Below are 144,179 nucleotides of genomic sequence, written 5' to 3'. Positions count from 1 at the left end.
GCTGACATTTTTGACTTTGTGAATTTCCCCTTGGGATTAATAAAGTATCTATCTATCTATCTATCTACAGTGCATCTGGAAAGTATTCACAGCACATCACTTTTTCCACATTTTGTTATGTTACAGCCTTATTCCAAAATGGATTCAATTCATTTTTTTCCTCAGAATTCTACACACAACACCCCATAATGACAACGTGAAAGAAGTTTACTTGAGGTGTTTGCAAATTTATTAAAAATAAAAAACTGAGAAATCCCATGTCCATAAGTATTCACAGCCTTTGCTCAATACTTTGTCGATGCCCCTTTGGCAGCAATTCCAGCCTCAAGTGTTGTTGAATATGATGCCACAACCTTGGCACACCTATCCTTGGTCAGTTTCGCCCATTCCTCTTTGCAGCACCTCACAAGCTCCATCAGGTTGGATGGGAAGCATCGGTGCACAGCCATTTTAAGATCTCTCCAGAGATGTTCAATCGGATTCAAGTCTGGGCTCTGGCTGGGCCACTCAAGGACATTCACAGAGTTGTCCTGAAGCCACTCCTTTGATATCTTGGCTGTGTGCTTAGGGTCGTTGTCCTGCTGAAAGATGAACCGTCGCCCCAGTCTGAGGTCAAGAGCGCTCTGGAGCAGGTTTTCATCCAGGATGTCTCTGTACATTGCTGCAGTCATCTTTCCCTTTATCCTGACTAGTCTCCCAGTCCCTGCCGCTGAAAAACATCCCCACAGCATGATGCTGCCACCACCATGCTTCACTGTAGGGATGGTGCCAGATTTCCTCCAAACGTGACGCCTGGCATTCACACCAAAGAGTTCAATCTTTGTCTCATCAGACCAGAGAATTTTCTTTCTCATGGTCTGAGAGTCCTTCAGGTGCCTTTTGGCAAACTCCAGGCTGGCTGCCATGTGCCTTTTACTAAGGATTGGCTTCCGTCTGGCCACTCTACCATACAGGCCTGATTGGTGGATTGCTGCAGAGATGGTTGTCCTTCTGGAAGGTTCTCCTCTCTCCACAGAGGACCTCTGGAGCTCTGACAGAGTGACCATCGGGTTCTTGGTCACCTCCCTGACTAAGGCCCTTCTCCCCCGATCGCTCAGTTTAGATGGCCGGCCAGCTCTAGGAAGAGTCCAGGTAGTTTCAAACTTTTTCCACTTACGGATGATGGAGGCCACTGTGCTCATTGGGACCTTCAAAGCAGCAGACATTTTTCTGTAACCTTCCCCAGATTTATGCCTCGAGACAATCCTGTCTCAGAGGTCTACAAACAATTCCTTTGACTTCATGCTTGTTTTGTGCTCTGACATGAACTGTCAACTGTGGGACCTTATATAGACAGGTGTGTGCCTTTCCAAATCATGTCCAATCAACTGAATTTACCACAGGTGGACTCCAATTAAGCTGCAGAAACATCTCAAGGATGATCAGGGGAAACAGGATGCACCTGAGCTCAATGTCGAGCTTCACGGCAAAGGCTGTGAATACTTACGTACATGTGCTTTCTCAGTTTTTTTTATTTTGAATAAATTTGCAAAAACCTCAAGTAAACTTTTTTCACGTTGTCATTATGGGGTGTTGTGTGTGGAATTCTGAGGAAGAAAATGAATTTAATCCATTTTGGAATAAGGCTGTAACATAACAAAATGTGGAAAAAGTGATGTGCTGTGAATACTTTCCAGATGCACTGTATATATATATATATATATATATATATATATATATATATATATATATATATATATATATATATATATATATATATGCCGCATGATTAGAATCATCTGAGTAGTAAAGGTGTAGGTCTGTTTTATAAGCATATTTTATAACATCAGTGTTAATATAGAGTATAACTATAATGCAACTATATTGGCATTGATATGAACGATCTGTGAAATTAGTGAAATTAGTGTTAAGTATTAAAAAAAGCGTACCAGACACTTGTTTTTACATTATATATATAACTCACCCCAACAATTAATTAACAAAAAGTTTTTAAATTGGCAAAGAAGAAGTCAAGGAAGAAAAGTTTTCACTTTCTATGATTTGTATTTTTATAAGTATACAGCACTTTGTATTATTATTTTTAAAGCTCATTCTGTAAAATGAAGCGATGATTATGCAATTCAATGTTTATTATATTCATATATCATTATATCTTTCGTTACACGTTTTGCACTCATATTTAATAAATGTAATAAACTGCACCAAGAATGTTTAAAAAAAAATCATTGAAAAATGTGTACGTGAATCTGCACAAACCGACACTTGTGAGTAACATTTTTAGAAATGTTAAAAAATAAACGCAAATCGCAAAGTGTCTGTGTGCAGACTCGAAAGAGCTTTTGCACAATACATTAACTGACAAGAGGCTGGCCCGCCCTTTTCGAGTTTTGGTAGCCAACACGAGCCGTGATTCGCCCATTCTTGGTAGCCGACCGAGCCGTCATTGACCAATTCTTGGTAGCCGAAACGGGCTGTGATTGGCCCGAGCTTTCAATTCTTGGTAGAATCTTCGGAGCAGAAAGCGATTTGATTGGTTTTCGCTACCAAGAATAATCTCGACTCATGGCTGCTCGGGGGGGCGCCAAGAGGTCAGTGATTGGTCGAGCTTTCAAATTCTTTTGTAGCCGATATGGGTTGAGATCGGGTTTCTTTCTACTTATAATTACCTCGGTTTACGGCTGCTGATTACCTCGGGGTGGAATTGCACAATCATTGATTAGAAAGTAAAATAATTTGTTGCTTAAAATACAACTGTCCACACCTCGTTAAACCACACACAGCACGCTCATGTCAGCAGTACTTCTTTTTTAGTATGATAACAAAATGAACATAAAGAGAAAGTCAAGGCCCCAGCGAGATTTGAACTCGCGACCCCTGGTTTACAAGACCAGTGCTCTAACCCCTGAGCTATGGAGCCTCTCGCGATACACAGGTTCTCAGATTGACAAATATAATTATTAAGCTATTTCCTTTAAAAGGCAAAGGAATTTTCACATATAAATTCACAGGAATAGCATGTAAAACAATTGCAAATTGGGCTAAACTAAATAAAACAAAAATGTTACTTCCGCCCGAACAGGGACTTGAACCCTGGACCCTCAGATTAAAAGTCTGATGCTCTACCGACTGAGCTATCCGGGCTCTATAGTAACAAGTTTGTACGAGTTTTCTTGTATTTCTACTTTGTGATATAAAACTGCTACAATTGATTTGCCGTTATTGTTTTACTATTGTACGGAGGTGTTTTCATTTCTGTAACACAAGGTTCTCTGGCTTCAAATACAATTGACATAAATTCGTATAAAATATGTATCAGGTCCCACCGAGATTTGAACTCGGATCGCTGGATTCAGAGTCCAGAGTGCTAACCATTACACCATGGAACCAGTTAGCGCATTTTGTTTATGAGTAAGATTATAAGATATGTCAAAGTGCCATTCTAGTATACAATTGCAATTTTGTATTATTTAAAACGTAGCACAAGTGTTCACATGTATTTTTAACGATTGCAACGGTATCATGTAGAAATGTATAACCTTTTCAGAATGGTACACGTTTCTCTGGAGGGATATTGAAAGTCTTCTTTACTGCTCCTTACGAACAAAACAAAAACCAATGAAAACAAAATAAAAACAGACACAAAAAACAAAAAAAAATCACCCTATGTTCTTTTAATAACATAATGAAGGCAGATTCTGTGTAAATGGCGCGGTGGCCAAGTGGTAAGGCGTCGGTCTCGTAAACCGAAGATCACGGGTTCAAACCCCGTCCGTGCCTATTTTTTTTCCTTCAATCCCCATTCAGACACGTCTCAAATTAACAATGACAAAATAAACGCTTTGCCGAAACAATAATACGCCGTAAACAACGTATCGAAATATCGTAAACGTTACTCTTTACGAGGACGTCTGTAAACAGACGATAAAATAAATTATAAACAGTTAACAATCAGATGGAAGACTCTTGATCTCTCATTTAAGATTCTGTTCTTTCATTGTCTTTCTACATTTTATAATTATTATGTCCATGGGTTGGGGCGTGGAGGGATTGGGCGTGAGTCTGTATTCTCATTGGTTGTCATTTTTCATTTCCTCTTTGGTTAAAGTCGTATTACAGTCAGTTTGGCACTCTTCAAATTATAAATACATCAAAAAAAATTCTTAAAACGTCCTTTTTAATCTATTAAAATAAAAATATTCCATGGAGTCAAAAAAAAAGGCTTGCGATTTACGCTGGAAAAGTAAAAGTGTCGTCCCTCGCCGACAGTTCATGTTAAAAACGCGCCTGGCGCTGCGGTGTAGATAATGGGCACTACAGCCCGGTTAATGGAATCCTCCTCTCATGCAGAGACCCGACGTCCTTCTTTTCCTCTCACATCTCTTTGTGTTTTTCCGCTACTTGTTACATATTTTTAAAGCTCTTGAGCAGTTTGCCCGCTGAAGCGAATTGATTTTTTAGCTTGAGTTTATCGCTGGCAACGAACCATCTATCCATATCGTGCACGACCTTCCCTTCTATTCTCCCACAATGCGCAAAAAAGAATGAAAAATAAGAACGTGGTCACATGCAAGGAGGCTTCAGTCAAAAATAATCGAGTGACGATTACAGGATAAAAAAGTGCATTAGCCAATGGGAAAACAACTCCCGCCTTCCAGTGCTTGATTGACAGAACTTGAATTTAGCTAAACTACAATTTTTTAAAAATAGAGACAGCTGCTCATTCAGTAAATTCCCCAATTTTTGTATTTTTTAAATATATTTGAATTGTGCTTTTCGCTGTAATTTTCGTATTGGACACCTATCGTATTTTTTGTACACGACTTCGATTTAAAGCTACACTCCGTTATACTTACATTTATTCGGCTTTCCTTAACAGCGTTACCTACGTTTTATTAAAGTTACTAAGGCACCGCGGGTTTATATGCATTACCTTGAATTACCAGAAAAGTGTGGCAACAAAATAAGTGGAGATGCCGGGGATTGAACCCGGGACCTCATACATGCGAAGCATGCGCTCTACCACTGAGCTACATCCCCACCACTGATTACTTTCGTTTTATTTTTGAACTTGTTTGTGTTCGGATTTTACCAACCTGCGCAAATTAATTTTTTTCGTATTACGTATTGCAAAAGTTAATAAAAAGAACGAATTAAATATGCTGAAATTTACTACAGAAATGCGGAAACGATAATTGGAATGTAAATCATGAAAAGCAGAACTCCGGGTTGTGTGGGTCCCCGTAGAACTATTGCTTAATAAAGCGACATTTCGTTCTTGGAAGGACTACTTTGCACTTAGATAAACGTCCAAATATGTAGAAGAAAAACTGAATTCTTTAATGTGTGGTTGGCCACCTAGCAGGATAAAGAAAATCTGAACTGAAACTGAAAATCTGAATTTAGCCCGTGTTACTGTATACAGTGGAGGGTCCTTTCGGTGATTCGCAAACGTGCTACTGTCTGTTCTTTTCTGTACAGAGCTTGTTAAACATCTAAATACATAAAGCTAACCGAGGATGGGTCTTTTGCGAAATAAAATGGTTTCCATACAGCAACGCTCTGAGGAGCCGCTCTGGCACCTTTAGTTTTAAGAGTGTACGCTCAATTACTAGGGACTTTACATCCTGCCTCGAGAGTTTGGGATTCCAGCAGCACACTGATGTTCCCACTCATTCCAAAGGACACATCTTGGACTTGATTTGCTGTTCTGGAGTTACCCCGCTTGACTGTACAGCAGATAAACTCCCCAGAACTGATCACTTTCTTATTTCATTCAGTGTTAAACTTACACTTTCCAATACTAAGCTTTCCCGTCTCATGTCTTTCCGTAATAGTAAGAATATTAACTTAGACTCTTTTTCCTCTAGTATCAATTCCCTTACGGACATTCATAATTTATCCACTCCTGAAGAACTGGTCTCACACTATAACATCGGACTCAATGGTATTCTTAACTCTGTCGCTCCATTAAAAACTAAATCTGTTTCTTTCTCCTTTTCTGCTCCCTAGTTCAGGCCTGAACTTCTGCTTTTGAAAGCCAAAGGCCGGCAGCTTAAGCAGTTGTATAAAAAAACTGCACTCTTTGTTCACAAAGAGATGTACAAACACCATATACTTTACTACAAGGACTGTATTGGCCCAACTTAATCTATTATACTCACATTATTTCTTCCAATGAAGGCAACAACAAGTCATTGTTTTCACTGCTTAACAATATCACACTACCCCTGGATTCTTTACCTTCTCACTTTTACTCAACTGATTTTTGCAATTCCCTTATGTCTCTCGGTACGGACTCCTCCAGTACTTCATTTGAATTTCATCCACCAACTCACTCATTTTCCTCTTTTCAGCTTCCTACCTTCTCAGAAATCTCAGATCTTGTCTGTAAGTCCTTCCCATGGGCTCACCACCTATGGGAGGGGCCAAGGAGGTCGGGTGCAGTGTGAGTTGGGTGGTGGCCGAAGGCGGGATACCTTGGCGGTCCAATCCTCGGCTACAGAAGCTGGCTCTTGGGACGTGGAATGTCACCTCTCTGAAGGCGAAGGAGCCTGAGCTAGTGCGCGAGGTTGAGAGGTTCCAGATAGATATAGTCGGGCTCACCTCGATGCACAGCTTGGACTCTGGAACCAATCTCCTTGAGAGGGGCTGGACTCTGTACCACTCTGGAGTTGCCCCTGGTGAGGGGCGCCGAGCGGGTGTGGGCATACTTATTGCCCCCCGACTTGGAGCCTGTACATTGGGGTTTACCCCGGTGGACGAGAGGGTAGCCTCCCTCTGCCTTTGGGTGGGGGGACGGGTCCTAACTGTTGTTTGTGCGTATTCGCTGAACAGCAGTTCGGAGTACCCACCCTTTTTGGAGTCCCTGGAGGAGGTGCTAGAGGGCATACCTTCTGGGGACTCCCTCGTACTGCTGGGAGACTTCAATGCTCACGTGGGCAATGACAGTGAGACCTGGAAGGGCGTGATTGGGAGGAATGGCCCCCCTGATCTGAACCCGAGTGGTGTTTTGTTATTGGACATCTGTGCTCGTCACAGATTGTCCATAACGAACACCATGTTCAAGCATAGGGGTGTTCATATGTGCACTTGGCACCAGGACACCCTAGATCTCAGTTCAATGATTGACTTTGTGGTCGTGTTGTCGGACTTGCGGCCACATGTCTTGGACACTCGGGTGAAGAGAGGGGCGGAGCTGTCAACTGATCACCACCTGGTGGTGAGTTGGCTCCAATGGTGGGGGAGGATGCCGGTCAGGCCTGGTAGGCCCAAACGTGTTGTGAGGGTCTGCTGGGAACGTCTGGCAGAGCCCCCTGTCAGAAGTAGCTTCAACTCCCACCTTGTGAACTTCGACCACATCCCAAGGGAGGTGGGGGACATTGAGTCCGAATGGGCCATGTTCCGTGCCTCTATTGTTGAGGCAGCTGACCAGAGCTGTGGCTGTAAGGTGGTTGGTGCCTGTTGTGGCGGCAATCCCCGAACCCGTTGGTGGACACCGGCAGTGAGGGATGCTGTCAAGCTGAAGAAGGAGTCCTACCGGACCGTTTTGTCCTGTGGGACTCTGGAGGCAGCTGATAGGTACCGGCAGGCCAAGCGGAATGCAGCTTCCGCGGTTGCTGAGGCAAAAACTCAGGCATGGGAGGAGTTTGGGGAGGCCATGGAGAATGACTTTCGGGCAGCTTCGAGGAGATTCTGGTCCACCGTCCGGCGTCTCAGGAGGGGGAAGCAGTGCAGTGTCAACACTGTGTATGGTGGGGATGGTGCGCTGCTGACCTCGACTCGGGACGTTGTGGGTCGGTGGGGGGAGTACTTCGAAGACCTCTTCAATCCCACTAACATGCCTTCCAATGAGGAAGTAGAGCCTGGGGACTCGGAGGTGTGCTCCCCCATCTCTGGGACTGAGGTCTCCGAGGTGGTCAAAAAACTCCTTGGTGGCAGGGCCCCAGGGGTGGATGAGATACGCCCGGAGTTCCTCAAGGCTCTGGATGTTGTAGGACTGTCTTGGTTGACACGTCTCTGCAACATCGCATGGACATCAGGGACAGTGCCTCTCGATTGGCAGACCGGGGTGGTGGTCGCCCTCTTTAAGAAGGTTAGGAGACCTGGGTTCACTTCCTGTGGAGTTTGCATGGTCTGCGTGGGTTTCCTCCCACAGTCTAAACACATGCAGGTTAGTTACATGGGTGATCCTAATTTGTGCTTGGTGTGTGTGTCCTGTGGTGGGTTGGCACCCTGCCTGGGATTGGCTCCAGCAGACCCCTGTGACCTTGCGTTTGGATTCAGCGGGTTGGTAAATGGATGGAAAACTGAGGTTCTCCTCATTGGTACAAAATCAACATTATCCAAAACTGATCTTTTTTCATTTGTTATTGATAATTCCTCTGTCTCCCCTTCCTCACAGGTGTCATCCTTGACAGTACTTTATCCCTTCAGTCCCACATCAATAAGATCTCCCGGTCTGCATATTTCCACTTGCGTAACATTAATCGTCTTCTCCCCTCCCTCACTCCCCACACCACTGCTATCCTCGTTCTCGTTCATAGCCTGGTCACTTGTCGTCTGGATTATTGCAATTCCCTTTTCTTTGGTCTTATAAGCTTCAACTGGTCCAGAATTCAGCTGCCCGCCCATATCATTGCTAGAACCCCCCTCTGTTCACCATATCACTCCCATTTTGCAGCAGCTTCACTGGCTTCCAGTTAAGTTCCGCATTCAATTCAAAATTCTTCTGTTAACCTTTAAGGCTCTCCACAACCTCGCCCCTCCATATCTGTCTGACCTCCTCCATGTTGCCATTCCCTCCCATACCCTTAGATCCTCTTCCTCCATCCACTTGACTGTCCCCTTCATCCGTCTTACCACCAGCTCTGGAGCTCACAACCATCTGAGCTTAGAAATAATGAATCATTTTCACTTTTCATATCTAAACTTAAAACGGTGTCCTTGAGTGTTTAGAAAGGCGCCTACAAATAAATAAAATGTATTATTATTATTATTATTATTATTATTATTATTATTATTATTATTAACCCTCGGAGGTGTCACAGGAATGGAGGGGGCTGAAGTCCACCTCAGCAAGCACAAGGCAGGAACAATCCCCGGTTAGGATGCCAGTGCATCCCAGAATGAACACACTTGGCCAGTTTGCTATCGCCAGTCCATCTGCATATCTTTGTACTGAGGGAGCAAACCAAAGCACCAAGAAGACCCAGGGAGAACATGCAGACATCACACAGGGAAGACCCCAGCTGTGAACGCTGGTCCCCTCGATTAGGAGGCAGCAGCACCACCACCACTTCACTACTACCATGTCATACCACAGCATGTCAAGTCATATCATATCCCATTTTCTAAGCCTGTTTAATCCTAAATGTTATATTATATTATAAAGTAAGCACTCAATGTTTTTGACTGTTATTCATCAAATCTAACTTGTTATTATTAGTTGAACCATACTTAATAATTCCAAAAAAACCCGGTATTGTCACTGCCATTCAGTGAAAAAATTTTAAAACTACCCAGAGTTATTGAGTATCAATAATGTTCCAAAGGTTATGTCACAGATGGCTGGGGTTCTGACCCGGCCGGGACACCTAGAAGGACCAGAAGGGGACCGTTATGTCTTCCGGGTCATGAGGGGGCAACCGCCCTGGAGGCAGGAGAGGACCGCGGGATAGGAGGAGAGACCTTCTAACTCGTTGAGACCCGTGGCCACCACCAGGGGGCGCTTTAAGCCTCGTGGAACCCGGAAATAGTTACTTCTGCCACACTTGGCAAAATGGCGGAAGAACCTGCCAGGGACACCCGGAGTGCTTCCGGTGCAAAGGGCAGCACTTCTGTCACACTGGGAAGTGCTGCCAGAAGGACGTCTTCAGACACCCGGAGCACATCCGGGCAGGAATAAAAGGGGCCGCCTTCCTACAATTGGGGAGCATAGAGTCGGGAGCGAGAGCAGGACGAAGCTCCCATAAAGAGAGGAAAGGCGGCCATGGACTGTGATAAAAGAAGCCCGAAATAGAGGTGCTTGGGGCACTGTGTGTGCTGTTTGGGACTGTGTATCTGTGCTTAATAAACGTGTGTTTTTATAAAGATGTGGTTTCCGGGCAAGTCTCACAGTTATTTGTATTGCATCAACACAAACACTTCAAAATCTGAAAGCCGTTTAATTTATTTCTACAGGAATTTTCAGATGTCTCGTCCATCATAGGCTGCACTAATAATGGAGGCAAGTCGGACTTCAGTTAGGATGTTAGGTGGTGCAGGGACAACAACCTGCGACTCAGCATCAGCAAGACAAAAGAGCGGGTGGTGGAATTCCAGTGTACCATGGAGCCCCTGAGACCACCAATCATCACTCAGGAGGAGGACGTGGAAGTGGAGCAGAGCTACAAGTACCAGCGACCTGGACAGGTCTGACAACAACAAGAACGGTCAAAGCAGAGTGGACTTGCTAAGGAGACTCTCAGGTGTTTTGATGGGTGTGCCAAGCTGCTGAAAATGTTCTACCAGTCCATAATAGCCTGTGTGGTGGTTTTCACTGTGGTCTCCTGGGGAAGCAACCTGAGCTCAAAAGACAACATACAACATCTGAACAAACTTATCAGGAAAGCCTTCACCATCACTGGGTAAACCCCGGAGATGCTGGAAGCAGTTGTGGAAAAGAGGCTGGTGGCAAAATCAGATGTCGTCAAGAAAAATGCCCACCAGGACGCGCTGTCTCTCTTGGAGCACTTGTAGCCACAGGCTTATTCCACCATGATATTCTAAGAAGTGTCTTTAGGGGGTCTTTTCTATCCACTGCTGTTAGATAATTCAATTTTTCCTCCTGATGTGCTTGTAAGAGCCAATCTTAAAAAGTTAAAGTTTTGAGTTAAACTCATATAAATGTTTGTCAAATTGGAATAGAATATAAATTTCTTCCATAGTCATAGACAATGGTATAGTCTTTCCCCTCCTAAAGGTTAGTAAGAGAGAGAACTCTCTTGCTGTGACTGAGATACAGTGTGATAATAGAGTCAGTTGTGTTTAGAGCAGGTGGTCCCAGTAAACAGGGACTTTGTAAGACCCATTTTCAACTCAGAGATGGGATAGGCATACAGTTTTCTGACCGTCGTCTAGAAACGGTTCAGGAACGTTAAGTAATTAGTAACAATTTGAAATGTAACAAGATTTAAGCTTTGAACAGAACTTTTGTTAACAATTTTCCCCCTTTTTTTTGCTATTTTAATTTTGTGTGAACTACTTTATTTTGAATTTTAACTAAAACTTTTAAAAACGAAAATATTTTGTCTGTGGAATCATTTAGGCACGTCAGGTTTCTGTTGAATTCCATTTTTAAGTTAGAGCTGCTGAACTTTGACAATTTTGATTTTTGACAATTGATCTTTGATTTCATTTAGAAATTTCTGCATAATATGCATCGATTGACTGATTGGCTCTATTATTTGCCTTGTGAGTCTCTATTCTTATTTTTATTTTTTAATCTTATTATATTATTTTTCTTTTTTATATTTCCCCATTGGATTAATTAAGTTTATCTAATCTAATCTTTATTTCTCTTGGTCAGAATATGTTTTCTATTCACTTGTGTGAGTCCTCACATAAGCATGGAAGTCAATCGAAGCAAAACCAACCAGACAATGGCGTGAAAACATTTACTGTGATTTGGTCTTACGCTGTGGTCTCCTGAGGAAGCAACCTGAGCTCAAAAGAATCAAAATGTCTGGATAAACTTATCAGGAAAGGCTGCTCCATCACTGGGCAGTCACTGGACACACTGGAAGCTGTTGTGGAAAAAATAGGATGCTGGCAAAATTGGACACCATCATGAAAAATCCCCTCCCGGGGGCGCTCTCATGGGGCACTTTCAGCCACAGGCTCATCCAATCACAGCGTGCTAAGAAACGCCTTTGGGGGTAATGTCTGCCCGCTGCTATTAGGCAATTCAATTCTTCCACCTGATGTGCTTGTTAAGTATAATGATTAATTGATCAATTGGCTAAATTATTTGTCCCATGAGTCAGTATTCTTACTTTTTATGTTTCGTTTGCTGTATGCATCTGAATTTCGCCTTCAGACTAAGAAAGCTTCTCTAACCCAATCAAATCTAATAATCTTAACATTACTAATTTGGTTGTATGGAAAGTAAAGGAATAGATATATTTTTTAAAGGAGGTAGGGTGGGCAACAAATTTGAGAGTATCAATTAAAATGTTCTATAACCACACAAAACCCACAGAAATCGGAACACATAATAATAAACTAAAAGTGTTTGCTTTTTATTTCTTTTCAGTTGCACAAAGGTGTTGGGGAATCTCTAGGACCACATAAAGCTCACGTACAGATTCACTGTAGGTGGTACAGTGGCACAGTGGTTGGCACTACTGCCTGACAGATTCTGAGTTTAAATTCAAGACCTGATGCTGTCAACTCTGGACTGTACAGCACACTCCTGGGCTCAAATAAAGAATTTTAATTTTCAGAAAGTACCTTTTTTTCACAGGCTCCTTCATAAACAATTCTCTGTCTTTATTAATACTTTTGCCTTCACTTCTTTCTCCTCCACTCCTTCCAGGTGAGGTTTGCTCGACTCCACTCTCACCTATGGCTCCCTGGGTAAAGTGGAGGGCTTCCCTTAAAGCCCAACCTGGGAGTGATGTTATTGTGATGGGCTCTTCTGGTGTTTAGGCTTCTGATCTCAGGCATCCAGCCTCTGATCTTTGAGACCCCGTCCCATTCTTGTGCTTGATTTTTAATTGCATATACAACTTGTGCAAAATTCCTCGGAGAACTGCTTCCCTCTACATCAGAGTAGTGGCTGATAAAGATGTTGCTCCATGGGACCATCCAGAAGCAGGGAATTCACCTCCTGACAGCACCCATAGAACTCAACAGGGCAGCCCTACTGAACCACAATTCCCATGCTGCCCTGCGGGAGTCTCTACAGGGGCTCACTGCTAGGAATACTGTCATCCAGTGTAAGGTGGGCTAACCACTGGGATGCTTCTCCCTCGAGGACATCCATCCACTATGCTGGGCTCGCAGCCGTGTAAGGGATTTCCGTCCATTTCTGCTGGGATTCCAGTGTACCAGCTGTTACATACTAACCTCCTGGCAAGGGACAGGGAATGTCACACCTCTGTTCCTAACCATCCATTATGCTGTCTCCCCGGACCAGGTAATAATGATATTTTCATATTCCATTCATCCATCCATTTTCCAACCTGCTGAATCCGAACACAGGGGTCCGCTGGAGCCAATCCCAGCCAACACAGGGCACAAGGCAGGAAACAAGCACACACTAGGGCCAATTTAGAATCGCCAGTCCACCTAACTTGCATGTCTTTGGACTGTGGGAGGAAACCGGAGAGCCCGGAGGAAACCCACGCAGACACGGGGAGAACATGCAAACTCCACGCAGGGCGGACCCGGGAATCGAACCCAGGTCCCCAGATCTCCCAACTGCGAGGCAGCAGCGCTACCCACCGCGCCATGATTAGTAAATACAACTACTTACCTCAAAACCTCTGTCTTGCTTACCTGCAAAATCTCAGAAAATTTTCTTCAGGTAGTAAAAGAAAGTTTTGCCAGTGAGAAAAGCGGAATGAAAATGCTGAAATATATAAATACATAGAAACATGGATGGATGGAAAACAGTGACAAAAGCAACAATAATACGTGTTATTAGTTGTCGTAAGTCATTGCATTACGTTATTAAAATACAATTCAAATTTCTTGGACGTTAGGGTGGCGCTTCCCTAAGTTATTGCCCAGAATGAGTCAATACGGGTGCGCACGCCTGAGCCATCGGCCGCTCGTTCACGCTTCAGGCCAACCTGAGATCATTTTTGCGGTTTCGGGAAAAAGGAACGGACGGATCTCGAAAATGAATTTGACTAACGCCTCAGTGCCGTTTAGTTTGAGCACTAGGTGGCGACCTCCGATTAAAAATGAACCGCAGCACAGAATTCGTGAGTTTGGCGGGGCCTTGAAACAGACAGACGCCTGCGGCCTTCAATTTAGCAAGCTGCGCGATTAAAGCAAAGTGTGTTCTTATGCTTTGATTTAAGCGAGTACACCGGTCTAGAAAGAAGAAGAAGAAAAAAAAAAAGAAAAGAAAACGACACAACCACACATTTATAGCCATACGCGGACTAATTTTTTTATTAAACGAACAGTATAAATTAAGCTAGATGTGCGCAAGGTCCAGGTAATAAAAGGTCTGACCAGCTAATGACGGAGACGTGGAAAAGAACAGTAGGCTATTTCTAGAGGAAATAAACTTCTGGGGGATCTTTAGAAGAAGAAGATTTTAGGAACTCGAGATGTATTGACCACTACTGATGATGAACCCCGTGGATTTCGCTTTGCCGTGCGTATGATGTCACGGAAATATTCGGGATAATATTTAGATAGATGGAGCTATCAAAAAATTGCACTGAAAAGACAAAATATTAGACACATATACTGTTGAATTGAAAGTCATTATAAACCATATACAAATAAACAGAAATATATACTCTTTATCTGTGCTACCTGAGGCAGGTTGAAATGTAAATAATCAGCGTAGACCTCATTGTTAATATTTGCAGTGCATCATGCAATGTGTGTTATATGCCATTTAGTATGAGATTAGTAAAAGCAGTGTTAATGTTTGTGGTGTGCATTACTACAAATGTTTGAAATGTGCCTTCTGTTGGAATGGCAGAGACACAGGAATTTAATGGGCACACAGATAGAGAGACACACCGACAGTTGTACTTTTATTAAGGCGGATATATAAATAAAGTAGAAATCAGTAGATACTGTAGACACATGTGAAAAACACTATATAACATACAGTATGAATGAATGAATGAATGAATGAATTAACTAAGATATAAATGAGCAATCTAATGAACAAATGCATGCATTAATCAATGATAGATAGATAGATAGATAGATAGATAGATAGATAGATAGATAGATAGATAGATAAATAGATAGATAGATAGATAGATAGATAGATAGATAGATAGATAGATAGATAGATAGATAGATGGATGAAAGGAACTGTATGATAGATAGATAGATAGATAGATAGATAGATAGATAGATAGATAGATAGATAGATAGATAGATAGATAGATAGATAGATAGATAGATAGTATAGTTGGCAGCATTACATAGATAGATAGATAGTGTAGTTGGCAGGATTTGATAGATAGATAGATAGATAGATAGATAGATAGATAGATAGATAGATAGATAGATAGATAGATAGATAGATAGATAGATAGATAGATAGATAACATAGTTGGCAGTATTAGATAGATAGATAAATAGACAATAAATACATAAACTGAAAGGCATTACATAAGAAGTATTTAAATAAAGTGAAAGGCACTATATAATAACATCTTTCATATTTATGTCTTTCATATCTTGCCTTGAAGTGAAAGACAAGTAGTACAATCACAATTAAGAGATTGCATTGAAAATGACTCCATAATTAATAAATAAAAATTAAAAGTAATAATTATATTTGATAGATCTATCTGTCCATCTATCTGAAAGATACAGTAAAAAGTCAATGTATTAGGGACAGAGAATCGAAAGGCACTATATATGATATAAATGGAAGAATAAGAAAAAATCTCAGTAGCAGATAAATGCCAGAGGCCCCCAGTCCCCCCCACTGATGCTCTATTTGGGTGGATCAATGCCAACTTCTGTCCTTTAAGGCTGTTGTTTGCCTCTTTGCCAGTCCTATTGTTACTTTTATTTTCTGGAGTCTTTTTATTTGTCTGACTGGCTGAAAGTCACACCCATAAATAAGTTAAATTCGTTGAGTCCACGCCAGCCTGAATGGACGCATTCGTCAGCTTGTTCACCGTGCATTTCCTTTTCCTGAAGTTTATACTAAACACACCATGAAAGTCGTGTTCCTCAGTTGTTGCTCGTAACCATTAGAGGCGTCACGTCTTTAACGCGCCTTTCACCAGGCCGCCTTCCACTGAGGTAGGACTGGCGAGGTGAGAGGCTAATTTGGGACTCAATGGACGTCACTGCCTTAAAATAAAGATCCCTGTGTAGCTGCCCTTCTTGGACTTTGTTCAGATTTTGCAGCCAAGCCAAGGAGAAACAAATGACCCTCAGCAATTGGGATTTCAAAGCTTTCCTCTCTCTCAGTGACTAAAAACCTTTTCAGTGCATTTTTACATTCAAACAAACCACAGTTTTAAAGAAGCATTGTAGAGTAAAAACAATTTATTAAAGACGCCAGTTGTAATTACAAATCACATGTTGTGTTTGCTGATGGTCTGTGGCCCCATTAGCTGCCGCTCTCTGTTTGTTTGCATGATTTCAGAACCAGCAAAACAAGCGCATTTACCCTCACTGTTTGTTCTCGTTCACCGTTAAGGGACCCAAATGAATCCCCTCATGTAGCAACCGAGGAACAAATTCAGTTGACATGAAAGTCCCAAGGAAGCTCAAACATGTTTGCTAACCAAGTTTTCCATGAGGACAATTACACTGATACAAACCGGATAAATATATATATTAACCTCTGGGGGGCACTCAGACCACCAGGGACAGAATTGACACCATCACCAAGCCAGTGGTAAAAGACAAAACAAGGTGTACGGAGTCCAGCAAAGCCACAATGGCCTACAGGGTCTTCGTAGGTCACACACAAGGCTCTAGTAGACCCTTTAATTCATTTAACCTATTACCCCCTCCAAGTGATGGTGTTCCTCCTTGAATCTCAGAAGGGATGTGAACTGAACTTCTCCCTCCTGGCTATTCCTTTTAAAATTTCCTTATAGGTCATGAGGCTAGAACAGGTGGTCCCGGGGTAGCCTTCTGCAGAAATCATAGGGCATGTGCTCCCACCAGATATCATCTTTATATTTATGGACGTGGCCAGATGAATTTGATTTGGGGAACCTCCCTGAGAACAAAAAAAAAGTAATTACACTCTGAGACAGTTGGGGGGGTGGGGGCACAGTAACTGCCAGGGTACACTGGCTCACAGAAGGTCTGCTTCAAAACTGAGGCTCCGCCCCCCAGGGACGTCTATATGTGTTGGGTTTGACTGGAAGGGGCGGGGTTTCCTGAAGCATTGTGGGATAGGCTTAGTTGCCCTCACTGGGTGTTTCCTCAGTACTGCAAAGGGAAAAAGGGACAATGATGTACAAGTAGTTAGTCACAGCACCCCCTCTCGACCCAAACCTGACAGGTGATTCTCAGATGCCTATGCAGGACAAAATATACAAATAAACACCGAGAGACTGTGAGTGGGCCAGCAGGAAGAGCAGAATCTACAGAGACAAGTGTCACGGCAAAGGCTCTGAGTGCTCGTGTCAATGTGATATGCCAGATTGTTATCTTTAATAAATTTGCCAAAATTCCTAAACTCCTTTATTCTGCAAAATTGAATGTTAGTTGATGGCGAAGAAAGTGAAGCATTTTAGGACAAGATGGCAGCATAACAAAATGTGGAAAAGTAAAGAATTTCTGAAGGCGCAGTATAAGGTGCTTTATATGTGTGTGTGTGTGTTGTAGTCGTATAAAAGACACTGTATTAAGGCACCTATATATCTATTGTGAAACGAGCCCCAGACACAGACAGGTAGAAATGTTTAAGCACCACCACACGTTTATTTACACTACTATTTACAATTAACCCTCAAGACTCCCCCAAAGTCCAGGCCTCTCTCACTCTGCCCCACTCTCTACAGGCCGCCTCCTTGCCTCTCCTCCAAGACCTTGTCTTGCTCCTCTCACGACTTCAGCCATCGAATGGAGGGAGGCGGCCCCTTTTATAGCCACCCGGATGTGCTCCAGGTGCCTCCCGACAATCTACAGCCGGCACTCCCCAGTGTGGCGAAAGTGCTGAGGTCAAGGGCTCTGTAGGCATTGGGGCGCCCCCTGGCAGTGACCACGAGCCCCTACAGGGCTGAGCTTCAAAGCTCTCTCCCCGTGGTCCCCAAAGCAACCAGGCAGTCGCCCCCTTGTGGTCTGGAGGAGGCGTAAACCCTCCTCCAGTCCTCCTGGACGTCCTGGCTGGGTACCACCCCCACCCGCGTGCCACACTATAAATATGTTTCTCATAGTTACATGAAAGGAACTATATAAGGCACTATATGTGTGTGTGTGTTGTAGTCATATAAAAGACACTGTATAAGGCACCTATATATCTATATATGTGTGTCTCATAGTTACATGAAAGGCATCATAATAGGTACTATATACAGTATGTGTGTGTGTTGTAGTCATATAAAAGACACTGTATATGTGCATGTGTGTGCTACGTTATTTTGTGCTCTTGGCCAAGCTTATTAGTGTGCCAACCACTAGTGTGCCAACCCCCCTTATGATCTGCACCCTAGGTCAATGCCTAATTTGCCTTAATGGTGGCACTGGCCCTGTTTGTGTGTGTGTGTGTGTCACAGTGATATAAAAGGCACTGTATGATGAATCTTATATGTGTGTGTGTGTTTGTGCCATAGTTATAAAGAGCAATGTATATGTGTGTGTTGTAGTTACATGAAAGACATACAGCGCATCACTTTTTCCACCTTTTGTTATGTTACAGCCTTATTCCAAAATGGATTAAATTCATTTTTTTCCCCTCAGAATTCCACACACAACACCCCATAATGACAACATGAAAAAAGTTTACTTGAGGTTTTTGCAAATTTATTAAAAATAAAAAAATTGAGAAAGCACATGTACATAAGTATTCACAGCCTTTGCCATGAAGCTCAAAATTGAGCTCAGGTCCATCCTGTTTCCCCTGATCATCCTTGAGATGTTTCTGCAGCTTCATTGGAGTCCACCTGTGGTAAATTCAGTTGACTGCACATGATTTGGAAAGGCACACACCTGTCTATAGAAGGTCCCACAGTTGACAGTTCATGTCAGAGCACAAACCAAGCATGAAGTCAAAGGAATTGTCTGTAGACCTCTGAGACAGGATTGTCTCGAGGCACAAATCTAGGGAAGGTTACAGAAACATTTCTGCTGCTTTGAAGGTCCCAATGATCACAGTGGCCTCCATCATCCGTAAGTGGAAGAAGTTCGAAACCACCAGGACTCTTCCTAGAGTTGGCCGGCCATCTAAACTGAGCGATCGGGGGAGAAGGGCCTTAGTCAGGGAGGTGACCAAGAACCTGATGGTCACTCTGTCAGAGCTCCAGAGGTCCTCTGTGAAGAGAGGAGAACCTTCCAGAAGGACAACCATCTCTGCAGCAATCCACCAATCAGGCCTGTATGGTAGAGTGGCCAGATGGAAGCCACTCCTTAGTAAAAGGCACATGGCAGCCCGCCTGGAGTTTGCCAAAAGGCACCTGAAGGACTCTCAGACCATGAGAAAGAAAATTCTCTGTTCTGATGAAACAAAGATTGAACTCTTTGGTGTGAATGCCAGGCGTCACGTTTGGAGGAAACCTGGCACCATCCCTACAGTGAAGCATGGTGGTGGTAGCATCATGCTGTGGAGATGTTTTTCAGCGGCAGGAACTGGGAGACTAGTCAGGATAAAGGGAAAGATGACTGCAGCAATGTACAGTGACATCCTGGATGAAAACCTGCTCCAGAGCGCTCTTGACCTCAGACTGGGGCGACGGTTCATCTTTCAGCAGGACAACGACCCTAAGCACACAGCCAAGATATCAAAGGAGTGGCTTCAGGACAACTCTGTGAATGTCCTTGAGTGGCCCAGCCAGAGCCCAGACTTGAATCCGATTGAACATCTCTGGAGAGATCTTAAAATGGCTTCCCATCCAACCTGATGGAGCTTGAGAGGTGCTGCAAAGAGGAATGGGCGAAACTGGCCAAGGATAGGTGTGCCAAGCTTGTGGCATCAAATTCAAAAAGACTTGAGGCTGTAATTGCTGCCAAAGGTGCATCGACAAAGTATTGAGCAAAGGCTGTGAATACTTATGTACATGGGATTTCTCAGTTTTTTTATTTTTAATAAATTTGCAAAACCCTCAAGTAAACTTTTTTCACGTTGTCATTATGGGGTGTTGTGTGTAGAATTCTGAGGAAAAAAAATGAATTTAATCCATTTTGGAATAAGGCTGTAACATCACAAAATGTGGAAACAGTGATGCGCTGTGAATACTTTCTGGATGCACTGTATAAGGCATAGTCATATAAAAGGCACTATGTGTGTGTGTGTGTGTGTGTGTGTGTTGTATTGTAGTCATATTAAAGGCACTGAATGAGTGTATGTGAGTTGAAGACATGCTGTATGAAAAGAACTGTATGTGTGTGTGAATGTGTGTGCCAAAGTCATATTATGTATATATGTGGATGCGTGTGCCATAGTTATATAATAGGCACTGTATTTTTATATATATATGTGTGTGTGTGTGTGTTATAGTTATTTAAAAGCACTGTATATATATAAGTGAGTGTGTGTGTCAAAGTCATATCATGTATATTTGTGTGTGTGCCATAGTTATATAAAAAGCAGTGTATGTGTGTGTGAGTTTGTGTGTGTGTCATAGTTATAAAGTTCAATATATATATATGTGTGTGTCATAGTTATATAAAATGCACTGTATATATATATATATATATATATATATATGTGTGTGTGTGTGTGTGTGTGTGTGTGTCGTAGTCTCCCACGCTGCTCCTTTTCCAATTTGTTCGGCTCACTGCCGTTGCCTTCCCGTCTGCTGGTCTCATTCCAGGATGTGTGGCTCAGTTGCTTGATTTTGCAGTCTGACTTCATACATTTACAGCTTACACTTTTATGCCAGGCGTGTTACATCATTTTCTCAGGGTGAGATTGTGATTTGCGCCCCACCGTCTTTGCCACTTTGACACGCTGATGACTAAGCAGGCCTCCTTGGCAGGGCGAGCGTCACGTGAAGCCATTTTGCATGTGTTTGATTTGAAGGAAGGCCGAGTCGTGTCCGGCTTGTGTGTAACAGCAGGAGTTGTAAGGACTTCATTCTGAGTTTTGAAAGCTCGTCTCCATATGAGCTTCACTCCTGAACAAAGACTTAGGGAGGCTAGCGTGAGAAGAGCTTATTCCCGTTGTTTGGCCTGCCTACTGTAAGAAGCGACAGAAGGTGCTGTTCAGTTAGGACTGGAAATAAGAGCTGGGGGTGTGAAAGGCGCTAAGGAGGCGTGTGAAGGTCTGAAGGTCACCAAGCCGTCCTTGGTTTTCTTTTCTTTTTGACTTAATCTCAGTAATTTCACAAATTAGTGTGGCTGTAATTTTCACAATTAGAACTTGTGCTGTCTGGCCCAGCACTTGTCAGGCAGCCTCACTCTACAATCCTGTAATACGTTATGAGTAACGTCTCGATGTTAACAATGAGGTCTGGAAGTGGATCACTGGACCATTGTTGGGTCGGCTCTTTCAGGTGTGGCTGCCATGACACAAGGCTGGCTTTCGTTTGCAGGTTTCTCAGAAGAGAAGCTTTATCAGGAAAATGACTTGGAAGTGTTTTTGTCTGCTGTATTCAAATGGCGAGCACATGCCGTGACATTCAAGCACACGATTCATCCCAAGGTACTCGTTAAAAATAGCAAGGCATCCTCGGGACTCCATAGTGTGACACTGGAATGCAGCAGCTGCTTTCTTCTGGAGAAGCTGTGGTCTGGAAGGGCTCATTCATAAGTAAACGTACCCACCGCTCAGGAGTTCAATCAAAAATAAATAAAGGAATGAATGAATGAACTAATGAACACTGGAGTAAACAAATTAGCGGAGGAACGAGCAGATGAATAAATCAATGAATAAACAAGTGAAATGATGAAAGACTAAACTAACAACTGCATGGACATTCAAATGAAGAAGATTATGAATGAATGAACGAACGAATGAATGAATTAATTAATGAATTTAAAACTGAAAAGATCACTGTCTAAACTTATACCAGAAGAGCTAATCAAATGAGAAAATATGTGAATGAATCAATGCATGCATAAACAAATGAATTCATGAATGAACAAATGAATGAATGAACTAATTAATAGCTGAAATAATACCTGAATGGGCGATCAAATGAAAAATGAATGAATGAATGAATGAATAGCTGAAGTAATACCTGAAAGGACGATGAAATGAAAAATACAGGAATGCATGAATGAACAAATGAATGAATGGATCAACTAATTAATAGCAGAAATAATACCTGAATGAGCGATCAAATGAAAAATGAATGAATGAATGAATGAATGAATGAATGAATGATTGATTGATTGACTGATTGATCGATTGATTGATTGATTGATTAATTAATAGCTGAACTAATACCAGAATGGGCGAGCAAATGAAAAATGAATGAGCGATCAAATGAAAAATACAGGAATGCATGAATAAATGAATGAACTAATTAATAGCTGAAATAATACCTGAATGGCTGATCAAATGAAAAATGAATTAATTAATTGGCTAAACTAATAACTGAATGAAAAAATGCATGCATACATGGATGTAGTGAAAGAATTATTAAATGAACAAATGTAGGCATGAATGTGTACATGTATGAATGACTGACTGAATGAATTATTTATTTAATTAATTAATAGCTGAACTAATAACTGAATGGGCGATCAAATGAAAAATACAGGAATGCATGAGTGAATGAATGAACTAATTAATAGCTGAAATAATCCCTAAATGGGTTATCAAAGGAAAATGAATGAATGAATGAATATCTGAGCGAACAGGAAGATGAGTGTTTGAACAAACATTTGATTGCATGCATGAAAGAATGAAAAAATGACATGGGAAAATGAATGAATCACTAAGGTAATGGGTAAACATGGAATGAACCGATGTAAGCAGATAAGCAGGCAAAAATGATTTTTGAGTAATCAAATGAATACATATACTAATGATTGAATGAACAGATGCACACATCAGACGAATGAATGAATGAATGAATGAATGAATGAATGAATGAAAACACAAACTAAATGAATGAACAATAACATTTAAATGAACTAAAGAATAGCTGAGCTAATAGGTGAGTGAACACTGAAAAAAACAAATATATGAATGAATAAATGAATGAATGAATGACAGATAGATAGATAGATAGATAGATAGATAGATAGATAGATAGATAGATAGATAGATAGATAGATAGATAGATGTGAAAGGCGCTATAAGAAGAAGCAGGTCAAAACATGAAAAATATCAAACAGGCAAAAATATAGATAGATAGATAGATAGATAGATAGATAGATAGATAGATAGATAGATAGATAGATAGATAGATAGATAGATAGAACACGTGTTATTTCTGTTATGTTACAATTCTGCTCCCTAAGACTCATCACAATCTGATTAGTGGGTTCAGAATGTATTCAGGCTCCATTCACTTTCTACACACTTTAATGTGTTTTAGATTTAAATTTAAATGGACACATTTTCCAGTTTTGCCCATCAAGCTACACTCAATAACCCAAAATGAGAAAGTGAAAACCTGTTTCCAGAACGTTGCAAAAACTTATTAAAATCAAACCAGTAAATCTCTCATTCCTAGTGGTGTTCAGACCCCATAGTTCAGTACTGTGTAGAAGCCCTTTTTTGGCAGCACTATTAGCTTTGAGTCTTCTTGGGTAAGTCTCTACAAGCTTTGCACCCCTGGACTTGGGCCGTTTATCCCATTCGTTCTGGCTGATACTTTCTGAATCCACTGTACTTACAATAAATTTCATTGTCCATTAATCTGCCTCTGTAGCAATTCATCTGATTCTGCGTGGTCTGCCCTTTTGCCTCGTTTGGCAGTTGATTCCACCCTCGAGTGAGAATGGAAGCAGACAGAGTGGCACATGCGCCCTTCCTTTGGGTCAGCGACTTCTCAGCTGCGGACGAAGCTGACAGATATGTGAATCCCTTGGTGTTTGATAGAACCCGCCCACCTCCCATAATTCCCTTGACTCACTCCTGCCAAGCACATGTAGACCATGGGGCCCTTGACAGTAAATCAGGGATAAAGTGAGAAGACGACGCACCTGAACTGCAGAGGTAACCCTTATTAAAAGCCAATCTAGTTATCGCTTCATTATAAGGGCATCCGTTTCTGTGTTAATGGCCATTTGTGTGTTATACATCACATTAGGGAATTAATATAATGAGCGTGCGGCAGGTCCAGAGCCAGCTGATTTTTCACATTTGTGAAGGCTTTTGTGAGTCTCAAGCAAACAATAATAATTGAGCCTGGAATGAAGCCTCCAGCGTGGGGAGTGCTTGCAGCGTTTATTACAACATGGCTGCAATGTGACTAAGTCTGACCGACTGCCCTGTTTCCATTCAGTGACACAGAGAACTCAAAACCTAACAGCAGGTGTGAACCACAGAATTTGCTTAATCCCAAACACACTCAAATGATGGACAACTCAGCCAGCACACACAGTGCAATAATAAAACATGGAAAACATCTCCGACCTCCACAACTTGGCTGACCTCGCCCGTGCTGCTCTTTACGGAGGCCGCCGGCCTTTCCATTCACGCTAAACTGTTCATCTTTCTCCCCACCCGGCATCACCACCTTGCGCCGCTGTGCCCCCAGGTTCCAGCAGTTCTACCTGTCGTCAGTGAGCCTTTAGCTCATTAATTTCTCTTAAGCTTCAATCTCACCTGGGGGTTCTCTTTCTGTTTTTATTGTTTCCTCCGTGGATCAAGTCAGTTCTGCTCAGGAACAGCCATTCCCATAGGAATGAAAAATCGAAAAAAGAGATCTCCTTCATAACGTTTTGGTCTTCGACAACAATGAGATCAGAAATGAAATAAAACGGTGACTTTGTCTTTTGTCTCCCGCTTCTCATATTTTCCCATGAATGCTTTTCCCTGAAATTCTCATAAGGGTCTCCTCCTGAGTTTCAATGGAGATCTCAGCAAATTCAAACAATGGACTCAGATCTTTCAAGTAGTGTCTAGAATTTTTTTTTTTTGAATTCTCAAAAAAATATGACGGAGATCTCTTTTTCGTTTCATTCATTCTTATGGGTCGAGGATCAGCGTTGGGCACTCTTACAGCCTTAAGGCATTGTGCTGTACTTGATCGAGCGCGTATTGCTGACATTTATTAGTCGGGCACGAAAAACAATCTGTCAGTTCATATTGAACATCAAGACAACGCTGATCGCATGTTTTATAAATTAACGGAATTGTTCATAAAGGGTCTCCCCTTTTATTTTTGTACTGGAACGCTGAGTTGTCTGCGGGGAAGCATTGGAGAGAAAACGTCCTGAGCAGTGGCGCCCGCAAAACTGAGCATAACAGCACATCTCCGTACTCCTTTACACCACGACAGCGAACCTAACCAGTGTTGTTCAACTTCACACCTCACAAGAACTCACACAAAGTGCAGTTCACACAGATTAAAATGAATACGGTCATAGTTCATCATTTCAATTTTTGAACTAGTTCATGTTCAGTTCATTTTGTATTTTATATAGAGTGAAAATAAATGACCCATGAGTTTACTTTTTTCAATTTTGCATGCCTTATGTTAGGGTATTACAGTGTTCTTGAATAATAATCACGAATACTTTTTAATTCAAATACACTTTATCGAGTTATACCCAGCAACAAACACGTATAACCACACATGCTAATATCCTCCCGGTAGAAAAAGAAATTAAATAGATGCAAGTATACATATAAATGACCGCTCTACTGTATTTCCAACCGTGTGACACAGATGGTGACTGCAGTGGAGTACCTGTAGGGGCGGGGCGGAGGGGGCGGTCCGCCCCAGGGGCCACATTTTTGCGGGGCGGCATTATTGGCCAAAAAGCTCAGTACAATTCCTGTGTAAGCAACAGGGTTCGGAAAAATATCACTCGTGAGTGAAAAAAGTCAAATTCTCTGATTTCTATCCACAAATGATTCAAAAATAATTTTCAGTCTGTCCTTCTGTGATGGCATCAGGCACAGCAGTCGAAATGTATGAGGCAATAATAAAAATAAACATAAACATTACAATGATAATAATTTCTAGGAAGAAAAACAATTAATTTATTATTTCGTTTCGTTATCAATCCGAATGCGCAGAAAACATCCCCACCTATCATTTGTACACTACACTGGTTCTTGTTTTCGCAGCGTTAATTATATTAAACTAATAATTAGAACACGGCTTATCAGTGCGTCTATACTATATTCTTGTCTAGTTGATGCTTATAAATAATTATATGTATAAAATTATTGCTGTTTCTCTATATATGAAGAAATCTATGCAAAATGTATCTTAATTTTTCTCTATATGTCATTTTAATTTAATCAGGTTAACATATTCAGGTATGTTGAAGGGTGGCAAATTGAAGCTCCGCCCTGCCCTGCCCCGCCCCGAGCGGCATGAACTCGAGCTAGGCCACTGGATGACTGTGGAGCCAGCGTGTAGGTGAACTAACCGATTACGCTGCCGGTTAAATTACGCTGCCGGTCAAAATTTGCGCCACAAATTGCATGTCCAACAGGGAAAAATCTAAAGTGGCATCTCGAAGTCCAACGTTTTCCAAAAAGTGAGAGCGGACCTTCACCACGTGCTCGTGTCAGCTGGGATGCACCTTAAGCACAAGCAGGCAGATACTGACAGTACCTATTTAATTTTACGTTATTTTTTCCGGACACAAATAAATGGCAAAACATTCGTATGAAATAAATATGCATAAAAATCCAGTATCTGTGCTGATCCGAATACCGTATTCGGATTTGGCTCCACCCCAATATTACGGGGTAAGGCAAAACGTTTAATCTGGACCTAAACCAGATCCAGAATGTCACATAAAACTGAACTAAACTCATGTTGAAGTTCTTCACTTGCAAATACGTTATGTGAAGTTCACCATTCTTCGAAAATTGAGCTTCTTCAATGACGACGCTCTTTTGAACTAGATCATGCACAACACTGAACCTAACCTCCACCTACCGCGATGTTAATCCGCCATGATTGTTGCTTTGCACTCCTCCTGAATTTGCCAGATTTTGCTCCCTGTGTCTTGTTTTTGTTCCGCATGGAAAATGGAGACTGAAGAAGAAGAAGAGAAAGGAGAAATGGGACACACTTTTAAGGGCTCAGGTGATGGCAGTTCTCCACCAGCCCAGGTGGTGGCGCTGTGTGATAACAATCCCTCTTTTCTTCCCTATGGCGATTCTGTAAAATTGACAGCTCTCCTCCCGCAATGTTCGAAATCGAGAAAAAAAATCATAGAACGTTGTAGACTGGGAAACAAAAGATGAGAGCAGGAGGGGCTTTTAGGAATGGATGAAGTACTGGGACCAGTCTACTGCTCCTCGAGTATTTCGACCATTGCTTAAAAGGAATTAAATAATGAAGATTTTTTGTAAAAATTCCGGTGAATTTCTGGATCCTATCTTGTATATGAACAGACTTTCTTACCATAATGTTTGTGTTACTTCTCTTCTTTTTCTTACTATAACCTCTGCAGTGCTTCTCTTCTTAATATCTCAAGATGCCGGTCTGCTTATGATTCCAAGGATTAATAAAATAACAGTGGGAGGTCAAGCTTTTAGTTACAAGGCCCCTAAACTGCGGAATGGTCTGCCTGCTACTATAAGAGGTGCCCCTTCGATCTCAGCTTTTAAATCCCTGCTGAAGACTCACTACTTCAGTTTAGGACACCCTGACTAGACCTGCTGATTAACTGTACAGATTGCAGCTCTGTTGTTAGTCTTTAGTACTAAAACATAAGTAACATGATAGTTAGAATTTGTTACTAACCCTCACCTATTTTGTTTCTCTTCTCGGTACTCAAATGTGGCACTTGGTGCCACGCTCCACCTGCCAAGTTGTTTTGCCTGCCTAAGGTAAAGTCATTCCTGATGGACGATCACAGGAATCATTGAGGTAGAGGGGTCCTTTCATCGGATTAGCGCTATTTCAGCTGTGGTATGGCCAAATGGGCGAGGCAGCTTGATGAATGAGGTCTCCAGGACTCTAAACAAATCCAAATCATATTATGTGATATCATCTACTGTTAAATTCTACTCTGTACTTGTAAAATTTTTATTTTGATACTGTATTGAGGCTGCGGTGGGTTGGCACCCTGCCCGGGATTGGTTCCTGCCTTGTGCCCTGTGTTGGCTGGGATTGGCTCCAGCAGACCCCCGTGACCCTGTGTTCGGATTCAGCGGGTTGGATAATGGATAGATGGATGTATTGAGGATTTGTTCTGTTCCGTGTATTGTACTGTATTGTATTGACCCCCTTCTTTTTGACACCCACTGCACGCCCAGCCTACCTGGAAAGGGGTCTCTCTCTGAACTGCTTTTCCCGAGGTTTCTTCCATTTTTTTCCCTACAAGGGTTTTTTTGGGAGTTTTTTCTTGTCTTCTTAGAGAGTCAAGGCTGGGGGGCTGTCAAGAGGCAGGGCCTGTTATAGCCCATTGCGGCACTTCTTGTGTGATTTTGGGCTGTACAAAAAAATAAATTGTATTGTATTGTATTGTATACGAGTTTTTTTTTTTGCAGATCATTGCTCTCCCAATCCCCACCTCCCTGTCTGCTATGGGATGGTGGCCTATTTTTCTCTCTCCGTTGCCGCCATCACATTTTTTTTTTTTCATCTTCCAGCTGAAACCAACTTTGCCTCTTTGGCAGTCAACGGCCCACTTAGCTTTTCAACGGCTGAAAGGCACTTTGTGTCTCTGTAAATGCTGGCAGCTCAACAATGGTGCCTCAGTTAAAGACTCTATTCAGAAGAAGAAAACCCTGCTTTGCTTAACCTGAAAGAAAAAATCAATTACATCAATTGTGTTGAAGCATATAGATCATTTTCCAATTATCCCGGGAGGCTTTTCACCCAAGGACAGTTTTGCTTTGTGCGTAGTAAATGGTCTTTGAGACATTTTGAAACTTTTCAGTCCTGCATTGCTGGCTCCATTTAGAAATCTCTCAGGTCCAAAATGAAATCTCTGCGTTACAAACGTCCGGAAAAAAAATATTTAAACCTGGCTGATGTCCTGCCTCATCTCTACTGCGTTCTGTAATGTTAGTTAGACGGCTCGCTCCTTTGATCTCTGCCAGGTACTGCTATCATCATTTTAATATCTGTGAGCAAAAACTAATGTGCCTGGTAATAAGAGATGAAAGAGAGAGGGGTTCTAGGTATTGTTGCAGCCGTTGTGGAGATAAAGCGCTGTTGGTGCAGTGAGAAAGTTAATCCAGCTGTGACAAGGTAAAGCGTGAGGTGACTGTCATGTCATTAAATTTTCTGATCCATACTACGGTCAGGTTCTGATGGCGTGGTGCCGATCCCACCTATCATAGGGCGCAAGGCAGCAACAAACCCCGGACAGGGCGCAGGTCCATCACAGGGCCAAAGACACACTAGGTGGATGTATTCTGATAATTTAAAAATGCCACTCTGTGACACCCGGAGCCATGAATACTGGTTCATAAAACCATATTGTAGTTTCTGAGAATGGAGCAAGGCAAATGTGGAGGTAAAAAAAGCAGAACTTAAGTGTACAAATCAGTGTCGGTGTTTATTTACAACAGAGTTAAAGGTGCTGATAGAAAAATCCATAATAAAAAAACTTTCATAAAAATAACAGACCTTCAGGGGTGTCCATTTGTTGTATTTTTTTATTTTCACTTTTGGATCATTATTTTACATTAATGTAACTTTTACTTATTATGTGCTTTGTTCTCTATACCTGTTGTCACGCTCATGAGCATGGGACACACTTTAAGGCCTCAGGCGATGGTAGTTCTCCACCAGCCCAGGCGGGGGAGCTGTGTGATAACATTCTCTCTTTTCCTTCCTCTGCCGATTCTGGGAAATTGACAGCTCTCCTCCGCCAACATCACGTCCGGTGTCCGTCCACCTGCACCCGCCTCTTCTTGCCTGGTGACCATATGGCCGGAAGACCCCAGCCCCCCCCCCCCCCATTTTTTTTTATCAGTCATAATAGGACTCCAGTCTGTGAAAGACTCCATTTTGCATTTTGATGTGCTTTATTTTAATTTAACTCAACTTCAATTATTTGGGGTTTGCCCACAGGCACCTCAACATCCTGACTGCCTCTCTTTTTATCTTATTATGTTCACTATGGTATGTTCTCTGTGTTTTGTGGGTGGTCCCACAAGAGGCGGGGCCACCTGCCAATCACTGCCAGGAACTGCCCTTATAAATCCAGAGGGATCTTCTACAGTTCCTCGCAGTTCATTTCAATTGTACCCGGAAGTGGTGAGTCTCTGTGTGTTACTGCAATTTGGACTTTTTCGACTTGATGCTCTGTTTTTTTTTTGACTTTGTGGATTGCATGGTGTTTTTTGGACTTTGGATCACCTTACTGTTTAGGCAACTCCTTTATGTCTTTGTGCACAATGTCAGAGGCCAAGGAACAAAAAGAGTCTGATCTCTGTTAACCATAAATTAGAAATAAATATTTATATCCCCCCCCCACCCCCAAACTATTTCACCAGATATGCATTTGCCAGACATGAAATCATAATGTATACAAAAAAATCAGCACTTACAGGAAATACTCCCATGAGTACACGATTGAAAAAGAGCAGACGGGGATTTTGGAAACTGTTGTAGCTTTCGTTTTAAATAATCAATCAAGTCACCCAGCAATGGTTCCTGTAAGTGTCATTTATTAATGTATGCTGCCTTGCGAAAGTATTCACCCCCAAGGGTGTTTATCCTGTTTTGTCTTATTATCTGTTTTGTCTTATTATAATCTGGAATTAAAATGGATTTCATTTGCATTTTATGTAATGGACCTAACAATGTAGTCCAAATTGTTGATGTGGAATTAAAAAATAAAATACCTTAAGAGACTGAGACCAAAACTGGACTGAGCGCAGAGCAAAGAGTTGACTTTTATTTGCTGTGGAGGGGGAAAAGGCAGGACGTCTAGAAGGAAAAAGGTCATCCGAGGGCGTGGCCTGGAGTCAGAGGAGGGAGGAAGAGGCATGGGCACCTGAGTGTCAGCAGTAGCTAGACCCCCCTGCTGTGACCCGTGCATGTGTCACATGATTTATATATATTAAAAAAATTACAAACTTTGAATATCCCATTAAACCCATTATAACAAAATGGAAAGAATATGGCACCACTAAAAAACCTGACAAGAGAAGGCCACCCACCAGAAACTCACAGACCGGGCAAGGATGGCATAAATCAGAGATGCAACAAAGACACCAAGGACACTTTTCACGAGAGAACTACTTTATGAATTTAGATTTTTTTCTCTAATTTGCTTGACATTCCAACTGATTTTGAAACTTCTGTCATCGCACTAAGAATCATAGTTTGTGATTTAATCCGAGACAGAGGCTGCGGGCTGAGGGAAGGAGGAATCGTGACGTCAGGAGTAGGGAGCCGGGTGGAGCCGTCCTCACTGTTCTGTTTCACTACTTCATGGGCAGAGCCACGGGGGACGGCTAATATTTATATTTATATATAGTGTCCCATATTGGTGTCCTTCCATCCATCCATTATCCAGCCCGCTATATCCTAACTACAGGGTCACGGGGGTCTGCTGGAGCCAATCCCAGCCAACACAGGGCACAAGGCAACAAGGAAACAAACAAACCCCGGGCAGGGCGCCAGCCAACAGGGCACACACACACACACACACACAACCAAACACCAAGCACACACTAGGGACAATTTAGAATCGCCAGTCCACCTAACCTGCATGTCTTTGGACTGTGGGAGGGAACCGGAGCGCCCGGTGGAAACCCACACAGACACAGGGAGATCATGCAAACTCCACGCAGGGAGGACCCAGGACCCCAGTGCTACCACTGTGCCACCGTGCCACCCCATACATATATATATATATATATATATATATATATATATATATATATATATATATATATATAATGTGGCGAATGGCTGGTGAATAGCCCCTTCGGGATATGTTTAGGGGGAGCAGCCATGGACTTTGCAATACCTCCCCCTGAATGCTATATGGCAAACCCCTGGGTTGGAGTGGTGCCTCGGTTTCCCGCAGGGATCCATGGGAACTGGAGTTGGGTGCAGCCCTGTTGGGTCCTGCAGGCATCGCCAGGGGGTGCGGCAGCTGGGACTCCTGGCACAGATGGACTATAAAAGGGGCCAGCAGCCACCACACATAGAGCCTGAGTCGGGAGAAGGAGGATTACGCTTGCCGAGAGGAGTGGTGGTGCAAAGAAAGGAAGAGTGTTTGTGCTTGTGTGCTTTACTGGTCTGTTTTGGGACTGTGTTATGCCTGTGGGACACGGGGAAGACGTGCCCCACAGGTGAAGAAAAATCAAAGTTTATTTGTTTTCATACATGCATCCGGTGTGAGTCTGTGTCGGGTCAAGCGCCAATATAGCACCTTTTGTTACAATATATACTGTATGTATAAATATATATAAATGGTTGAATAGTTTACTGTCAAATAATGCAAAGAGTATGGACATGTGTTTCGCTCTAATTCTGGGCTCAACAGGTGTACACACTCACTGCACCTCCCTCTCAGGGAATCGAACCTCGGACGTCAGCGGCAAAGCATCTTACGTTGCGCCATGGCATGTGGTTCATTTATTTGACAGCATGTAGATCAGGGTAATTACATTCATGGCATTCATAGTCTGAATCACAATCTGATTGTATGTGTGGTTACCTACCAGATAACGAAACACGTGTCGCGTACTCTTTGCATTATTTTACAGTAAACTATTCAACCATTCTATGATCTGCTTCTCGCAACTGAAAGAGGGCACCATGGCGGATGTTTGCCGCTTTGCAGACCAATCAAAAGTGTTACCTGGTAGGTAACCACCCATACAATCAGATTGTGATTCAGACTACGAATGCCATGAATATATATATATATATATATATATATATATATATATATATATATATATATATATATATATATATACACTAGACAAAGAGCCCGTTTCGACAACGTAAGATGAAACGGGCACGAGTTTGTGTCAGCGGTGTATGAAGAACAAATGATAAGTAATGAAGAAGTTGTTTTGTAATGATTGTAGTCCGCTTTACTCATTACTGTACAGGCTTGTACTGTTAGTTGATGAATTTTCCAGGCCTATAGTATAATATTGAATGATGAATGTTCCAGTACAATATGGAATAGTAATAAGTATAAGCACCACAAACCTGATATAGGTGTATTGAATGAATGCGTAATTGAATCAGAATGCGTAATTAGGCCTCGAGCTGTAGTCGAAATCGCCTTTCAGACCTCTAGAGCTTTAATCGAAGTCGCCTTTCTCTTTGAATTTTTGCGGCCGGAAATCCGCCGCCTGCCCTGATGTTGGGGTTGGATGTCGGTCTCGTAAGGTTTTTCAGGCAGCTGTGCAGAAGGCGACTGCGCATTCGGCTTTGGACGGACGTGAGTGAGTGAGTGAGGAGGCAGGCGAATTATGTATTAAGATATATATATTGTGACAGATTATGGTCTCCGTGACCCCTTGAACCCTCAGACTAGACGTCAGACACCAGGTAAAAGTCCAAATATAATATTTATTAATATAAATAAGTGCACAAAGCACCCTCTTCTCCACAATACTCAATAATAAACAAACAATCAATAATCAATCCTCCACACTCCCAGACACTTTGCCACCCTTCCTCCCAGCTCAGCTCAGTGTTCTGGGCTTCCCACAATCCTTTTATAGCCCGTGACCCGGAAGTGGTTCCTGGCCAAACCCACAAGTCCGTTTTCCTTCCGGGTCAGGGCAAACAGTCCTCTTCTTCACCCTGGGAGCACGTCGCTTCCTCCAGTCACGTGACTGTGACGCACTCCCGGGTTATAGGGTACACAAGAGCCCACTAGCCCCCCTATAGCGACTCCTGGTGGTCCCCAAGGTATCCAGCAGGGCTGTGTATAGAAACTACAAAGTCCATGAGGCCCTGCTGGAACTCGGGGCACCATCATGCTGTCCAGAGGGCTCCTCCTAGCGGCCTGGGGGTGGCGACCGGAGTCCATAGCCGGTCGTCCATCACAATATATATACATATATATGCATACATATATATATATATATATATATATATATATATATATATATATATATATATATATATATGGTTGAAATAGTTTACTGTCAAATAAATGCAAAGAGGTTCGATTCCCGAGAGGGAGTGCAGTGGAGTGTGTACACCTGATGAGCCCAGAATGAGGGCGAAACACGTGTCGTGTACTCTTTGCATTTATTTGACAGTAAACTATTTCAACCATTCTATGATCTGCTCCTCACATACTGAGGGCACCCTGGCGGATGTTAGCAGATTGCTGGCCAACCACAAGCGTTACCTGGTAGGTAACCACCCATACAATCAGATTGTGACACAGACTTCGAATGCCGTGAATGTAATTACCCCGATCTACATGCTGTCAAATAAATGAACCACACGCCGTGGCGCAACGTTAGGGGCATCGCCTCTGGCGGTAACGTCCAAGGTTCGATTCCCGAGAGGGAGTGCAGTGGAGTGTGTACACCTGCTGAGCCCAGAATGAGGGCGAAACATGTGTCGTGTACTCTTTGCATTTATTTGACAGTAAACTATTTCAACCATATATATATATATATATATATATATATATATATATATATATATATATGCTGTGGGGGTGCTGTTGCCCCATGAAACCCTACTCTGGACACAAGTTTAAAAGCACTAAAAGATTTTTAATCTTTTTCTTCTCTGTAGTGCCTCCAAAGCACCACATCCAATAACACAATAAATCAATACAATAATTTTCCTCCTCTCCTCCTAGCAAGCTCTGTCACACTCCCTTCCAACTCTGGCTTGCTTGCTGGGTCTCCACCAGTCCTTTATATAGTCCTTGACCCAGAAGTGCTTCTGTCCTTCCATCCATGTGATTCGTCTTTTCTTCAGCCCGTAAGAACTTCTGTCCTAACGTCCCCATGACTGAGGAGTACTTCCGGGCTGTATAGGAAGCTGAAATCCCCGTGTTTTCCCTGCAGCATCACCTGGTGGCACCCACGGTACCAAGCAGGGCTGTGAAGCCGAACTGCATATCCCAAAGTGCCCTGCGGGAATCTGGGGCAATGCTATGTGCAGGGAAGTCGTCATCTAGCGTCCTGGATGTGTCATCTGGCTGAACCAGGCTATCCATAACAATATATATATATATATATATATATATATATATATATATATATATATATATATATATATATATATATATATATATATATATATATGGTTGAAATAGTTTAATGTCAAATAATGCAAAGAGTACGCGACACGTGTTTCGCCCTAATTCTGGGCTCATCAGGCGTACACACTCATTGCACACCCTTACGGGAATCGAACCTCAGACGTCAGCGCTACACAAGCAGTATTATACGTCTGGGAAGAAAGAGATGTAACCACACGTGGGGCAGGAAATAAACAAACAAGTATTGTTTTTACAAACGTTTTTAAAGTAAAAGTGAAAATAATGCATATGTAACAATTCACAAGAAAATAACAATCTGTTTAAATTGTAGATTGCCTGCCTAAGGTAAAGTCATCCCTGATGAATGGGGACGTGGGAATGAGGATTCCTTTCATCGGATTAGCGCTATTTCAGATGTGGAATAGCAAAATGGGGGAGGCATCTTGATGAATGAGGTCTCCAGGACTTAAAACAAATCCAAATCATATTATGTGATATCATCTAATGTGAAATTCAACTCCGTACTTCTAGAATTTTTATTTTTATACTGTATTGAGGATTTATTCTGTTCTATGTATTGTACTGTACGGCTCAGAATTAAACGACAATGAGTAAAATGACAAAGTAGAACTTCATAAAGACGTTTACAAACGTTGGCGCTAAACACATGCAGAGCAGGTTAGAGATTATGAAACCAGTGAAATTAGAAAGGCTCAAAAAAAAAAAAAACGTTGGCACTCTACACATGTGGAGAAAATTAAAGGATATGAAAGTAGGAAAATTAGAAAATATTAAAAAAGAAAGTAAAGATCGCAGTAGCTCAAACAAACAAACTGCCTCATTTAACTATACACCAGTATAACTTTGGTTTTGCACAATAATTACTACACTATTGCACCTTAACACTTAATTCTACCTTATTCACATAATTTTACTTATGTATTATGTTCTACTATACTGTTATCTTTCAATCTATGATTTTTTGTTAATTTAACTGATATTCTTCTAACTTTGCACAGTTTTTAATAAGCGGATCAGGATGCATTTCACTGCGTGTTGTCCTGTATAACTATGCATGTGACAAATAAAGAATCTTGAGAATTTCAAAAACGGACTTTACCGCACATGCATTTATTGGTTACTTTGTTCGTGTATATATATTTATCTGTCTGCTTATTTAAAAAGCTTCATTTCCCCCAGGAGTCAAAAACGTTCTGTCTAGCCCTTGTACAAAAACCTAGACAAAAACTGGGGTATCACCTTGGTAACCTCATGTACTTTTGGAACTGTGAGAGGAAAATAGCACAACTTTACAGACAGGAGTCCAATGCAGAACTCTACTTACTGTTTAACTTTGTAAAAAAAAATTATTAACTGCTGATGATGTCGATCGTTTTGTCTGTGCTGAAATTCCAAACAGAGAAACCTGTCCTGACCTCATTAAAAAGATTCAGCATATTGGGACTCGCAAGATTACAAATATTGTTTTTACAGAAGTTCTGAAATAAAAGTGAAACTAATGAAATAGCAACAATTCAAAGAAAAAAAAATCTTAAAAGTGTGTATCTGGAAAATCAAACACGGACCCTGCTCGCTTCGCTCGCCAACACCTGTGTTTGATTTTCCAGATACACACTTTTAAGATTTTTTTTATATATATATAAGGGTGGCGCAGTGGTAGCGCTGTTGCCTTGCAGTTAGGAGACCTGGGTTCGCTTCCCGGGTCCTCCCTGCGTGGAGTTTGCATGTTCTCCCCGTGTCTGCGTGGGTTTCCTCCGGGCGCTCCGGTTTCCTCCCACAGTCCAACGACATGCAGGTTAGGTGGATTGGTGATTCTAAATTGTCCTTAGTGTGTGCTTGGTGTGTGTGTCCTGCGGTGGGTTGGCACCCTGCCCAGGATTGGCTCCTGTGTTGGCTGGGATTGGTTCCAGCAGACCCCCGTGACCCTGTGTTCGGATTCAGCAGTTTGGAAAATGGATGGATATATACTGTATATATATATATATATATATATCCTCTTTAATAAAATCCCTGTGTGCGTCCATGTGTCCGTGTGTGTGTGTGTCTTCTGGTGAAGTGCGCATGCGAGGGGCACTCTTTAATAAAGGACATCATTGCTGGGGAGAGTGCTGATTGGGTACTCGCGGCTGCACACATAAAATCCACTGCTGGGGAGATGCCACACATACAATAATCAGCTGCACGCCAGCACAGATTAAAATACTTACTGGGGAACTACACAGTACTTGCTGGAGAGACGCCACAGCCAGGATTATCAGCTGCACGCCACATATTACATCAGTTGCTGGGGAGACTCTGCTGATTGCCCACTGTTGTGACAGAAAATTAAACGCATATTACGGACAAGGCGAAAGTACAGGGAAGGGCGGAATTAGTGGCAGAGTCACCGGCTTCTAGCAGATGCTTCAAAGGCCGCCTGACACGTCACACAAGACAGAGAGGGCGGGACCTATAAAATATCACGCGGCCGATCCAATCGGATTTCGGTAAATGAGGTAACACCTAAAACATAAGGCACGAAAAATCCAATCGGGTACTGAGACGCAGAGACCAGCTTCCCCAAAGAGGTGGGATTAGTGTTTGTTGTGCAAGTAAGTGTTCACTCCGAGGATGTCAGATTTGCGATTAAGAAGCTTGGCCCAGTAAAGTGTAAAGTGTCAGTCGTCGAAGGGGTTTTCCTAAATATACGAATTTTCAGGATATTACAATAGGATGACTTTTAAAAGTAGATTTATTTTTACGCACATAAAATCCTTTGCTGGGGAGACGCCACACATACAGTAATCAGCTGCACGCCAGCACAGATTAAAATACTTGCTGGGGAACTGCACAGTACTTGCTGGAGAGACGCCACAGCAAGATAAAATAAAGAGAGGCAGGGTAGGAGATCTTCAAACAGACACAACACATCAATCAACAGCCACAGAGGAGAGAATAAATGTAATATTAATTATACTTCCTGTATTGTCATATACGTTTCTATTTTATTTTTATTATTTTACTTTAGGCTTCCTGCAAAATACTAATGTTTATGCACTACTGTTCTAGCGCCCGTTATTGTAACAGGCTTAATGTCTAGTATATATATATATATATATAAGGACACCAATATGGGACACTATATATAAATATATATACCCACATATATATAATTTTTCTTTCAGAATATTTCAGTCTAATAAAGCATATTATGGTATGGCATTTCCTCGTGACTAAGTATGTTAATGACACCTGGTAAAGCATTTTGAAGAGAGATTTTTATTATTTTCCTTTGAGGTGTTATGTAGACAGGGCCTTACGCAGCTTTGACACCGCACAATGCGAAAGGCATTCTACTTTATGTAGAGTGAGGGAGGAAGCAGCTAATTGTGACGTTTTACTGCCCGGCGTGTCGTCTGCCATGACATTATAACTCCTATCACCCTCTCAATGTATAGTATTAATTAACAAATAGAGAGGTAACTCACACTGAAGCAGAGATCTTTTTCGCTTGCTCACAGCTGCAATCCTCAAATCTCTGAGCAATCTGTTCACTCAGCACCCCCTTGAAACAACCTTTAGGGGTCAACATATACTTTGTCCAAACTGAATCCAGTCTTTCAACATCTCCATGTAAAACAGTCCCTTCGGGCCCAGCTCTTAGAATGAATCCCGACCTGTTTGAAATGGTTGAGCTTCCTATGGCAGCTGTGCTTTAATGCCAGAGTAACCTTTCCAGTAATCCTCTTTGGAATTTTGGCAATGTCAGACGGAATCCTTGCGGATATCTTTGGATATATTTTTCAGCTGTCAGAAGTAGAAGTGTCTGTTATTTCTGTGTTTGGAACAAATGCCTCAGCAGTGTTTTTCTCTTATGTCACACTTTTATCAAACACTGCTCAACACATGCAGTGCATTTTTTCCGGAATAATGAACAAAAGTCATTATAATTGTTAGGATCTAGTGAGAGGCTGCAGGTAGGGTGAGACAAAGACAAACAGAGAAAACTCAGTCTTTGGAATTAAATCTGAAAAATAACTTTCAAAACAGATTATGTGATAGAGGAGCCCTTATTGGACAGCTGGCAAGAGCCTACTGCACCCTAAACAAGCCCCTTAAAGCTGGAAATGGGTGTCTATTAAGTTAGGTACACTATGTACAGCACCTCCTGTGAAGGAGCAGTAATGGAGACTGAAGAACTAAAGACACAATCGAGTGACGTTAAGCTTTCAGATTACTCAATAGAAACAGCAGCAAAACAGTGCAGGTAGCAAGGCAGATGTTATAATCAGTGTTCATTTTTCATTTCTTGCATGTTTTTCTGAAAGTATTCTGAGTTACTTTATAGGCAAATATGATATTTTTTGGGTCACATATCAAATTCTGACATTAATATTAATAATTCCTTAGATTTATATAGAACTTTTCTAACTACTCAAAGCACTGTACATAGTGAGAGGGGAGCCTCTTCCACCACCTTTACTGTGTAGCGTCCACCTGCAGCAGCAGCCATTTTTGTGCCAATAATCTCACCACATATGGGCTGTTAGGTGGTGAAGGCACGAGAGATAACCAATCTAGAGATCTATGATTTGGGGGGGTTGCAAATGACCAGGTCATGCAGGGAAATTTAGTCCAGGACATCGGGATACACCCAATGCTTTATGAAGAATGCCCACAACTCTTTTATTACCACAATGAAGGATGGCACAATTTTTACAGCACAGTGTCGATGTCACTGCACAGGGGCATTGAGATTCACATTCAGACCACAGGGTGAGCGTCCTCTGCTGGCCTCGCCAACACCTCTTCCAGCAGCAACCCAAACTTATCGTAGGTGGTCTTCCATGCAAGAATTGGCTCGGCCTGAGCGTGCTTAGCTGCAGGTGGATGACCTCTTCTTAGGAGCTTGTGATATAACTGCTGACACTGATATGTAGACCGATGCCATCTTGGTGTTCATGCATGCTGACATTTTGAGCAGTAGTTGCTACACATTTGCCAACTTCTTGGTCATCTTAGTTTGCAGTGACAGAGATACACAAGTTGGGAGCATCCAGACGGCAGTCCTAAGGTAAGCATTCTGGGGAGGTGAGTTTACTAACGTGTTCACCCATAGCCAGGATGATGAAGCCCACTTCTGCTTTGGCCGTGGCGGTCCCACATCTTCCGCCCCGCAGGCTATTTAAAGAACAGCATTCATTTGTGGACCGAATTCTAAGGTGCACAGGACTCCAACAAACCCCGAGAAACACTCCTGAAAAGAGGGGTGCCGATGGATGAGCGAGCTCCCCAATTAGTTTCTGTTATTTTAATTTGTTCATTTTTTAAAGTCTGCCATCATTAAACAGGGTATTTTCTGGTGCCCAACCCTTTACAGTCTCCCCTCTTGTTTTTTTTCTTGTATTACAGCACCTAAATAAATGTACCGTATGTACGCACGACTGGTGTTTGAGTTTGGGTATTGGTGTTCAGGCCTCTTTGATTTTTGGTATAGCGTTTGTCATTCTCTTGAAAGATAGGACAGACTCTTGGTAGTGATTGCTGGTATTTTGAAGTTTCTCCTCCTTGTCACCTCCATTGTTGTAAGTTTTCCTTTCTTTACACACAAGGGAGTTCCCAAAATTAACCGGAATTGAAAAAAAAGAAGAGTTTGTTTTAATAATTTCTACTTACTGAAACTTTAGTCTCCTTTGAAATCCTCTCCGTGTGGATGAATGCACTCTTCTAAATGGTTTTCCCACTGGTGGAAACATTTCTGGAATTGCTGAAGAGGAACGTTTGTCCAAGGCCTGCAGGGATTTTTCTTTGACTTCCTCCCCGGTACAGAAACGCTTTTCTTTGAGTTCTTTTTTTCATAGAAAAAGTCGCACATAACAAAGATCAGGCGAGTAGAGAAGGCGGCAAGAACTCCAAGACACACAAGTCAATTCAGAAATCTCTTCAATAGTCTGACGACGATCTCCATAAATTGCACTGCAAACTTTTTCAAGATTTTTGTCATTCCTAATTGTGGAAGGTCGGCCAGATCTTGGTTGGTCTTCAAGTGACCTTTCCTCTTGTTTGAAACGCAAAAACCACTCGTAGACCTGAGTTTAACTTAAAGCTTCCTCCTTAAAAGCAGTTTCAAGCACCACTTACAGTTTCAGAAGCTGTTTTCCCCAATAGAAAATAACATTTAATGCAGACTCGCTGTTCTTTATGATCACGCATCACAAAAATTGCACAACATGTTGTCATACACGTGTGCATGGGATGCAGCTAAAGGGCCAGAATAAGAGTAATTCCATGCTAGACCAGGGGGTGGCGGAGTGCACTTAGTCTTTCTTTCACTTCTCTGCAGACCAGTTACAGGAAATTCTGCCTGGAGCTGAAGGCGTCACTTCTGGTTCCGGGCCCAATAACCTTACTTCCTGCTCCGGCCCTACTGATGATGTCACTTCCAGTTCTGGGCCCAATGACATAACTTCAGGTTCAGGCCCTACTGATGATGTCACTTCCAGCCCCAGCCCCAATGACACCACTATCGGCTTTGGCCCTACTGATGACTTCACTTCTGGTCCGACACCCCAAATGATAACGTCACTTCTTCCTCTCTCCTTTACAGCCGCCATCTTTGTGCCAGCAAGTTAGTTCTGTTGTGGACTCTAACCTGTACTGCCACTGTTCAACCAATTTTCCAGCCAGGAAAGCAATATACAGTTAGGTCCATAAATATTTGGATAGAGACAACTTTTTTCTAATTTTGCTTCTGTACATGACCACAATGAATTTTAAATGAAACAACTCTGATGCAGTTGAAGTGCAGACTTTCAGCTTTAATTCAGTGGGGTGAACAAAACGATTGCATAAAAATTTGAGGCAACTAAAGCATTTGTTTAACACAGGGGTGGGCAAATTCATTCCTGGAGGGCCGCAGTGGCTGCAGGTTTTTGTTCCAACCCAATTGCTTAATAAGAAGCACTTATTACTCTAGAAACACTTCTGCTTCATTTTAGTTATCTCCCTCGTTAAGATTATGAACCCTTATTACTTATTTAAGTCTTAAACTGCTGCATTCTTGGTTTTTAATTTCTCCTTATTAGCAATAAGATGCAAATGACAAAAGAAACCAGCAGTTATCCATTTTGCTTGTTACCCTTTACACCTGTGTGTATTTATCGTGCACTATTTAGTTTAATTAAATACTTGGAAGGAAAGAGAAGAGAAAAAAGTGAAGGATTGAGAATTACTCATCCGCTTTACACTTCAAAGTATTTGGATAATATCCTTAGAATGGAAAAAAAATCTCGGATATGAGAATGACTTGACATAGCAGAGTTAAAGCACCAACAAGCCATGAAATGTAATTATTGGCAAGGATTGTTTTCTAATTAAGTAACTGGGTTGGAACAAAAACCCGCAGCCACTGCGGCCCTCCAGGAATGAATTTGCCCACCCCTGGTTTAACACAATCCCTTCATTTCAGGGGCTCAAAAGTAATTGGACAAATGAAATAACTGGAAATCAAATGTTCATTTCTAATACTTGGTTGAAAACCCTTTGCTGGCAATGACAGCCTGAAGTCCTGAACTCCTGGACATCACCAGATGTTGGGTTTCCTCCTTTTTAATGCTCTGCCAGGCCTTTACTGTAGCGGCTTTCAGTTGCTGTTTGTTTGTGGGCCTTTCTGTCTGAAGTTTAGTCTTCAACAAGTGAAATGCCTGCTCAATTGGGTTAAGATCAGGTGACTGACTTGGCCATTCAAGAATTTTCCACTTCTTTGCTTTAATAAACTCCTGGGTTGCTTTGGCTGTGTGTTTTGGCTCATTGTCCATCTGTATCCTGAATCAATTTGACTGTATTTTGCTGGATTTGAGCAGACAGTATGTCTCTGAACACCTCACAATTCATTCGGCTGCTTCTGTCCTGTGTCACATCATCAATAAACACTAGTGTCCCAGTGCCACTGGCAGCCATGCACGCCCAAGCCATCACACTGCCTCCCTCCACCGTGTTTTACAGATGATGTGCTATGCTTTGGATAATGAGCTGTTCCACACCTTCTCCATACTTTTTTTTTGCCATCATTCTGGTAGAGGTTGATCTTGGTTTCATCTGTCCAAAGAATGTTTTTCCAGAACTGTGCTGGCTTTTTTAGATGTTCTTTAGCAAAGTCCAATCTAGCCTTTCTATTCTTGAGGCTTAGGAGTGTCTTGCACCTTGCAGTGCACCCTCTGTATTTACTTTCATGCAGTCTTCTCTTTATGGTAGACTTGGATATCGATACGCCGACCCCCTGGAGAGTGTTGTTCACTTGGTGGGCTGTTGTGAAGGGGTTTCTCTTCACCATGGAAATGATTCTGCGATCATCCACCATTGTTGTCTTCCGTGGACGTCCAGGTCTTTTTGCGTTGCTGAATTCACCAGCGCTTGCTTTCTTTCTCAGGATGTACCAAACTGTAGATTTTGCCACTCGTAATATTGTAGTAATTCTCGGATGGGTTATTTCTGTTTTTGCAGCTTAAGGATGGCTTCTTTCACCTGCATGGAGAGCTCCTTTGACCGCATGTTGTCTGTTCACAGCAAAATCTTCCACATGCAAGCACCACACCTCAAATCAACTGCAGGCCTTTTATCTGCTTAATTGATAAGGACATAACAACGGACTTGCACACACCTCCCCATGAAATAGCCGTTGAGTCAATTGTCCAGTTACTTTTGAGTCCCTGAAATGAAGGGATTGTGTTAATAAAATGCTTTAGTTGCCTCACATTTTTATGCAATCATTTTGTTCACCCCACTGAATTAAAGCTGAAAGTCTGCACTTCAACTGCATCGGAGTTGTTTCATTTAAAATTCATTGTGGTAATGTACAGAACCAAAATTAGAAAAAGTTGTCTCTGTCCAAAAATTTATGGACCTAACTGTACTTGTGGCTGCCCCAAACCTTTTTGTGTATTTAGGTCAAGTTTGTGACAACGTTTAATAAGCACCAAGAAAAACCAACAACAAAATGTCATACGATATGTCAGAGAGACGGTACTTGTCAGACTGACAGAGAATACTGTAAGTATGCCACACCTAGTGGTGAAATTCACAATATAATTCTAGATTGCGTGCCAGGTACAGATTCTGGCTATTTTTGGTTACCCCCTCGTACACCCCAATCATAGAACATTAGTGAAGGGACAATCTGAATTTTGGACATGTGACAGATTTGACACTCGAAGGCACTGGACGTGACCCGGATTGTTGGGCTCTCACAGTTTTCTTCTTCGGAAAACTTTCAATGTCAGGCTGTCTCTTGTTTCAAATTCCGAAAAAGGTGACTACAAATGACAAATGACACTATGTGACGATCAAAGTGAATATAAACCTCTGGCATTTAAGGAATTTCATGAGCACATACTTTCGGTAACCACCATAGGGTGTAGTCATTTTTTTTTTCTTTCTGAAAACCAGTAGAGATTTAGCTTAGGGAGCAGAAGACTCAAAGATTCCTTTTGCACTGCCATCCTTTTGTTTGTTGCATCCACTAGCCTCAGCATCGGGCTGAGCATCATTGGGAACATCAGGGACAACTGGTTAATTTACAGACACCAATTAATCTAGCAAGTATATCTTTTGGGGGGTGTGAGAGGAATTCAGGGAACTCTAGAAAAGCCAACATGACAGATGGTGGAGGTGTTTATGGCACTTAAATAGCGGCCTGGCCAAGATTTGTACGCCATACCCTAGAAGTGTGTGACTTTCCTATCACTATGCCACCGATCTGAAGTTAAATCCAAATGAGATTTACATTTATACACGTTTATGCAGAGCAACATACAAAAGCGATCAACAGAACTGAGTACACATCAGTCTGGGTTACAGATTAGGAACAAGTGTTACAGAGCAAGGGTACAAAATCAATCAACACCAGTAAAGAGCTGAGAATAAAATGCAGTTAATTACAATTCCAAGGTTACAAAAACAGTTATTAATCAGTGTCACACACATGTGCTTGGGTGGCAGTCCAAAGGCTTAACTGAAGGTAAGGGTAAGACGCGGAGCCAGGGGTCAATGAAGTGCACTAATGTCTCTTCTCCCTCTCCTACAGATTACCAGAAGGGATGCCAGGCTAATTACAATACAATTTATTTTTGTGTAGCCCAAAATCACAGAAGGAGTGCCGCAATGGGCTTTAACAGGCCCTACCTCTTGACGGCCCCCCAGCCTCCCAAAAAACACCCTTGTAGGGAAAAAATGGAAGAAACCTTGGGAAAGGCAGTTCAAAAAGAGACCCCTTTCCAGGTAGGTTAGGCATGCAGTGGGTGTCAAAAAAAGGGGGTCAGTACAACACAATGCACAGAACAGAGCACAAGTAATCATCAATACAATATAATAGTGCAATAGAAATATTACAAGTAAAGAGCAGAATTCAGCAATAGATGATATTACTTAATATGATTTGGTTCACTAAATCACTTCCAGCTCCTGCACTCCCTTCCTGACCACGCCCTCCTGCTGACCTCACTTCCGCCAACTCCCTCCTGGACCCTCCCCTTCCTGCCCTCCGCCTATAAAACCCAAGCACCTCATCTTGCTAGTCATTCCCGTTTTAGACTCCACACCAGACACTACTCTGGTGCTTTTTACAACTGAAGCAATCGTGGTCACAATCAGGCCCGGTCTTAGGTATTATGGGGCCGTAGGCGAAAGGGGGGTCCAGGGGCCCCCTGAGGGGGGGCTCTGTGAAATGCGTGAAAATTAGACCAAGGAGTCGATCCGGGGCCCCCCGGATGCCGGGGCCCTAGGCGTTCGCCTACTTCGCCTATGCCTAAGGCCGGGCCTGATTGGGACAAATAATGCTGTAGTATATTTAAGTATATATGACAATTGCTCACTCTGACAATTTGTTTTGGGGGGCCCCCAAGAAGGCGGGGGCCCTAAGCTATAGCTTGTGTAGCTTATACGTAAATCCTGCACTGGTCACAATGTACGGGGTGGATCCCCAAATCTTTTCTCTGTTTGTCTCTCCTTCTAACCTTAGTTAGACAGAAATTCACCACAAACACATTGAGGGAGTTTTGAACGGAGGTGGCCAGCTCATTCCACCAAGCTAGGAGCGATGCGGGAAAAGAGTCTGCATTGAGATTTGATGCCACAGAGAAATGATATCACCTGACAGACTCGAGTGGGCGAGAAAAAGAAGAGGACCACCCAAGTGTCTCCTTATCTTTAGGTGCTGAGCCACTGACTGCTCTGCAGGTAAGCATTAAGGATTTGAACTTGGGGAGCACAATGTAGTGATTTGAAAAGAGTAGTGACATGGGCCAGCCTCCGCGGATTGAATGCCAGATGTGCCTCTGCATTTTAAATCATCTGCAGCGGTCTGGTGACACATGCCATAAGAATGAAAAAGCAAAAATCGAGGGGTGGTCTCCCCTAGACTTTCTGGTATACTCAGATATGGGGATGGATATTTGAGGAGTAAACCGCAAGACAATGATTTTATTTTTATATTATGTACATTAAAGAACCATCAACAACAAATCAAGTCAAATTAATAAAATATTGAACAATTATTATAAAAGTAAAGTTGAATAAATCTGACTCTTCAGCTGCATGAATAAAAAGTAAAGTACCACTTCCGGTTAGCGGAAATAATAAATGAAGCAGTTTGTATAATTAGAAATGAGGAACTATTTTTTTTTCATTTGTATTTCCAATACTAACTTTGAAAATTGTGGTTTTTTTTTTAAATATCTTTTTGAGGGTTTGCTTCTTTGTAATAATTGTTACTGCGTAATAAAGTGTATGCTTAAAAAATCAAAATTTTCTTTCTTTCTTTCTTTCTTTCTTTCTTTCTTTCTTTCTTTCTTTCTTTCTTTCTTTCTTTCTTTCTTTCTTTCTTTCTTTCTCAAAATGAACATAACTGCATACCACCTGTTTCTGTGCTACAGCAGGTCTAGGCCTTGTTCTCTGCTATAATCAAACAAACAGACCAACCCACACAGAACACAACATCCATCATTTTTACATTTACACGGAATTGTATTTGCATATTTTCAGATGCAACTGTGCCTCCATACCATGCAAGCTTTGTAAAGCAAGGATCTCACTTGTTATATACAGAAAACCACACCAATGACTTGAGGAAAAGTGCAACTGATGAGGTTCATTGTTGAGATTGCCTAAGTGCACACCGGCTAGTTAAACAGAATTAAGCAAAAAGGGGGAAAGGAAGGAGAAGAAAGGAACACAACAATGGAGGATGCCAAGGTTGGTAACTTGAAGGGAAAAAAAAATGGGAGTGCCATCCCGTAGACTTTCTGGTATACTCAGATATCCATCCATCCATCCATTTTCCAACCCACTGAATCCAAACACAGGGTCACTGGGGTCTGCTGGAGCCAATCCCAGCCAACACAGGGCACAAGGCAGGAACCAATCCCGGGCAGGGTGCCAACCCTCCGCAGTATACTCAGATATGAGGTTGGATATTTAAGGAGTACACCGTAAGACAATGATTATATTTTTATATTATGTACATCAAAGAACCATCAACAACAAATCAAATCAAATTAATAAAATATTGAACAATTATTATAAAGATAAAGTTGAATAAATCTGACTCTTCAGCTGCATGAATAAAACATAAAGTACCACTTCCGATTAGCAGAAATAGCCCAAAAGTTGACAGAAATCCATGTTTTGTACTTAATACTTGTATGTAAAATTTGGTTGACCTAAGTGAAAGCGTACTCAAGTTATTGTGTTTACATATACACACACATGCACAGACAGACAGACAGACATAATTCCAAATATTGTATTTTTGGACTCAAGGAGGTCTAAAACGTGGAGATTCACCAAAATCTCGAAACTGAATTTTTGGAGCATTCCAATACTTTCCCTACGAGAAAGTCAGGGAAGTCTAAAACGTCAAGATTAATCAAAATCTCAACATTGAATCCTTGGACAATTACAATACTTTCCCTATATTTCGTTTACGAGAAAGTAAATGATGGGGCATTTTTACAGCATTATTAAAAACAAATTATTGCTTCAGCAATGAGAGCCCAAACTCTACCCGTAGTAACAATAATCTCAAAGATTTGACAGCTACAGCGATTGCCACTGAAGGTGCAGTGAAAGCATTCTCAAGTTATCGTGTTTACTGTACATACACACACATACACACAGACAGACAGACAGACACACAGACATAATTCCAAAAATGCTATTTTCTGACTTAGGGAGATCTAAAACATTAAGATTCATCAACATCTTTACATTGAATCTTTGGCTGATTATAAAACTTTCCCTATACAACAAACTAAAAAAGAGATCTCTTTAATGTCTTCTTGGTTTCTCCTTAACTTCTGTGAGATCAGGAAGAAATAAAATGGAGACACTGTCTTTTGCTTCCTGCTTTTCAGGTATTCTCACGAGGGCCTCCTCTTGAGTTTCAGCAGAGATCTCACCAAAGTGACAAAATTAGCTTAGATCCTCCAAATCATATCGTGACATTTTTTTTTGCAGTTTGAAAGTTTTTGCGTAGTGTGCTCAGTAAAATAAATTGTAATGCATGGATGGTAGTAATTAAACACATTATCTGGATTACAAAGCTGTAGTTCTTGCTTCTGAATGTTACTAATAGTTTCTATAATTTATATTGCTGTGCTCCAGTTTGATCAGACTCATTTAACAAGAAGTGGAAGGCAGTGTGGCATAATGAGTAGAGCTTTGGGCTTCAAATCGTCATGCTGTGTGTTCAAATCCCACTGCTGACACCAGTGTATGACAATGTTAATTCATCTTGCAGTGCTCCAATTAGCAAAACAAAAGAAATGTAAGCACTCATATCTATAATGTTATAAGTCATCTCAATAAAGGCATCAGTCCATTAATAAGGAAATTAAATGATCTTCCTCCACACCAGCATTTTGAAATTGCTTACCAAACTAACTGCACCCACACTAAAATGGCCGAAAGCACATATGATGTTGAATTTTATCCACACTATCCATGTGTACATTGGTGGAAACAAGAAAATGAAGTGTCCTCCATCATATATGATGTTGATAGACCCAAACCATCTGAGGACCACAGGAACATCACTGATGACGCATATAGAAGGTATATCTTGGAGCATAAAAAACTTTTTCTTTTATTGTTAAACTTGTCAGGGGGGTGTTCTGCTTCTACTCTGTTCAGTGCTTGCCTGGCCCGGGTGTTGGGCAGGGTCGTGGGGTCCAGCAGCTGTGGGGCATCTGTTGGTGAAGAAAGATTCACTGATCTTGACTTTTCTGATGATGCTATGATCTTCGTGGAGTTAATGGAGGCTGTGATCAGGGCTCACGATAGACTGAGTGAGGAGTCTGAGTGTCTGGGCTTGCGACTGATAAAAACCAACATCCAGGCCTTTACAGTAATGACCGCTTGGGCACAGCCATCAGCAGTGTGTCTGTCTGCAGAGACAGTGTCGACCTCATCGAGAGGTTTACTTACTTCGGCAGTGACATTCATGTCTCTGGTGACTCTTCCTATGAAGTCACTAGATGGATTTTGAGAGCAGTTGGTGAGGGTCGGTTCATGAAGGCACTCAAAAGGGATGTGTTGTGCTCCCTATATCTCTGCAAAAGGACGACGGTCCGAGTCTTTAGAGTCCTGATGCTTCCTGTTTGTGAGACATTGACACTATCTAGTGACCTGAGACAAAGATTGGACTCCTTCAGTACTGTGTCTCTTTGGAGAATCCTTGAACACCTCTGGTTTGACTTTGTGTTGCTCATGGAGTCCCAAATGAGGCACATTACCTGCATTTTGAGGGAGCGTCAGTTACGGCACTACGGCCATGTGACGCGATTCCCCGAGGGCGATCCGGCTCACAGGACCCTCATTGTTGAGGACCTGAAAGGCTGGACCAGGCCAAGGGGACACCCACGCAACACCTGGCTGCGGCAGATAGATGGTCATTTCCGGGAGGGTGGGACTGGACCGCCTGTCTGCCTGAGGGGTTGCCAACCAGGAGCTGTTTCAACGTGTGGTGGGTGCGGCAACATGCTGTGCCAGTGCCTGCTCCCAAATCTTACCTGACCTGACCTGATAAACTCAAATATTAAATCCTGACATTTTAGGATTAAAGTCATGACATCCTCTACAGGTATTTAAGGAAATCCAAAAAAGCATATGATAGCATGTTAGGATTTATGACAAATATGATCAAATATAACTAATTCTACAGAGTCAAATTCTCAAATTCCCACTTAGTCCATTTTTACGAAATAAAACAAATTCTCATAAGAGAAAACAATTTATTTTATGCATTTTCAGATAAAATACATAGTTATGCTTTAATCAAATGACAGGCTAAGGGTAAAGCAACATTATTTGTGGAGTCTGGAAAGATAAAATAAGATTATTTATGAGGGAAAATGAGAAGAGCCTAAGATTTCCTGTAATGGCGGTTAAGGAGCTCAGTGAAAGGTCAGGTAGAGCACTGCCATGGAGCTTACAGAGTGAACTAAAGGCAATTTTTGAAGAATATCGTCAGGACAGTTTGAGGTGGCTATTCATTTCCAATGGCATTTTTGTTAGCTCAGCTTAAAAAAAATGTTCAGGGAGCAACAATTTAAGAATTGAATACATTGATTTTTTTTAGTTTGATAGAAAAATACAAATGTTAGAACAACTCAAAGTATTTTGTTCACTATTAGTTACACTTCATAATACAACAAACTATCCAACGTTAGCTCAACTAAATATTTCTTTTAGTGCTAACAACCGACTTTCAGTAAGTATAACTAAATAAACAGAGTTGAGCCAACTAAAAAAAAATTATTGGAAATTGGTACTGATTTTTTTTTGTTAGACAAGCTTCACATATTTTACAGTGTCTTTACCAAATATTTTAGTTAATATTAATGAAGATAATGAATACAGAGGTGTCTATACTGCCTTCTACTGTGTGAGAGAAATGAGCTGAAGAAGGTGAGGACACCAGAGCGACAATACATACAGAAAGAACAGGGACACAAGTGGAAAATTAAAGAACCTAACAGATCTCTAGTGTAAAATGTATTCCAACGGGACATTTCATAAACAAGAATGCATAAATACGTACAAACACAGTGCAGAAGGTACATTTGTTTAATGATCTAATCTAGTAGCAAAATCAGTGTAAGACTGCGGATTACACACTGCAGTTGAAATTTTCTCCATCTGAATGAGTGCAGTGCGCTATTAATGAACGATGTTCAAGAATCTCGACAAGCATACATCTGGAAGCATCTAATCTATCGAGACCACTTGGCCGTCTTCTGATTTACTAATATCTACTCGTGCTATTTCTTGAGAGGAAGCCTCTATGACTTAAATATTTATTACATTGTGTAATCAACGGTCTTTTTTGCAGTACTAACAGCAGCTTTAGAGATATCGTCAATACAGTCGATCTAATTTACTTCATATCATTGAAATAGCTCATTTAAAAACTATTGATCTATGTGATTTATGTATAATAAATGAACAAGAATAAGTTGTTTAGGTGTTGCTCTTCATATACTGTATATTATATGATCATATTTTAACTAAGCATAATATGCGCATTTTAGTCTAGCTGTCACCCACTTTTTGAGAAGTCCTATAGAGATGTACACAAATGACAAACCCTTGAATGTGCCTAAAACCAGCAAATGACAAACCAACCAGTAACAAACCCTGGCCCTCGTACATCAGACAAACCTTATTTGTGGAAGTGGGAAAATGTTGGCGAGCCAATAAAGTGCTGCCTGCTTTTTCGAGTCATTGCCAGTGTCAAAGGCAATGTCCCCACTGTTATGTTTTCATTTGTGAAACAAAACACTTTTGTCCAAACTAATGTTTTTTACATCACTTATGTAAGTATCTCCAGCCACACTAAAATGACCGAAAATACATTTAATGAAGACCAATGTCTTTCACTGGTGCGTCATAAGAGCTACTCAGGTGTACCATGGAAATAATAATGTAGTGCACTTAGGGGTGACCCTGATGGGGACAAACTCTGCAGGTGGTTGAGACCTGACTGAGGAGGACAGGACTACCCAGAGAAGCTGTCATAAAGGCAGCTCCACGATCACTGTGTTGCAGACAGAGCACTTCAGACACGTCTGCTAGAGTCCATCAGCCTGGGTGTGTGGTTGCCAGCGATGGACAGTAGTGGATAGTGGGCATACGAGTTGCCTCTGATACATAGAGGGGTGGGCAAAGGGATGAAACAGCTAGAAGATGCCACCCAAAGTCCTCACCAAGTGCTGATCTCAGAGCTGCTTCTTTTATTAACTTTTCCGGTAGCCCCCACCCCTTTGGAAAGTTTAGCAAGCGTATGAGATATAATGTGTTTGCGGTTAGTAGAACAGTGGTATGTCTTGGGATGTTTTTGTTTATAAAAAGTGCAAGGCTGTGAAACACTATTCGCATCGGCGTAAAATCCTTCAAGGGGTGGTAACGCACCGCCAGCCCCAGGATGATTTATCACAAAACCTTTTGTATATGTATGCAGCATTCAAACTATCTTCTTCTTCTTCTTCCATATCTATGCCCATTTTTTATGTGCAATTTCTGATTTTTTGAACTAGACTTTCCAAACGAGGTTTTTGGGAATGATTTTTACGACCAGATATAAGATGTAATACAGGTGGTGACGTAATAAAGATAAATTTAAGCCGTAAGCATGGACTTTAGTTTGCTTTGTTAAGAATCTTGTGATGGTGCTCACTGTGAAGAGCACTGTATAACATAAGTACAGCTGATTAATTGACATTTATGGAGTCTAAATGCAAGAGTAAGGCAGAAACAGATAATTATTTCAGGCTACTATTGCTTCATTTATTGTTATTGTTTATAAATATCACTAAATCTTTAGACAGTCGAAGAGTCCATCATTACACTACCAGTCTGATGTGACCTGATTCCGATTTTTCTATATATCTAACACAGATCGGATTTTGTGTATAAACATATGTGGAATCCAATTTTTTGAGAACAGATACGGGACATTTTTGTTTGTGGTACTAAATTCCAATCACCCATATCTGATTTGGGTTTAGACAGTCAGATTGGATTTTCACTCGAGGACGTGTCTTGATTATATCCACCTGGGACATGTTAAACCAGCGAATGGTCTCTGATGTAGGGATAAAACAAATGATATTTAGGAAACAAGCTCTACTGCTAAAATGTAGAACAGTTTTGGAGTATCAATTGAATAATTTGGACGTGAGCCTCAGTAGGCTTTGCACCCTAAGAACCAAGTTACCTGAACTATTCGGTAACATTTCAGTAGTTATTTACCGCACTGATGCTGATCTTTCTGATCATAAAATAGGTTATTATGATAGCAACTGATGAGAAGAACTCATAATTAATTGCAGAATTACGGTATTTAAGGGTTCCTCTAGGGGGCCTCTTTCTTCCTCTTGCTCGATTTGGCTCAAAAACTAATCAGCATATTGTCATCTCATAACTGGCTTAAGTTTCAAGTTTGTTTCTTTCCATCCAGCTGTTTTAGCTCTAGACCATGCTCAAGAAACGGTGACACACAGACACACATACACACACCCATCGTCGAGATATCGATGTTTTCGGTATCAGGGAGCCCTAAATCTGTCGAAAACCGGAGATCGAAATTTTTGACGAATCTAAAGCTTTCGTTCACCCCCATAGACGATCAGTTATGGTGGATCACCACTCAGGTGTAGCGCATATATTCCACAGAAGCATGTGTGAGTTCACGTGCTATCTGGATATTCAGAGCTCTGAGTTGTGACATTTCACCTTCCCATTTCAGTGTGAATTTCCAGTCGGAGAAATGCGAAAAACCAAAGTAATTAATGATAAACTGTATATTTTCCGTGACAATAAAGAGGAACTAAATGTGTCAAGTGTATATCAATTTGCTCCAATCAACTTGACCACAAAATTGTCATTTCTGCCTAACCAGGTTGCATTTTTTTATTTTATACCATCTCTTCTTAAATGTTTTTTTCTTACGACCCAATCTTGTATTCAGATTGGGGGAGATAAGCCCCCCTTGGAGAATCACCACCAATTACGTTGTCAGCGGAGCAATGTCGATTGTTTAAACTGCCCGTGGAGACCCATCGCGAGACACTTCACCAACCATACTAGATCCTTTTCCACGGAATACAACAGTGAGTCACGACCCCTGCATGAGCCGAAAGGTGGCAACACACATGACGCGACCCATCGTTGAAGAAACTATTTTTTTATACAGTTGACTAACGTGAAAGACCGATGTTACGTTACAACTCAAAAAATTGATTGTTTTCTTTGAATAGCTCCGAGTTCATAGAGCGTTCGTTCATGTGTGTCATGTCCTACCGTCAGTGCGATAGCATGTGAAGGCAGCAGCAGGTCACATGTAATCATTACAGACGGCGGATTGGATTTCGTCACCAATTCCAACTCGGGTACCAAGACCTAGTTAGGTAAATATGACCGGTGGCTGCTTTTACAGCTTAATTCCAATTTCTTCTATTGTATATAACATCAGAATTTTGCAGAGAAGTGTGAACAGCAAAAACGTCCCGATTGTTTAGATCAGGTTTACACCACTTTTGCATGCAGAACTACATCCAGTGCAGATATATGCGACTTGAATACGACCTGTTTTTGAATGCTTGAATTTTCTGGAGATTTAGCACCCCATAACAAATTTTTATGTCACTGTTTATGCGACTTTCGTTATATCTGGTGACAGAGTTAATAACATTTCTGAGGCGAAACCTTGCCAGTCAGTACAGTCCCATTTCTACGTGTTCTCGGAAGTTTTTCCAAAAGAGTTTTGAAGACAGACAAAAAATGGTGTGTAGAGCATTCACCTCTTCACGTTTATAAATGAACGCCCCACACTTTGGGTTGTAGAAGTGTAATAATAATATCTGCTGTGTTTCGGGAGGTGCGTGTGCTCCGGACCCTGAGGGGGACCTCCAACCCTTCTCCTTCTGACTCATACACAAAGTGAGATTGGTTTATGTTTCTAAAGGCACGTTTGCTCTGAACACTGAGGGGTTAAGGTGGTCCAACTATGATGATAATGAGTGGGCCGGTGATACTGGAGAGTGTGCCACCGCCACCCAGTTTCCTTGAACTGTGAGATTCAGTGATTTCAACAAAGCATTTCCAAGTAAACAAGAGGAAATCAGCTCCTACACGTAACGTACAAGCATAACATACATCAGTTTTAAAAGTCATTGATATAACTGGTGGTTTGCAAGGTCAGATATTTTTAATTTTGGATTAAATATTGACTGCATATTCAACTTCTATTTTATTAATACAAAGAAAATGCTTTTGGGGGGGGGGTTATATTAATTTCTTTACATTTATCTATAACAGAATGACAGTCACAATTTCAAAACAAGCCTTGATTCACGTAAAGTGCACTAAACACATCAGCTTAGTAGCCATTACTGAAAAGAAGCAAATGATGAAGACAGTTTTTCGGATGATTCCTCTACCACTCTGGCAGAAACAAACTTTATATAATTTATGGACAGTGCATTCGGTTTATCAATTGAAATGTGAGTTTTTGTCTTGTTTGGCCATAGGGACAATTCTTCATAACTGGCATGTATGAGGAACCCATGAAGACGAAGAGCGGGCAAACAGTTCTGCCAAGTAAAGCGACGTGCCTCATGTTGCCTCCCACTCATCTGGAACACTTCACCTTATCTAAACCTAGGATTGATGACTACATATTCCTGTTTTTTTGCGGACGGCAGTTGGATGAAAAACGCTCTCGAGGAGATGTTCTCAGGTCTTAAATGATGACTTGCTGAGGTCATCACGTTATCATCTGACTGATATATCATATCAGTTTCCCTCTTATTATTAGTAATGCAACAGGAAAAAGCCAAAATCTGGATGTGTATCCTAGGTGATCGACCAAACAGGCTTTTCTACAACAAGCTCTAAGTCTATAAACATAAGAAACGAAACCGTTCCCTAAATGCTATTTGAAGTCAGATACGAAATAAGAGACGGGGTAATCAGGGGAATCAATTCCAAGTATTTGACAGATGCTTAGTAGCTGTAGCCGAGCCGTGTCCCTGTCTTGGCTCTGACAGGCCACATTGCAGTAGGGCTCCTCGTATTCGCTGGCAATCAGCTCATCGTCCAACTGATTCAGCCTTATTATCCCCCTGGCATGCAGCAGACGAAGAACTTCAGAGCTGGCGGTGGTTTTAAGAGCTCTGAGATGCTGGGAGACAACGCACATCACGCCGATAAGATGGCACAGCGGAGGGGAAGCTTGGTGCAACCTAGGCCGTACTCCACAAGCTACCATGAAGGCGGAAAACAGAATATCGACTCCATAGATAGCCCGGATCCAATCTCGAAGGTAAAAGCCACCCATCCTGGCATTGATCTCAATCAACCTGGGCCCAGTGGGGGTCATCTTCATTTCAACGTTAAACACCCCATATGTTAATCCGCAACCCAGACAGCAGCGAAGAGCTGCTTCAACAAGCTGAGCTTTCTTGTCGGGGCGCAAGTAGCTGGGCATGGCAGCTGCCGTTTCGGTAAAATATGGCACTCGAGTTGGACCGTTGTCGGAAACAAAGGAGGCAATCATTTGGCCATTGTAGACCACCAAGTCTACATCGTGCTCCGTGCCAGACAGATACTCCATCATGGTCATGGCATTACCCCAGCCAAGACCAATGCCCGGATAATCGGTTTCTTCCCGAAGATCATTGGATATTTTCTCAAAGTGGGTGTGGCTTTGCTCCTGATTGTCTACTCTTTTTACACCCACTGCCCCGGCACCAAACTCCAGCTTCATTACAGCTGGAAAGTTTATCATTTTGGATGCCTTTTCGATATCTACATGGGATTCCAGGTGGTAGCATGGGACGGCATAGATGTGAGGGGATGGGGTCCAAGAAGAGTGATAAGCTGAATTAATAAAGGACCCCAAAGATGAATTTGAATCTGGGTTACCGGTGGGGTGACAAAATAAAGACTCAGTGTTACCAACTTGTGGATTCCCACGCGTCAGGGGTGAGATGGGATTTGAAGATTCAGATGAAGGAGAGATGGGAGACAGGTGCACGCTATCCTGATAAGCGCTTGGACAATTTAAATGGGAAGATGTGGAAAACCGGTCATTTGCAGCCTGATTAGATTTTTGTAGCATAGCATGAAGTGGAGACTGGTTAGAAAATGGAGGAGAGAAAGAGGAAACAGGGAAAGGATCTGTAGCATGTGAAGCTTTAGGAATGGAAGCAAAGCAGGTGGACTGGGTGTATGAAGACAAGAAAGTCCCAGTGGACTGCATGGTGGACTCGGGACAGCTGGGAAACTGGTGGGTGAGGTTTGGAGTATATGTAGACGGTAATGGCACATTAGTAGAGAAGGCCCTCTCCAGCAGCCGAAGATGGGTTTGGCTCTTCTGTTTAGCAGTCTGGACAGCAGACAACGGGCTGCAATGCAGACCTAAACGCTCACAAACCATTGCTACCAACACGATGCAATCATCCCAGAAAGACAGGCAGCCATCGGGCTTTATGCCACGTTCAGAAAGAGATTCACAGATTTTGACACAGTGCTCGGGGTCTCGCTTGTGGTCAGTCACATCCAGGTGCAGGAAGGTCGAAACCAGACCCGCCGCAAAATGAGCAGGGTCGGATTCAACAAGATGTATCTGTGGAGAAAGGTTAGGGGTAGGGTTAGTGACTTATTTTAATTCAAAGGAAAGACAACGAGACCCAGCGGACAGATGGATTTACCTTTAAGCCGTAATCTCTTGCCGATTCCCAAATGAAGCTCTTGCTGACTCCTCCAGCTCCAATGACGAGGACATTTCTTCCCTCCATGATATAGCGTTGGGAGCGGTTTAGGGGGGTATGCAACAAGGCTTCAGCCAAACCAGGCTGTCCAGACCTCCAGACAGGAACAATCCGTAGCTTTCTAAGCAGCGTGATGTTTTGATGCCGAGCAGAATTGGGGGTGATGACCTGTCCAGAAGAGGACAGCACCAAATCAACTCCTGTGGGGGGGGGGGAAATAAATAAATAAATCAAAGACAAATTTCAATAATTTTGGTATGCTGCACATTATATATAACTTAACTTTGCTATGATTTGTATGTATTATAAATTATGTGTACAGTAAGGCCTCCTTATTTATGGGGGTTAGAGGCTGATACCACCTACAAAAACCGAAATCCACAAATATGGTTCTCACTTAAATGTGGAATTTAAAAGAGTTAATCGAAAGCTTCAATGTCATGTAAAAGAGATTAATTAATACATACATTTAAAATAATAATTTTAAAAATGTTTTATAAGTTTACATTCTTGTATAGATTTTGCAAAACAAAAAAAAAGAATTAAAAATGCAGCTTAACACACTCTTAAAAATTAAACATACGCTATTAAACATATGCTATTCTTTGTTTGTTTGAATAGCGTATGTTTAATTTTTAAGAGTGTGTTAAGCTGCATTTTTAATTCTTTTTTTTTGTTTTGCAAAATCTATACAAGAATGTAAACTTATAAAACATTTTTTAAATTATTATTTTAAATGTATGTATTAATTAATCTCTTTTACATGACATTGAAGCTTTTGATTAACACACTCTTAAAAATTAAACATACGCTATTCAAACAAACAAAGATATGATGGACCAGATGAGTTTAATTGTGTACTGCAGGACTTCTCTGTACCCCATAAAGAAGGATCAGTTGAGGGTGAGATTTCTGGGTGGCATATTCTAAAATTACAGAAACACTGAGACAGGTAGTTAACTTTACTTTTATCTTACTGAATTGAAGAAAGCCATGTAAGGTGATAAAATATCTTTTAGATCCTCCTTAAATTTTGTTGCTTGAATGAAGTTTTTAAGTTGTCATATTCATAGACGATGTCTGCAAGGTGTTAGGGCGTCACATAATGTCATGGCTAAGATTTTGCACCAAGGTTCTTTGCTTCTTCTTTTTGGGAAGACTGAGAGAGAATTTAAATGATGCGAATACTGAGACCCAACTGTACATTATTTGAAACCTGTTTTGCTCTTCTGTCTATGTAAATATAGAATTAGATTCTGCTATTGTTTCATTACTTAAATGTTATTATAGGATTGTAAAAAATGTATAGCTTCATGAGGCACCGCCATTTTGTGGGGTATTTGTTGCCATGTCTGCTAGACAATTGACTCAGCAGTGTGTGGTTCATGACATCTGAGATCTATCTATCTATCTATCTATCTATCTATCTATCTATCTATCTATCTATCTATCTATCTATCTATCTATCTATCTATCTATCTATCTATCTATCTATCTATCTATCTATCTATCTATCTATCTATCTATCTATCTATCTATCTATCTATCTATCTATCTATCATATTGTGCCTTTCAAATCTATGTATTATATAGTGCCTTTCACATTATCTATCTATCTATCTATCTATCTATCTATCTATCTATCTATCTATCTATCTATCTATCTATCTATCTATCTATCTATCTATCTATCTATCTATCTATCTATCTATCTATCCTCTTATTTATTATTAATTTATATATGGGTTGTAGTGACTTTCAGTTCTACAGTATATGTGTCTAATATTTTGTTGTTTCAATGCAATTTTTTGAGAGATCCATCTAACGTATATATATCGCCCTTCATTCCAATTTATTAATTAATTAGTGTCTTTCAATTGAATCTATCTATCTATCTATCTATCTATCTATCTATCTATCTATCTATCTATCTATCTATCTATCTATCTATCTATCTATCTATCTATCTATCTATCTATCTATCTATCTATCTATCTATCTATCTATCTATCTATCTAACCTTTGTCCCCTAGACAAATCAATTTTAAAATTCTTGAACCAAAAGGAAGAAAGAACAATAAGAGGAGCATACCACCAACAGCAAATCAATCTGAGAGTGCGATTTAAGAGTTTTCTGTGTGTTTTGGTGGTCCTTGGCAATGTATGCTGTAAAGCCGTCAGTTACTTATCTCACTTGCTCAGCACGTCTACAATCAAGCATCTTGAAATCATTTTTGCCCAATAAAACTGCCACCTACCAATAAGATCCATTCGGGCTCCTCGACCCCCACGCTGCTCCGGTGACATTTCCTTCTCCATTTCCATGATGGCCTTCATGCAGGCTTGAGCCTTGTCTCGAACTTGGTTTTGGATGTTGTTGCATATGACGGGGTCAGCAATGCCCCATTCTTGAAGGGTTGTTTCCAGAGTCTGGGGCAGTGAACTGCCATGGTGGAGAGGCTGGTCAGCTCGACCTACACTACAGATGAGCTGTGAAGAAAACAAAATAAACAAGGCCGTGTACAGTTTGAATGCTGCATATACATGGAATAAAAGGGAAATGATTCACCAGTAGCTACAGTTTTGAGAGCAGTCCTGCGGCTGGTGTCGTAACCATCTCTTCAAGGAGGACACTTCATCCTGTTGTTTCTGCTAAAGTGTGCACAGCTAATGTAGGCAAATGAATACATCATATGGCAGCGTTTCTCAACCTTTAAGTACTTGCGACCCGAGTTTTCATAACAGTTTTAATCGTGCCCCCCTAACGTTTTTTGAAAGGAGCCCACTAATACCAATTTGTTCTTTTTAAATTAATAATATATCATAGATGCATATTTTATTATACCTACTTAACTTTTATCGACATTTATCTAACTCTATATTTATTTTTCTAGTATCAGAATGTAGTTTAAGTTCATTTGTTTTGGTTTCAATAGATGTATTTTTCATATTTTCGATTCTTGTTTTCTTTTTTTCACATCTTCGTGCCCCCCTTTTTGTTACTTCGTGCCCCTCCTAGGGGGGTCCACCCCACAGTTTGAGAACAACTGGCATATGCACTTTTGGACATTATAGTGTGGATGCCGATCAATGAAAATATAGTAGTGTGGACAAAGACTGAGTTTTGCTACTTATACTATTTATAAGTATGGAACCTTGTGAATTTCCCCTTGGGATTAATAAAGTATCTATCTATCTATCTATCTATCTATCTATCTATCTATCTATCTATCTATCTATCTATCTATCTATCTATCTATCTATCTATCTATCTATCTATCTATCTATCTATCTATCTATCTATCTATCTATCTATCTATCTATCTATCTATCTATCTATCTATCTATCTATCTAATCCTGCCAACTACGCTATCTATCTATCTATCTATCTATCTATCTATCTATCTATCTATCTATCTATCTATCTATCTATCTATCTATCTATCTATCTATCTATCTATCTATCTATCTATCTATCTATCTATCTATCTATCTATCTATTGTGGAGGATTGCCGGCTTTTTCTCCGGCCCTCACCCCCAGGCCGCCAGGAGGAGCTCTCCCAGCAGCGTGGACGTGCCCCGAGTTCCAGCAGGGCCTCATGGACTATGTAGTTTTTATATACAGCCCTGCTGGATACCTTGGGGGCCACCAGGAGTCGCTGTAGTGGGGCTCGTGGACTCTTATGTGCCCTATAACCCGGGAGTACGTCACGGTCACGTGACAGGAAGAAACGACGTGCTCCCAGGTTGAAGAAAAGGACTGTTTACCCTGACCCGGAAGGGAAAAGGAACTGTGGACAGATTGGGCAGGAACACCTCCGGGTCAGGGTGTATAAAAGGATTGTGGGAAAGCCCAGACATTGAGCTGAGCTGGGAGGTAGGGTGGCGAAGTGTCTGGGCGAGGAGGATTTGTGATTATTGAGAGTTTATTGGTGATTTATATGAGCGTGGAGTGGAGGGTGCTTTGTGCACGTCAAGACAAAATAAAGAAGTCTTGTACTTTTATCCAGTGTCTGGAGTGGTACCTGAGGGTGTTAGAGGTGGCTCCACGCCTCTACTGCTACATTATCTATCTATCTATCTATCTATCTATCTATCTATCTATCTATCTATCTATCTATCTATCTATCTATCTATCTATCTATCTATCTATTATATAGTGCCTTTCACATCTATCTATCTATCTATCTATCTATCTATCTATCTATCTATCTATCTATCTATCTATCTATCTATCTATCTATCTATCTATCTATCTATCTATCTATCTATCTATCTATAAAAATCATTTTACTCATCACTGATGTATGATGTGCATGCACATATGGGACAGCTTTAATGGCTCTAGTGAGGGTAATTCTCCATCGCTCCAGGAGAGAAAGGTCTCGGTGAAAGAGGTGACCAAGAACCAGACAGTCACTCTGGCTCAGCTCCAGAGAACCTGTATGCAAATGGGAGAAACTTCCAGAAGGACAACCATCACTACAAACATTCCACCGATCTGTGCTTTATGTGGCTGGAGAGAAGTTTCTTCTTGGTAAAAGACAGGTGGAAGCCCACATACAGTTGGTAAAAAGGCACCTAAAGGACTCCCAGAAATGTGAGAAACAAGACTTCCTGTGTCCGATGAAGCAAAGATAATGCATCATGTCTGGAGGAAACCAGGTACTATTCATCACCTGTGCATTGTCATTTCAAATGGTGAAGTATGGTGGTGGCAGGCTCAGGGACTGGGAGACTAGTCAGGGTTGAGGGAAAGCTGAACAGAGCAAAGTGCAGAGATCTCTTTAATGAAAACCTGCTCAGAGTGATCTGGACTGGTTCATGTTCCAACAGGACAATGACCCTAAGCACAAAGCAAAGACAACACAGGAGTGGCTTAGGATGAACTCTAGGAATGTCCTTGAGTTGCCCATCCAGAGCCCAGACTTCTCTGTGGAGACGTGAAAACAGCTGACAGTCTCCATCAAACCTGACTGAGTCTGAAAGCATCTACAGAGAAGGGCAGGAAATCCCCAAACCCGGGTGTGCAAAGCTCATCACGTCAGACCCACGAAAACATTACAATACAATGCAATACAATTTATTTTTTGTATAGCCCAAAATCACACAAGGCCTCTTGACAGCCCCCCAGCCTCGACTCTCTAAGAAAACAAAGAAAAACTCCCAAAAAAGAAGGAAAAAATGGAAGAAACCTCGGGAAAAGCAGTTCAAAAAGAGACCCCTTTCCAGGTTTGGTTGGGCGTGCAGTGGGTGTCAAAAAGAAGGGGGTCAATACAATACAATACACAGAACAGAACACAAGTAATCCTCAATACAATATAAAAATAAAAATATTACAAGTATGGAGCGGAATTTAACAGTAGATGATATCACATAATATGATTTGGATTTGTTTAGAGTCCTGGAGACCTCGGCCTTCAAGCTGGCTGTCCCATTTGGCCATTCCACAGCTGAGACAGACGTTGGCCTGTAATCACAGCCAGAGGAGGGTAGAAGGTCTGAATACTTGTGTCAATTTAATTTTTCACTTTTTTTATTTTTAATAAATTTGTCAAATTCCTAAAATCTTATTTGTCATTCGAGGGTATTGAGCGTTGCTTGATGGGAGAAAGAATGACACTACATGATTTTTCGCACAAGGCTGGAACATAACAAAATGTAAGGAAGTGAAGGGGTCTGAAATTTAAGCAAAAGAAGATTAAGAGGAGACCTGACTGAAGTGTTTAAAATTATGACGGGAATTAGTCCAGGGGATCGAGACGGTGACTTTAAAAATGAGTTCATCAAGGACACAGTTGGAAACTTGTTCAGGGTAAATTTTGCACAAACATTAGGAAGGTTTTCTTTACACAAAGAAGCGACCAAGTAGTGTGGTAGACAGTAAGACTTTAGGGACTTTCAAAACTCGACTTGATGTTTTTTTTGGAGGAAATAAGTGGACAGGACTGGCAAGCTTTGTTGGGCTGAATGGGCCTGTTTTTGTCTAAATTGTTCTAATGGATGTTTTCTGAATCATCTGTAAAGGGCCGTACCACAATCAATAAAGAGTGTGCAGTCCAGGCCCAAAGTAACAAACCACCTCCTGCTTTAATTCTTAATTAGCAAACCATTCCCTTCATTGAAGTAAAAGCCGATCTGATCAGGAGAAAAGATTTGATCCAACGAAAGAGCTGCGTCCTGCCTAGGTGTTTATCTGAGATGGGTCCAGCTGCAGATCTCCGCAGCTCTGCACTTCAGTAGCTCCGCTGGGGAGCCAATTGGATTGCAGGTTTTTGTCACCTGGTTTACTCCTCCAACCCTCACTCAACCCTAACCTTAACCAAAGTGTAACCTGGCTGACCTTAATGTAAGGCGACAGCCTTTCTTGACGGAGTTGAGCGCTGGAGGTTTGCCGCTGGAGTCTTTCATTTTTATTTTTCCCCCCTACCCGTACTCTTGAAATACCTAAATGAAGCAAGCAAGGTGCAAAAACAGCACTCCCTCTCACCTGGTTTAGTAGAGGCAATCCTTCCGGGGAGCGGGTAACAATCGCACAGATTCTAAATGCAAGGTTAGGCCGTGGCACACTGACCCCTGAGAAAGAATGAAAAATATCACATTGAAAATACATACATGAACAGACCTAATCAGAAGAGATGAATTTGTGAAATTATACACAAGTGTATTTTACATTGAATAAAGATCAAGAAATTGGCGCCATTAGCATTCTCGTCTGCTGAACAGTTAAAATCATTATGTGGCCGCCGACTGATATCTCTACTCATTTAGTCTCTGCAGACATGGATTCCTATGGTTATGAGTCATCTCCTCAGCTGTTAGGAGCCAGACGATGAATCCGGCTGATAACTGATCTATTCAGTTTTGGAAATCGGAAGACACGGTGGTGTGGCCGCGCACTCTCGTATGCATATTTTACAAGGAGCTCGATTTGACTAAAATTGTGGCGAGAAGGAGCCTTCAGTATTCTTCAGGTATAATCCATGTACTTAATTGCGACTTTTTTTTTTTTTTACCATCTTGAGGATCTCCATGCTGCATTTCTAAATTAAAATGAAATTTGTTAATTCAGAACTACTGAAGAAAGTCTCTTACTTCTTAACGTGCGTTTGTGTTATATTGTTGTTTTTGTCCTCTTTGTATTATTATATTTTCTATTTTTATGTCATTCCTGTCAATTTTGTTCATTATTGGTTAGTTATGTACTGTCTCTTTGTTTTCTTATGTTCCTTGTTCTTTGTGGGTGAAGCACGGGTGGGCGGGGCCACCATGACATCACCACTCCTGGGCCCTCCCACTGGCTATTTAAGTCAGCTGAGAAGGCTCAGGAGGCAGAGATCATTTGGTTATTGACGAGTTTCAGTAACTATTGTACTTCTTTGTTGGATTTTCCATTTTTTTTTATTATTTTCATGTTGTCATGAGATTATTCTTATGGCTTGTGTAGCTGGACTTGTTTACTGTGGATTTCCATTTTAACGCCTCTTCTTCTGCTTCTTTTAGACACTTTGTGGAACTTCTGCTCTTTGAATTAAATATTTATTTCTAAAGATCGTTTGTTGTCTTTTTGTTCACAAGCCAGGAGGCTTACGGTTATCCTCTCTCTTGTGTACATTTCGTGTTGTTTTTTTTCCCACTTCCATATTTTTTGGGGATGCTGTCAGGCTAAGTTTAGGTGAATCTCTTCTGGGTAGGCTACTTAAGGTGCTGGCTTGCTTCTTAGACTCTTTTTGAATGCCTCACACCCATTTTGCCTTTGTTTAAGACTCGATTTCAAGACACTTCCACTTTTTTTTTGTCTCCAAATGGTTTTAAAATATCTTTCCCAACACCCTTTATAGCTTTTCATATTCATTGTCTTCACGCTTGAAGCTAGTAGTATCCTTAAGGGCAGCTTTACTTCAAGTGTCTGCTAGGCCTCTACCTTTATTTTCATTCCATTGACTCTGACCACCCCTATGAAAGCTCCACCTAATAATATTTTCATCATCAGAAAGAATAAAAAAGCTCTGGTTTAGCTATGGCCACCCATCCAAACAGGGCTGACGTCTATAATTCCTAATAAATGATCACATCATATTAATGCAAAAAGCTAGGGGTGACACGGTCGTAAGTAACAGCTCTGCGATCAACTGCTGATATAACCACTCATCTTTACAACTGAGGAGAATGATACATTTTCTGAAAGAGCGCAGCTGTCGATGGCTTGGTGCAAGACCAAACTGTTATGGGGTCTTCCACATCAGCTGATCTCATTCCATGCTGCTTTCAATGAAAAACATCTCGGAGATGGCAACAGTTGAAGAGGTGAGAAGATTTTTCATGGTTGAGAACAACATATTGAGGATAGCTTTTAGTTAATTTTGTGCTGTTTTGAATCTTTTTCCTACCATAACTGCCACTGAGATGTCAGCCAAGAGATAATTTTTAAAGCTCACGTTAATTAAAATGAATTGCACAGCATTGTGGGCCGTCATGACAGTCTGTGTAGATCTGTAATCCTTTCTGTTGAGATTTGGCCATGAATGGCATAATTGAAGATTTTGCTAAAAGGGAGGCCCAGAGAGTGTAGCCGATTTTTTGTCACTTGGCCAATATTGTAGCATTCATTTTTTTATTTCCCCATCTGGATCGTTCATTGCCAGCTATGCAGTATTTCGGAAACATTTGCTCAATGACAAATACAGAAAATGTTGTGGTTTTGTTGTTTTGCTTTTGTTCTGCTCTTATGCATTCTATATATTGTGTATCAATTCTGCGTATGACAGGCCATAGCATTTGAAGACAACCTATACCTAAGCAAATCAATGAAGGTAGGTACTGTATATCTCGATCACGTAAAATGGCTTGACTCTTCCTAGCAATTGGGAATATTGTGTCTTTGTGTTGTGTTGTTTTTCACTGCAGATAAGAATGGAACTGATTTAGATTTGGTCACAACTCGGAAATATCTGACTGAGACCCACGGGGATGATATGCAGTTAAGTGGTAAAACAGCTTTGTTTAAACCCACCAGAATTTATACGATTATTTTTCATTAACTTTCTAGTGGCATCGATGTAACTGGTATTAGGGCATGCTACAGCCATCAAGAACAATGTAATAAATAGTATTATTCATTTGTGTCATTCATTTAAAACATAAATATGTCATTATGAGTACAGAAAATTAAGGTCAAATATTAGATCTGGTTGTGGACTGGAAAATGAGAGAGACCGTGGTGAAAAACTGGTAAGAATCAAGTGAGATGGTAAAATTTTGGATACCCAACATTCAGTCAAAGCAATCCTAAAAGTACGAAGCGTTGGTCAAAATTTGTTGTGAAAAGACTGAGTAGAAGACTCTAAGCAGTCTATCAAAAGAGTTTCCTAACCAAAAGAATTCTCAGACGTAGTCTTGTTCGTTTTTTTGAAGTCATCCAAAAGCTTGGAGGACATTATAGTGTGCCACCATCTTATATAGGTCATCGCTAGCAACAATATGGTGGTGTCCTGCAGGCAGTAATCCCAAATGGGGTCGCCAGGAGGAAAAAATAAGCCACAAAATGGAGCTGTGATGATGTCACAAAGGCAACAAGAAAAAACAGTTCCAAACATGCAAAATTATACCAGGATTACAAAAGTTTCCAAATTCAATTTATAGTGTATATTAAAAGGTGATGAGGGATTCATATAAAGCCTGTCCAAATTTATTAAAAATTAAACAAAATGCACTTTTGTAATTCTATTTGAAGGGTTAATCTGACATCGTTCCTTCAAAGTTGTTGCTTCCGGATAGTCGTGCACTCTGAACCAATCAGGATGAATGGTTACCTCTGACATCATAAAATGGGTAGTAAATGCTCAAAGACAGACAATTTCACATTTTTCAATGACAGATTAAACAAAATTGTTGTTCTTAGGAATGTAACCCTTTAAACTCAGCCTCATTTATGCCTTTTTCCTATTACTTTAATGTAACTGGCCATAACTTTATCATACTTCACTCAAGACTCATGTTCTATCCCTCAAAGTAAAAGTCAGGCATTTCTCTTTCAGAATTTTTCACACCTGAAAAATTAGTTCTGTTGTACATATATGTTCCAGCAGAATATTTTCAAAATTTAGTAATGTTTTTACCCAAAAAAACCTCACTTTGAATGTTATTTTTATTTCCATTGGGATTGGAATAAGCTTCCAAACATTATAACAGTGTTAGAAAATGTGTGAGGAACACCCAGCAAAATATAGTTATGAAATATCTACAAGTAATATTTCTAGTTTTACTGCTTCAAAGCAGTGCAAACAACTGAATTCTCTTTCTCCACTTTGACTGTTTTCAAATAAACATCCATATCATACATATCCAATATTGAAGACCCCTGGCCTATGTCTCATTCTGAAGGGCAGATCTTAATCTGTCAGAATACTGTATATATAGCTGGTAAAGAAATTACACTGTGTATTCCAAATTACAATGCCAATAATTGAGTCTTTACAAAATTATCTTATATATAAATGTCTACGTGTAGAAATGTGTGTTTCTGTCTGTCCAGCCCAGAAGTGAGTGAAGCTCAAAGACCATGACTCTATCGCCAAAGTGAAACCGCCGCCGCTGATACACAAGTGAGGCGAGCACATCGGCAAAACGAAACCTCCAAGGAGAGAAAAACTCGTTTAGTCGCTGATAAACAAGAGTCGAGCAGGTCGACAAAATGAAACAGACGAGGAAAGAGAACTTTGCTTAGCCGCTAATAACCAACAGAGGCGAACACATCAGCAAAACGAAACCTCCAAGTAGAGAACAACTCACTTAGTTGCTGATAGACAATGGAGGTGAGCAGGTCGGCAAAACAATACCGACAAGGAGAGAGAACCTCGCTTAGCTGCTAATAAACAACAGAGGTGAGCACATCGGCAAAACAAAACATCCAAGGAGAGAAAAACGTGCTTAGTCGATGACAAACAACGGATACGAGCATGTCGGCAAAATGAAACAGACGAGGAAAGAGAACCTCGCTTAGCCGCTAATAACCAACAGAGGTGAGCACATCGGCAAAACGAAACCTCCAAGGAGAGAACAACTCATTTAGTCGCTGATAAACAACAGAGGCGAGCAGGTCGACAAAACGAAACAGACGAGGAAAGAAAGCCTCGCTTAACCACTAATAGACAACAGAGGTGAGCACATCAGCAAATCGAAACCTCAGAGAAGAGAAAAACGTGCTTACTGTAGTCGCTGATAAACAACAGAGGCGAACACATCGGCAAAACAAAACCAACAAGGAAAGAGAATCTTGCTTAGTCGCTGATAAACAATGGAGGTGAGCGCATCTGCAAAATGAAACCGAAGAGGAGCCGCTAATGCACAACCAATGCGATTAACTGAATGAAGTGCTAGAATCCATGGTTTCTCGAAGCCCGGGCTTTTTACAGCATGGGCATATACAGCTAGTAGTAGATAATAGTCTGACCATCAAAATGTTTGTAATTGAATCAGCACCTTCAAGAAGGCCGTGGCGGGAGAGGGGTTGGGGCCTGGTGTTGCTATAAGACAGCAATTTGGCCATCTTTGAGGGAAGAAAGAAAAATATTGCAACATGGATATGTGATTGGAGTATTTTAACAGCAAAACAGCACACTTTAATTACAGCAATGAACAACTTCATCTAGTGTTCTTTTGGTGTTTTTGTTCGGTCTCACTAGCGGGTCTAAACAATGGGGCAGAGTTCAAAGGGTTAAAAGGTTTTTTTTTGTCCCTGGTGTCTTGATTTTGATTTTGTTTTTTTTTTCAAAAATTGGGGATTTTACATTTTTTTATACCCCTCCTGTTTTATGATGTCAGAAGCTGATTGGTAGAGGGCAAATATTCTTCTTGGAACAGCATCGGAATTCAACAGCCGAAACCCTAAGACATCCGATTTCTGATACTGTACTCGAACATTTTGGCTCTTTCTGGATACGCTTGACCCCCTCCTCAAAGGTGGGCTCTTATCTCAGTCACTGAGCAACGCAACGGCCTCTAAACCTGTAACGATGTATCGACAGATGAATCAAAAATGACAGCCGTGGAATTGTAAGGGCTGACCAATCATCACCGAACATGTAGTCATGATGTGCAGAGAGAGAAGTCAATAGATCCAGAGATACGTGAACAACCTTTAGGAGAGATATTGTCATCCCTTGACCATCAAACATGTACATCAAAAGAGAAGGTAATCGTTTATACCTATACAGATAGTGTGGGATCCTCGTCCTATCTCTTTCGACGTCGAGATTGCAGAGATTGCAGATTCATGGGGTATGCCTTGATCACCTCTGTTTACTAGATAGAGAAGGTGATATCCTAATCCTACGATGATTTTGTGGGCTCTTCATGCTATCTGGATCAGCATTGCTGATTTTTCTGCGGTGTACTGGAAAAACAAGGCAACATTCGTTCCCTATGATAATAATTTCAATGCACATTTTTCTTTTCCATTGACACTGAAGGTGCTGCAGTTGCAGACTAGGGACTATTAGGTTTAAAATCACTTAAAATCTGGCATTTTTTTTGTCACTCAAGGAACAGAAGTTTGTTCTCTCTAAGGGGGGGGGGGGGGGGGCGCTAAGTTATTCTCTTAATTGCTGCACACCAGCTTGTTCAAAAGATATAAGAGTCGGCTGCCACAGTTGGGGGCTCCTCCATCTGCAGGTCTGCAGCCGACACCTCTGACTTCCTGTTACTGCTGAACATGAACTACACATTAGCATTTCTCACAGGACATCCACTGCAATTCAAACTTAATGATAACCTTCTAACATCTAATATCCTAGCAGTGACATTCTTTCCTTCTTGTCCTACCATTAAAAATAATTAGCACCATCTTTGTTGACATTTGAGGAGATGTAAAGTTACCTCTCAGTCCCCCTGCTAAAGAAAAACAAAAGATGAATCCCTATTTATCTTTCATGCTCTCGTTTTACTATTAACTCTCAAATTGAAGCCGCTGTGAGGCAGGATGCCCCTGGACGGCAGGCCCCTTTTTTGGAGGGGTCCTTCTTACGTCCAAAAGCGTCCCAGGTCTGCGTGTGAAGAGCTGAGGCTGGTCTCATGGTGGGGCATAGGGCCTCCAACAGCACACTCTCGCCTTCCTCCAGCAGGGTCAGTAATGAGTACACCTCCCTCTGGATCGTCACCAGGTCACCCCTCTCCAGGAACCACATCGGACGTCGAGAGGTGCACCACCGGCCCCCGCTGGGTTTCAAGACCACCTGAAACAAAGCAGAAACAAAGGAAAGTGATAACTTAACACTCTTGCTAATGTTTAAGAACATCAGAAGAAAAAACAATTGAGGAGAACAGGTCATTCAGCCATACAAAGCTTGGGAGTCCGTTCCACTTAATTCTTCCAAAATAACATCAAGTCAAGTTTTGAAGGTCCATAAAGTCCTACTGTCTACTGTGGAAGAAAATTATGAATACAGACACCCCTCCATTGGAATGCCCCAATTTAAGCAATAAATTGTTAAAAAAGCATCATATCAGTGTTTTTGCAAAGTAAAAAGTGTCCTCTGTGCTCTATTTATACAATCCATTGATTAGGTCACTATTCTTTAAAAGGAATTCATTACAAATTCAGAAAAATTTTAACATGATTGGTTACACCTAGTTGCTAACAGGACATGGCAGATGTTGATACATTAGATGACCACAACTTGATTGATAGTCCTCTTTGTTTAGGATGTACGTGACTTTTTGAATGTATATTTTTCGTTTTTATTTTGAGGAGCTGTGTGAATTTCAAGAAGAGAAAAGAACAATGGCCTATATATATATATATATATATATATCAGTGGCGGGCCGTCAGGCCCTGCAAGGCCTTCTCTGCTGGCCTAAAAAAATATCTGAATCACAAACTGATGTTAATTATATTTTGTCCATGAATACTTATTAAATAATTCCAAATAGTCTGTCCGCTTCCTTTCATAGCTTTTCCGATGGCTGTGCTGCTTCCAGACATGTATTTTCGTATTAAAGCATTTACCCAATCACATTTCAGCCATCATTTGTTGCCAGGCAGGGTCAAAGTCAAAGAAGTCTGCCAGGAGGCCTTCACAATCCGTTTTGCAGGCCCTCTAACACAAAATAGATGTCGATTAAACTGTTGCTTCAACCAATCAGATTTTCAGTTGGTTTCACTAGGGCCCTCTAACAGGCGTACGGCAACGTCACCGTATTCAGACCCGTTGATTGGATAGAATGGTGTAATATAAAAATCTGAATGAGAGCATCATGGGACAGCTGTACACATTGGTATGTTTGGCGGTGAGCATTCCCATGTCCACTGCTTCTGTCGAGCGGACATTTTCAGCCCTAAAGCGAATTAAAACTTATGCCAGAAATACGACAGGGCAGGTTCGACTTTCAGCATTAGCTTCGATGGCGATAGAAAGGGACTTTGTGATGGAACTGAAGCACACGGATAATCTGTACGACAGAGTAATTGAACTGTTTTTGAGGAAAGAGAGGAGGATGGATTTTGTTTACAAATAATCAGAATTTTTGGTGAGTAAAATGTTGCAATTTTCCTAAATAATATTGCAAGTTTATGAGTTATTATTGATGTTTTTCATGTGTGTCGTGGGCTGTAGCTGCAGTAGAAAGGAACTTGTTCACCCCTGGTTTGTCTATTCAATAAAGGCATTTGTTGTGGCTACAGGAGTTATCTATCTGCCATGCAACGGCTCTTTATACTGTATTTCTGCATATTAAGATGGTTTTTATAACCATAAATTAGTTTTTGAGGGGCGGGTTGATTCAGACGGAGCACTACTGAAGGCCTAGGTGTGAAATGCACGGTCCGCCACTGATATATATTATGATCCAGCTGGGTACAAAACAGGAAACAGTATTATAAAAGAAAGGTTATGCCATAAATATAGCACTTCTCTTAAGGGGTTATATAAAGGACAAGAAATACATTTTATCATAATGAATAATAAAATAACAGCATCAGCTTTTAAGCATAAGCTCAGAAGGATATGAGACTCAGACACATGCCAGGTGCACATTGGACCAGGGTTCAAATTCAACTCTTACACTACCACACTGCTTGGTCACTTATTCTATGTGTTCATGGCTCAGTGTGAACAAAAATATCCTTATGTCTGTGTGAAATTTACCGACAAGAAGTTTCCAACTGTGTCCTCCTGTTCTTGATGAACTTATTTTAAAGTCACCATCTCGATCCACTGGACTAATTCCCTTTATAATTTTAAACACTTCAATCAGGTCTCCTCTTCATGTCTATAAAGGCTCAGCTCTTTGAATCTTTGAATCTTTCCCCCTAACTCATCCCCTGCACTCCTGGAATCAGCCAAGTTGCTCTTCTCTGGACTTTCTCTAATGCTGCTATGTCATTTTTGTAGCCTGGAGACCAAACCTGCACCCAGCACTCCAGATGAGGCCTCACCAGTGTGTTATAAAGCTCCAGCATAACCTCCTTGGACTTGTACTCCACACATCAAGGCGCTATATAACTTCACATTCTGTTAGCCTTCTTAGTGGCTACTGCATACTGTCTGGAAGTTGATAGTGTGGTGTCTACTACGACTTGTAAATCCTTCTCATAAGGGGCACTTTCAAGTTTCAGATCTCCCATTGTGTATTCAAATCTAACATTTCAACTTTGTATGTGTAATATTTAATCCAGCAAATAAATGCTGGAGATTTTCAATCCTTACGTGTGCATGGGTCCTACAGTGTATGTGAATATTGGTATTTATCCCATTTCATTCTAAAGGTAAGTAGAAAGATTGCCGTAAATCTTGTGCACTTCAGTCACAATGTCTTCTTGACTTCTGGACTCCACATTTTGCTGCTCTTCATCTTTCACTATACTCCTATCCCCCTGCTACTTTACAGACCCCCAGGTTAATGATTATTTTAAGAGACAAGTATTCTTATGACACCATATTTTCATTCTCCCGTGTGGGTTTCTTGAGCATACCTGGCTGTACGTCTCCAGCAATGGTGAAGCCAAAAACCTTTTGATTTCTTCCTTTATCAGATCAGTCTGGTCAGTCTTCGAGGTTATCTCAACCACGGTAACAGACGTTCCTTCCGGCGAATAGGCCCTGACGGGTTTATAGATGAGGCCAAGTGTGGGTGGCCCAACTAGGTGATTCTTTTCCAACAAAATTCGAGTGTACAGGGTATCCCCTAAAATTGTGTTCAGCTCAAACGAGCCTCCCATCGGACAGTCCAGGCCATGGGTAAAATCAGGATCCACAGGAGGGCAGGGAATTAGGTAGGTGACTCGGCGTGGAGGGTCAAACTCATCCAAGTAGGTACGGCCGCCGACATCAAAAGTGATGGCTTTGTGCAGCAGTAGTGTAGATAAGCCGGGGTGGAGTTCTGAAGGGGCTTTGGAGAGCCAGGCAGGGGATAAACACAGCAACATGTCACCTGGGAAAACAAAAGTATGAGAGACAGTGAGTGGCTGAAGTTAGCACATTAGAACATGAGAACAATCCGATGAGCTCCTCCACGCTATTCAGCAAGATTACTCAAAATAAAATCAAATCGAGCTTTGAAGGTCCCTAAATTCATACTCTCCATCACACTACATGGTAATTTACTCCTTGTTTCTTTGGTTCTTTCCATGAAGAAAATAAACTTTTCTAACATTTATGTGAAATCTGCTCTGTAGGAGTTTGCAACTCTGTCCCTTTGTTGTTGCTGTTGCCGAATTTAAAGTAACACCTGGGATCTACTGTACTGCGCTCTTTCCTTTCATAATTTTAACTCTTTGAGGGCTGAATATTTTTTCCAAAAAACTCAGTTTTCTGAAAAGCACCCAAAGCATTGGTTTCACACATAAATCAACCTAAAACATCTGTTGCTACATGCTGTGGCAGCTGTTGGCGCATGTTTGGCATCTCTGTGGCTACACGGGGGCACCTCGATGGCCAGCAGGAATGCATGGGGCAGCGGTGGCAGTCGCAGTGTGACGCAATATGGTCATCATCATAAGTGGTGGTCCTCCCAGGCGAATGCTGCCGTAGGTGCATCAGCTACCCAAATGCGTTCAGCACCACGAGATCAGCTGGGGACTGATCAGCTGATGCTGGTACCTCACTTTCATTTTCGATATTCATCTCCTGATCACTTGCATCAAATTCCAAGTCCGACAAGTCAGAGTCCGATTCAGCAATAATACGTAACACACATGGACTATTTTAATTTGCACATCCGCTTTAGTCTCTCGCCAGATGTTGATGCCATTTTAGAAATTGTTTGCTCTGCGCTACTCACGCAGGGAATCAAGGTCAAAACAACAAAGCTACGTAACTTTCCTTCTGGCAAAGAGAGTCGAACTAAAACATAAGGGCGAGTTTTGACGTAGTTTACAGCCGATTACTGTCCTCTACCCCTGAATTTCGACAAAAGTCAACATCAGCCCTGAAAGATTTAAACACTTCTGTCATGTCTCCCTAACTCTAACCCTAATCCTACTCCTAACCCCTCTGGTTTCTTAAACTGAAATGACTCAACTCCTTCAGTCTCTCCTCAAAACTCATTCCCTGCAGTCCTGGAATCAGCCTTGTCGCTCTTCTCTGGACTTTCTCTAGTGCTGCTATGTCGTTTTTGTAGCCCGGAACACCAAACCTGCACACAGAACTCCAGTATTATAAAGCTTGAGCAGAAACTTCTTGGACTTGAAAGAAATTAAACCAAGACTAGAAAGAGATCTTAGAAAATTTACCATGTTCTTAGTTTGGACTCCTTTTACCTCAGTCTTATACTAGCCAACCCGCGGCGTAGGAGCAAGAGCAACTCACGGAGACCCGCCCACCAACTCTAAGACCATGGCGTGTAAAACAGTTTGCGATGGTGGTGCGTGCATCGCATCTTTTTGAAAGTTTGGCCCTGTGCCTTATTAATTGTCATCGCAAAGGCAAATCTAACAGGAAATTGTGTTCGTGTAAAAGGCAAATTATCCGCGACAAACAAACTGTTTTACATGCTGCATACCAACCCGCAGCGTAGTATACGCCGCATAATCACGCCGCTTTTTAAATGTTTTTTAAGCAGAGGGAAAAAATGAACATTTGCAAAATCCGTAACGCTGCTTTCAGTAAGTACAATGCACACGCGTTTAATTTGTCACTAATTAACTAACTAACACCCACACACCCAGCTTGTGTGAAAAAAATGCGCCCATTCTTTCATCATTTTGTTGCAGCCTATGAAAGACTTGCTGATCATGTTTTCTAGACTCAATATACGTGTTGCAGGGCCTGCATCGGTGAAGCAGGTGAGACGCTAATGAAAAAGAGGCACAGGGCTTATTGGTTTTTAAAGACTGCTTCCTTCATTGTGTTTTAACCTCAGTTTTAAAGGATTGTTTTAAGGATCCCATGGGATACCCCTCGCAAAATGTTTTACACGCTGCATACAGCCATTCACATCCGTGAGAAACATGCCTCTATGAACAGTCAAAGTGGCTCAGAGATGCATGTGGCCTCTAGCACAGATGAACATAAATGACGCCATATTTTCCGAGTCATCGCGTTCGAGTTGGTGGGCGTGGCTCTCCGAGTTGTCGTCATATCCAATGGTCTTAGAGTTGGTGGGCGTGGCTCCTTCCTGTGTGCGCCATGGGCGGCGTACTTGTTGGCGGCTTAATGAATCCACGCCCCTTCTGGCGTGCTTTCCATGGGTGGCTACTTGTCGGCGGCTTAGTGAATTATATATATAGATTGTGTTTCCTTTTTTTATCTAAAGCTGTTTCTACAAAGGACGTCTGGGGGAGGCATCTGTTGACAAAGCTGATTCTTGAATGAAAGATAAATGAGAATCACTGTGAAGTCTCATGAGCCATCAAAGATCAACCTTTGAGAAGTAAAAAATTCCTATGGGAGATAATTGCAAGGAGCTTGGTGAAAATCCCATGAGATGCACAAAAGGAGGTGAGGTCTGAAGTTGAGTCCGCTGAGTGGAGGGGTGTACCGCAGATACTCCTGAGGGGCCTGAACGAGGCAAGGAGGAGGTGCACTTGCTCTTGGTTTTATTCCCTAGAGCTGCTAAGAGAGTGAGGGATAAAGAAAGGATGAACTGGATGTCGGTTTTATTTTGAGTTGTATCTGTGTGGAGGATGTCCTTGAGAGTCCATGGAAGAGCCCCGACAAAAGGTGAAGGTGGGAAAAGTCCGGGATGTCTGGCACATTTTGTTTTTTGGGGACTCTGAAAGTCCTGGGCAGTCCCTTCTATGCTATTTGAAAAGGAAAGTGAGAGCTGGACTAGAGTTCTGGTGTTTTTCTGCTTATTTATTTACGATTTACTTACACCCCTTGCTCGCTTTGCTTGCCAAGCAACCCCGGCCGGTCTCTGCCACTTGAATATGCGGATTTCACTTTCACCAAACAACAAATCTTTTAATTCTCACGGATACGCCTCTTCATTGGGAACTACTACTGAGATATTACTTTTCCCTGATGGCAACACGAATTAGACGATCTACAAGTCTCCGACTTAAAGTTTAAATCTGAACAATATATTCAATCTCTTTTCGCTGTTCTGTTATTTCACCAAGTAATATTTTCCATTTGTTTGCGCTAATGCGATCTTCTTTTTTTTTAATCTTATTGTCATCATTCCATACAAATAGATCAATTTTTACAAAAAAAATAGGAATGAACACAAATCCACCCCCACCCCTGAGAAAGAGAGCATGGCCAATGGACTAAAACTTAAAAGTAGTAAAAATAAATAAATTGATGAGTTTAATAGGTGGATACAGATAAATGGAGAAGAAAAAGAAATAGGGAGAGAATCTACTTCCTCAGTGCTTTAAGAGCTTTTTCTAAAATATTATTGATTAGATCCTGCCAGGTTTTGAAAATGTTCTGCACAGAAGTGAGAATTTGATTTTTTCCAATTTCAAAAAGTACAAAACATCAGTTACCCACTGACTTAAAAGAGGAGAGTTAGGATTCTTCCAGTGTAACAAAATAAGTCTGCGTGCCAATAATGTAGTGAAGGCGATCACAGTTTGTTTGTCCTTCTCCACTTTAAGCCCATCTGGAAGGACACCAAACACAGCTGTTAGTGGATTAGGAGGGATTGGGACCCCAAGGCTGTCTGAAAGGCACTTAAAAATGCTTGCCCAGAATGATGTCAATTTGGCGCAGAAAGAACACGTGACCCAGTGAGGCTAGAACTTGATTGCAGTGTTCGCAGGTTGGATCTCGCCCTGGAAACATTTTGGACAATTTCAAGCGAGACAGACGTGCTCGATATATAATTTTGAGTTGAATAAGTGTATGCTTTCCGCATATTCATACCTAGTGGCATGGATCGTGGACTATCTTAAAGACAGACCTCAGTATGTGCGTCTTGGGAACTGCATATCTGACATTGTGGTCAGCAACACAAGAGCGCCACAAGGGACTGTACTTTCTCCGGTCCTGTTCAGCCATCGGACTTCCAATACAACTCGGAGTCCTGCCACGTGCAAAAGTTTGCTGATGACACTGCTATCGTGGGCTGCATCAGGAATAGGCTGGAGGAGGAGTATAGGGACCTAATCAATGACTTTGTTAAATGGTGCGACTCAAACCACCTACAACTGAACACCAGCAAAACCAAGGAGCTTGTGGTGGATTTTAGGAGGCCCAGACCCCTCATAGACCCCGTGATCATCAAAGGTGACTGTGTGCAGATGGTGCAGACCTATAAATATCTGGGAGTGCAGCTGGATGATAAATTGGACTGGACTGCCAATACTGATGCGCTGTGCAAGAAAGGACAGAGCCGACTATACTTCCTTAGAAGGCTGGCGTCCTTCAACATTTGCAATAAGATGCTGCAGATGTTCTATCAGACAGTTGTGGCGAGCGCCCTCTTCTACGCGGTGGTGTGCTGGGGAGGCAGCATTAAGAGGAAAGACGCCTCACGCCTGGACAAACTGGTGAGGAAGGCAGGCTCTATTGTTGGCATGGAGCTGGACAGTTTAACATCTGTGGCAGAGCGAAGGGCACTCAGCAGGCTCCTATCAATTATGGAGAATCCACTGCATCCACTAAACAGGATCATGTCCAGACAGAGGAGCAGCTTCAGCGACAGACTGCTGTCACCGTCCTGCTCCACTGACAGACTGAGGAGATCGTTCCTCCCCCAAACTATGCGACTCTTCAATTCCACCCGGTGGGGTAAACGTTAACATTTAACATTATACAAAGTTATTGTCTTTTTTTCACCTGCATTATTATCATTCTTTAATTTAATATTATTTATTGTATCAGTATGCTGCTGCTGGAAAATGTGAATTTCCCATTGGGATTAATAAAGTATCTATCTATCTATCTATCTATCTATCTATCTATCTATCTATCTATCTATCTATCTATCTATCTATCTATCTATCTATCTATCTATCTATCTATCTATCTATCTATCTATCTATCTATCTATCTATCTATCTATCTATCTATCTATCTATGGAGCTCGAGTGAATTCTCTGCATTGCTCCTTTCCACTCTTTTTCTGATATGTTGAGTGAGAGATCCTTTTCCCACTGTCCTCTTGGATCTTTGAAAGGGAGGGACTGTAAAATGGTTTTATATATTTCAGAAATGCTGTCTGAGTCCTCAAAACTGATGAATATTTTTTCCAGCATAGAGGAAGGTGGGAGATGTGGAAAATCGGGCAGGTTCTATTTGACAAAGTTTCTAATTTGAAGATAGTGAAAGAAATGTGTTGCTGGAAAATTAAATTTGGAATGTAATTGTTCGTAGGATGCAAAGATGTTGTCTATATAAAGATCTCTAAGCAATTTAATCCCAAATGTTTTCCAGATATTTAAAACTGTATATGTTTGTGAGGGTTGAAAAAGGGGGTTCTCATGCAGAGGTGCCACAGATAAAAGATTCTCCATCTTAAAATGCTTTCTACATTGGTTCCATAGTCTGAGTGAGTGAAGCACAATTGGGTTATTAGTATATTGGCGATAACTTGCATTTATTGGGGCACAAAGCAGGGAATATAAAGAAGTACTGCAGGATTTTATTTCTATTGTGGACCAAGCCTGTGTCTGTTCATCTATTTGTGTCCAGGTTTTTATAGCTTGTATGTTTGCTGCCCAGTAATAAAACTGAAAGTTAGGCAGAGCCATGCCACCTTCTGCCTTAGGTCTTTGTAGGGTCGCTCTTTAGATACGTGGATGTTTTAGGTTCCAAATAAATGAGGTTATGGTTGAATCTAATTTGCTTAAAGAATGACTTATTGATGTATATTGGAATGTTTTGAAATAAAAAGAGAAGCTTAGGAAGGATATTCATCTTAACAACCTTAATTCATTCAGCTAAAGTGAGGTGGAGGGTTAACCATCTATGCAAGTCTTGCTTAATTTTCCCCATACAGACGGTAAAATTCTGTTAATAAAGAGCTTTATGTTTACTTGTGATGTTTACCCCTAGGTATTCAAACTGATCTGCAATAATAAAAGGGAAGGTGTCCAGTCTAATATTGTATGCTTGAGAATTCACTGGAAAGAGCACACTTTTATTCAAATTAATTCTGAGACCAGAGATCTTTTGAAATTCTGTAATGCGATCTTTACTATCATTTTTTTGAGACCTCCGAATTTTAGTACTTCCATTATCTCTAACCTGCTCTGCATGTTTTTGAATTCTTTACGACATTCTACTTTGTCATCTACTCTTTGTATTTTATTTCCGGCCTTGGACGTGGTTAAATCTCTTGGCTAAAAGTCTCTTGGGACATAAAGGTGTCTCTCTGAAAAAGTCACGTCTCGTCCCAAAATTTGTTTATTATAATAGATTTATTTATTTATTTATTTATTATTACTTAGTGCCATATTCTGAAAATTATTGGATTTGTGTGATGGGAATTTCTCTCCCTTTGTAAACAAGTTGGACACACTTGATATGGTTTTTAAAATAAAGAACTGTCTATTTTTGTAACATCTTGTCTGTGTCTCACTCATTCACTCACTCAGTACGACTATTTGATGCCCCAAGTTGAACCACTGCCAGGTATGTGGAGTTTATGGGATGTCACAGTGTGTATGTGTATGTGCGTGCGTGTATGAGTAAGCCCTGGTTTGCATACTGCATTTATAAATTATTGACAATTGGTGGCAATGTTGGAGTGTGTAATAGACTCCTATATCAGATGGTAATTTCAATGTGCATATTTTTGGTAGAATTCAAAAGTTAAGTTTACAGGGGGATATTATAGTCATTGGGGACGAATATTAGCTGGGCTAAACTTGCAAGTAATGGAGAATAAGAGCAGGAGTGACCATCTTTGAACACAGTATGTTAAAGCACCTGCCTAGATTTTGTATTTTGTAATAATCAGAATAGAATTGAGGGTGCAGAGGTGATTTAACCCCTAGGGTCATATGACCATAAAATAATACAGTTCTCATTGTTTTGGAAGAATGCAGGTGGTAAAACTAAAACTGTTAAGTTCAGCTTTGGTAGAGCAGATTTTGGGCAGATCAGCAATGTTTTGAGCAGAGCAAAGTCTAAGGAGGATGGAGTGGGATAAGTGCAGAGGCAGTTGAGGAGCAATGGAAAAGAGTTAAAAACTTTTACAGATAATGCAGGACATTCCCAAATTTGAAATTAGTAGGAAATCAAAAAAAAAAAAAAAGACTCGGCAGTAGGTAGGTTGAAAAAGAAGCTGTAAAGGAAAAAAACTGGCAAATAAGGTATAATTAGTTAGTTACTTAGCCACGCTTCTGTCGTCTTCAACTTTGCATCCTGCTTGTTATAAAGCTTCCTCCTCTTCTTTCCATCCTGTGCCACTTCTTCCAGGTTTCTTCCCTTTGCTCTTCTGTCTCTTGTTTCCTTTATTACCATATCTTACCATTTCTTCTCCTTCCTACTGGAAGCCACCTCTCCACTCTTCTTGCTGTTCTTTAGTCTTCCATGCATCATACATGTCCTGCCTATCTTATCATTCTCGATATGCCTGTTTCACTCAGCTCTTTTCTCTCAAAATCCTTGTTATTAGTTCTTGCCCATCTTATTCCCATCTCAAGCAATTTCGGTCAAACACTTCCTGTCTTCTCTTATAAATAAGGCATATAAGACTAATAACTCCAATGTAAATCATAGGACATACGAGAGCATGATGGGCAACCATTAAGAAAGATATTGGAATATAGCAGAAAAGATGCAAGACGACCCAAGGTGATTCTTTCAATATTTTAGTAGTAAAACAACAGTAAAGGAGGAGGTGAAGTGTATGGGAATGGTAAAGGGGAATGAAAAATACAGAGAGTGAAATAGCAGATGCTCTAAACTCGCATTTTTCAGAGGTCTTCATATGTAAAGATGTGGTAACAGGGTCTACTAAGGAAGTAGTGAAGGATTTGAAAATTGTTGAGAGAAAAGTGCTGCTTAGATTAAATTGGCTGAACTCAAACAAATGACCAGGACCAGATAATATTTACCTTGGAGTTCTCAAGAGGTTAGCAAGTACAGATATAATAATCCATTACATTTATATAGCACTTTTCTCAGTACTCAAAGCGCTATCCATACAGGGAGGAACCCAGAATCTTCCACAGTCTCCTTACTGCAAAGCAGCAGCACTACCACTGCGCCACCTGTGAGGACAAATATAAACCCTTGATGGATATTTTTAGGAAGTCACTATGCACTGGGAAATTCCAAAAGACTAGAAAATGGAAAATATTATCCTGTTATATAAAAAGGGTGGCTGGGCTTATCCAAGCACCTATAGGCAAACAAGCTTAATGTGCATCACAGGGAAATTAATGGAAGGAATTATTAAGGAGAAGATTGAGCAACACATGGCAAGAACAGGAGTTTTACAGAACAGTCAGCATGGGCTCAGAGGAGGGAGGCCATATTTTCCCAACATGCTGGAATTCAATGAGGAAGCAACAAAAGGCTATGATCAGAGTGGTGCCTATGATTTTCTTTACTAGGGGTGTCGAACTCCAGTCCTGGAGGGCCGCAGTGGCTGCATGTTTTTATTCTAACCCTTTTCCTAATCACTGACCAATTTTCATTGCTAATTAACTCCTTTTCCCTTTATTTTAATAGCCCTGTTTTTAAGGATTCAGTCCTCTGAATTTATTCCTTTCTTCATTAAATGAGAGCCAAACAGAAATGAGATGTGAAACAACAGATGACCAGCTAAATTGGGATTTCAAACTCCAACCAATTTTCCCTACAACCAGTCTCTTAATGAAAAGCCGATTCTTGCTGTTAATTAAACTCATTACTTAATTCCACAGCTTGTTGCTGCTCTCATGCTGCCACGGCAGACATTTCTAAAACTGTTGATTTTCTGTTTTTTCTAAGAACATCGTCAAAATGTTTTGGTGACCTGAGAGATCAACCTTTCTGAGACCTTCACCTTTCGTTATTTTCACATATTATGTGCTGGGCACAGGTGAGCTGGTCATGGGATGGTTTATTTTGTGTCTCATTATTGTTTGGCTGCTAATTAAGGAAAAAGAGACAACTAAGGGGTGTGAGTCAAGTTAATTAAAACTAAGGCAAAAGAAGTTAATTAGCAGCAAAAACATGTCACAAATGAAAAAGTAGGATAGAATGAAAACCTGCAGCCACTGTGGCCCTCCAGGACTGGAGTTCGATACCTGTGATCTAGACTTTCAGAAAGCATTTGATAAGGTGCCGCACAAGAGGCTGGGCATTGAACTAAAAGAAATGGAAGTTTAGGGTGTTGTGTGCAGATGGGTGCAGAATTGGCTCAGATGGGTGATGATGCAAGGAACCATATTAGAATTGGCAGATGTTAAGGGTGGTGTCCAACAGGGGTCAGTGTGGGAGCTGCTGCTATTTTTAATAGCTATAAATGATTTGGATAGGAATATAAATAAAAATCTGGTTAAGTTTGCAGATGATACCAAGCTAGGTGGATTGGCAGATCGTCTAGAATCTATTGAATCATCACAGAGGGACATGGACAGCTTACAAGCTTGAACAGATTTGTAGCGAATGAAGTTTAATGTAAGCAAATGTAAAGTATTACACAAAGGAAGTAAAAATGTTAGGTTTGAATACACAACATGAGGTCTGGATTTTGAAAGTCCACCTCATGAGAAGTAGTTAGGAGTCGCAGTGGACTCATCACAATTAACAGCCAGACAGTGTTCAGAAGCCATTAAGAAGACAAACAGAATGTCAGGTTATATAGCGCCTTGATGTGTGGAGTACAAGTCACAGGAGGCTCTGCTCAAACTTTATAACACACCGTTGAGGCTTCATCTGTAGTCCTGTGTGCAGTTTTAGTCTCCAGACTTGAAAAAGGACATAGCAGCACTAGAAAAAGTCCAGAGAAGAGCAACTAGGTTGATTTTCGGGCCACACAGGATTAGTTAATGAGGAAAGATTAACAGAGCTGAGCCTTTACAGTTTAAACAAAAGAATATTAAGAGGAGACATGATGGAAAATTATGAAGGGAATTAGTCCAGTGATTCAAGACTGCGACTTTAAAACGAGTTCATTAAGAACACGGGGACATTGCTGGAAACTTGTTATGGGTAAATTTCGCACAAACGTTAGAAAACTTTTCTTCACACAGAAAACCACAAAGCACATGGAATAAGTGACCAAGTGGTGTGGTAGGCAGTAGGACTTTAGGGACTTTTAAAGTTTCACTTGATGTTATTTTAGAAGAATTAATTGGACAGGTCTGGCAGACTTTGTTGGGCTGAATGGCCTGGTCTTGTCTAGATTGCTCTAATGTTCTAAATTCAAAGAGGGTGCTATCTATAATTGTGTTTTGCGTACAGTGGCAGAATGGCACGTGCCAGCCTTTCACAGGAGTCTTTGAAATCGATAGGCCATCTGTGATGAGGCCAATCCAGTGGACCCAGACCTGAATTAAAAGCTTTTGGGTTGTTTGTTCATGTCCTGCTTCTCTTTTTAACTAATGTTGTCTTATTTTAATTTCTTATTTTGTCTTTTATTTTTCTTCTCTTCATTATGTAAAGCACTTTGAGCTACTTTTTGTATGAAAATGTGCTATATAAATAAATGTTGTTGTTGTTGTTGTTTTTGCATTTCATTGTTGGAGGTATCACAACAGGTCTGGGGTTCAAAACATGAACATGGAATTTTGAGATGGCAGAGCTAACCACTATATCACCATGCTGCTAAGATGAAACGGACCAACATACCTGGGCACACTCTGCTGCCTTCCAGAAGCAGTGGCCAGTAGGGAAGTGGAGATCCCAGCACACAAAGAGCCACATCTGAACTTCCTGGCACTATAAAATAATACAAAAATGAAAAGGGAATAAATTTGCAAATCAAGTTACGCCATAATTTGAATACCTTCATTCTTACTAGAACAGTAGGCTAAGCTTTCATGTACACTTTTGTTAATTAAAATAAGTAAATGTTAATTTAACGTTGTTTGCACACTCATAGACCATTTGCTTTCTGCTGAATTGTTTCACTATCCAGTTACTTTGGTCGTGTTTCACACAGTAGACTTTCAAGCAAACCAGAAGTAACAATAAACACCCCATGGGTGGGCTGTGGATTTCATTCAATTAGCAAAACACATTTTTTTTCCCTAGGAAGAAATCATCGTGGCCCATAGGAATGAAAAGTCACAAAAGGGATCTCCTTAATATCTTTTTGGTTTTTCCTTGACAACAATGAGATGAGAAAGAAATAAGATGGAGACATTGGCTTTTCAGATGTTTCTCCTGAATGCTTCATCCCCAGTATTCTCACAAGGGTCTCCTCTTGAGCTTCAGCAGAGATCTCAGCAACGTCGTACGATGGGCTCAGATCTGACAAGTAGGGTTGTACACCTTTTCACTGTGTCCCTAATTATTTTTCCTCTGTGGCTCAAATTCGCCGCCGTACATTCTGATGTTGTTGTGCAGGTGCAAAAACATAAAAAAGACGTCACAGAAGATGGTATGTGAGACCTTTAAAATGTATCGTGTCATTACGATGGGGAATATGTGACGCTTGAATATAAAAGCACCACGAATGCATTGGTATGTCGGCAATCAGCTTCGCCACATCGAACCATTCATCAAACATCGAAGCGTGCGCATTGATCCCGGAGGATCCTCAAAGCGGCTTTCTGTCACATGTAGATAGCAAACAGAGAGTCTGACGTCGCATTTCGACTTCTATCACACTGCACTCCCCGACTTTTTGCGGATACTGCAACTCGCGCACGTGTCGGATCAATTTTGAGGATGTGCTCAGAGGACGCGTCAAATGAATGCTGGGAACGCGTGGCAACCATGATGTGCGCAAGTACACATTATGAGCGTGAAGTATAAACAAGCCCTTAAAATGTATCGTGTCATTACGATGGGGAATATGCGGTGCTTGAATATAAAAGGACCACAAATGCATTGGTATGTCAGTATTTTGCTTCACCACATCGAACCATTCATCAAACATCGAAGCACGCATGTCGATCCTGTAGGAAACGCAAAGCGGCTTTCTGTCACATGTGGAGAGCAAACAGAGACTCTGACGTCATGTTCCGACTTGATCACATGGCGGATCCCCCAACTTTTTGCTGGTACTGCTACTCACGCACGTGTCGCATTAATTTTGAGGATGTGCTCAGAGGACGCGTCAAATGAATGCTGGGAACTCGTGGCAGCCATGATGCGTGCATGTATGCGTTCTGAGCCTGAGTATAAACGAGCCCTTAAAATGTATCTTGTCATTACGATGAGGAATATACAACGCTTGAATATAAAAGCACCACAAATGCATTGATATGTAAGTATTTTGCTTCACCACATTGAACCATTCATCACACATCGACGCGCGCACGTTGATCCTGTAAGATCTGCAAAGCGGCTTTCTGTCACATGTGGAGAGTAAAGAGAGACTCCGACGTCACGTTCCAACTTGATAACATGGCGCCCCCCCGACTTTTTTGCTGGTACTGCAACTCACGTTAATTTCTGAGGTTGTGCTCAGAGGACACGTCAAATGAATGCTGGGAACTCATGGCAGCCACGATGGGTGCGCATACGCGTTTTGAGCGTGAAGTATAAACTGGCCCTTAGGGCGAGTTGCAGTACCAGCAAAAAGTCGGGGTGATAAAAGTCAGAACGTGATATAAAAGCACCACAAATGCATTGATATGTAAGTATTTTGCTTCACCACATTGAACCATTCATCACACATCGTAGCGTGCACGTCGATCCTGTAAGATCTGCAAAGCGGCTTTCTGTCACATGTGGATAGTAAAGAGAGACTCCGACGTCATGGTGCCCCCCGACTTTTTTGCTGGTACTGCAACATCACGTTAATTTCTGAGGTTGTGCTCAGAGGACACGTCAAATGAATACTGGGAACTCATGGCAGCCATGATGGGTGCGCATACGCGTTCTGAGCGTGAAGTATAAACTGGCCCTTAGGGCGAGTTGCAGTACCAGCAAAAAGTCGGGGTGATAAAAGTCGGAACGTGACGTCAGAGTCTCAGTTTACTACAGTGATTCTCAATCTGTGGGGCGGGCCCCCCTACGGAGGGCGTGAAGTAACAAAAAGGGGAGCGCGAAGATGTGAAAAAAAGAAAACAAGAATCAAAAATATGAAAAATACATCTATTGAAACCAAAACAAATTAACTTAAACTACATTCTGATACTTGAAAAATAAATATAGAGTTAGATAAATGTCGATAAAAGTTAAGTAGGTATAATAAAACATGCATCTATGATATATCCTTAATTAAAAAAGAACAAATTAGTATTAGTGGGCTCCTTTCAAAAAAACGTTAGGGGGGGCGTGATTAAAACTGTTATGAAAACTCGGGTCGCAAAAACTTAAAGGATGAGAAACGCTGGTTTACTATTTACATGTGACAGAAAGCCACTATGCGTATCCTCCGGGATTGATGTTTGTGCTATGATGTTTGATGAATGGTTCGACATAGAGATGCATTTGTGGTGCTTTTATATTCAAGCGTCGCATATTCCCGATCGTAATGACACGATACATTTTAAAAGTCTCACATACCGTCTTCTGTGCCGTCTTTTTTTTCTGGGGCTTCCTCCGTTCCTGACAGCAGCGGCAAACAGCAATAGATCAGCACACAGAACACATCACATGTATGATATTCCAACTCTCTGCACATTTAGAATCCTTAGATTTATACTTGATATCACTTTCATGATGAAATGCATTAAAGTATGTATGTTACATTTTACAGATAAATCGGTAATTTCGTTTAATTAATGAATACTGTTTATAATTACACACATGGGGGTGACACGGTGGTGGAGCGGGTAGCACTGCTGTCTCGCAGGGAGTCACGTCGCTGGTATTCCCTGCCTGGAGTTTGCATGTTTTCCTTGCTGGGTTTCCACCGTGTGCTCCGGTTTCCTTCCAAAGATATGCAGATTTGGTGACGCTAAAATGACGCTAGTGTGTGTATGTGAGTGTGTGCGCTTGTATTCACCTTGCAATGAGCTGATGCCCCGTCCAGGGATTGTTTCTGCCTTGTGCCCAATGCTAGCAGGAATAGACACATCCCTGGATTGATGGATTTAATCATTAAATATCCTTTTCAGAGATATTGCGGTAAGGTGTCATCAGAATTTAATGGGTGTTCCAGGCAATTCACAACACAGTGAAGCCGAACCTGTTCTCCCCGTCTCGCACTGCCACCTGGTGGATTCTTCCAGATTTATGTAAAGTATAAACAGTATCTGCTGGAGCAAAGTGTAAATCTGGCCCAACTCGCAGACGCGTCGCATTCATTTTGAAGATTTGCTCAGAGGACACGTCAAATGAATGCTGGGAACTCGTGGCTGCCATGATGCGTGCACATACGTGTTCTGAACATGAAGTATAAACTGGCCCTTAGTATTCTAGAGGAAGAAAACATATCAGTAAATGGGAGCATCCCTGCCATCACTACAAACACCACGGGGTAAGTAACAGATCAAAAAATGACAACTTTTGGGTGGGATATTCCTTTAATTCTGAACAATTCAGCCAGAGGTCCTGCAGTACACTCACATAAGCAAATGGCGGGCATGCTCAATGGAGGGGGCAGCGAGGCTGAAAGTGGCAGCCTGCTGCTGTGCAATATGACACCCTGCCTGTTACAAGAGAAACAGCGAGGCCTGCTGGCTCAGCAGACGGGCAGAATTTCCCTTAAGGTTAACTGGACGAGGTGGCACTTAGTGACTCGAAGGCTCTGTGTTCTCGCTGTGTGAGGACATGACGCGGAACAGAGCAGGAGCCTTGGAGTTATCTTTCAATGTACACACTCCCAAATGTAGAAATCCCCTCCTGGAGTTGAAAGTGGGCGATAAACAGAGTAAGTCTGAAGGCACCACCATCACTCACACTTGTCTGAAAAAAGAGCCTCAGCCATTTCACCTCACATACACTCAGCTGCAGTGGTCTTCCCTTTACCAGCTCACACCAGCGTATGGAATCGATGCCGTCATCGCACTCACCGTTTCGTAATTTTGTCTGGTTTCCACAGCGGTCTTGTGTCTCCGGCAGTCCCACCTCGTGTAAGGTTGATTGCAACAGTCCATAGAGCTGCTGAGCGTTAGGAGCCCTTTCTCCGATTCCATGCCGCCCCTCCAAGTCAGGCTTGGGGATGATGAAAGGATCGGATGACAACTCCACAAAGGTGGGCAGCTCAGAGGGATGTGTGCCCAGGGACAGCTTGAAAGGAGAGACAAAGCAAACACAGACGGGTGGGATTATTATGCAGAACGTGAGAAGGTTGACTTGTTGCTACTGCAGATCTTTGCTTTAATTTCCCCTGACTCTGTATTTTCTGTCATTGTATTGTCCTCATGAGTACATAATTTTCATAATATTTCCTTACTATTCTAGTACTTTTGTGCACTTACTTTTCACCCATACTTTAAAACGCCAAAAATTTGTCTGGATTAAAGACCTCATAGTTGACTACACGTCTCCATGTTAATGCAGATTTTATATTTTCACAGTCTCCTCTCCACTTCTAGCCGAGACGGCCCTCCTGAAAGTGATATTAGAGGGGATTTGTGATAATAAAGTGAATGGGAAATCTGAGAGCTTAAAAGACAGATACAGGATGTGAACCTATTTATAATCCGCCTATAAATATCCATTAGCAAAGCAGGATGGGAGTTGATCGCTTTTAACTGTTTCTCTGCAGAAGATCAAGTAAAAATGGATAATTGCAAAAATCACACACTAGTACGTCAGGACAAGCATGGTTTGGTTAGTCTCACCTCGAGGGTGTGTCGTGTGTATATCACAGCTATCTTAAAATGAGGATGGCAGTCAAACTCCTGATCCTCCATATGTGATCCTTCTTCATACCTCCATCCATCCATCCATCCATCCATTGTCTAAGCCTGCTTATCTACGATCATGGGGGAGTTTCACTAAGAGTTCCCTGTGGACAGACTGTTATACTAAACTGCTGCCTATGTCTATAGGAAACGTCAGGAAAAAAAAAAAAGAAAAGCGTCCAGAGAAGTGGAGAACCCAGAACAGCAAATTCCACCACAACGGGACATCTGCAATCACCGCGTTGTCAGTCCAAGAGTTTCTCCCCGAAACAATGTGGCTATTGCACCACACGCTCCCAAATTTACCCTGTGACTTCTTTTTATTCCCGAAATTTAAATGGTGACTGAAGGGAAGAAGATCTGCTACCATGGAAGAAATCCAGGAAAAAAAATAAAAACAGGAGGCTCTAGACACAGAAATAAAAGATAAGTGTAGGAACTGTTAACAGGAATGGCAGAAGTGCTGGGCATCTCAAGGAGACGATTTTGAAGGTGACAAAAACAGAATTGCTGCAAGCTTTAGAATAAAAAATATTTTTTTTTCCATGATTGTTGTGTCTCCCCTTGTATAACGTGGTGGACGGCCGGGGTCCATGCCCGGCTGGGACGCCCCTTCGGTATATGTTCGGGGGAGCAGCCATGGGCTTTTCAATACCTCCCCCTGGATGCTAGATAGCAACCCCCCTGTGTTGGAGCGGTGCCTCGGTTTCCCGCAGGGCTCCATGGGAATTGGAGTTGGGTGCAGCCCTGTTAGGTTCCACAGGCTCTGCCTGGGGGTGCTGCAGCGGGGACTCCTGAACCCTTATGGGCAGCGTATTCGCCACACCCGAAAGCGTAACAATCAACCACCTGGAGCACTTCCGGGTGCCTGATATAAGGAGCCAGAAGACACCACTCCAAGAGCCACAGTCAGGAGGAAGAGGACAAAGCTTGCTGGGAGGAGTGGTGGTGTATTTTGCTTGGGTAATAATTGTGCTTATGGGACTGTGTTAGGGCTGAGGGACACAGGGAAGATGTGGCCCCCAGCTGAAGAGAAGTGTCTGTGTCTCTCTGAGCTGGATTGGCGTGATTATAGCGCCTTTTTACAATATACTGAGATCAGAAGTAAGACTTGAGGTTGGAATAAAGTTCCTCTTGTAAGTCATTAAAGGTAACACCAGGAAGAATACCCTGAAATTTCTTCAGAAATATGGATGGCAACTGGCCAACCTGATTGAACCTAGGAAATGGCCATATATATTTGTATGTGTGTGCATGCTATATATATTTCTGTGTGTGTGTATATTGTAAATATATGTAAGTGTGTGTATACTGTATATATATATCTATATATATATTTGTGTGTACGAATGGAAGAGAAGGTCTGTGATACGGTTTGCATATTTGCAGCTGGAGATCCACAAAGAGAGAAAAAATGAATCGCGTATCATAAAGTAGTTTTTATTTCTGAGCTTTCAACCCTTGCCAGCGGTCTTCATCAGAGGATAATGCTTAGACTTACAAGAATCAAAGGAAATATATAGCAACACATGACATGGAGTTTGCCTAAGTCATTGTGATGGGGGGGGGGGGGTTTGGGTGTACAGTTTATTTATTATGAACATGTTCTTCTTAAGTTTGCATATGCTGGATTTATGTCCAAGTGTCTGTTGATATTTGTGTGTGTGCGTATATTGTATATATATATATATATATGTACTAGGGGGTTTTGCACCCTGCTCGCTTCGCTCTCCAACCCCCGTGTTTGGTTTTCCGGATACACACTTTTAAGATTTTTTTTCTTTGAATTGTTGCTATTTCATTAGTTTCACTTTTATTTCAGAGCTTCTGTAAAAACAATATTTGTAATTTTGCGAGTCCCAATATGCTGAATCTTTTTAATGAGGTCAGGACAGGTTTCTCTGTTTGGAATTTCAGCACAGACAAAACGATCGACATCATCAGCAGTTAATATTTTTTTTTTACAAAGTAACAAAGTAAGTAGAGTTCTGCATTTGACTCCTGTCTGTAAAGTCATGTTATTTTTCTCTCACAGTTCCAAAAGTACATGGGGTTACCAAGGTGATACCCCAGCTTTTCTCTAGGTTTTTGTACAAGGGCTAGACAAAAATGTTTTTGACTCCTGGGGGAAATTTATCTTTTTAAATAAGCAGACAGATAAATATATATACATGAACAAAGTAACCAATAAATGCATGTGCGGTAAACTCCGTTTTTGAAATTCTCAAGATTCTTTATTTGTCACATGCATAGTTATACAGGACAACACGCAGTGAAATGCATCCTGATCCGCTTATCAAAAACTGTGCAAAGTTAGAAGAATATCAGTTAGATTAACAAACAGTCATAGATTGAAAGATAACAGTATAGTAGAACATAATAAATAAGTACAATTATGTGAATAAAGTAGAATTAAGTGTTAAGGTGAAATAGTGTAGTAATTATTGTGCAAAACCAAAGTTAGACTGGTGTATAGTTAAATGAGGAAGTTTGTTTGTTTGCGCTACTGTGATCTTTACTTTCTTTTTTTTATATTTTCTAATTTTCCTACTTTCATATCCTTTAACTTTCTCCACACGTGTAGAGCGCCAACATTTTTTTTTATTTTTTTAAGCCTTTCTAATCTCACTGGTTTCATAATCTCTAACCTGCTCTGCATGTGTTTAGCACCAACATTTGTAAACGTCTTTATGAAGTTCTACTTTGTCTTTTACTCATTGTCATTTAATTCTGAGCCGGATTGGACTTGCTTTTTTTTCAATTCCACTTGTTCCGGACTGATAATTACTTTCCTTATTTTCTGAATTTGCACCTCAATTATTCTTTTTTGCTCTTTTTTCTCTCCAACGCATTTGAGTCTCTTTTCTCCACGCTGCTTTCTTCTTCGCTTAGATGTCGACATTTCATTTATAACGTACTGTCCTTATACACTTTATATGCGCTGAGAGTCCTGGATCTGTGTGTGCTCAAATCCTTCACAAGACTGAATGTTTTGCTGCCTATTGTCCTATTTGATAGATTGTAAGTAGGGTGTGTCTTTGGTCTCGCTCATCTTTAAAATGTCTTCCGAGTAGATCACATATCGTAGCCTTGCTTTTGCTTTCCAGGGCAAGGATTTCTTTTTATAATAGATAGATGTGTGTGTGTATACTGTATATGTATATATATTTGTGTGTGTGTATATTGTATATATATAATGTTAGAGGCTTCGCCTCTAGCGCTGACGTCCGAGGTTCGATTCCCGAGAGGGAGTGCAGTAGAGTGTGTATGCCTGATGAACCAAGAATTAGGGCGAAACACGTGTAGCGTACTCTTTGCATTATTTGACAGTAAACTATTTTCAACCATTCTATGATCTGCTTCTCACAACTGAAGGCACTGTGGCGGATGTTAGCCGACTTGCTGACCAACCACAAGCGTTACCTGGTAGGTAACCACCCATACAATCAGATTGTGACACAGACTACGAATGCAATGAATGTAATTACTCCGATCCACATAATGTCAAATGAATGAACCACACGCCGTGGTGCAACGTTAGAGGCTTCGCCTCTGGTACTGACGTCCGAGGTTCAATTCCCCAAGAGGGGGGTGCAGTGAGTGTGTATGCCTGATGAGCCCAGAATTAGGGCGAAACACGTGTTGCGTATTATTTGACAGTAAACTATTTCAACCATATATATATATACTGTATATATAATGATATATGAAATTGGCTCTAGTGTGTGCTTGGTGTGTGTGTGTGCCCGGGATTGGTTCCTGTGTTGGCTGGGATTGGCTCCAGCAGACCCCCGTGACCCTGTGTTTGGATTCAGCGTGTTGGAATATGGATGGATGAATGGTTTTATGCTCATTTCCTCGGCTCAATCATGTTGGCCATTCTGAGAGGCATGCAGGACAACATATATAAATAAACACTCACATACTATATATATATATATATATATATATATATATATATATATATATATATATATATATATATATATATATGTGTGTGTGTGTGTGTGTGTGTGTTTATTTATATACATTGTCACTAATGCTTGACAGAGAACCTCTTCGCAGGCTCAGTTGAGGCATATAATAACCCACCAAGACGAGAGGGGCTGCTGCTGCTGCTAACGGTGTCATCTCCTTCATGTCCCACAGCCGGCCGGTGAAGGCGTTTAGCCCCAAACAGCCTCTCTGAGGCTTGTAGCGATAAGGCTTGTCTCTCTCCTTTGAGTTTCAATAGGGAGTTGCATCTCACACGTTGCTCATTCAGTTAATGATGGCTTCTTCTGGTTGGCTGAGAATGTATGGGCTGGGAACCAGAAGGGGTGGAGTCAGTTGCTCACACTGGTTGTCTTCTCAGGGGTGTGGAGTGGAGATAACAGGAGAGAATGTGACTAGTGCCAGTGCACTGCCTCATCCTACCTCAGACAAGCCTTGAAGGTTATACCCTGAGTCCATGTGTGACAATATATATACAGAGCAACCTGCGAGACTCAGCTCCCTAACCAAACCCAAACAGATATAAAGTATCCATCCATCCATTATCCAACCCACTGAATCCAAACACAGGTTCACGGGGGTCTGCTGGATCCAATCCCAGCCAACACAGGGCACAAGGCAGGAACCAATCCCGGGCAGGGTGCCAACCCACCGCAGGACACACAAACACACCCACACACAACCAAGCACACACTAGGGACAATTTAGAATCACCAGTCCACTTAACCTGCATGTCTTTAGACTGTGGGAGGAAACCCACGCAGACATGGGGAGAACATGCTAACTCCACGCAGGGAGGACCCGGGAAGCAAACCCAGGTCCCCAGCAATGTTCTCTCTAAGGAGTAGCATATAGTGAGCAAAAAACATTGTTTATGAGCGACATTTTGTTTAAGCCAAAAATTTATGAGCACCAACTCCGACGGTCGGAGTGAGCGATCGTGCGATAAGTACGAGTGACGCCGTCGGAATGAGCGATTGTGTGGGAAGTATGAGCGACGCTCTGAATTTGTGTGAGCGATCGCTCACGCGCTCAGCTTAGAGGGAACATTGGTCCCCAGGTCTCCCAACTGCGAGGCAGCAGCGCTACCCACTGCGCCACCGTGCCACCCGATATAAAGTATATATACCTGTAATAATTAATGCTTGAATTCTGCATTCTGGAGGAACAGATAGCACAGTTATCAAGATCCAATGATCTTAATAATTGTCTGAAACCTTGTGGAAAAGACCCTGTCCCTAAGTCACATTCAAACTTTAAAAGATTACATTGAAGGTTTGATTAGTTAACTGACTATCACTATTAAAGCTACAGAGTCCCTTTTGCCCTAAACTGTAACGCACATTATAATTGTCCACCCTAAGGAAAGGTTAGGTGTCTGAGTTATCTGGGTGTCAATGCGGTGGCCACGTCTCTGTCATTCCTCCTAAAGGGTTCTGACGTCTGGCCTTAAATTTGAGACTCTGTGCCTGTTGTAGTGTCACAGTCAGGCCAAGACACACAGATGACCCCTCTATGTTTTGCTAAGGCCTCTGGGTGGTGACGTCTAATGCTACACTTCTATTTGACTGCTGGGTTCAGATCAAACTATTAATAGATTTTTTTTTTAAGTTATTATTCTAGTGATGCTCTTCGGCCAAAAGTATGTGAACACTCCTCCAAATGACTGAGTTCAAGTCTTTCATTGTCAACAGGTGCCTAAAATCAGCTTAACCAGGCAATCTCCATTAATATATATTGGATCACACTGAAGAGCTCAGTGACATTAAACCAGGCCAACAACAGTAAGTTTCCATTATTGTGAACTGGAAGTGTTGAGGAGCAATAACAACTCCCAAGCTGCCTCTGGAAGCAACATCAGCACAAGAACTGTGAGTCGGGAGCTTCATAGAATTTGTTTCCATGGCCAAGCAGCTGCACATAAGCCTTTGATCACTTTGTGCAATGCCAAGCATTAGCTGGAGTGGTGTAACACACACCACCCGCCATTGCACTCTGGAGTAATGGAAACGTGCTCTCTGGAGTGACGAATCAAGCTTTGCTATCTGCCAAACTGAATTTGGAGCACACCTACCATAATGTTTGGTGGACAAGGTATAATGGCAGGGTTTGGGCTAGACTCTCAGTTAGACAATTGTGCACTTCCAACTTCATGGAAAGATCTCTTCTGTTCTAGCAAACCAGGTCCGTAAAGTCACGGAGGAACTTGAGTGACCTGCTCTCAACCCCAATGAATACCTTTGGGATGACACTGATGGCGAGTCAAATCTTCGCATCCCACATCAGTACCTGACTTCACAAATTCTCTTTTGGGGCACAAATTCTCATTGACACACTCCAAAATCTTGTAGAAAAACAAGTGGCGGCTGTTTTGGGTGGTCACTGAATTGTGTAGGTTGTGTGTGTGTGAATGGTAGCTGTTGAGTTAACAATCCTGACTCTCCTCTTCACACTCCAGTTCAGTAGGTGGCGCTAATGCAGCTTTACAGTTGGTTTGCCAGCTGCCAATTAACATGAAGAGGAAGAAATCCCATTGTGGTACATTGTATGTGCTCTGGCATAGGTTGGTTTGGTCTTTCTTGTGAGTATTGCTAATTGTTGTAATTAATGGATTTTTTGGTTTATTTTTTACTTAAGGATTCTGAACCCTAGTCACTTCACAAATAGATTACTGTAATGCTATTCTATCGGTCATTCCACAAAAACATATCTATAGCTTACAACTTATTCAGAATTCTGCTGCTAGAATAATAATCCATTCTAAATCCACTGCACTTATTACACTTATTCTCTCCCAGCTTCACTGGCTCCCTGTTTACTACCAAATCCAATAGAAAATACCGCTCTTAACATTTAAAGCTCTCCACAACCTTACTGATCTCCTACAGACTTAGACTCCCTCTCGCTCCCTCAGATCCTCATCTGCAGCTCTACTTTCTGTACCACACATCAAACTCTGTTCTATGGGAGCTCAAGCGTTCTCCCATAGTGCTCCTCAACTCGGGAATTCTATTCCCTCTCATATCCGTCAACTCAACTGAATAACACATTTTAAAACTGCCCTCAAAACTTATTTCTTCAAACTGGCATACCAATTATGAATTTATCTATCTATCTTACAGTGCTTATGGGACCTTTTGAATTCTGTATGTTAAATGTAGCTAGATGGTCTATCTAATCCTGCCAACTATGCTATCTATCTATCTATCTATCTATCTATCTATCTATCTATCTATCTATCTATCTATCTATCTATCTATCTATCTATCTATCTATCTATCTATCTATCTATCTATCTATCTATCTATCTATCTATCTATCTATCTATCTATCTATCTATCTATCTATCTATCTATCTATCTATCTAGAGAAAAGTCAAACAGCATCTGCCATGGCCTAACCCTTAAATATGGCCTAAATGTTAAATATAAAATGTTTGCCTGAGGGGTGTCCTATTCATATGTGACAGCGATGCTGTCTCACGCTGCCAAGATCCCAGTTTAGGTCCTGGCATGATGTGTCCTATGGATAAAGTTGGCATGTCCACCCCCCAGCCCCACCACATTCCCCAGATTTTCCTACTTCACAAGTTCCATAGACATGTGCCCGGTGAGTTTAAGCAGACCCAGCGCTTGACTGACAGCTCATTCAGGGGTCATTCCAGCCTTGCACCTGTTACAGCCAAGATAAGCTGTGGCCTCCATGACCCTGACCGGAGTAAGTGGGCCAGGAAATGGATATTAGTGCACATGTGTCTGGAAATGTTCAGCTCGACATTTAGGCAATGCAGCTTTTGGTGGAAAAATTATTAGGCAAGAGTAAAAGCATCGATGTCCTTAGCATTATAAAACATAGGATTATGAAATTCTCTTCATCTATACCATTGGGATCACGGGGGTTGGTTAACGCAGGAAACAGCTTTGAAGAGGGTGCTAGCCCACTCATCCATCAACAACCGCACAGTCTCTCTCTTGGCTGTCTATCAAAGTTCAAAGATGACGTCTACCTCTGTCCTTCTCAGTAATTTTTCTACTGGCTGTAAAGTCCTGTTCTGGATCCACAAATCCTGTTACATGTGGGGCATGTGGTAGCAGCAGCAAAGGGTGAACACCTGATGAACCTTATGGTCTCTCTCTTGACTGTCCTGTGCTCCTCCTTTTGACACAGTTGCCACCAGGTGTTGTGGTTGGAAGCTACCTTCTCCAGGTCCCAAGGTGGAACAATGTGTTGATACTTCTTTTGCCCTCCAGGTGACCATCCACCAGGGTCTAAATGGCCATATAACACTCTGAACTTATTAAGAAATCATTTTTAAAGAAATGACTGAAAATAAAAAGAAAATTTTAAAGAAAATACAGCTTCCAGTTAATCCAAAATGCTCCTGCAAGAATTATTACAAGGACTAGAAAATAGGAATACATAACTCCAGTTCTTAAATCCTTACACTGGCTCCCGGTTAAGTTTAGGGCAGATTTCAAAATCCTCCCTTTAACATATAAAGCCTCAAATGGTCGAGGTCTGGCTTACCTGTCTGAACGTGTCATGACTTACAAACCAGAGCGTACATTTAGAACTCAAGATGCCAGTCGGCTTCTGATCCCAAGGATTAATAAAATAACAGTGGGAGGTCGAGGTTTTAATTACAGGGCCCCTAAATTGTGGACTGGTCTCCCTGCTACTATCAGAGATGCCCTTTCGGTCTCAGCTTTCAAATCCCAGCTGAAGACTCACAACTTCAGTTCAGCACACCCTGACTAGAGCTGCTGGTTAACTGTACAGACTGCATCTCTAGTGTCAGTCATTAGCATTAAAACATAACCCTCACCTATTCTGTTTCTCTTCTCGGTACTCAAATGTGACACTTGGTGCCACAGCCCACCTGCCAAGTTGTTCTGCCTGCCTAAGGAAAGTAATTTCCGATGGAGGATCGCAGGAATCATTGGGTAGAGGGGTCCCTTCATCGGATTGGCTGGCCCAGCACTGACTCAGCTGTGGAATGGCCAATAGGGGGAGGCAGCTTGATGGTCGAGGTCTCCGGGACTCCTATTACGTGATATCATCTACTGTTCAATTCTGCTCTGTACTTGTGATGTTTCGATTGCACTATTATATTGTATTGTGGATTACTTGTGTTTTGTTCTGTGTATTGTGTTGTATTGACCCCCTTTTTTTTTGACACCGACTGCACGCTCAGCCTACCTGGAAAGGGGTCTCGTGCTTTTTGAACTGCCTTTCCCAAGGTTTCTTCCATTTTTTCCCTACTAGGGTTTTTTTTGGGGAGCTTTTCCCTGTCATCTTAGATAGTCAAGGCTGGGGGGGGGACTGTTTCTTGTGTGATTTTGGGCTCTACAAAAATAAATTGTATTGTATTGTAATGTAAATTAGATTGAATCATAACCTCATTTATTTGAAATTCAAAACATCCACACATCCAAATGGCGACTCTGCAACGACCTAAAGCAGAAGGTGGCATGGCACTGCCTAACTTTCAATTTATTACAAATACACAAGCTATAAAATCCTCGACACGGGCACAAACAAATGAACACACACAGGCTTGGCCCACAATAGAGATAAAATCCTGCAGTGTCTCTTTATATTCCTTGCTTTGTGCCCAGTAAACACAAGTTATTGTCAATATACTAACAACCCAATTGTCCTTCATTCACTCAGAATATAAAACCAATGTAGAAAGCACTTGAAGATAGAGAAGCTTTGATCAGTGGCACCTCTACATGATATCCCGATCATGCCACCTGTTTTGGTGCCTCCTTACTTCATTCCCCAGCCATTTTAATTGGTGCTAGGCGATCATGGACTCAGTACTTCTGCAGCTGGTTTGAATGAGGCAAACGATCACACCAGGATACACTGAAGGCAGCGGGCATGACCGCGCTCCTGTGGCTTGGTGGGGTGGCTGTAGGTTACTCAGGGTTTGCAGCTGTAGATGAGGGTAGTGAGGCAGACTGCCCAGTGGAGATGAAGGTTCTTGTTTTGGAGGACATAGCCTTCCAAAGGCAGCTGACGCTTGCTTAATGTGCTTCTGGATCTCATTGTCAATACTTTTGTATTCGGATAGAATTCTTCCCAGAGACCTGAAAGATGGGACTATTAAGAATTGTTTGCCAGCAACAGTGAAGCCTAAGGGGGTGGTGTAGGTGGGATGTTGTATACTCCACTGGCAGACCACTTGCGTTTTACTGGTGTTGACTGTCAGTCCCATCCTGCTCTACACCCTCACTGCCAACACACACTCGGGTCCAATTTAGAGTCACTAATTAACTACTCCCTTAGGTACAAGAAAGGACATTCAGACACCCCCATATTGACGTAAGGAGGATGTCAGTCAGACATTTTCTAAACCACCTTGTCCTGAACAGGGTTAAGGGGGTGCTGCATCCTTTCCCAGCCAGCATAGGGCACAGGGCAGGAAAAAACCATGGACAGTGTGCCAGTCCATCATCGGGTGAACACACATACACACCCAGGCCAATTTAGGGTCACTAATCCACCTAACCTAAACCGAAGCAAACCCCCATAGACATGGGGAGGGCACTCAAACTCCATGCAGGGAGGGCCCGTGCAGCACCATGCACTCAAACTCCATGCAGCACCTCCACCATGCCACCATACCGCCCTAAGGAGGATGTGAAAACATGAAACAGGCAAGGCCAATGACCCCAAATCCAGGAGGTGCCAGTCCTACCCTCAGTGCCACTGCACTGCCCTATACACTACCACTCAAAAATTTGGGCGCACCAAGAAATATCAATCTTTTTGGTACGAAGGTGACATCTTTTATTATCAAGATGCCATTAAATTGAATAAAAAACTATTGTCCTGACATTACTAATGGCTATCATTGCTTGAAATGACTGATTTTTAATTCATTTTTCACTTATGACTGCAAAGCCCCATTTTGGGCAGCCATTCCTACAGTGTCCTTATGGCCAACTCCCGTAGCTCTTCCTTAATTGAAATGCTTGTTGGTTATTAGAGAAACCTTTGTCATTGCATTGGCACCACTGACACCTGTTATTCTGTATTGTACAAGGAAGTGGCATCCCTAAAGCTCAGTTTTGGGTTCAACAATGGCCGAAATGAAACAGCTGACTCAAGAAACAGGGCTGTCTATTGTTTTTGTACAAAATGAAGGCAATTCCACGTGACAGATCACCAAGAAACTGAAGATTTCTTATAAAGGTGGTCCATTACTGTTTTGAGAAGATAGTGCAAACTCGATCAGAGCAGGGCATTTAAAAGAAGGAAAAGGTTCAAGGTGGGCACCTGCATAAGAGAAGAAGCAAACCACCAGAGTGTGAAGTGTGAGAAACAAATGACCTTACAGGTCCTCAGTTGTCTTCTTCAATAAATACACACCCAGTGATTTTTTTTTTTAATTTGAAACACTTTATTACTCCCAGAAGGCAAATTGTCCTGTCACATGAGCTTTTGGGGGTTTTAGAGTGCAGGGTCAAACATTGTACAGGCACTCCCGAAGCAATTTTCAAGTTAAGGGCCCACGCAGTAGGATCCCTTCTGGCAGTAACAGGATTTTGAACCGGCAACCTTCCAGATACCAGCGCAGAGCTGCTGAGATTCTGACCATAATACGCTTTTCCATTCATCTTTTATCCAATGTCTGCATTTTTTTGTCTATTTTAACCTTTTCTTTTAATTGCCAGTTTTTTCTTTGAAACTCTAAGCCTCTAAGGCTGGCATCCCGTAGTCGTCATTTCTCTGTCACAAATGATATTAGACTCTGGTGTCTGTTTAAGTTAAAAAAAAAAACAAACAACTGAGGACCTGTAAGGTGTTTGTTTCTCACACTATACACTCCTCTTACGCAGTTGTCCATCTGGGCCTTCCCCTTCTTTTGTATATCCTGGTCATATCCACTTCACCTTCTTCGCTCAAGGGATAACTGGCACCTTTGTATGAAATCTTCCAATTCTCGCTTCATCTGTCGCATGGAATGACCTTCATTCTGCAAAAGAGTGGCACCTTATGACATTATGAAAATCCAAATCCACAATGCCATATGTGCCTCTTTTATAGTCTGCTTCAGCTACATCCACCTAGGAGTCCGTCTGGACCTGTGGACTCTCCTCTTCTAGACTTGACCTGCCGGGTATTTCTCTTAAAAATTGTCTCCATTAATTGACCTGTCCCAGCCAGCAGAGGGCACAAGGCCACGAACAGGACGCCAGTCCATTACACAAACACACACACACACAGACACACACACACACACACACGGGACAATTTAGTATCACCAAGCCACCTAACTTGCATGTCTTTGCACTGTGGGAGGAAACTCACACAGTCACAGGGAGAACATGCCAACTCCATACAGGAATGACCCAGAAAGTCAACCCTGAGCTCCTTAACGCGAGGCAGCAGTGCTCACACTATGCCACTATGCCAGTTTCTGTGGTGCCAATGCAATTACAAAGGATTCTCTAATAACCACATAACATTTCAAATGGTTAATTAAAGATAAGCTAAGGAAGCTGACCATTAGGATTTAATGGTTGCTGAAAAAGGGGGGCAGCAGCCATAGGTGAATCATATTTTTAAAATCAGTTAAAGCCTTTAGAAACATTAGTAACATCATGCCTATATTTTAAATCAATTTAATTACATCTTAATAAAAAAAAAGCCGCATCAATTGCTATGAAAAACGTGAACATTTCTGCATGTGTGCAGACTGTGGATTGCTTGCGTTTGTCATTCATTTCTATGAAAATGGTCATTCAGGCAGTTAGCAGAACTTAGAAGACAAAGAAAGAAGAAAAGGAGACTTTGTGGTAGGAGGACAACTACTGGAATCCATTTCTTTCAGTTTGTTTCCAAAACTCAAGGGGTTCAAGGGGGACAAGAAGGAGGAATTGTTCCATTTTTGGGTATCAATCCACTGTTAATACCCCATAATGACAGCATGTTTTCAAGGAGGGGTTTTCAGATTTATTAAAAGCTAAAAACTGAAATCTCTCCTTCATCCATTCAGGATTTTGTAGAAGCCCCTTTGCAGGAATTCCAACTTAAAGGTTTTTTTTTGGGTGAATCTCTGCATGCCTGGATGTGGGCTATTTGTCCCATTCTTGCTGGCAGATACAAAGGATTGGGTGGGAAGCCTCTCTGGACTGTCCATCCATCCATCCATCCATTAGCCATCCATCCATCCATTTTCCAACCCGCTGAATCCGAACACAGGGTCACGAGGTCTTCTGGAGCCAATCCCAGCCAGCACAGGATGCAAGGCAGGAACAAACCCCGGGCAGGGTGCCAGCCCACCGTAGGGCACACACACACCAAGCACATACTAGGGACAATTTAGGATCACCAATGCACCTAACCTGCATGTCTTTGGACTGTGTGAGGAAACCGGAGCATACTCACACAGACATGGGGAGAACATGCAAACTCCACGCAGGGAGGACCCGGGAAGTGAACCCTGGGTCTCGTAACTGCGAGGTGCACCACCGTACCACCCTCTGACATTGTAGTTGGAGGGATCCACTCTCTTCAGTTCTTCCACCATTACAATAAACTGAGAATTATTTTTTTTTTTTACACAAGGCATAAGATAAAGTCGGTGGGTTGGCACCCTGCCTGGGATTGGTTCCTGCCTTGTGCCCTGTGTTAGCTGGGATTGGCTCCAGCAGACCCCCATGACCCTGTGTTTGGATTCAGCGGGTTGGAAAATGGATGGATAAGATAAAGCTGCACAAACTGCCGGCTCACATCAGTGACAACTTAGTGAAAAGAAGATAAGCTAGAGGTGCTTGGAATGTGTAGGGAGAAAACCATGCAGATAACAAGAGAACACACAAAGAGCACCCAGGCCGAGAGAGAGCAGGCCAGAGTTTGAACTCAAGTCCTTAAAGCTGCGCCACTTGCTAAGCAGTTTAATTTCAAATAACATAATTGTACGTTGAGTGACAAACAGAAAGGAAAGCCCGTAGGTCTCTTCTAAAGTGCCAGGTTTTCCTGTACCTCAGCATGGCTAAGTCCTGATCATCTGCTCTGCTGCACGTTTAACACGACCACATCAGATTGTATTTTTTTTAATGAGAGCAGACAGGCAGGGATTTGTTGATTTAGGACTGACCCACTAACCAGCCATTCGAAGCTGAAGAGATTGGAGAGGGGAGAGATGATAAGAGGCTTTATAACGCACTCTCAAACGGATCAGGAAAAAGGGGGTGGTGGGGGATTAAAGAAAAGCTTCTAATGCACATCTCTCTCTCTCTCTCTCTCTGGCGTCCCCCAACCTCCAGACGCAGGGGTACAGCAGAGCTGAACGTTCTGCCTCGAGTTGTTTAAATCCATTGTGCTGCAATGGCGGAATTTTTTCAGTCTTATTTCTGCCTTTCCCATAACCTCCTCAGGTATGTGCTGACTGGGGACTTTTACAAATTGATTCAAGTGCTGTGAAGTCTGTGCCAAGCAAAACTTTATATAAAAAAAATCTAAAGTAGCTTTTAATTGGAAGAAACTATGTTGAATGGTTCATCAAAAAACACATGGGATAATCTACTGGGATAATGCACCAAAATGGAATGTATTCACTTTAATAAAAGGATATGTTTCTGTATGTTTGTCCAATTGCTCTTTCTCTGTTATTGCAACAAATGGCACATCACAAAAATTAACACTGACTTTGCTTCTCCCATATCACATGCCATATAACAGAGACATATGCTTTGCATTTTATTACTGCATATATATGTGATGCACCATCTGTTGGAATTAAAAAATGCAACACATTTCATTATTGAAAGCATTACAAACTTCATTGCAACAGATGATGCACTACAAACGGTAATGCTGAGGTCTGTCTTAATTACTCAGATTTCAACCTGTATTAGAAGCTAGTCCACCTTAATAAAAGGACGAGTGTCTGTGTGTCTGGGTATCTGTGTGTCCATTCACTTGATATGTCTCTGTCATTGAATCACATGGCACATCGCAAACATTTGTAGTAAAATTCTTTACATTGTCTATTCCAACAGGTGGCACATCACAAGCATTAACATTGCGCTTATGAATCCCATACCAAATGGCACAGAAAAAGGAAAATGCATTGCATTTGTTATTCCAACAGATGGTGCATGACAAACATTTGTAGTAATGCATTTCATTACTACAAATATTTGTGATGCACCATCTGTTGGAAAGACACATGCAATACATTTTATTACGGAAAACATTACAAAATACATCCCAGTAGATAGACCAAAGCATAAATGTTTGTAGTGCACTATCTTAATTATTTAGATTTCAACCCATATTAAAACGGTAGCACAGCTAGTCCACCTTAATAAAAGGACAAGTGTCTGTATGTCTGGGTATCTGTGTGTCCGTCCATCTTGATATGTCTCTGTCATTGCAACAGATGGCGCATCACAAACATGTGTAGTAATAAAATTCATTGCATTTTCCATTCCAACATGTGGGACATCATAAACATTAACATTGCACTTATAAATCCCATGCCAAACGGCAAAAAAATTGCATATGCATTGCATTTGTTATTCCAACAGATGGTGCGTCATATTTGTAATAATGCATTTGTAGTAATGACATATGTAATACATTTTATTAATAAAAGCATTACAAAATACATTCCAGTAGATGGTGCACTACTAACATTAATGCTGAGGTCTGTTTTAATTACTTGGATTGCAACCTGTATTAGTAGGGTAGCACAGCTAGTCCACCTTAATAAAAAGACAAGTGTCTGTGTGTCTGGGTATCTGTGTGTCCTTCTGGTTGCCATGCCTCTGTCATTGCAACAAACGGCACATCACAAACATTTGTAGTAATAAAATGCATGGCATTTTCCATTCCAACAGGTGGCTCATCTGAAACATTAACACTGCTTTTGCAAATCCCATACCAAATGGCAAATAACAGAGCACGTGTCATTCCAGCAGATGGTGCATCACAAACTTGTGAAGCAATGCATTTTATTACTGCAAGCATTATAAATGCATTCCAACAGACTGTGAACCACAAAAGTTAATTCTGAGTTTTATCTTAATTGCTTAGATTTCAACCTGTAGTAGACTAGGTCACCCTAATAAAAGGACAAGTGTCTGTGTGTCTGGGTATCTGTGTGTCTGTCTTTGTCATGTCTCTGCCACTGCAACAGATGATGCATGTGTTTGGCATAAAATAATAAGCAATATGAAGATTTTCATATGCAAACTCACAAGAATGAATTTACAATTCAAACCTGAACATGTAGCTTAGATGGAATATCATAAAACTAGCAGGTGCATACAGGTAAGGTTGTACACATGGGTGGGTGTTGGAGATACCTTCAATAATAAAAGCAGCACCGTGGGTGGGCACCTACTTTGATAAATGGCACAGGCATAGCGTAACTGTTTGGTCTGCTTAAGCTGGGCTAGTAAGTCTCTTTGCTTAAAGCAGTTGTCCATGTGCATATAAGACTGTATTCGTGGGACACTATAAAGCAGCTATTTTAAGACAAAATTCCACCACATTATGTAGTAACATAATGCATTGCATTTTTCATTCCAACAGATGGAACATCACAAAGATGTGTATCAATGTATGTTACTTTTACAAATACCATACCAAATGGCATATAACAGAGACATAGACATTGCATTTCTCATTCCAACATAAGGCGCATCACAAACATTTGCAGTAATGCATTTTAATATTACAAATATTTTTGACGCGCCATCTATTAGAATGTCACATGTAATATAATTACTGAAAGCATTACAAAATGCATTCCAGTAGCAGGTGCACTACAAACATCAATGCTGAGGTCTATCTTAATTATTTAGATTTCAACCCATCTTAAATGGGTTCAGAGCTAGTCCACCTTAATTAAAGGACAAGTGTCTGTGTATCTGTCCAGCTGATATGTCTTTGCCATTCCAACAGATGGCTCATCATAAACATTTGTATTAATGCATTTTAATACTACAAATATTTTTGACGCTCCATCTGTTGGAATGGCACATGCAATACATTTTATTACTGAAAGCATTACAAAATGCATTCCAGTAGCAGGTGCACTACTAACATTAATGCTGAGGTCTATCTTAATTATTTACATTTCAACCCATTTTAAATGGGTTCAGAGCTAGTCCACCTTAATTAAAGGACAAGTGTCTGTGTATCTGTCCAGCTGCTATGTCTTTTTCATTCCAACAGATGGCTCATCATAAACATTTGTATTAATGCATTTTAATACTACAAATATTTTTGACGCTCCATCTGTTGGAATGGCACATGCAATACATTTTATTACTGAAAGCATTACAAAATGCATTCCAGTAGCAGGTGCACTACAAACATTAATACTGAGGTCTATCTTAATTATTTAAATTTCAACCCATCTTAAATGGGTTCAGAGCTAGTCCACCTTAATTAAAGGACAAGTGTCTGTGTGTCTGTCCAGCTGCTATGTCTTTGTCATTCCAACAGGTGGCTCATCATAAACATTTGTATTAATGAATTTTATTACTACAAATGTTTTTGATGCACCATCTGTTGGAAAGACAAATGCAAGGTAATGTTATCACCACATGCATTAGTGGGACCAAAAAATTGTCACCTAAAATCCATAATTATTTCCATGATTTTCAAAGAATTCAGGTTAAGAGTTTTCAGGGTGCAACAAGTAACCTGCTAGTCCACCTTCCTCTGATATGACACCTCACAATAAATAAAATGCATTATTATTATTATTATTATTATTATTATTATTATTATTATTATTATTATCAATGCCCATTACTAACTGATTCTGTCTCTTGAAGCGATTCAGCCTCTTTTTCATTCTTATGATTGGCTCAGATAGCAGTTGGCCATAAGAAAAGGTGTGCGTTGGGTGAATTGAACCGACCACATACAGAGCTGGTGAGAAACGAATGCCCATTGTGACTGTTTTGCCGTGAAGGGGTGTTAGGGTGACCCCATTTCCTCTTCACTATACTTTTTATTATTTTGACCACAACAGAAGGCCCCAAATCCCACAATATTACCACACTGTCAGGGCTGACTACTGATGTGGTTCAGCACCTCTGCCACCAGGCAATTAGACAGAGCATGAGGACAGGCAGGAGGTTATCCATTTCTTCATTATGGATCACAGATAAAATAGCCAAAATATAAGAAGAATACAAATGTGAGTGTCGGTTAAAGTAAGACAATGTGATCGTAGGCTGTGACATGGCTCTCTGATGATTGTTTATTAGTCTGGCTTGCTCTTTGCTCATCTCCCACATAACCTTTAAATGCAGACAGTGACAGCCTGGCCTGTTCTTTCATGGATGGAAAAGAGTAGAGGGAGAGACAGAGAGTAAGCTCTGAATTAGCTTTAATTTACTGTGGCTTCTTGACACATCTCTTCAATCAGTGAGTGTGTAATCCCTAATAAAACAGCTCCGGCACAACACACACACAAACACACACACTGTAGTCCATGCTTTGTTAGCCTCACTCATTTTCTCTGGTCTCAAAGCATGCACAGAAGGCCTATCGCGCAAACAAGAAACAAGGGATACTCAGGTAATGAAGTCGTAAACTGCCTTCTCAAACCTTCTTCTCTCTCAGATTCAGAAATGGACTTGTTCACTCCAGTCCCGGAGTTCTCTCAGAATGTAAAGTGTCCCTGCACATAATGGACCACTATGGTCAACTCTCCCCCTTTCCTGTCACAGAGGTCTTACGTGATCTAGGAAGTTGTAAATGCCCAACAGCAACATCTGCCTTATTCAGATTCCATGTATTTTAAAAATGAGATTGTTAGACAATAACTTCCCTGCCTGTGTAAACATTTATATTGTGAGACACTAATAAAAAAAAAATATTATCAACCTGTCCTTATATGCTAGATGTTATTCTCCATTACAGCGACCAATGATCAAACCCACTAATGCCACACCACAGGAGTGCTGTGCACAGGTTGGGCATCTTCTCAATGTGAACGCACTTCTGGTTTGACGTGGATGTGCTACAAGAGGCCTTAACTTTCATTCTGCGTAATAAATGTAAATTATACATTCCCAAGGGATGATAATTAACTAATATGATGTAAGGACAGCCACCATGCGATCTGAGGTAACACAACTTTCAGGCTCTTGCGGAGTAAATATTCAAACTCATGCCAGGTCAGGTCAGGTCAGGTCAGGTCAAGTTGGGGGACATGAACTGGTACAGCATACCCACCACACAACAAAACAGGGATTCTGATTGGCAAACCCCCTCATGCAGAGACGACATCCAGCCAAACCCCCCAAAGTGCCAGAAATGACCATCTATCTGCCGCAGTCAGGTGTTACGTGGCCTGGTCCTCAACAATGCAAGCTGGATCACCCTCGGGTAATCACGCCACATGGCCGTAGTGCTGTAACCGATGCTCCCTCACAATGCAGGTCATGTGCCTCATTCGGGACTCCGTGAGCAACACAAAGTCAAACCAGTGGTACCCACTGTTAGAGTGGTCCTTAGTTTCTTGATCACCACCCCAGCCAAAGAGTCACCAGAGACATGAATGTCACTGCCAAGGTAAGTAAACCTCTCGACGAGGTTGACACTCTCTCCGCAGACACACACAGTGCCGATTGCTCTGCCTAGGAGGTCATTAAAGGCCTGGATGTTGGTTTGTATCAGGACCCTCACAAGCCCAGACACTTAGACTCCTCACTCAGTCTCTCGAGAGCCCCGATCAGAGCCTCCATTAACTCCATGAAGATCACAGCATCATCAGCAAAGTCAAGATCTGTAAGTCAGTAGACAGATTGGTTTGAGCATGGGGGGGTCATGAAGTCGCTGGAAAGGGGTGTGTGGTGCCCCTGATATCTCTGCAAAAGGACGAAGGTCCAAGTCTTAAGAGTCCTTGTGCTCCCTGTTTGTGAGACATGGCCACTATCCAGTGAGGTGAGATGAAGACTGGACTCCTTCATGTGTGTCTCTCAGGAAAATCCTTGGGTCCCGCTGGTTTGACTTTGTGTTGCTCATGGAGTCCCTGAATGAGGGAGCATAACCTGCATTGTGAGGGAGCGTCAGTTACTGCACTACTGCCATGTGGCGCGATTACCTGAGGGTGGTCTGGCTCACAGGACACTCATTGTTGAGGACCCGAGTGGATGGACCAGGCCAAGGTGACGCCCAGCAGGTAACATCTGGCTTTGGCAGATAGAGGGTCATTTCCGGATGGTGGGACTGGACTGCGTGTCTGCCTGGGTGGGTTGCCAAACTGAGATTCCAAGCTGTTTCATCATGTGGTGGGTGCGGCAACGTGCTGTGCCAGTGCATGCTCCCCAACCTGACCTGACCTGAACTGACCTGACCTATCCCTCTATCCGTCCATCCATCTTCCTACCCCTACTTATCCAGGACAGAATCCCAGGGCAGCTGGAACCTCTCCAGAAAGTTGTCAGGCACAAGGCAGGACCAAGACCTGGAGAGGGTGCCAGTCCATCGCAGGGCCAACACAACCAGACACCCACACTGAGGGCAGTCTAGCAATGCCAGTTCACCTAACCTCCATGCTTTTGGACTGCCTGAGGAAACCAGAAGGACCAGAGGGAGGACATGCAAAGCCAATTCAGAGAACACCTGCAATACAAACCCTGGTCTCTTTACTGCAGGGCAGCAGCACCATCACCGTGCCAGCCATTCTGTTCTGTTGTTGGTGGCGTGGCACAGTGGTCAGTAGCAGAGTCACACACCTCCAGTGTCTTGAGTTTAAATCTACGGGACAGACTTGGCAGTTGCCTGGATGCCGTTTGTGTGTTTGCACATTTTTCTGTATTTATATCAGTTTATTATGAATGTTTATTATCTTATGGGCGAAAAAGCTCTAATGAGACATCACACCTACTGTTCTTTGTCACTGCCTCTCGGACTGTTATTTGGTGTACAATATCAGAGAACTATTTGGAAAAGTCAGCCCGGGTAAATACTCCCACGGCCTCTCTTAACAGCTCAAATATCAGAGACGCGAAAAGCTTGGCCTGGCACACTTAGGTCAGTCTGTCATTTTGAACCCTCTGACCTATGAAAGGAAGATTACAAAATATATAAGGAGCAAAATCTGATATTTTGGAAGGGATTGAGTGTAGGGAGTGTGAGTGAAAGAGACAGGCGTGTCTTTGGCAGTGAAAGAAAGTTGGGGACACTGTGGAGCTCCCTAAAGTGAAAACACGTTCACCAAGTGAACGATCATCTTATTTATATTTATTAGCAAAATGTCTTGCATTTATAACTTGAAGTTATTATTTATATAAAAGTAATTGAATATTCCTTCTGTCTGTCTATTTTCTATGACAACTTCTCTATCGATCTTTTATACAGTTTATTTGTATATGCGGGATGCAATGACTTTATTATGTATAATACAGTATCTGTTCTATCAACTTATCTATTATATAGTGCCTTTAAAATCTATTCATTTATATCTTATACTGCCTTTCATATTTATCTGTGTTTGTGTGATATAACACCTTTTATTTGTATATTATACAGTAACTGTTCTATTAATTTATCCATTATATGGTGTCTTTAATAATAATAATACTAATAATAATCTATCTATCTATCTATCTATCTATCTATCTATCTATCTATCTATCTATCTATCTATCTATCTATCTATCTAATAATAATAATAATGCATTCTCTATCCATATATCTACTACTACTACTAATAATAATAATAATTTATTTTCTATCTATCTATCTATCTATCTATCTATCTATCTATCTATCTATCTATCTATCTATCTATCTATCTATCTATCTATCTATCTATCTAATAATAATAATAAAATACATTCTCTATCCATCTAATAATAATCTATCTATCTATCTATCTATCTATCTATCTATCTATCTATCTATCTATCTATCTATCTATCTATCTATCTATCTATCTATCTATCTATCATAATAATGCATTCTCTATCTATCAATCTAATAATAATAATTTATTTTCTATCTATCTATCTATCTATCTATCTATCTATCTATCTATCTATCTATCTATCTATCTATCTATCTATCTATCTATAGTGCCTTTTACATCTATCTATCTATCTATCTATCTATCTATCTATCTATCTATCTATCTATCTATCTATCTATCTATCTATCTATCTATCTATCTATCTATGTCACTGTACATTTTTGCTTGAAATGAAAAGTTACTTAAGAGTCAAACATAAATGTTAACTTAAACAAGTAAATAACCAGCGTGAAAGTATAATAAAAATTGATTTGAAGATTCTCAAACGTTGGCCTATAAATCGCAGAAGTTTTACATGAACTAACTTTAACATTTTGAAATGTACAAAACAATAACCACATACCACCAACAACAAAACAACAACAACAACAACAACAATAATAATAATAATAATAAATTTTAGGTAAATGCTATTACCCATATTTTATAGCTTAAAGTGTTTGCATTTTCCAGTCGAAAGCCTTTCCGAAGCATTTTCTTTTGAATTTCAACTCTTTCCTCTACACTTAATTTCTAAAATACAAACGCGCAGTTGTCACTTTCCGTTAAAGACGTTGCTCTCTATTTTTTTCGAAAGAAACTACATCGAATTCAAAACTATATCAATTTGTTATTAAATATGAAAGAAAGAAAGAAAGAAAGAAAGAAAGAAAGAAAGAAAGAAAGAAAGAAAGAAAGAAAGAAAACGAACTGATCCGTCTTGCACTTTTTTCCACAATGCCGGCTCAGTATTTTCGCACCCGCATGTCGATCCTTATCGGCCTAAACGCGGCTATCAAGTGTAATCTGCACATACGAAGCCCGTGTTTTCCCTTATGAAATAATCTCTGTGTAACTTCACAAGTGTTAAAAGCTCCGTTACTTTTTATTTACTTATCTGTTTATTTTCATTTCTTCTGTTTAATTCAGACAATAAACGAGCACTGTTCCGGCGATGCCCCCCAAACGGACCCCCATCAGCCCTCAGGCGGACTTTTATTTCACACTTGTCAGAGACACTCCGCGACGGCACTTACCATGATGGTTCAGCAGTGCGCTGCGGCCGCTTGCCTGATCTCAAGTGACTGGAAGAGAGAGAGAGAGAGCAAACGAGCAAGGTCCAAAACGAGACGAGACGGGACAGGACGAATGGGATCGGCTAAGTAGGGTCTTTGGTGGTGGGAGGAGGCGGAGACGCTGACATCGCGTTTAATGGCTCATAGCTTAGTATTTAAATAATGACCTGATACTCTTGCAAATCAGGTAGAAGTCCAACATCGCACTAATTAAAAATGTAGTTCATACTCACTAGCAAAAGCAAACACATAATGCAATTACAATCCAGCGACACAATATTTTCATATTATATGCACACTGTTAGAAACAGTAAAGGCATGTACAGCGTTGTAGTGTATAATCATTTCATTTAAAGAATAAATTCTGTTTTAAGACCGTGGTCACTGTTCTATTTTCCTAGTACAATAAATGATATTAACATTATTTGAATCACCATGAAATCTTTATTCCCTAATGTTCTCAATCATTTTCTAAAACCAAAATAAGTGTCTAGTCTTAGAAATTGGTTCCTTTGTTTCACTCCAGAGATTCTAAATCTGATTTATTTTTTAAGTGGACTCTTCATTGAGCAGGTCTTTTTTTATTCAGAGTCTGTGAAAGATTTGTTGGGAACTTATAATGGCAAAAGGTGAAGAAGCAGAAACAGAGCCCAGGTGGAATGCCAGGTTCGTGGAGCGCGTGGCAGGTTAGTTCCGCTTACACGCGGTCTACAGATGACCTTCGAGTTAATTTTTAAATGTGGAGGAGTAAAATGGAGTTCCTCCAGAAGAAAAAAAAGCATCACAAACGGGACAAGATACACACACTCCTACACGAAACCCCACCCGGAGACCTGAGTGATGCAGGAAGACAATGGTAGACGCTTCACAACAAGTTCACCACAGTATTACACGATCACAAAAAGCGTGAGTAGAACCGTTAAGAAAAATAAATAAATAAATTACAGCAACTTAATGACTGAAGGAGACATCACGTTAATGACAGGTTCTTAATCTGAGTCCTGGAGACCTTAGGTGGTTCATTTACAAAATAATGATTGTCATGAGTGTGTGTCGGAGGACCTCCTCACTGGCTCAGTCGAGGTATGCAGTAACCCGGCGTGACGAAAGGGGTCGCTGCTACTAACGCTGTCCTCTCCTTCTTTTCCTGCAGCGCTGAGAAGCCGTCGGGTTTAAGCAGTTAGCCCCGCCCCCTTCCTCTACAGTCTCAATAGAAATCCCGCGCGTCTCGGAAGGACCCGCCAAACGGAGCTCCGCCAGCAGTGACTGCAAATTTTGTCTTTCTTTGAAATTCCTGCTGAAGGCACAAACGTCAATGAGTGTTATTTTTGTTCATCTCTGTTTGATCTTGCTGTCTCCGGACAACAAAAGGGACGACCCGGGTTGGCGCCCCAAAATTTCCTCACTGCATGCTAAACTGGCATTCCCGCACAGTACAGGTAGATTTGAATATAAATTCCGTAGATTTGATCTACCAGAAAAATGGATGTACAGAAATATCAGAGGTAAACATGTTCACATAAACACTCTGAAATGGATGAATGAGATCGTTTGTTTGTGCACGTCCACCGTTAGTCTACTGCTTGTTCCCTTTAATTGTCCATTTAGAACATTAGAACACTCTAGACGAGAACAGGCCATTCAGCCCAACAAAGCTCGCCAGTACTATCCACTTATTTCTTCCAAGAAAATATCAAGTCGAGTTTTGAAAGACCCTAACGTCTTACTGTCTACCACACTACTTGGTAGCTTATTCCAAGTTTCTATCGTTCTTTGTGTAAAGAAAAACTTCCTAATGTTTGTGCGAAATGTAGCCTTAACAAGTTTCCAACTGTGTCCCCGTGTTCTTGATGAAGTCATTTTAAAATAACAGTCTCGATCCACTGGACTAATTCCCTTCATAATTTTAAACACTTCAATCATGTCACCTCTTAATCTTCTTTTGCTTAAACTGTAAAGGCTCAGTTCTTTTAATCTTTCCTCATAACTCATCCCCTGTAGCCCTGGAATCAGCCTAGTCGCTCTTCTCTGGACCTTTTCTTGTGCTGCTATGTCCTTTTTGTAGCCTGGAGACCAAAACTGCACACAGTACTCCAGCCGAAGCCTCACCAGTGTGTTATAAAGGTTGAGCAAAACCTCCTGTGACTTGTACTCCTCACATCAAGGCGCTATATATCCTAACATTCTGTTAGCCTTCTTAATGGCTTCTGAACACTGTTGGGAAGTCGATAGCTTAGAGTCCACTATGACTCCTAAATCCTTCTCATAAGGTGTACTCTCGATTTTCTGACCACCCATTGTGTATTCAAACCTAACAATTTTACTTCCAATGTGTAATACTTTACATTTACTGACATTAAATTTCATCTGCCACAAATCTGCCCAAGCCTGTATGCTATTTGTGAGACTTATTTAGGCCAATTGGTGATGGTGGTGATGGGCAAGCATAAATTTGCATGCCGTTTCACGAAAATTCATTATGCAGGTGGATTCACAATTGGGAAACATGAAATTGAAAATTTTTTGGGGGTAAGCAAAGCATACTGCACCTTAACATCTCATTCAAACTTGTGTGTTTACCCGTGTTCTGTTTCTGCTGCTAATCCATACCATTGATTGATGGAGTGCTGCTGAGATGGTCTGGCCTTCTGACAAGTTTGGGGTCTTTTGAAGCTCTGTTAGAGGGACCCCTCCAGTCCGAGGTGGAGCAGGTGTTCTTCAAGGACCACTCTGCATTTTGCTTCCTCCACTCTCAATTCTGACCTGTCTCCCTGGCCCTGCTGCTCTACTCCCACAGCATGATACTGCTTCATTGTATTACAACCGTGCCTGGTTCTTTGCCTGACACGGTGCATGGAGTTCTTCCCAGAGAGTTCAAAATCTGACCCATCAGGCCAGGAAATCTTTTCCTTCTTGCTGCCCTAGAGCTTTAAGCTATCATATGCCTCAAACTCAAGAGTGTCTTCCATCTGGCCACTCTACCATAAACACCTGATTGATGGAGTAACGCTGTGATGGTTGTCCTTCCAACAGGTTCTCCTATCTCAAAAAATGATTTCTGTTAGAGTGGTCATTTGTTTCTTGATCACCTCCCCAGCCGAGGTAAGTAAACCTCTCGACGAGGTCAACACTCTCTCTGCAGACACACACACTGCTGATGGCTGTGCCCAAGAGGTCACTAAGTCAGTAGACGGATTGGGAGACCATGGGGGGATCATGAGATCGATGGAAAGGGGTGTTTGGCACTCCCGATATCTCTCCAAAAGGACAAAGGTCCAAGTCTTTAGAGTTCTGGTGTTCTTTATTTGTGAGACATGGCCGCTATCCAGTGACTTGAGACGAAGACCGGAACTCCTTCAGTACTGTGTCTCTTCGGAGAATCTTTGGGTGCCTCTGGATTGACTTTGTGTTGCTCACAGAGTCCCAAATGAGGCACATGACCTGCATTGTGAGGGAGCGTCAGATACTGGATGATTCCCAGAGGGCAGTCCGGCTTGCTAGATCCTCATTGTTGGACCTGAGTGGCTGGACCAGACCAAGGGGATACTCATGTAACACCTGGCTGTGGCAGATAGATAGTCATTTCTGGAAGGTGGGATTGGACCGCATGTCTATCTTAGGGGTTACCAACCGAGATCCAGAGCTGTTTCGTCGTGTGGTGGGTACGGCAATGGCAACCTGACCTGACTTCTCCAGCTAAAGCTCTTCTTGTGCAGTTACTCAGTTTGACTGGATGGCCAACTCTAGGAAGAGTCCTGGTGGTACCAAACGTCTTCCATTTCACAGTTATTGAGGCTACTGTGTTCATATGAAATTTCAAAACTTTAAAAATTCTTTTAATCCCCTAGTCTTGATGTGTATGACTCACTAGAATTTGATCATGGAGGTCTACAGAGCGTCTCTTGGACTTCATGACTTGGTATTTCCAATGTGAATTTTAGGCCCTTCTATACACAGGGACACACGTGCCTTCCTAAATGATGTGCAATGCTCCTGACACATCTCAAGGAGAGTTAAGGCAAACAGGATGAATCTAACTGCAGTTTGGAGGGCTATGGAAAAGGGTGTGAATACTTCGAGGAACGAGAGATTTCCGTTTTTTGATATTTAATAAATTTGCAAACTTTTCTGAGAACAAGTCTTCACTGTGTCATTGAGTGTAGATTGATGGGCAAAAATGGCCAGTTTAACCATTTAAAATGAAATCTACACCACAATAAGGTGCACAGAAAGTGAAGCCGTTTCACTTCAAAGGATGACAACTGTCACAGTCTGACTTTTCCCAGATAACGTAATTCATATGAGGTGTGAAGGAACCGAGAGTTGTATGGTTATAGAGTTACCAGTGGTGAAAGCAGATCTGTGGAACTGGAATGATGTGAAACCGCATCCACAACCCTCGGCTAGGAAGAGCAGACAGAGAACAGAAGGACGGATGAAATAACACACTGGTAAACAAACCTTCAGTCTTATCATCGCGGAGGGAGATAGCTGAGCTTCATGGTGGTGATTAAAACTTAACGTCTGTTTCCTGGAATGCCAATGAATGTAAATTATGGAGTTAAAATCATTCCATCCATCCAGGTCAGGTTGGGGAGCATACACTGGTACTGTGCTTTGCCGCACCCACCACACAATGAAACAGCTTGGGATCCTGGTTGGCAACCCCCCGGGCAGACATGCGGTCCAGTCCCAGTCTCTGGAAATGACCATCTATCTGCCACAGTCAAGTGTTACATGGGTGTCCCCTTGGCCTGGTCCAGTCGTTCGGGTCCTCAACATTGAGGATCACCCTCAGGGAATCACACCACATGGCTGTAGTGCTGTAACTGACGCTCCCTCACAATGCAGGTAATGTGCCTCATTTGGGACTCCGTGAGCAACACAAAGTCAAACCAGCAGTACCCAAGAATTCTCTGAAGAGACACACATGAAGGAGTCCAATCTTCATCTCAGGTCACTGGATAGCATCCATTTCTCACAACCATATAGGAAAACAGGAAGCACCAGGACTCCAAAGACTTGGACCTTCATCCTTTTGCAGAGACACCCCTTTCTAGTGACCTCATGACCCCCAATGCTCTCCCAATCCGTCTAGTGACTTCATAGGAAGAGTCACCAGAGACATAAATGTCACTGCCAAGGTAAGTAAACCTCTCAACGAGGATGACATTCTCTCCACAGACAGACTCTGTGCTGATGGCTGTGCCCAAGAGGTCATTAAAGGCCTGGATGTTGGTTTTTATCAGGACACTCGCAAGCCCAGACACTCCGACTCCTCGCTCAGTCTTTTGTGAAGATCACAGCATAGTTGGAAAAGTCGAGATCAGTGAATCTCTCTTCACAAAAAGATGAACCACAACCGCTGGACCCCACAACCCTGCCCACCGCCCAGTCCATGCAAGCAATTGACAGAGTAGGAGCAAAAACACACCCCTGATGAACCCCAGAATCAACTGGGAAGAACGCAGAGGTTCTGCCTCCACTCTGCACAGCACTCACAGTACCAGCGTACAGGCTGGCCATGATATCTAGCAACCTTGAGGGGATCCTGCGAAGTCTCAGGATGTCCCACAGGGAAGCTCGATGAACTGAGTCGAGCACTTTACAAAAATTGATGAAGGCTGCAAAGAAACTCTGCTGATACTCGTGTTTGTACTCGATGAGAACCTTTAGTGTCAAGACGTGGTCAATGGTAGACTTCTTACATGTAAAACCAGACTGCTCCGGTTGCTGGTAAGTGAGCAAGTGATCAAGGATCCTTTAGAGGACCTTACCGGTACTGAGTGCAGTGTTATCCCCCTCCACCCCTTAATCCATGAGTGTAAAAAATGAAAAGATATTCTGTTTCAACCATCTGGACGTACCTCAGTATTCAATAATATACGACAGGTCAACAGAAAGATCAACCTTAGAGAAGTAAAATTTTCTGATGGGTGATTTGTTGACCAACAAAAATGCATTCCTTAATCTTGGGAGCAGTCATTTGTGGAAACATCTGTGCTCAGATATCAAAACCCTTCATTTTATTCACCTTATTGTTCAACACATTCACAAAATGTTTCATTAGACATCGCTGCAGGTGTCCGTATTGTTACAGGAGACAGCACCAATAGTATAAAGGTGATTCAGAGCTGACTCATTTAGAGATTGATTTAAAATTGCTATAAATCACAATCTTGTATCGGCATCAACGCCTTACATTATAAGTTTCTCATCATGACATGGACTTGAATAAATGTCCACTGTCAAGAAACAGTAAAAATGATGAGAAGTATCTAGCTGCAGTTAGGACAGTTTTGGGCCTCCGACAGATCTGAGCACTTCAGACACTATGTATTCATGTGAAAAACACGACAACGTTTATTTTTACTTCTTGTATAACTGTCTGCGGTGGGTTGGCACCTTGCCGGGGATTGGTTCCTGCCTTGTGCCCTGTGTTGGCTGGGATTGGCTCCAGAAGACTCCCGTGACCCTGTGTTAGGATTCAGCGGGTTGGAAAATGGATGGATGGATGGATGTATAACTGTACAATTAAATAATTTACTAACTGGATTCAGTAGTCATTTTAATGCGATGTATTGTTTTACCTAGAAAATTTATTATTTTTTTTCACACAAAAAAAGTTACATTGATTTATGAAAAAAAAAAAAAAATATTTATATTAAACCAATTACAAAAGGCACATCCATTCTATGGTTTTGCTTCGCATGCAGAACTGAGAGAACTCAATAGTTTAGAAGTTTAATAAACGCTGAGTGCACAAACTGCTGATTCCACAGGTTTGAGAAGAACTAAAAGGAACTGAAATTGATATGACGAGCATGCAATAGGTGTCAGTACACAGGCGAAACAAGGGGAGTGGCTTGTCGGAAGTGGGCGGAGGCACATTACCTGACAGGAGCGTCATCTTACGGGCCTCAGCATGTCTCATATCGCTGAATCGGTCTGAGGCTTCAGACTGTCTCACCTACAGCTGGACTCTTTTGAAAATGACTGATGTCATCCTCAGTTGGCTTTTGTCCACCATATTGTGAATAGCGACTTGGCAGTTGCAAATTCAGGTTTTATGTAAAGGGGAGGCAAAAAATAATAATAATAATAATAATTCATTACGTTTATATAGCGCTTTTCTCAGTACTCAAAGCATCTCCTTGCTGGGTCAACAAGTGGTTTATGTAGGGTGAGCTGATTTCCAATGTTCCAAACCGGGACACTTGCGTGTTCTCAACAGCATCCTGGAATGCCTTTCTTTTGATTTCTTCCAGCCGTACCAGCGGATCTTCAAATGGTTTGTCATCAATGACATGTCTGATTTGTGGAGCAACAGAAATGGCTGACCAAAGCAAAATAGGACACGACTCGTTAATCCAACATGTGTATTAGACACAAATAAGTTCGAAGATTTGGAGGGAGTTTGGTCCTACACGGAATATTGTGTGTCTTGTGAAAATGCACATGAAATTGAAGTTGAGTTCCCCCCCATCGTGTTTCAGCCACCCAAAAACAAAACTGGACATTTTGTTCAATTCTGTGACACTAAGTATAAAATGGGATGCAATGCATAAAAACTAGGAAATCAGGTCACCCTGGGTGTATGTATCACACTTTAGTGCCCTGCAACCAAATGCTGAAAGAGCTGCCGATTTTCTTGGATGTAATGAGACTCTTTAGCACAATCGTCCCATTTGCAAATGAAACCATAGGACTCGGAACATCTGAGGTGCAGTGCTACTACTTTTAGATCACCACAGATGCTCCAGTTGTATGAGAGGGATATGTAGAATGTGAGAGGATATCACAAAAATCGGTGATGTGAGAGGAAAATGTAAAGGTGGCTTTTTATGGTTAGCAGGTGTCCCACACATGTACATGGGAGGCAGCAGGGGGTCTGGCTAAAGCTGAGCCACTGATATAGGGGGCTAATCAGGTGTGCTAATGCCTCTTCTCCCATCCTTACAGAAGTGGTAAGATCTAGAACTCTTCCTCTTCCGACTCAGACCACGCCCTTCGATGACCTCACTTCCGCTTTTCCTCCAGACAACCCCTTAACTATAAAAAACCCACCACCTTTGTTCTCTGCACTCAGGCCTTTTTGCTGACTCCATCCCAATTGACTACTCGGCAGAGCATCATTCAGCTCCTACCCTCAGCTAATTTCGATGATATATTGGGTGGGTCCCCAAACCTTTATCTTTGTGTTCCCTTTTTATTACACAGGCCAGAATCTATATGATATACTCATAAATGTTCTGGAAGCAAAATCTTTGTTGTCCAGTGTACTCACACATGTTCTGCACTGCTCCATTTTTTGGATTAAGTTGAGGAAAGTGTAGTGAAGCCTACTTTTGATAGGTGAGGCCTATAAAATGTTTCATTTTTAGTACATTTTTCTTCATTGACTTGCATCATTTGTTTTTTCAGGAGGTACATTTGTATTCATTTACATTTTCATTGAATAAAACATTGCATTTACATATCTATATAGGTACCTTACATTGCCTGGGTATCCGCCTTAATAAAAGAGTAAGTGTCTGTGTGTCTGTCTGTGAGTCCATCCAGTTGCCATGTCACTTTCGTCCAAACAAATGGTGCATCGCAAACATTTGTAGGAATACAATGCATTGCATTTGTCAGTCCAGCATATGGTGCATTATTCCGAGTGTTATTTGGTCTTAACTCTGTAAATGTGATCAAAACAGGTTTCCCCGACTTGTACTCGGGGTTAACCATTCTTACATAGGATTCCAAACCTGAGTGACGCTCAGGGTTAACGCCAAGGAGGTTAAGACATGATGTATCTGACAATGAAGTAGCGTCAGCCTTTCTGCATTTAGCTCTATTTGCTCCCGTGCTTCCTCTGTTTCATTAGGGGAGCAGAAATTGTGAATGAATAGGAAAACATCAAAAGAGAGTTAAACGCTATGGAAAAATTACAAATCTTTTCAATATATCATAAACTAGTAGTGAAACAGGACAGTGAGGATGGTCCCGTCCGGCTCCCTACTCCTGATGTCATGCTTCCCCCTCCCCTCAGCCTAAAGCCTCTGTCTCGGATTAGCGTGGATATATCACTCCTGCAAGTGAACTATGATTCTTAGCGCAATGAGAGAAGTCACAAAATCAACCAGAATGTTCAAGCAAATTCTAGAAAAAAACCTGTTCTAAATCCGTTAAGTAGTTCTCTTGTGAAAAGGGGACAGACATACAAACAGACAGACATTGGATTTTAAATTTATCATAAATGTCAAACTCATGCTACTGTGTTTTTCTGAATGAGTAACAAAGAAGTAGACAGACTGGCTAATTAAGCAGTGGGGAATTAACTCACAACTGATTGTGAAACGGGTTGGGATGAAAACGCGCAGCCACAGCGTACCCCAGGACTGAAAGTGAGAACCTCTGGTAAAGACATAAAGGAATACAAAAGCTGGTAGCACAAGTATAGTGTAGTTAAAATAAAATAAAAGATTACCAAGTTTGATTGAAAAGCGTGTCCCCTTGGTGTGCCACGGACTAGCATCTTGTCTAGAGGGGTACTTGATAGCGCTGTGGTGGGCTCGGACTCTGTGCAAACCTGTAATGGAAAAAAAGGCAGGTTTAGAAAGTTAGTCAATGGAGGGACGAATCACTCCAGATCTCAGATGTACTCTGATCTGACTAGGAGAATCTCTCTTTAGTTTTAACTTTCCTGCAGAAGGTGGAGAATTGAGTGGAGAAAATATGGAGGCCATTAGAGGAGCTGCTCATTCGCACTTGGACTCGATGCGGCACATTGGATTTGATAGGAATACAAATAACAAGCTGGTTAGGTTTTTAAATGATACCAAGATCAGTGGATAGATAGATCATCTAGAATCCATTAAATCATCACTGAGGGACTTGGGCAGCAGACAGGCCTGGGCAGATTACATTAATGTCAGTAAATGTAAAGAATTACACATAGGGAGTTAAAATGTGAGGTTTGAATACACAATGAGAGGTCTGAAAAATCGAAAGTATTCCTCTTGAGAAGGATTTAGGAGTAGCAGAGGACTTGTCACTATCAACTGCCAGACAGTGTTCAGAAGACATTAAGAAGGCTAACAGAATGTCAGGTTATATAGCGCCTTGATGTATGGAGTACAAGTCACAGGAGGTTATGCTCAACCTTTATAATGCACTGGTGAGGCCTCAACTGGGTGCAGTTTTGGTCTGCAGGCTGCAAAAAGGACATAGCAGCACTAGAGAAGGTCCAGAGAAGAGCAACTTGGCTGAGTCCAGGGCTACAGGGGTTGAGTTATGAGGAAAGATTAAAAGAGCTGAGACTTTACAGTTTAAGGAAAAGAAGATTAAGAGGAGATCTGACTGAAGTGCTTCAAATGATGAAGGGAATTAGTCCCGTGGATCAAGACTTTAATTTTAAAATGAGTTCATCAAGAACATGGGGACACAGTTGGAAACTTGTTAAGATTTAATTCCACACAAACATTAGGAAGTTTTTTCTTCACACAGAGAACCACAGACACATGGAATAAGCGACCAAGTAGTGTGGTGGACTGTAGGACTTTAGGGACGTTCAAAACTCAACTTGATGTTATTTTGGAGGAATTAATTGGACAGGACTGTCTCAACAGGGTCAGCCTCAGTCTGATTGTGACTCATTTAATTTTAAGTGTTACTCAGAGCCTGCAAACAGTGAACAGCACCATAGAAGAATAAATTGAAATGATTTAAAAGGAATATTTGGAGTTTTCATTCAGAACGTACAATGAAAATGTACTTGTAAATGTACTTGTTCTTTATGTTACCTAGTTGCATCATAGATATTATATAGAAATGCACAAAATGATGTCATGTTATTAATTTATAATATGGTTTATTTTCTAAACCACTTACTTCAGTCCAGAGTCACTGATGGGGGTAGAGGAGGGTAAGCAAGTTTTAGGGTGTCAGCTGAGGTCCATACCTACTAACATAGGGCACAAGGCAAGAACAATCCCTGGACAGCGTGTCAGTCCATCACAGGGACAAAATGATGAGCATTCTATTCAAAATGAATTGTCCAACTCCATGAAAGAACTTCTGCCACCAACACATCTTACTAAAGCGCTAATAAAGCTAACAAAGTCAGATTAGTGGTCAGTCGCAGTGCTGCCTCTTTGCTTAATCAACCCGAACATTTGACTGTAATGGGCTTAGCGGAAAAGCAGATTCTCATAATAACAAGTGGGCCAGTTTGGAGAAGGCGCATCGCTCTTTGGAACTTTCTGGAGTCTGATTGGTTTGTTTTTTTAAATATGTAAATGAACCTTCTTTAATAATGGTGAAGAGGATGAGCATTGTTTTCTTTTAGTATTACTATATAATGTTTGTGTAATATATTAATATTATGTACTGTATATAATAAATATAATATATATTCCATTTTTGACAATTATCATAATATACTATGCACTAATTTTTATGCTTAAAATATAATAATAATATATTGCATTATGCATAATATAGTACATTTTTAGATAGATATAGTTTTTTATTCCTTCAATAAATTATCCAGTGTAGGAAAAAGAAAATCTCAGTTGATTTATTACAAATGATTTGTGACCCTTCATGTCCTTTTTGTAAAAACAGAAAACATTTTAAGAAAATGAATCTTCTGTAATAATGATAACCATGAGGATTTTTCTTGCTAGTAGCACTAGTATTACTATGATTGTATAATGTAATTATAATATGATGTAGTGTATACTGTTTATACTGTTTATTCAATATATTACAATTATTAAATTACACTATTTTATATAATGATGATCATCATAAAACATATTCCATAATATTTATATACAGTATAGATATATATTTCATTATTACTTCAATAAATTACCCAGAGTAGAAAAAAGAAAATCTCAATTGAATTATTATAAATGATTTGTGACCTCTTAGGTGCTTTTTGGAAACACCAAATATGTTTTATGTTATTCATGAAAATATACTTTCTATAATAGTGATAATGATGATAATTATATGTATTTCTTATTAGTAGTTAGTAGTAGTTAGCATTATTATATAATACATTTGTAAATACTATTATATTAATATTATATACTATATATTCTATGTTACAGTTATTTATATCATTTTATAATAATAATAATAATAATAATATATTGTATTTACAAATTATATCCATTTTTATTCCTTCAATAAATTACCCAGTGTAGAAAAAGAAAATCTTATTTTAATTATTACAACTGATTTGTGACCATTTATGGACTTTTTGGAAACAATGAATATATTTTTGTTAATTATAAAAATAACATAATAATGATAATAATGATCATGATGATATTATTCTTCTTATTAGAAGTATTACTATTATTAAATACTGTATCTATAATATACTAAATATACTGAATAAATTATACATTCTAAGCATTATTAGTATTATTAAACATGTACTACTATTACTACTAATAATAATAATATTAAATATAAAATACTACATAATATTCATACATACATTTACTATTACTGTTGTACTATTGTATTGTATTGTTCTGTGTATTGTGTTGTATTTACCCCCTTTTTTTGAACACTCACTTCATGCCCATCCTACCTGGAAAGGGGTCTCTCTCTGAATTGCCTTCCATTATTTTCCCTATAATGTTTTTTTTTTGGGGGGGGGGGGTTCTTCCCTTCTTCGTGAGTCAAGGCTTGGGGGGGCTGTCTAAAAACAGAGCCTGTTAAAGCCCATTGCGGCACTCCTTGTGTGATTTTGGGATAGAAGGTATAAACAACACATTGTATTGTACAGTAATCCCTCACTATATCATGCTTCGACTTTTGCGGCTTCACTCTATCGCGGATTTTATATGTAAGCATATTTAAATATATATTGTGGATTTTTCGCTGGTTCATGGGTTTCAGTGGACATTGGGTCTTTTAATTTCTTGTACATGCTTCCTCAGTTGGTTTGCCCAGTTGATTTCATACAAGGGACGCTATTGGCAGATGGCTGAGAAGCTACCCAATCAGAGCACGTATTAAATAAAACTCCTCAAATATATTGTGAGCAGGGGGGCTGTTCGCACCCCTAGAGGATACGGAAACTCCTCAAAAAACACTGAAAGACTACCTTCACATTGTTCCCTTCCTTGCTGGGCTTACTTGTTACTTTGTTGCGTGACAAGCTTCCCGCACGGTGCTTTGCATACTTTAAAGCCCAAACTGCACCTATTGATTTTTGTTTGTTTGCTTTTCTCTCTCTGACATTCTCTGCTCCTGACGCGCACTCCTTTGAAGAGGAAGATATGTTTGCATTCTTTTAATTGTGAGACGGAACGGTCATCTCTGTCTTGTCACGGAGCACATTTAAACTTTTGAAAAAGAGACAAAATGTTTGTTTGCAGTGTTTGAGTAAAGTTCTTGTCTCTCTACAACCTCGTGTGTTTCTGTGAAAATCTGTGACCCAAGCATGACAATATAAAAATAACCATATAAACATATGGTTTTTACTTCGCGGATTTTTACCTTTCGCGGGGGGGTTCTGGAACGCAACAATTACTGTATTGATAAATTGAACCGACCAGAAACTCTTTCACCCTTGACCTGTGATCAGGAGTGCACTAGTGGCTCAGCCTTGCTGTTTTAATGTTAATTGCTCTGTCCGATTCAAGATATTATTTATATCTAATACTTATCTCTGTATATATGTATTGTCACACACTCACACATGTTATGGGAGACTCTGCACAACTTGGAGCAGGTTTGGCGGAGATGCAGTCACTAGCACCTCTTCATTCTCCCAACCCCAGAGTGGAGGATAAGCCAACAGAAGACCGGTGAGCTCACTTTGTCCCAGTGATCGTGCTCGATCCACAACGGCAGCATCATAGGTGGATTGCGGCCGATCCTAGACGACTCACTGTGATGATTGTGCTCAAGTCACCATGGAGGACAAGCACTGACGATTGCACTTGATCCATTTAATGCTCTGATGTTCTGGTTATCACATGGGACACAAGCCACTTTGATGCTTGTGCTTGATTCGCCATGGGGGATCCATCCCACTCCACCCTTTCAGATGATCAAACTAAATTCACCATGAGTGGGTGGGCTGTGAAAACACTGGCATGGGCTGTCATAAAACAAAGGCTGGGAGATGTTGCTCCAGACTTTCCCAGTGATGGACTACCCTGCTATAAACTCTTGTCCTCTCCATGGCCAATTTCTCCCATTCACCATCTTTCAAATCTTCATGGGAATAAGGGGCTTGGAAAAAACAAATGATGATTTGTTGGATCACAATTGTTAATTTGGAAAAAAAAATAATAATCTAATTAATGTTAAGATATTTTGATGGACCACTGACGTATCTAGGGCAAGCACTGATCTTGTTCACATTGGATCAGCTCTCACCTCCTGACACTCCTGTGATGGATTAGGGAGGTTCCAAAAATAGATGGCAATCCTCCCTCGGTGGCATTATGGGGATTGATGTGCGAATGATATGATTGATTTACAAGAGAATGAAAAGGATGACTGGAATTAGGGAGCTGTTCAATTTGATAGTTTTCATTTTATTCAAAGCTGAAAGAGTAACACTGAGAATGAACACATTTAGGAAAACTGGAAACTCTCTTCAGAAACTAAAGTTATTACGAGTCTTGATGCCTTTGTGTAACGACCACACAGCTACTGCATGGAATTTTTGTAATTCATAATAAATTATTATTTTTGGGCAGCACGGTGGCACATGCAATAAGGAGACCAGACTTCACGCTCCAGGTCCTCCTTGCATGGGTTTTGCATGTTCTCACCAGGGTGGGTTTCCTCCCACAGTCCTAAAACATGCAAGTTAGGTGGAATGGCAACACTAAATTGTCCTTGGTGTGTGTTTGTGTGTGTGTGTCCTGTGCTGGACTGGCACCGTGTCCAGGGTTTGTTCCTGTCTTGTGCTCCAGCTCTTCCTGTGACCCTGTTCAGGACTAAGTGGGTTAGACAATGACTGACTGATTTGTTTGCTAACTTAGCATACACTGGGTGGTGTGTTGATGCTCTGTTCAATGCTGCTGCCTCATGGATCCAGCGTCCTGCATTCAAAGTCCGCACAAAGCCATTAGGCGCTAGTCTACTGCAGGAAATTTCTTTTTCAGGAACCAATGAGTTCCTGTATGATGTAGACCCTAGGCCACTCTTGGACACTGGTCACTTTCTTGTGCTGCTTTCCCACCACACAACAGGAATTGTCACCTTTATGTAAAATATATAATGGACAAAGAAGAGGGATGCGGTGAGAAGAGAGGGATGTTCAAGTGTTCATGAGGGGGATTATTGCTTTTATGCAGTGCATGGCATGGCACACCAGGGTGGCAGCTATGAGGAGTGTTGCGGTTCAGAGTGTGGTGTGATGGAGAGCTTATGGTGGACCTCTGCAACTTATTGCTTCAAAGCCATTACAACTTCATGGGGAAGATGATTGCTTTGATGCGGTTGATGGTGGGGTGCACCAGGGAAGAGGCTATGAAGAATGACACAGTGCGATCGACAGTTCACATGGGACCATACCCCCAAGGGTGGCCTCTCCCAGATGTCCGTGCCTCTCGCCCTACCTCCAAGTAATTCTTATGAACCCAATTTACAAGACAATAGTATTCTGGCACCTCGATGTTTAGTTTGCCACTCCTCTTCTTCCTCTTTTCCCGATGGCTTTGTGCCCTTTATGTTTTGAAGCTCTCCTTGAGGAGACCTCATCCTGTTGTCGCCACTTCTCTTGAAATGTGGTGGGGATGAGGGTGGTGAGATAACTGACCTAAGTGTGGCCTTGACACGTTTCCCACAAGACACTGCGTGGCTATTCTGAGCCTGCATGTGGAGCACAGAGCGCACCACCTGAGAGAAATGGAAACTGGCTTGTTAAATCGGCACCAACCTCCCCCAAGCGGACAGACAGACAAACAGACGTTGGCTCTGAAATTGGACAAAATCAAATTCTCACTGAGAGGATCTGCTGAGAATCTTTTTTAAAAGCTGGCAAGATCTAGAACACAGGAACTAATCCAACCATGGCAGGTAGCATTGCTTTAATATTGAAATGCCAGAAATACACATGCGGTAGAGCAAATGTACAGGTTGGTTTAGGCAGGTGAGTGTGGGGTTATTTGGTCAACAAACACACAAATGTAAACTTTCTCTAGCGTCTCCAGTAGTTCCGGCTTTCACGTGGTACATCTCTCAAACTCACATGCTCACTGCACACTTCGCACCTTAAAGCCACACGAGCCTTTCTTACTGAATTCAAACTGAATTCTCTTCAGGCATTTAGGCACCAGGATCAACAGTGGAAGGTTTAACATTTTTTGGGTCAAAATCCAAAAAAACTGAGCATGAAAGCTCGGCCTCTGCCAATGCACAGTTGTGGTTAATGAGCTGCTCCACAAGCGTGACCTGTGGTTCATCTGGGACAGCTAGGTGGCATGGCTTGGCCTCTTTCTGTATTTTTCCGCCTTGCTTTCATCCTACCACCACCACACATCCTTACTGCTCTTCCTCCTCTACAAACAGACTGGTGTCCAAGTTCAGCGTTTGCTTCAGAAGATTCCTCCATGTTCAGAATGTACAGTATATTCAGTTGCACTCAGTCCCTTACAGGTGTGTTTGACAAAACTGAAAACCCACAAATCCCACCTGTGAGCTCACGTCACAGCAAAGGGCATCGGTGGATCTAAGATGTGAGAACCTTCTACTTTGTTAGTGAAGTTCAGGCTTTAGCTGAGGATTAATTTAGTACATTAAGAGACATTAGAATAACTCCGCGTCACTGCTGTTAATGAAACAAAGGATTGTGAGATTTGAAAACTACATGGACATTTGTGCACAAAATGACCTACGCAATGAGAGACTCCTGACGTGTTCTGAAGTGTGAAACGAATTCATTTGAATAACAACATGAGCTATTTTGATCACAAAGACCAACGCAGTTAGCATTTGTTCAAGTGCAAGACAATTGTTCATGTCATTCATTCATATGTGCTGAAGGATTAGCAATTTGTGGAAAAACGAATGAGAAATGTGATTCTATTGGGAACAAGTAGCCACTTCTTATGGAGAAAGCCCCATGTTGGTTTGAAAACTTAAAGTGTCAGCAGAGAACTTGTGCAAAGCAACTGAGGAAAACTGAAGCATCAAGAAACTGGAGCTGCTGTGTGTCAAAGGTAAGACACAATGAAGGCACAACTCCTCCACTACAAAGGACGAGGGGCATCCAAATCACATATAGATAGACATAAAAGGCACTATATGATGCATAGATAGATAGATAGATAGATAGATAGATAGATAGATAGATAGATAGATAGATAGATAGATAGATAGATAGATAGATAGATAGATAGATAGATAGATAGATAGATAGATAGATAGATAGATAGATAGATAGACATAAAAGGCACTATATGATGCATAGATAGATAGATAGACATAAAAGGCACTATATGCTGGATAGATAGATAGATAGATAGATAGATAGATAGATAGATAGATAGATAGATAGATAGATAGATAGATAGATAGATAGATAGATAGATAGATAGATAGACATAAAAGGCACTATATGATGCATAGATAGATAGATAGACATAAAAGGCACTATATGCTGGATAGATAGATAGATAGATAGATAGATAGATAGATAGATAGATAGATAGATAGATAGATAGATAGATAGATAGATAGATAGATAGATAGATAGACATAAAAGGCACTATATGATGCATAGATACATAGACAGACATAAAAGGCACTATATGATGCATAGATAGATAGATAGACATAAAAGGCACTATATGATGCATAGATAGACAGATAGACAGATAGATAGATAGTGTAGTTGGCAGGATTAGATAGATAGATAGATAGATAGATAGATAGATAGATAGATAGATAGATAGATAGATAGATAGATAGATAGATAGATAGATAGATAGATAGATGTGAAAGGCACTATATAACATTGCAGATGTCACGACCATCTAGTTACGTTGAAGATACAGATTTCAAATGCTCCCAAAGGCACAGAATCTTCACATTACGTCAGTACGGTGAACTGCTAGTGATTTAATGCCACACACACACACACACACACACACACACACACACACACACACACACACACAGGCTGCAGCCTAACAAGCCAATGCCTACCTTTCTCGTTCAGAAGCTCTGATATCCTGATGTTACGTATGTGTTTTTCTCTGTAGTCTGTAAAGTGCAAGAATGGAAGGAAATGTGACTTTCCTAGAAGGCTTTCTCGTGTCTAGATGGCTATCGGATGCTGGATGAGAGTTGCTATGATGCTTTGTTGCCAAGTTCTCCTCATCCCAGGTGAGCGCAGCACGCTATGGTAACCGAGAGAGGCGTCAGTGATGGGAGGAAAAAGTAAAGAGCGCTAAGTGAAAGCTGGAGGAGAGCCGCTGTGACGCTGCACGAAGGCACCAACCTTACAGTTGGCTCACTTGGGAAACTCATATGTGTGTTGCATTTTCCAGTTTTTGGAGAGTTTTGTAATTTATGCCCAATTTTAATTTTATTCTTGAAATCGTTATAGACAACTTTGCTTTCCTTGAAGTTTGGAAATTTGTCACAGTGGAAGCAGGAAGTACTCAGACACCTTCACTTTTCTGCACACTTTATTATGTTGCTGATATAACTTTACATGGACTAAGTTGTCATTTTTGCCCAATAATCTAAACTCAATAACCCATAATGTCAAAGTGAAAAGATGTTTTCAGAAAGGCTTGCAGATGCATTAAAAATCAAAAAACTGAAACTTCTTACTTATATAAAATTTCCAACCACTAGTTTAGAACTTTGTACTGAAGAAGCCCCTTTGCCAGTAATTACTACTCCAGGTCATCTTGGGTAATCTGTACAAGCTTTGCACTCCTGGATTTGGGCAGTTCTTCCTGGCAGATGCTATCAAGCTCCATTAGACTGGATGTGAAGTGTTTGTAAACTGTGTCACAAGAATGACAAAGAGTCACGGGAAAGGTTTGGGGCAGCCACCTGTTCACATGACTGAGTCCAAAACAGCACTGACTGTTGCTTTAAGATTTTAAATGCAAGTAGAGGACGTGATGTCATCAGGGCCAGAACCAGAAGTGACGTCGTTGGTTGCCCCATGGTCTGCAAGGAATTGAGAGAGAGAATCAGTGCACTTCACCACCCCCTAGTCAGGCGTGGAATTACATTTATTCAAGCCCTTTAATTTTCCCCTAATCGCGCGTGTGTGACAACTGCCATCTTCAGGTCTCTCCACACACACTCCATGGCCTTTAACTGGGCCACCCACAGACAGACAGAGACTTGTCCCTAAGCCACTCCAGTGTTACCTTGGCTGTATGCTTCAGGTCATTGTCATGCTGTGGTGCGCACTCTGGAGCAGGTTTTCCTCCAAGACCTCTCTGTATTTGACTGCATTCACTCTTAGTTCTGACCAGTCCTCCTACCCCTGCTTCTGGACCCCCATAGCATAATGTCACCACCACTTAGCTTCCTCATATTAGGCAGCTGATGAGCAGTACCTGGACGTGGTGCTTGGAGTTCTGCCCATAGAGTTCAGTTTTGGTCTCCCCAGACCAGAGAATCTTTTCCTTCATGCTCTCAGAGTCCTTAAAAATGTTAAGTACCTTTTACTCAACAGTGTCTCCCATCTGGCCACTCTACCATAAACACCTGATTGATGGAGTGATGCTGAGATGGTCCTCCTTCCGACAGGTTCTCCCATCTCAATAGTGGAATTCTACTAGAGTGATCATTGGTTTCTTGATTACCTTCCCAGCTAAAGGTGCTTCTTCCCTGGTTACTCAGATTAAGTGGACGGCCAACTTTAGGACAAGTCCAAGTGTTTACCAAATTCACAGTTCCTGAGGCCACTGTGCTGCTGGAAAAACTCCAAGCTTGCTCTGATCTATGCTTATTGGAGTCCACCTGAGACAGACAGAGAGAGAGAGTCAGAGAGAGAGAGGAGCTTGAAGAGCAAGAGTGTGCCATTGGGGCAGAGAAAGAGGACGAGCCAGCCGGCTAGAAGAAGAGAGAAGGCAGTGCCATCAGGGGTCCAGCGTTGGAGAGAGGGATCGGTGCTCTAGTAACAGATCATAACCACTGATTGTGCTGAGCAGTGGGTGCGATCGAGTTGGCGTCCTCTCCTGGGATCCATGAAGAATGACGAGAGGACAACTGACCGGGAGTGGCCTGGCAGACACCCATGGAGGCAGCCAAGATGGGGTTTCAGGATTGAGAGGACCGAGGAATGAACAATGGGTGAGCTGGAAGACTTGGAAATAGTTGGGTTCGACTCGTATGATCCAATGACTGTTGCTGGTTTTTAGTCTCATTTTTAGCCTGGTTTTAAACATTTGAATTTTCCTTGGTTTTTATGGATTATTTATTGATGATTTATTTATGAACTGCACTTTGGACACTGTTTACATTTTTTTTAATATTAATAAAAGCACTTTGCACCATCCCGCTGTGTTTTGTTCCCATCTGTCAGCTAATTTGGTTACACTATCGACAGTGTTGGCTCCCAAAACAGGAAGAGGGAGCATGGAGCAGGACCTGCACCATCACAACATATTGTAGACTATTGTTAGTGAGGTATCAGGTCATACTTGTCCTAAATATGCAATAAAATGACACCATCCCTTAGCTTCTGTTCTTTTTGCAATGTTGTGCCAGGTGCAGCTTCCTCAGATTCAGTTTGTGTTTCACAAGCTTATAGAGCATCCAAGCCTCTGTCTCGGTATCTGTCTTACAACTTGTTTTCAAGATCACAACAATAAGTAAAGAAACAGACCGTCCCTCAGCTGAGTCCAAATCCATATCCCTCATACTCCATTTACATGCAATGATCTTCTGTTGCCCTGCCTAGCTTCTGGCAAAACCTCCTTCATATACCATCACACGGGTTGAGTGTCACACACCTTCAGCTGGGACTGACGTTAAGGACACGTTGTGGGACAACATGAGTGCAGCACAACCACTTCCCAATTCTCCTCTTCCATCTTCAGTTAGGAAGCCCACTTCAGATCCCACCTGTAGCCCCGTCTCTCTTTGCTGGTTGACTTAAAGCCAAGATGTTTGAAGAGGATTGTGCATTGGTGTTGAAGCCTAAAATTTTCACTTCTTCTTCTTCTTCTTTTTCAAGTCCAAATAAATGTCTAATAAATGAGGTTACTTGTGGGTACCCCCCAAACCTATGGGGAATTCTTCATGCCATAATGAAATGCAAACGTGTTGACTACATGGCAGTGCAATGCATAGGCAAATGGTCCCCCACAGGACAATTTTGTCACTCTAAGGTTGACCTTTGATGGATCATGAGACCTTCACAGAGATTCTAATCTATATTTCATTTAAGAATCAAATATGTCACTGATGTTTTTCTTAATTTTCATTTGGACAAAAAGGAGACATGAGATATGGCTGAGGTAAAAGGATTCAAAATTGAGAATCTGGTTTGAGAAGCCTGGTGTATATTGTGAAATCTCTTTCAAGACTTCATATTTTTTATTGGACTGACATCTTTACCCAGGTGACTTAAAACATTTGAGACATGATTGGTTACATTTCTTTAGTTTTTCTAACTGGATCACAGGCAGGCGAAGTGACTTTTTTAAGAGCTTACAGGTGTCAGCAGTGGGATTTGAACACACAACCTCAGGGTTTAAAGGCTAAAGTCTTAATTACTATTCCACACTGCTTTCCTTCATTTGCCCAGGATGAGTCTAACCAAACTGGACGACTGCAATATAAAATAAAACATAAATGAGAATTTCTGTGAAGTCTCATGAGCCATCAAAGATCCACCTTTGAGTGGTAAAATTTTCCTACGGGTAGACAGTTCTTAAACAGACGGTATGTTTAAAGTTTTCTCCCTTAATTTCCACATCTCCCCTCTCTCTTGTTCGCTCTCACACACACACACTGTTTCTTCCTGTCCCTTGCGTCAGTCACACTAATGAATTCTAATCAGCACTAATCTTTGTTGACTAAACTTGGCTAACGCTGAATTCACTGGTAACTTGGCTCTGTTCCCTCTTCTAGCCGAGTGACTGCACTTATGCTAAGGGATTAGAACTGGACCTCTTCCACATGGCAAAATCCCATTCTGGGGAAAGCGTGTTTATGTGTTTGGGGATTACACTGATTTGTTTATCTTTCTGAAAATCCTGTTTGACATTTGAAAGTGTGCAGGTATACAGCATTCCGCGTGTGGTGACACACTGCGTGACAACGGCACCTAGAGAATTAACACGAGGCAATGAGGCTACACTGGAAAGTGCGAGTGCCTCATGTGGAGCAAAACAAAAAGACGGAAATGAGGGGAGCGGAGTTACGCAAGTCAGTGTGGGCTGTGCTGCTGTGACGTGCATCCACAGTGGTCTGGCTAATTGTTGTTGTGTTGTTCAGTTAACAAGGAAGCTCCCCTTCTGATGTCCACCAATCAGATTCATTTTTTGCAGGCGGATGATGGAGCACAGAAGTACTCAAGCTACTTCACTTTCTTTCACATTTTTGTTATGATGCAGCTTTATACTAAAATCATTTAAATTTAAATTTTACCACTCAAAGGTTGATCTTTGATGGCTCAGATGACTTTACAGAGATTCTCATTTATGTTTCATTTACAAATTAACTAGTCACAGATGTTTCATAAGAGAAACAGCTTTAGACAAAAAGGAGGCATGAGGTACAAAGGAGTCCAAATTGAGAATTTGGTTTGAAAAGCATTGTGTATTTTGTGAGATCCCTTTCTAGTCTTGTTTTAATCTCCTTCAAGATGACCTGCACTTCTATTGATTATTGGACTGATGCCCTTATCCAATCTGAGATTTGATTGGTTACATTTCCTTTGATATTTTCCAATTGGAGCACAGGCAAGTGAAGTGACCCGCTTATAGTTACATGGTGTTAGAAGTGGGATTTAACCTCCGGGGCTTGAAGTCCAAAGTCTCCACCAATATTTCTTACTGCCCGCATTTTATATAAAAATAATGATATGTGATATTCAGATTGTATCTCCCATAGAAAAACTGTACTTGTCAAAAGTTCATCTTTGATGGCTCACGTGACTTCACTGAGATTCTCATTTATGTTTCATTTAAGAATCAACTTTGTCGCAGATGTTTCTCCTGAGGGATTCTAGCGTTAGATAAAAAGGAGATATGAGATACAACTGAGGTAAAAGAAGTTCAAAATGAGAGTTTGGTTTGAAAAGCATATTACATTTTGAGAGATCTCTTTCTAGTCTTGTTTTAATTCTCTTTCAGGACTTCACATTTAATATTTATTACCAGACTGATGTCTTCATCCAGGTTGCCCAAAGGCATTTGAGATATGATTGGTTACGTTTCTTTTGCTTTGCTAATTGGAGTAAAGGTCGGTTAAGTGGCTTGCTCAATGTCACAGTGGTGTCAGTAGTGGGATTTGAATCCACAAACTTATGGTTTGAAGTCCAAAGTCTTAACCATTTTGCCCCACTTTCCTTCCAGAATGAGTCTGACCTGAATGGTGAACAGCAGAAAAAATTAGATCAACTAATAGTATTAACATAATTGATGGTCCAGCACACACATACAGGTTACATGAGCATCTTGACATAGAGGTAAACTGAGAGAAGGGTAATAAAGTCAGGTAGAGCTAAAAGCCATCCTGAACAGATGAGTTTTGAGTTGTTATTTAACAATAGAATTACCAGAGCCTATGAAAAAACTCGTAGATCCGGCCCACCTTAAATCCCATCACACCTCTCCATCAGCGTCTTTTGTCCTGTAAATGTGCCGATAAAGACAAGCAGCAAGCAGCCTGCTATTCCATTCCCCCACTGCCGCAGAACAGCCACAAAGTTCTCACAGCTCATGCCTTGATTATCTGGGAGTGAAGTGCTGGAGTTTTAGAGTGGAAATAATAGATCGTTAGTTGGAACACATGCAATTCCGTTTCTACAATAATCTGTGTAAACACATTGTTAAAACAGAAACGTTTTTCATATTTTAGTAGCAAATGACAAAATCTATCTAATGCAAATACTTTCAAAAACATGTGAAGACCCTACTTGGAAGATCTGAGCCCCTTGTGTGACTTTGCTGAGATCTCCGCTGAAACTCAAGAGGAGACCCTTGTGAGAATATTGGGGGTCAAGTTTACAGGAGAAAAGTCTGAGGAGCAGGAGACAAAAGACAAGGGGCCTCATGCATAACGCCGTGCGTAGAAGTCGCACTATAACATGACGTAAGCACAAAGGCCGAAATGTGCTTACGCACAGAAAAATCCAGATGCAGGAATCTGCGCGTTCGCCAACTTCCGTGTTCTTCCGCTACATAAATCCTGCTCAGCGTGGAAAAAAACGCACATGCACACGCACAGCATTCTGTGAAAAGGCAATGGCAAAAGTACGAGGAAAAATAGAAGAATTTCAGCGAATACCAAATGGAGGCAAAGAAAAACGTACTATTTGTTGGTTTAAACAGTTATATAAGCAACAAAACAAAGTTGATCGAGTGACATAGCATGTCGGAGAAACTCGAAAGCTCAAGTTCACAAAGTCGCACAATGCCCGAAATAAAAAAGAAGTTGTCACATATCAAAGTCGGCGTGAAAAGGCGACTTGTAGCCCACCGTCTGAGTGTCATATGAAAGCTTATTAGGGTACAGTGAAAAAAAAGGCACACAGTGTGAAAAATGCACGAAATGTCAACTTTAATCTCAAAATTTCCACTTTAATAATGACTCTGTGCATAAACTTCATGTCATTGTCAGTAAAGCTTTAGAAACTTCTGAAATGCTTGGAATTCTACTTTAGTACACCATAGAAACATCTGACAAAAAGATTGAAAAACACTGAAGCAGCAAACTTTGTGAAAACCAACACTTATGTCATTCTCAAAACTTTTGGCCATAACGGTGTACCTATGGACCCCCAGCTATGTGCCGCTCTTCTTCTTGACCCAGCTCTGGCAAACCCTTACAACTTGCAATAATGGAGTCTTGTAACATCAGGCTTAAGCAAACTTGGCTTTTTTGGACTTTGATGACAAACTACCCAGTCATGGGGCTGAAGAGGAAACGACATGAACATTTAAGAAGTATCTGGATGAGATATTGGGACAGTTTATCTATTAGCTAAACAAAAAAACCCGATGGACTGAATGGTCTCCTGTGGTTCATGAAAATTCTTATGTTCTGAGCTTCTTCAAAACACAATTTGAAGATTGGATGCAATAATTACAGGGCAAAGAAAAATATGTTTGAAATGCCAAAAAAATCCCAATGAAAGACAAGGCTGAGCAAGACTCTTTCCACATGCAAAGCACCACTCCTGAGCTTCCATGTCTTTGGACCTCCGCTTCTTGGTGTACCACCCACAGAATAGAAAGGGTTTTATCTTACGAGAAAAATGTAAGAAGCATGAGACAAAACACAAGGTGTCCATTTTGTTTCTTTCTGATCTCATTGTTGCTGAGGAGAAACCAAAAAGACATTAAGGAGATCTCGTTTTTGATTTTTCATTGCTGTTTGAGTTGGTTTACAGCAGGGGTCTCAAACTCCGGTCATGGAGGGCCGCAGTGGCTGCAGGTTTTCATTCTCACCCTTTTCTTGATTAGTGACCTGTTTTTTGCTGCTAATTAACTTCTTTTGATTTCATTTTAATTGACTTGCTGTTGAAGACTCAGACCCCTCAATGGTTTCTTTTTCCTTAATTAGCAGCCAAACACTAACGAGGTACAAAATGAGCCAAAACAGGACCAGCAAACTGTGACCATCATACAATATCTAAAAATGAAAAGGGTGGCGGTCTCAGGAATGTTGATTTGCTCAGGTCCCTAAAACATTTTAACAGAAAAGTAAAGAAAAAATCAACAATTTCAGAAATGTCTGCTATTGCACAACGAGCGCAGCAACAAGCCATGGAAATAACTCTTTCAGGGCTAATAATTTGTTTTCCTTTTGTCCCAGGGCTGAATATTTTTCCAAAAAACTCTAAATAGCACTCAAAGCAGTGGTTTCACACATAAATCAACATAAAATACTTGGTCATGACAATTGTCACAGTTTTATGTTCCATGAGCTTCTATAGCAGGGGTGGCAAACTCCAGTCCTGGAGTGCCACAGTGGCTGCAGGTTTTCATTCTCATAATAATAATTCTTTGCATTTATATAGCACTTTTCTCACTACTCAAAGTGCTCAAAAATTGCAGGTTAAGGGCCTTGCTCAAGGGCCCAACACAGCATAGTCCCTATTGGCATTTACAGGATTCAGGGGATTCGATCCCTAGCCTCAGAGCCACCACTCCACTTCTTCATTAGTTTTTGCTGCTAATTAACTTCTTTTGCCTTAATTTTAATTAACTTGATTCAGGCCCCTTAGTCGTTTCTTTTTCTTTAATTAGCTGCCAAACAATAATGAGACACAAAACAAGGTGCCACATGACCAGCTCACCCGTGCCCATCACACAATATCTGAAAATAAAGAAAAGTGAAGGTCTCATCTCCCCAAAACATTTTGACTGTGTTCTTAGAAAAAAACAGAAAATCAACAATTATGGAAATGTCTGCTGTGTCAGAACGAGAGCAGCAACAAGCTATGGAATTAAATAACGAGTTTAATTAACAGCAAGAATTGGTTTCTCTTTAAGAAACTGGTTGGAGTGAAATTAGTTGCAGTTTGAAGCCCCAATTTAGCTGGTCAACTGTTGACTTGTTTCACATTTGATTTCTGTTTGGCTGTCATTTAAAGAAGAACATAATTCAGAGCACTGAATCCTTAAAAACAGGGCTATTAAAATGAAGAGAAAAAGAAGTTAATGAGCAGTGAAAACTGGTCACTGATTAGGAAAAGGGTTAGCCACTGCGACCCTCCAGGACTGGAGTTTGCCACCCCTGCTCTACAGCAGATAGATAGATAGATAGATAGATAGATAGATAGATAGATAGATAGATAGATAGATAGATAGATAGATAGATAGATAGATAGATAGATAGATAGATGGTAGGGACCATTTGTAACCTAAACAGGGACCATTTGTAACTCATAGATAGATAGATAGATAGATAGATAGATAGATAGATAGATAGATAGATAGATAGATAGATAGATAGATAGATACTTTATTAATCCCAAGGGGAAATTCACATACTCCAGCAGCAGCATACTGATAAAGAACAATTTTAAATTAAAGAGTGATAAAAATGCAGGCATAACAGACAATAACTATGTATAATGTTAAACGTTAACGTTTACCCCCCCTGGTTAAACTGAAGAATCGCATAGTGTGGGGGAGGAACGATCTCCTCAGTCTGTCAGTGGAGCAGGACGGTGACAGCAGTCTGTCGCTGAAGCTGCTCCTCTGTCTGAGATGATCCTGTTTAGTGGATGCAGTGGATTCTCCATGATTGACAGGAGTCTGCTCAGCGCCCGTCGCTCTGCCACAGATGTCAAACTGTCCAGCTCCGTGCCTACAATAGAGCCTGCCTTCTTCACCAGTTTGTCCAGGCGTGAGGCGTCCCTCTTCTTTATGCTGCCTCCCCAGCACACCACCGCGTAGAAAAGGGCGCTCGCTACAACCGTCTGATAGAACATCTGCAGCATCTTATTGCAGATGTTGAAGGACGCCAGCCTTCTAAGGAAGTATAGTCGGCTCTGTCCTCTCTTGCACAGAGCATCAGTATTGGCAGTCAAGTCCAATTTATCATCCAGTTGCACTCCCAGGTATTTATAGGTCTATGTAAATTCACATACTCACTACATACCTGTTTGTCTCATCACACAGAAGCTGAAATTCATTTTCTGGAAAACAGCAACTTGAAGTGGCTGATAATCCATAGTGTCCACTAGCACGCTGTGTTGTTAAATGAAGTCCAGTAGCCATCTTTCCTCACATGGATCTATAACATGTCTGTGTTGTCCTCTCAGGGTGAATGTTGCCATAGTCCAGCGTTTCCCAACCTTTAAGTATTTGCGACCCGAGTTTTCATAACACTTTTAATCGCGCCCACCCTAACATTTTTTTCTAAACCCTAATAAAATTTTTTCCTTGATTTTTTGCTGCCAATACACCGCTACAAATTTAAAATTTCCCTAAAAATAGCGAAATTACGCTACATATGGCAACATTCTCGCCCCCTTTTTTGTTACTTCCCCCCACACTTTGAGAACCGCTGCCGTAGGGTGTTCAGCACTACAACCAGCCCCGAATCGATCAGCTGGGTACTGATCAGCTGATGCACGTACCTGACTTTCATTTTCAACCTCCAGATCACTTGCATCAAAATCGGAGTTCGATAAGCAAGAGCCCAATTCAGCAATAATACACAAATAATAAATAAACAAATAAATAACACTCACGGAATATTTTGCTCTGTGCACTTGCGTCTCTCACCTGATGTCACTGCCATGCTATTTACTCCATGCAGGGATTCAACGTCAAGTCAACAAGTCTAACAGTCCTCCGAGGAAAGAGGGTCTGTCTATAATGTAACAGTGAGTTTTATCAACGTTTACAGCTTTTATTACCCTTTGCCCCTGGATGTCGACTTTAGCTAACATCTGCACTCAACTCCTTGTGTTGACAAAAGTCGACATCCGCCCTTACAGAGTTAAAGAATGGGCTTAATTAACAACAAGAATCTGCGCCTAATTAATCAACTGCTTGGAGTGAAATTGGTTGGAGTTTGAGGCTGTGACTTAGTTGATCTTCTGTTGGCTCACACACTTCACATTTTATTTCTGTTTAAGACATGCAGGTTAGGTGGATTGGCGTTTCTAAATTGGCCCTAGTGTGTGCTTGGTGTGTGGGTGTGTTTGTGTGTGTCCTGCGGTGGCGCCCTGCCCAGGATTGGTTCCTGCCTTGTGCCCTGTGTTGGCTGGGATTGGCTCCAGCAGACCCCCGTGACCCTGTGTTCGGATTCAGCGGGTTGGAAAATGGATGGATGGAAAGAAATGAAGTAACTCAGAGGAACAATGAAGAAATTCCAGGGAACAAATCTTAAAAAAAACAAGTCAATTAAAATTAATTCAAAAGAAGTTAACAGGGCACTAATTAAGAAAGGGGTTCAAATGAAAACCTGCAGCCACTGCGGCCCTCCAGGACTGGCGTTGGAGACGGTAAAATAAAAAGAAACCGCAAAAGAACAAGAAAACAAAAAACAAACAGACTTCTTGTGGGCTGATGATGAATTAGCAGCTGCTTTTAAAGGTTACAAGCGAGTGAAAGGTGGCCAAAGTACCCTCGGAAATATCGACTGGGAGTCCTGCCAAATGAAATACAACAAAACCGTCGAGTGTTTCAGGGCACAGCACCCGTCAGCTAATGCAAAGATGTTAGGATACGTCAATCCTACTGTAAACATCAGATCGCAGGGAACAAACCTGAAGTCAGTGACAGATGACATGACAATTGTATGGCAGGGTTTTCGAGAAGCTCCGTTTCGTCCGTCCACACAGCTACGCTTTGGACAGCGATGTGTTTTTGGAGGTCCAGAATGCTGTTGCAATTGAAAGTAAGGATAAAGGAGGATGCGTTTTCCAATTTTAACCCTTGTGCCATGGCTGTGAAGAAGACGAGAGCTGGGGTTCCAACTGGGTGACCTCTTTCAGTCAGAAAAGAAAAGATGGATTTTAGGACCTAAAATACAAAATGAAAACAGACGGATTTTTGACGTGGCAATGAATGACGTTAGAGCTTTGTCTTCTTTGATCGCCAGGTCAGATTATGGTGTGACCTTCTGGGGGAGGCTTCTTTTTATATCATAGGGGCGGAGTCTTCTCAGGGCTTTTTGGGTGTGGCTAGGGGGTGGAGTCCTCTCAGGGCTTTTTGGGTGTGGCTAAGAGTCCCCTTTGGGTGTCTGCTTCAATACTGGTGGGAAAGGGCAGGACACGATTGAAGTCCATGGCCCCTCTCATCCCAGGGTGGTACTGCTTAGCTCCTCTGAGTCCAGAAGGTGGTCCCCGAGCACTCAGACATGACACCCTGTTAATGTTGACTTGGTCTTAAGCCCCATTTTTTACTTACCACTGTAAAACAAGAAGCAGACACAGAAATAGGTCTGGGACACGTCTGCGACCCCGTATAATTAAAATAAATCAAAAGGGAAATAATCTTCGCACAAAGATAAAGTTGATGGCTTTTCAGACACAAGTCCGATAGTGAACTGATTTAAAGATGGCCGCACTGCTGGTCATGTCGGAAGTGATGTCATAGGTGGAGTGGCCGTCAATCTTCCATTCTACAGTGAACGGCTTTAGCACATAGCGCCACCCCCTGGTTTGGAAGGTTCTGTGTTAAGGGGTCCATGGTGCTGTGCAGCTTTTCAACAAATAATTGCAACCTGGATGCATGGAGGCTCCGATTGGTTGCGGGTGTGTGTAAGCACATGTCGCTCTTGGACGATCCCACACTCACGTGTAAATGTGAGCAGATCAGTGTGGTGCCTCATTCACACCTCAGAGTAGACACGTTTGTGAAGTTTTTCTTAGAAATTTTGTCTTTTATGCCAAATTTTGCACTTTGAATTTTGGCTTTTGTTTCCCCTTTTTACAGTTTGCTATTTTTCACCTTTTGGATCTTGTGTTTGTTAAGGAAAAAAAGGTGCGTCTATAGATTATTGTAAGCGACGAAATACCAGGTGTGGAAAAGTACTTAACCAGCACCGACCTGACACAGACTAACACCGGAGGCACGTATAAAAACAAATAAACTTTTATTGTCTTCACCCATGGGGCACGTCTTCCCAGTGACCTACAGGCACAGCACAGTCCCACCAGCACAAACAGCAACACAAAAGCACAAAGCAAAACACAGCACTCCT

General features: G+C 41.4%; 1 protein-coding gene and 5 non-coding genes across 8 annotated transcripts; 1 reads left to right on the top strand and 5 right to left on the bottom strand.

Moving 5' to 3' along the window:
• Positions 1-2,844: 2,844 nt before the first annotated feature.
• trnat-ugu (transfer RNA threonine (anticodon UGU)) lies at positions 2,845-2,917 on the bottom strand. The gene has a single exon. It is a non-coding gene; the product is annotated as a tRNA-Thr (tRNA).
• Positions 2,918-3,068: 151 nt separating this feature from the next.
• On the bottom strand, positions 3,069-3,141 carry trnak-uuu (transfer RNA lysine (anticodon UUU)). The gene has a single exon. It is a non-coding gene; the product is annotated as a tRNA-Lys (tRNA).
• A 173-nt stretch (positions 3,142-3,314) lies between these two features.
• On the bottom strand, positions 3,315-3,386 carry trnaq-cug (transfer RNA glutamine (anticodon CUG)). The gene has a single exon. It is a non-coding gene; the product is annotated as a tRNA-Gln (tRNA).
• A 319-nt stretch (positions 3,387-3,705) lies between these two features.
• Positions 3,706-3,777, top strand: trnat-cgu (transfer RNA threonine (anticodon CGU)). Its single transcript has one exon. It is a non-coding gene; the product is annotated as a tRNA-Thr (tRNA).
• A 1,188-nt stretch (positions 3,778-4,965) lies between these two features.
• On the bottom strand, positions 4,966-5,037 carry trnaa-cgc (transfer RNA alanine (anticodon CGC)). Its single transcript has one exon. It is a non-coding gene; the product is annotated as a tRNA-Ala (tRNA).
• A 45,369-nt stretch (positions 5,038-50,406) lies between these two features.
• LOC114659735 (carnosine synthase 1-like) lies at positions 50,407-122,829 on the bottom strand. 3 transcript variants are annotated; one of them, XM_051932635.1, is made up of 9 exons: positions 122,806-122,829; positions 89,424-89,640; positions 85,141-85,230; positions 73,935-74,392; positions 70,989-71,196; positions 64,455-64,540; positions 60,221-60,452; positions 57,903-58,162; positions 50,407-57,817 (listed from the first exon to the last, which is right to left on the bottom strand). In XM_051932635.1, the coding sequence occupies exons 4-9, from the start codon at positions 74,385-74,387 to the stop codon at positions 56,123-56,125; spliced, it is 2,934 nt and encodes a 977-aa protein (XP_051788595.1). In that variant the 5' UTR covers positions 74,388-74,392; positions 85,141-85,230; positions 89,424-89,640; positions 122,806-122,829; the 3' UTR covers positions 50,407-56,122. The 3 variants fall into 3 exon arrangements, with proteins under 3 accessions (XP_051788595.1, XP_028668202.2, XP_051788596.1); XM_028812369.2 differs by lacking the exon at positions 122,806-122,829 and adding an exon at positions 113,292-113,361; XM_051932636.1 differs by lacking the exon at positions 122,806-122,829 and adding an exon at positions 96,328-96,440.
• Between the last annotated feature and the right edge of the window lie 21,350 nt (positions 122,830-144,179).

Source organism: Erpetoichthys calabaricus, chromosome 10, assembly GCF_900747795.2.
Source record: "Erpetoichthys calabaricus chromosome 10, fErpCal1.3, whole genome shotgun sequence".
NCBI classification, from domain to species: domain Eukaryota; kingdom Metazoa; phylum Chordata; class Cladistia; order Polypteriformes; family Polypteridae; genus Erpetoichthys; species Erpetoichthys calabaricus.
The sequence above is the reverse complement of the archived record's forward strand: the minus strand, read 5'-3'. Positions and strand labels throughout refer to the sequence as shown.

Excerpts from the sequence above, each read along its gene's own strand:
- LOC114659735 (XM_028812369.2), bottom strand. Across the intron at positions 85,231-89,423 it reads CCAGACAAAATTACGAAACG|TGCCAGGAAGTTCAGATGTG; the intron begins GTGAGTGCGATG and ends ATTATTTTATAG. Across the intron at positions 71,197-73,934 it reads TGCTGGAGACGTACAGCCAG|GTGGTCTTGAAACCCAGCGG; the intron begins GTATGCTCAAGA and ends GCTTTGTTTCAG.